The sequence below is a fragment of the Mercenaria mercenaria genome, chromosome 9, assembly GCF_021730395.1.
Source record: "Mercenaria mercenaria strain notata chromosome 9, MADL_Memer_1, whole genome shotgun sequence".
In the NCBI taxonomy this organism is placed as follows: domain Eukaryota; kingdom Metazoa; phylum Mollusca; class Bivalvia; order Venerida; family Veneridae; genus Mercenaria; species Mercenaria mercenaria.
The window spans coordinates 35,339,383-35,460,626 of record NC_069369.1 but is presented as its reverse complement, the minus strand read 5'-3'; the positions used below and the strand labels follow the sequence as shown (position 1 = coordinate 35,460,626).

General features: G+C 34.3%; 5 protein-coding genes across 6 annotated transcripts; 2 read left to right on the top strand and 3 right to left on the bottom strand.

Moving 5' to 3' along the window:
• Positions 1–14,270: 14,270 nt before the first annotated feature.
• Positions 14,271–15,335, top strand: LOC128559257 (uncharacterized). The gene has a single exon (XM_053550505.1). The coding sequence runs from the start codon at positions 14,271–14,273 to the stop codon at positions 15,333–15,335; it is 1,065 nt and encodes a 354-aa protein (XP_053406480.1).
• Positions 15,336–16,804: 1,469 nt separating this feature from the next.
• LOC128559464 (E3 ubiquitin-protein ligase KCMF1-like) lies at positions 16,805–39,117 on the top strand. Of its 2 annotated transcripts, none has more exons than XM_053551197.1 (7): positions 16,805–17,008; positions 18,537–18,704; positions 19,745–19,884; positions 20,583–20,684; positions 21,599–21,861; positions 26,664–26,813; positions 30,999–39,117. In XM_053551197.1, the coding sequence occupies exons 1-7, from the start codon at positions 16,993–16,995 to the stop codon at positions 31,738–31,740; spliced, it is 1,581 nt and encodes a 526-aa protein (XP_053407172.1). In that variant the 5' UTR covers positions 16,805–16,992; the 3' UTR covers positions 31,741–39,117. The 2 variants fall into 2 exon arrangements, with proteins under 2 accessions (XP_053407172.1, XP_053407171.1); XM_053551196.1 differs by having other exon boundaries at positions 26,646–26,813.
• Positions 39,118–53,690: 14,573 nt separating this feature from the next.
• On the bottom strand, positions 53,691–63,630 carry LOC128559466 (uncharacterized). Its single transcript, XM_053551202.1, has 7 exons — positions 63,538–63,630; positions 59,227–59,440; positions 58,439–58,719; positions 57,174–57,366; positions 56,728–56,796; positions 55,478–55,597; positions 53,691–54,538 (listed from the first exon to the last, which is right to left on the bottom strand). Exons 2-7 carry the CDS (start codon positions 59,425–59,427, stop codon positions 54,224–54,226), a joined length of 1,179 nt encoding a protein of 392 aa, XP_053407177.1. The 5' UTR covers positions 59,428–59,440; positions 63,538–63,630; the 3' UTR covers positions 53,691–54,223.
• A 4,450-nt stretch (positions 63,631–68,080) lies between these two features.
• On the bottom strand, positions 68,081–77,615 carry LOC128559256 (uncharacterized). The gene is made up of 6 exons (XM_053550504.1): positions 77,412–77,615; positions 75,973–76,253; positions 73,509–73,701; positions 70,710–70,778; positions 69,825–69,935; positions 68,081–69,207 (listed from the first exon to the last, which is right to left on the bottom strand). The coding sequence occupies exons 1-6, from the start codon at positions 77,613–77,615 to the stop codon at positions 68,872–68,874; spliced, it is 1,194 nt and encodes a 397-aa protein (XP_053406479.1). The 3' UTR covers positions 68,081–68,871.
• A 4,134-nt stretch (positions 77,616–81,749) lies between these two features.
• LOC128559465 (uncharacterized) lies at positions 81,750–107,608 on the bottom strand. The gene is made up of 9 exons (XM_053551201.1): positions 107,469–107,608; positions 104,782–104,858; positions 100,782–101,047; positions 92,315–92,387; positions 87,522–87,787; positions 85,544–85,736; positions 84,500–84,571; positions 83,511–83,621; positions 81,750–82,813 (listed from the first exon to the last, which is right to left on the bottom strand). Exons 2-9 carry the CDS (start codon positions 104,848–104,850, stop codon positions 82,478–82,480), a joined length of 1,386 nt encoding a protein of 461 aa, XP_053407176.1. The 5' UTR covers positions 104,851–104,858; positions 107,469–107,608; the 3' UTR covers positions 81,750–82,477.
• Positions 107,609–121,244: the final 13,636 nt, after the last annotated feature.

Sequence of the window (121,244 nt, the reverse complement as noted above, 5' to 3'; positions counted from 1 at the left end):
CCTTTTATTGTCCTATCTAAAATAAGCTGCCGACTGATTAAGGTGTATAATTGGATTATCAGGATTATCACACCTAGGCCAACTGATTAAATCATGCCTCTGGTAAATACTTCACGCCCTTTTAATTGGCGGCATCAAGAAAGAGCGCACGTGTTTATTGATTTGATTATAAGAGAGTAAGTGGTTTGTTTCTTATAATGTGTGCCGAAAAATTCAGTTTTTCATGGCTTCAAACAGCAGTTATAAAAACAACCCTGTAAACATGAAGTCATTGGGCCAACGACGGAAAACCGACAAAGGATAATCGTTGTTGGGCCACTGTTGGCCCAACAATGATTAATAAGTATTGTAAATACAGCTGTTGGGCCAACGTTGAACCAACTTTAAATTTCAGTCACAGATATCTCTGCATTGGCCCGATATTGATTTTCAGGGAAAGACTTATACAGAGAAAACATCGTTGGCCCAACGTTGGTCCATTAGAAGTAATAATATAATAATTATATATTTTACAGGTCACTGTTTTATCACAAGCCCCCCACAGGTATACACAGGTTGTGTAGGTGTAACATGCAATATTTAATTAATTATTATATATACAATACAATACAATAATTTTATTTAGCTTTAAACAATGTTACAATGTGTCTAGCTACAAAGTCGAAGAGAACACAAAGAGAACATGGAATTTCCAAAACAAAGTATAAATTACATATATTCATTGATAATCATATTCAGTTATTTCAAAGAAATATCTGATAAATGACATCTATAAAAATGAGGTTTAGCTTAATATAAAAAAGGATTAGCTAAGACTTAACACTGAACGTTATATGAAAACACAGGTATTTTTTTTTTCATGAGTACTGGAGATTTTACAACTTTTATTATTATCTTCCGCGCTTAAGGTTTGCAAAGTAGATAAATTTCGCAACATAATATATTGTTTTATTTGAGGCAGTAGATATGATACTTTCAAACTTTTTTATAGTTGGCCAATGGCAAAAATAGGGTTTGAAAAATTTTCTTCTTATATCCCGGTAATAAGGGCAAACTAACAGAAAGTGATACTCGTTTTCAATTTGGTTCATGTTACAAAATCTACAGAGCCTTGCCTCCCTATCTATATTTTCATATCTACCAGTTTCTATGAACAGATTATGCGAAGACGTTCTAAATCTGGCTAAAGTTATTCTGTATTTTGGTTCCGAGATCACTTTTAAATATTTTTCTAATTCGAAATCATACTTAAAAATTGCATAGGACTGAAGACGTCTTGAATTATTTATATCACTATACCACGTTTGCATGTAAGTATCATAAATTCTTTTTTTAATAGCGTCAAATGGTATATCAATATGAGACTGATAATCCCAAACATAACTAAATCCATGGTCATCAAGAATGCGTTTTATTTGGTACGCCCAATTATTTCCATTGTATAGCCTATTGTTTTCAGCATCTTGCTTTAACATTTTAAATGTCTGTTTAAAGACACTGATTCTGGTATGCCTGGTATGTGGCCTATGGAGATGATAAGGTCTGCGTATTGGCGATAAGGGCCAATACACAAGTCAGGACCATTGGTAGACTTGCTTCTGTTTATCATTATAAGCTACTGTATAGCTACTGTGCAGTAAATAAATTGCAGGTGATATTTCTCACCTTTATAGCAAATCAGTTCTCACCTTTATAACGAGATTAGAAAGCTTAATTGAATTAGGGCTAAATAAACAAAGTGATAAGATACAACAGTGTTTTATCATATTTTTAATAAAGTAAGTTTTTTAACAATTACATCTCATTATTGCTGTTTTTTATTATCAAAAATATAAAAAATGCATTCAGGCACATAGCTTTTAGAAGTAATAAATTATAGTGTATTTTGAACAACGATATATCTTTATTGCTGGATTTTATTATACATAAAAGAAAGTTAACATTATTTAGACAACACAAGAGGAATTAAGCATTATTAATATATAACATCCTTCTGTCTATATACCTTCTTTATCTATTAAAAATGCAACTGAACGCTTCTTTAATTTCTAATAAAATCCAGCAATTATCTTTTTTTTTTTCGTTTTTATTTTGTTACTTTTGATAAAAAGATTATAATCATTGAATAAACAAACTTGTAATTTCTCTTATTAAGTTTTGAATAATTATTTTATAGTGAGAAATGATTTGCTATAAGAGTTATAATTTAATTGGCCAGGACATTACTCAACATGACTGAGCAATCAAAATTAGTATCTTATCAATTAGAATAATTTTGTGTACATGCTGAAAAAAGACTAAAAAAGAACAACAGCATTTCAATTAATAAAATGCAAAACACAGGAAATAACCAATTTACCTGTAGGCAATAAAATTTATGATTCTCTGTCAATAATTAGGCTACATGTCAAGTCTACAGGGTTTTTATGGACCCTTATCAGACTGGACCAGACAGAATCTTGTATATTGGGGATTAAAAAGTCTGGTATTTGGGGGGGGGGGGTCACTTATATAGGAGATTTTCTTTGCCTTTAACAAGAGGGTCATCATTTTGTGATAGCATTTTTAACCAATATTTGAGCATGTTGACTTTTCGAATAACTGATAATGGGACTCGACCCGTCTCGCCGTAAAGTGCAGTTATGTTTGTTGACCTCTTTACACCCAGAATGTACCGAATAAATTTTGTGTGCAGTTTCTCAATATCTGGAGCGTTATGATAACCCCAGATTTCTGAGCAAAAATTAAGAATAGAGCTAACTAATGTGTCGAAAAGTTTGAATTTCTGCATTACAGAGAATTCAGCATTTCTAAATAAACGAAACAAATTAAACAAAGCAAAAGATGCGTGTTGAGATATAACTTTCTGACTTCTAAACCAATTACCATTTTTAAATAATGTCATTCCTAAGTATTTAAAGCTCTCCACAACTTCAATTTGTGTACCATTAATATAAAAATTGAAATTCGTGTGCCTTCCTTTTTCAAATATCATAACTTTCGTTTTCGAAGTATTTATTTTCAAACCCCATGCGTTACAGTAACGTACAACATCATTTAACATTGATTGTAAAGTTTTGGGGGATTTAGCAAAAAGGACTTGATCATCTGCATAAAGAATAAGAAATAGTTTCATTTCGCCTATTGTAAAAATATTATCTAGGTCTGAATTAATATTCTGTATTAGGTCGTTCACGAACAGCATAAAGAGTAACGGCGAACTCGGTTCCCCCTGTTTCAAGCCGATATCACAATTGAAAAATTCTGAACATTTGCCTTTATAACGTACGCAAGATTTGACTGTACTGTACATGGACTTAATTGCGCGGACTAATTTGGAGCTAACGTTTGCTGAGATAAGTTTTTGCCAAAGAAATGACCTATCAATTTTATCAAAACACTGTTGGTAATCGATGAAAATGCAATAAAGTTTATGCCCCGAATTCAGCACTTTTGAGATTACCGAGTGTAATATGAAAATGCAGTCACTAATTGATTTCCCCTTTTGAAATCCGAACTGATTATCAGAAATTTTATCATATTTTTTTGACCATAAAGTTAATCTATTTAACAGTAATTGTGAATATACCTTTGCCATTGTATTAATTAGTGTAATCCCTCTATAATTTTTTTGCTTCATGGATATTACCCTTTTTGAAAACTGGTGCAATAATTCCCTCTCCCCATGATAGTGGATAGTCTCCCGTATCAAATAATCTGTTATACAGTTTAAGCAAAAAAGGGGAGATAATATTAAATGACGCTTTTAACATTTCGCTTATGATATTGTCACTACCTGGCGATTTATTATTATTTTGAGAGAAGATGGCGGTACGTAATTCATTTTCAGAGAAAAAAATGTCTAATTCATCATCTTGATTTTCTGCAAAAATATCTCTTTCATTTTCATCTGTAAGCGTTTCTCCAAATAATGTTTTAAAATGCATATGTAAATCGTTTAATGATAGTGATTCCGAACTTTCAGATTGTTTTTTCATTTTTTTATTAATATTTTTCCAGAATTTCCTGGGGTTCTTATCGGCTAAATTTTCCAGTCGCTTACCTTCATTAATTTTGTATTTTCTTTTTGCAATTTTCTTTACTTTATTATACCGTGTTCGCGCATGTATAAAGTTGCATCTAGAAATTTCAGTTTTATTACGTGTAAAATTGTTCCGTGTACTATTAAAAACTTTCTTTTCATTATAACACCTATCGTCGAACCATTTACATTCTTTTTTTAAAGGATCTGTTTTTTTTCGATTTACTTTCTTGGCCAAAAATATCAAAAGCTACCTCTAACAAAATCGAGGAAAAATTGCTGACTATAGTGTCTACCGGTTCCGTATTTACTATTTCAGACAGATGTGAAATTATATCATTTTTACTCGAAAGCCTGTCAATGAAATCACTAACTTTAGAACTATCCCATACGATCTTATGAGTAAAAGTTTCGGGTTCTGCAGATGTTTTTTGGAACACTTCCATATTTTCTCCGAAGACTAAAGACTAACGGCGCGTGATCTGAAAATTCATTAAAGGTCAGTACATCAAAATTATGGAGAGTACTAAAATCCTCAAAGTTTAAAAGTAAATAATCTATTGTACTCTGACCTCGATATGAACAGTATGTGTAATTACCTATGTCACGGTCACATGAGACTCGACCGTTAGCTATTAGGATACCTGTTGCCATGCATAAATCTAGTAATCGCCGTCCGTACATGTCGATCACGTGATCTTTATTGGCGCGTTCTGAAATTTGAACTCTATTAACAAACGGCAGGTTTTCATCTAAGTACTTATCAAATTCAAAATAATCTGTAACAGAAGCCATTCGGCTGTTAAAATCGCCAGTTATGTAAATCTTGCCTAACTCATTATATTTCAAAATATCACTTTCGAGACTATCAAACAAATCAAATTCATCCTCTTTTACTACATTTGAGTTCATAGGTGGTACATAAATATGACATATATAAACATCTTCCTCAAACAAAAATAGTTCGCGGCTTAATCTTATCCAAATAGAACCGTACTGATTTTTTTTCACATACATGAACATATTTTCTTAAACTGTTTTTATAATAAAAAGATATTCCACCACTATATCTTCCTCTCCTGGCATTATTAGATTTATTTCCAGGAATCTGAGTACAAGAAAAACCGTCTATATCATAAATAATCTGGTCAGTTTTTGAAATCCATGTTTCGTTCAAGAAAACAAGGTCATACTCGGATAAAAATGAAAGAAAGTCACTGTCAACAATATTCCTTTTAAGGCCATTCACGTTCCAGAATAAAACCTTTAACGTTTGCTCTTCACGACCTTCCTATGTTTCAGGTTCTGGTTTGTACTCCTCGTTGTTAATGAATAATTTTTTGCCAATGAATTTTACAGATTTTCCGTTTTTAATTGCCTCATCCATTGCTGGGTACAGTGGTTTTCGTGCATCACGTATGGTCCTCGGGAGATGTGCTCCTACTCCGCGTCTTGCCGCCTTCAAGTCGTCTGCCAAGTCGAACGAAACAGTCCTAACGCGTTCTCGCTGATGACTAAACTGAAATCTCGCGAGAATGGGGCGATTTTTTGAGCCAGTCCGTTTCCCCAGCCGCTGAACTTTCTCGAATGTAAAGGAGTCTGCATCCTCGATTTTCAAATACTCTTTGCACATGTCTTTGACTAATGCTTCGCAATTTTCCGGTGCGCTCCCTTCCGGAATTCCGTAGAATAATAGATTGTTTTTAAGTGACTGTAACTCTAGATTAGTCATCTGATCTTCTAGTCTAGATTGCTGTTCATATAAATCTGATGACTTATTTTGAAAGCTTTTAAAGCTTGCTTTAACGTTTTTATTTTCATTTTTTGTATCCTTCATTTCGTTTTTAATAGAGTCACTGTCTTTGGCTACAAATTCATAAAACTGCTCCGTTTCAGAAATCCTAGACTGGATACTTTTCATTTTTGTTTCCATGTCAGACATTTTTAAACTAATGGAATTAACATTTTTTTTCAATTTTCTCTACTGAGTGCAGCTTTTCTTTAATGGATTTAACATCTTCTATCAACTCAGAGACCCATGGCGGTGGTGCCGGCGTCGGCGGCAGTCCTACCGTCGTTAGATTAGGTGGAGGTGAGCTAGGTATGTAAGGTTGCTGTAACATTCCAAATGGAGGCTGTTGATATGCCATTGTAACTGTACGCCAGTCAAAAAAGGATTACTTACAGTTTGTGTATATAGAGTATCACTATTCACTCCACTATTATGTCGACTTTTCTTTGTCCTACTATTATCCTTATGTGTTTGAGTGTGTAATCCGCCATGCGAAAAGTCCGTGCACACTAAGCCATTGTCCTGTAACAAAGGTGACGACGCTTCTCGTTTTTTTTTTGCTTTTTTATCCAATGTTTCTTCTTTCTTTCCAACATTTTTGTTATCCGGCATTAGAAAAGATAGTTTACCAACACATAGTCCTATTTGTTATCGAATAAATCTTCTTTAAAATACTTATTTTTGAAATTTTTACGAGCCGATAAAAACCATGTTCTCAATGTGTTCAGTCACGTGATCCTATCTTTCTTATTATACACTTTTCTGCACCAATTTGTAATCAGTTAAATTTGGGCTAATTAAACTAGAAACTTATCTGCAGCCGTAATGATATTTTGAACTATTTCAAATCTACTACCTTGAAAAAATTGTGAAAAAAGTATTGAATAAAACCCTTACTAACTCTATAACAAATACCTAATTTTATACAATCATAAAATGTTTACAATAAATCTGTTGAATATTCCAGAACATGAACTCTTGTTAACCCGAGTTATGTAAGAAATTCCAGAAAATGTGGTTAATTTTACTCTCTAGGCCAGATTTCTAGCTTTATAGACATGTGAAGTAAAGGAAACTAATTATACATGTGACAGGTCTAGATTTAACAAAAACCCGGTCTTCCAGCTATAAACTGTAAGTAGAAGCTTTTTTTTTTTAAATATTTTTTGATAAAGTTGTGGAATCTTATACAGAATTTCTTTTTATATCCTGTATGCATGTTATATCCATATGACTTGAACATATGTTAAATACTTATATATAAAGCTGGCGGATGGCACTTGTATTAAATTCTGTAAATAAAATAACTCATTTTCTTGTTACTTCTAACATATTTTTCTCGGTTAAATACAGACAAAAATTAATTTCATACATTTTACGCAAGTTTATGTCCAGAGGTTTATGTGCATTTCTTTAGTTATTGTTATCAATTTGACGTAGATGGTTTAATCAATAGTATGATTTTTGTTTTTTTACAGGGTGCTGTTCAAGGGAGTAATAATGGAGTGCCTAGCACTGTGGTGCACAGGAAAAAATAAAAATATAAAAAGCTGCAACTTCAGTGAGAAAAGAAAACAAACAAACAGAACTTGGATATATAATGAATTAATATACAGACAGTAATTCACTTTAGTTGGATTTAATCAGTGACTGCAAAAAGAAAAATATTTAGATTTATAAAAGACTGGAATCAATATTTTACATGTTGTAGTGATGAAATATTCTGTTATATATTTCTTTAGGAAAATTGCAAACAAACTTTAAATAAATGTTAGATTTCTTTTTGTTAAATGTTAACAAAATGACAACTATTTGAAAATAAAACATGTATTAAACAATGCTAGTTTTAGTCTTTTTTCAATTTCGTAATCGTTGGAATAGCGTTGGCATCCATCTTTGGCCAACAAAGAAACAGAGTTGGCCCAACGTTGGACCAACCTTGATAGACGAAAAAATGCTGTTGGCCCAATGGAGGGCCAACGATGAGTGTTGGATATCAGTTGTTGGCCCAATGGAGGGCCAACGAAGAGTGTAGGATACCAGTCGTTGGGCAAACGGTGTACCAACCGTTGGGCCAACGTTGCGCCAATTAGCAAAATGGCGTTGGGCCAACGTCGGAAATCTTCGTTGGGCCAACGAAGAGTCTGCCGTTGGCCCAACGTTGGGCCAACGCATGTCTGCTATCTGGGAACCACCTGTTACAAACTAAAATAAAGATGTGAAGTAAGTATAGGGGAGGCTGCGTTTTTTAACGTGGCTTTCCCTGTTGGATATTCTTCCTTGTTTTTACTTTGAAAGTATCATTTTTATTTTTCTAGTACTGTAACAATATACTGTCTCATCATTGTCCTTTGTATAACATATTTTTACTTTAAAACACTAACAGTAATTATCAGCACTGATTCTTTATATTTCAATCAACGGTACAAAGTATCAGGCATATATATTATTCAATCATTTTATTCACACAAATTGGGATTTCAATTGACGTAAGTTCTTCTAAAACTCTGTCTTATCAGACAACCAAGCACTATCAGTCCTCCATCACGAAATCCAGGGTGAATCTGATCACGATCGTAATGTTTAGGAAATCTCACGAAATCGTCACAGAATTTTGACTTGAGTTTTTCATTAACATTCCTCCATATATTCTATTAAATCTATATCTGATTGACCCTCTCGTTCAATACGCACCGACAAGAAAATAAGTCGGATAGGCGATCTTCCCTGAGAAGATTGACCCACGCGTTCAATATGCACCGGCACCTACATGCATAAAAAGTTATTAAAATCCACATGTTTTTGATATGTTTTCACCGCATTTTTTTCACTTTAAGTATGTTATTTACGTTTAAGATAAATTTGATATTAAACTGCTTTTATCACTTTTAGCATGTAATGAATAATTAGTTTCAAATGTATTAAATTCACGTGTTTGTATATTTTTAAAATAATTTATATCTTTTTGTTGGTATATTTTCACATAATTTATATCTTTTTGGTGCTTGCAGAAATAAAACTCTTATAATTTTTCAGCATGTTTAAGATATGGATTTAAATCTATCTAGAGTCAAATGTTTGTATACGACATATAGAGAATAACAGGCTACTGTCTTTTGATATCAATGTTATCAGGTCGAGGTTGATATGGGCTGGAAGGGGTGAGGGAACCGAACCCCTTCCGCCCATATCAGCCGAGATCTGATAACATTGATATCAAAAGGCAGTAGCCTGTTATTCTATTTATCATGAAACTCACACAAACTGCTTAGAGCAACATATGGCTTCATCTCTTATTTAGTAAAAAATGTCTACTGAAGCAAAAAATTAAATTTATATTTTACGGATTTGAAAATCCATCCGCCCCTGAAACATCTGAACGAAACAATATGGCAGCCATATTGAATTCAACTCCGACAAAGTTTATTGACTTTCTGATATTCTTTAAAAAAAAACAATGAAATAACTTCTTACCTGCATAAAAAATCAAAAATAATCCTTTTGAATAAACCAGAACATGCTCTATTTCCATGTTATGAAACATTTGACTCAGACAACTAAATGTCTAAAGCGCTGAAAATTTCACTTCCATTTCCAGACTCAGGTCAGAGTCTCTGAGATACTTTAAAGTTTTTAAAATCACTAAATTTACACTGATCCAAGAATTATAATTAACTGATCCAAGAATAATAATTAACACAAATACTTTAGCTAATACTTGATAAAATGCGCATGTCTTAAATAAGGCATAAATCAAGAATAAGTATATCATACATTGTCAAGTGTATTGTAAACCTTTCCAAAAATCGATTCATGTAAACATTGTGATGTCATGATGAACGTATCACAATGACGTCATTCAGTGCTATTGTCTGTGTGATAAAATTACAGACAACCATATTCGAGGAAATTTGTTGAAATTACAGAATCTATTTAGAAAAAAAGTTGTGCAACATCGAAACTGGACTCCTAATAAAATTCAATCTGGAATTATGTAAAAACTAGTCCGTCAATATGGGAGGGGCTTAATTTTGATATCAGGTTAATGACCTGATAACAAAATAAAATATCAGGCAAGTGATATCAGGCACTTTGCATAGTAGTTGCATGATAAATGTTTATATTGTTTTAACATAATTTATATATTTCAATTCAGTTGTTTGTTGTTTTCAACAACAATTTTATTTCAATTCTCTTGTCTGTGTTTCTGGAAATTTGATATAGAAAAAAACTCTTTTGTAATTTATCATGTTTGAAAAATACTTAGAGCTGCGTGTATGTATATATCTTCCAACTTAATTTATATCTTTTAAATACTTAACAGAAAATTATATAAATTTTTAAAGTAGACCGAAATGCGATTGGCTTACCGCATTTATGGAATGCGTTATTGAAATATAGCTGGCACTCTATATGATATATTGAGAACTGCTTGTGACCTGAATTCCTCATTCATTATATTTCATATACATGTAATTTATTAAAACTTTCAGCAATAATCAATATTGATATCTAGTGGTGCATAAGGGAATTTGTTTTAATTGCTCTTTAATATTCTTTTATTTTAAGGTTTTGTGTTGTTTTGCTCTATATCTCAACGAAGTCCAGGTGAAGGCATGAATCACATTTGTGACAGCTCTAGTAAAGTATTTCAATAGTCAAGGAAAGTGACCAGTTGAGCTAAAAGTTATGTTATACATTAAAGGGAAATACAGTTACTTTTGCTAAAAACAATAACTTTCAGAATTAAGAAATACATATTTCATAGATCTACTTGTAAAACATGTAGAATGGAGAAACATTTCTTACATTAAAGCGTAATGGTATGATAAAAAAACAAGCACACTATTCAGCAATAAGTTACTTTAGGCTGAGTGGTCACATATACATCTATAACAATTTCCGGTTTGTATAACTTCTGGCCGCAGGGAAACATTCGACTTGAATATCTAATTACATGTTTTTTCGAGAACTATCTTAGTTCTACCAAACTATTGGACGAAAAACATATGAATAGTGATACTCTATTTAAGTAGTTTTTGTTTGAATGAGATGACCCCCCTGATTACATCGTTTGCATGGCGGGAGAAATTCGTTTGATAAAACTTTTTTTCAATACATATAAGATGTAGCAAATTTTGTCAAAATGTATAATAAAATACTGTTAAAGCAGTGAAAAATCTCAATGTTGAAGAAAATAATTACTTCTTGGGTTTGTTTACATGACTGGCCAGTCAGAACGCACAGACGTTACCTTATTCCCAAGTATACACTAACCACATTCCCAGTAAGTTCCCTGTACCTTTTTAATTGGTGGTCTCTGACCTATAAATGAATGTTTCGTGTCATATTTTCCAATTTTAAAGTGTTATTGTCAAACATAATCCAATTCAAAATGTTTTTCCAAGTTTCATCAAGAAATGTTCAGTTTTAATAAAGATATGGACAGATAACGGAGGTCACCCCCTGACGATTTATATGCCCAAATTCAGACCCTGTCGTCATCTGATTGCAATTTTTCGTGAAAGTTTAAATTATCTGCATTTGATTTGACATGGAGGCTGAAATAATTGTCATTCCGTAAAAGATAGAAATAAAGTCTATTGATTTTGATCATTCTCTGACATTACAGAGATAAAAGAATGATCCTTTTTGGTCCAAAGGCTCAGATAAAAATGGGCACACTTGTCAAAAAAAAGTAACCAAATCAAACCTCACGCTTACTTTTGCACGAAAACATCTTTCTACATCATTTACAGCATATTTGTTGCCACTAACATTACATGCTTTCGACAAAAGTCATGTTCTAACTCTAACATAGGGTAGAGACCACCAATTGTTTCCCCATAGACTTACATTATAATATTATGGCGTGTACGGTATTCCATTCATCGAAACATGTATATCAAATTACATATTTTTCAAGAACTATCTTAGTTTTACCAAAAGAACGGACGAAAAACAATTGAATACTGATACTTTATTTAGTAATTTTCGTGTGAATGAGATGACCCCCTGTTTACATCGTTTGCATGGCGGGTGAAATTCATTTGGTAAAACTTTAAAAAAAATTCAAAACACATAAAATGTAGCAAATTTTGTAAAAATGTATAATAAAATACTATAAAAGCAGTGAAAAATCTCAATGTTGAAAAAAAAGATCACTTCTCGGATTTGTTTACATGACTGACCATTCAGAATGCACAGACGTTACCTTATTCCCAGGTATACACTTACCTCATTCCCAGACCATTAAGCATATCATCCAGATAGCGTGATATATTACTGAATACAGTAATAATGTGTACAGTAAAAAGGTGGATCAAACAGTAGATATGTAACTCATAATACGGTTTCGCGTGTCTTCCGTGTATTATACACTGGGTGCAAACCAGATGTGAGTAAATGTGGTAGATTTAAATTGGAAGCCGGTACTTCAAGCATAAACCATACTATTTAGATATGATGTTCTGTTGTTTTATGTCCTGTCTGCACAAACTAAACTTCAGTGTTATTCAGAGTTTTTATATTTTCTGGTCCTTCGGGGTCATTGACTTCAACTCATTTAGATTTGAAGATTGAATACTGCTTAAACCGGTGCTAGGGGGCGTGGCTACTTTTCAGATTTTATTCACCGTGTACATTGTGTTTAAATGTTAAAAGTTATAAGCAGGGTAAAAACAAAACATCGTGATCAGTACTTTATTGGGCAAATATGTGCTAAAATGGTACATTCTTAGCCATATTTTAATTATTTCGCATTATTTTTTGCAAAATTTTTGTTAGAAAGAAATATTCGAAGAAGCATTTTTCAAAATGGCGGATATCCTGAAAAAACAAAAAAAACGCTCGTACATGCAAAATAGCTATTTATTTTGCTATTTTGAATGATTGTTATCTGTTAATACAATAGCTATTGTTTATACTATTATAACTACCCAACCATATATTTAAAAAAAAATTTTTCTTCAATTGCATTTTGTAGTAAAACATTTTTACTTTAATGCAATGCATTAATGCAAAGATTCATAAGCTTATAGCTTATTCAACGGTAGGGTGTGGAGGAACAGAGTGCTTCCCTAACAAGAAAAATCATTTTTTGAATTTTTTTAGTAGACTTACTTAAAATTTTCTTTTAATAAAAGTAAAGAAACCAACTTTTACATTACGTTAAATTTAAAAATGCACAGAACGGAAGAATACTTCAAAATTATCAACATAATTAAACATCTCTGATTCGTTGATAACTGATAATTCCGGCAAGAAATACATTTATGTTAAAAAGGAAACAATCAAAGATTTCTGTGGCTTAATTTTGATGAAAAGGTAAAAATATTTGACAGTACTTTTTCAAGCCTCTATTTATTCTTGATGTGCAGTTTGATTTTTTTTTTTTTGATTTTTTCTATCAATACAAGCATTAAATCTTTCTTCATGTTTGATAATCTTAATTATCGGTGTTGGTGTTTGTCCTCCGGTTATATTTTATCTTTTTCTGCAGTAGAATAAACAAGGAAAAAAGTTTGATTTAGTTTATTGTACTATATATAGAGAATAACAGGCTACTGTCTTTTGATATCAGTGTTATCAGGTCGAGGCTGATATGGGCTGGAAGGGGTGAGGGAACCGAACCCCTTCCGCCCATATCAGCCGAGACCTGATAACATTTGATATCAAAAGACAGTAGCCTGTCATTCTATTTATCATGAAACTCATAACTGCCTAGAAAAACATATGTCTTCATCTCTTATTTCGTAAAAAATGTCTTCTGAAGCAAAAAATTAAATTTATATTTTACGGATTTGAAAATCCATCCGCCCCTGAAACTTCTGAACGAAACAATACGGCAGTCATATTGAATTCAACTCCGACAATGCTTTTGACTTTCTGATATTCTTGTAAAAAAATAACAATGAAATAAACTCTTACCTGCGTAAAAATAAAAAAATCATCCTCTTGAATAAACCAGAACATGCTTTATTTCCATAGATCTATCATGAAATATTTGACTCAGACAACTACATGTCCAAAGCGCTGAAAATTTCACTTCCAGTTCCAGACTTTATAGTTTTTTAAATCACTAAATTTACACTGGTCCAAAAATCATAATTAACTGCAACTGATTATATTGTTCCTATGCTCTGGATTTAACATTTTGATGAAGAAATTCCAGTACTCAGAGCAAACATTTACCTAGTGTAATTTTCGGTAGTGTCTCACTGCCTTCTTCAGCACTGACTGACCGGTTATGGTAGGTCACGTGACGTAGGAAGGTCACGTGATCGGAAAAATTGGAAAAAAGATTCCTCCATATCTGACAAACTGTACAACAGACTCTATCCAACATCTGAAAATGTTCCCAAACTCTATGGTCTCCCAAAAATACACAAAAAGGATGCCCCACTGCGACCGATTGTCTCAAGCAATGGAAGTGTAATGTATGACACTGCTAAGTACCTAGCGTCAGTAATCGGTCCATTGGCAGGTAAAACACAGCACCACATTATCAATAGTGTTAATTTTGTGCAGAAAATTCAGGGACTAGAGGTACCACCGGGACAGAAATTAGTATCATATGACGTTTCTGCACTTTTTACCAGTATACCTGTAGAAAAGGCACTTGAAATCATTAGAATGAGACTAGAGAAAGATAAGAACTTGAATGACAGATGCGAACTCAATGTTGATCAGGTCAGTGAACTTTTAGAACTTTGTCTTACAAGTACGTACTTTGTATACCAAGGCAAATACTACCAACAGAAACAGGGAGCGGCCATGGGGTCTCCAGTCTCCCCTTTAGTTGCTAATCTGTACATGGAGTTCTTTGAACGCCAGGCACTAGACCGAGCCAAGACCCCCCCCCCCCCCCCTCCATCACTGTGGATAAGATATGTTGATGATACCATGACAAAGATACATGAGTATGACATTGACCAGTTCACGGAACATCTGAACTCCATAGACCCGCACATAAAGTTCACTTCAGAACAAGAAGAGGATGGGAAGATACCATTTTTAGATACTTGTATTCATGTAGAGGACGATGGCTCAACAAGAGTAACAGTTTACAGAAAGCCCACACATACTGACCAATATCTTAATTTCAATTCAAACCACCACTTGGAACACAAAAGGTCAGTGGTAAGAACCTTGTTACACAGGGCCAACACACTTGTGACTAACGAATCAGACAAGAAGAAGGAAATTGAACACGTAAAAACAGCGTTACGTGCGAATGGATACCCTGAGTGGATTTTTCAGCTTCCCAACAAAAAATCTCAACAGGACAAGACTCAAAATAGTGCGACAAAGGAAAGAAGAGTAAACGTGGGTATGCCCTATATTCGTGGAACTTCGGAAGTTCTGGTGAGGGTGTTTAAGAACCACGGAGTGAACATGTTCCACAAACCATACAACTCGATAAGGAGTCAGGTCACTCGGGTGAAAGATCAAACCGATAAACTGAAAAAAATGTGGAATTATATACCATGTGAAATGTGAAAACTGCAAAGAAGATTACATCGGGGAAACTGCCAGAACATTTGAGACTAGACTTAAAGAGCATGTGACCAGAACAAATTCAGCCATACATGAACATTGTCAAAACACCGGACATACCATCAAATCTGAAAACACTAAGATTCTGACAAGTGAAAGTGGACTTATCAAACGCAAAGTCAAAGAGGCTATAGAAATAAAACAGCGGAGACCATCGCTCAATCGAGACGAGGGCCTGGAGCTTCCCCCCGTTTACGGACCTCTCCTCCGATCACGTGACCTTCCTACGTCACGTGACCTACCATAACCGGTCAGTCAGTGCTGAAGAAGGCAGTGAGACACTGCCGAAAATTACACTAGGTAAATGTTTGGTCTGAGTACTGGAATTTCTTCATCAAAATATAATTAACTGATTCAAGAATAATAATTAACACAAATACTTTAGCTAATACTTGATAAAATGTGCATGCCTTAAATAAGACATAAATCAAGAATAAGTATATCATATATTGTCAAGTGTACTGTGTTGTAAATTCCGAGAATCGATCCATGTCAACATTGTGATGTCATGATGAACGTTTCACAATGACGTCATTCAGTGCTATTGTCTGTGTGATAAAATTAGAGACAACCAATTCAAGGAAATTTGTTAAGATTACAGAATCTATTTAGAAAAAAAAGTTGTGCAACATCGAAACTAGACTCTGTAATAAAATTCAATCTGGAAGGAAACTGATGTAAAAACTAGTCCATCAATATGGGAGGAGCTTAATTTTGATATCAGGTCAATGACCTGATATCAAAATGAAATATCAGGCAAGTGATATCAGGCACTTTGCATAGTAGTTGCATGATAAAATATGATATTTATGTTATAAGATAAGATAAGATAAATTATATCATTTTAAGTTGACAAGACAGAAAAACAGTATATCATATGCGGCAAGCGCTTTTTAACCGACTATATATAACAAGGATAAACAGTTAAAACATATAGTAGGAAAGATGTAAAATAAAAGACAATGTAATAGCACATAGCATGTAGTTAAACCTGTGAAAGATCTGCTGCCAGAGACCAGATCTCGAGGCCTAAGTACCGCTTAAGATAATCAGGAATAAAAAAACTGATAGGCTACTGGAAGAATATTCATTTTGAATAAATACAATCTATTTATTATATATAGTCAAACATATATTATGTTATATGAAATAAAATTATCTGAAAACTAGTATATTAGAAATTCTCTTAGATTCATTTCGTTTAAACAGCTCGATTCGCATTAAATGTGAAACCATTTCAGTCCATTTCGTATAATTATTTTTTTTTACTCGCCCTCATTATTTAGATATTTTTCTTAAAAAATGCCTTTATGCATTATTTCAAATTGTATTTCAAATTAGGGTTCTTATTTTTGGAAATTGTCGTTTATTTGAAAAATGTATTGAATTATTAATATTCTCGTTCTCTAAACGTGATTATCCGTGACGTCATATTTTCCACCATAAGATGAGAAAATCCAACCACAACAAGAAACCAAACTAATAAATCGCTGAACAGGCTGACTTATAGAATAAAATACTGCCATATTTGACTTCTAGATATATTGTAGAAAATTCATAATTGGAGAACATATCATTTCAGTTCAGCCGTTTGGCTAGAATGTCCCGTCATGAGGGTGAGTGCAGTTCAAGGTGCTTCTTCAAAACGGCAAAATGGCTGGCAGTCTGATTTCTGAATTGCAGCGTTTGTTACTTTTCCAAAATGTTAGCGTATACGTGCCTGTCACATCACGCTTTTGGTTGTTGTTGAAATATTTCGTTATTTCGTTTCTTTTCAAATTAGAGAGGCTGTGATAAGATAATTTATGTAATGTGATGGCAACCACTTCTACTTTCACTTCCTTTTCTTGCAAATCATTATATACTGTGGAATGAGAGACAATCAAAATCCCCTTGATCAAAATCCCCTCCACTGAAAAATGACAGGGTGTTACAAAATCCCCTTCATACTTTTGCAGGGGTATCATAATCCCCTCTGTGATTTTTACTTATTTCATCAAGTTCAAATACAACTATACACAATTTAAAAGTCTATTGCATAAAGCACGTAAATACAATGCCTTTAGCAAACATAATTTAATTTGGAGCACTGATATCTATATATCTGTAATGAAAATCACAGAGGGGATTATGATATCCCCTGCAAAAGTATGAAGGGGATTTTGTAACACCCAGTCATTTTTCAGTGGAGGGGATTTTGATCAAGGGGATTTTGATATACACTCACTGTGGAATGATTCTGTTAAAAGACGGTAAGCAGTTGAAAATAACCCTAGTTAGTTGCAAAGACTTCAAATTGATACAGAACAGCAGAGAAATAATCAAAGATATATTGGATGTTGCATGTATTGTTCTATTTAAAGGAGGGTTGTAAATTATTTCAGGAAAGTTTGATTCATTAATGTTTTACCAAGTGTCATCATCTATCTTGGTTCATAACATGTCAAATTTAAGAAAATAATATAACTGTTCGGGTGCCAAGGTGACACAATTTTAGGCCTGATGAATCTATCTTCCAAGACCAATATGAAAGCAGACCTCATTAATAAAAAATTTAAACACATTCCTGGATTCTCTTGGAATTTAATGTAATTACTTAATGCTACCTACCTGCCCTGTTCTGACTCTTCAATCCTACCTCGGGAGGAGTCTGGCAGCATTATTTAAAACAAAAAGTTTAAACAAGGTTTGCACAGTAATCACCACAAACACATTGTTTCATTTTAATATCACGAATGGTCAAAATTGGCTGTCACAGATTTCTACTCTAGGACAAATTGGTGATAACTGATATTGTCTGAAATAAAATGTGTTTTCAGGTCACTGAAATTTTGTAAATGGATGTTTTTTATTTCAATACTAAGTGACACAATCGGACCTAAATCTGAACAAAATATAGTCGAAAATCTGTATCTCAAATTCCGTAGGACTGAGCATTTTACTTCCAATAGATAACTGTAATTCGACATAAAAAGATATTTTGAGCAAGTTTTTTTTAGGGACGAGACTTGAAAATGTCTTTAATATAGCTGGAATTTTAAGATTTATAAGCGACTTCGAGATACCGAGTTTCAACTGTATATATAATGCCCAAAGTGGTGAAAGATATTGGAGTTGTTAAAAAGTTTTTTATTATCATTCCAGGTGTAAGCTGTGATTCCTGTTTGAAAAGTAATTTCCGCGGGAAGCGATACAAATGTTTGATATGTTATGACTATGACTTGTGTGCAACATGTTACGAGGCTGGAGCTACTACAACACGTCACACAACAGATCATCCTGTACAGTGTATCATCACTAGATCAGATTTCGGTAAGCTAATTACTGTTTTACTGGAGACATTACCTGAAGCAAATTTATGGTTATTAAATGTTTTTTATGCTTCTGGCATCAAAGACAGTGTTTGAGCTGCCCTTCGGTCTGTCATTCCATCTATCACACTTCCCATGTGTCTGCCTATAGCTTTTGCCGAGTTCAAATAATACTTGGTTAGTTGGTACACATCATCCATGTGAAGCAGACATGCTCATATTTTTGGGACTTATATGTCTGATTATAAATTTTTGAGTGACTTTATCATACTACAACTACATCTGTATCTTGTGTACTCGACTCCCACAGATTCCATCCAGTGCAAAGAAACTTGGTATGCATCATAAGCATGAAATGGACATGCACATGTCATCTTTTCCTTTTATAATATGCCACCTAATTTTTTTTTTTTGATGTAAGGATAAAGTGGATGCACAAATATCGTCGGGACTGTCCTTTTGTATTGTTATTTTTTAGACTTATGCCCCTTTTTTTTGATTGGAAAATCTGTACCATGTACTCAACTCCTACATTTTCCATTCAATTCAGATGAGATGTAGCACCAATACATCATAAACATGAAGTGGACATGTGCATATTGTGAGGATTTGTGTGTTTGATGATAAACTTTTTGATTTATACCCCTTTTTTGAACTTTACCTGTGTGACAACCTTTTGAACAAAGTAACACAAAGTTTCCGTCTGGTAGAAATGGAACTTGGTATCCATCAGCAACATGAAGTAGACATGCACATAAATTAATGCTTGAGAATTTTATGTCAGAGTTTTCTGCAGTTGATCCTTTTAAGATGAACTATTTGAAGAATATTGATGGTTGTTGTACTCACCCTGATGTCACTGTCCCTTCCCAGTTGTCCAATGAAAAGCACTTGATAATTAATACAGTTGGGACAGAGATACTGAAAGGTTTAATATGAAGATTGAATTACAGAACACAACATCTGTTGAATTTTAGAATAACTCTACTCTTAACATGTGTTACGATTTTATCCTAAATGTTATTATGTAATATGTTACAGATATATTTTATGGTGGTGAGGCTTTAACTGCTGAGCAGCCCCAGGCTTTTTCTTGTCCATATTGCTCCAAAATGGGATTTACAGAGGCTTTGTTACAAGAACATGTGACCGCAGAACACGCTGATACGTCAGTTGAAGTGGTATGTATTGTTTTACTTTAGCTTAAATATTTCCTAAATCAGACTGGTAAGTCAAAGGTTTTAAAAGGAATTATGTTATATGTAATGTATGATTGCAAAGTTGGGTCCATTTTTTATTTACTCTAAAATCGTTTAATTTTGTGGGCTTGAAATTAAGTGGTTTTGGTCAAAATGGCAATTTTGCGGGGATATGCATTCACAGATTTCAACTTTTGAACATAAAATGAATGGGAATTTTACTTGTTTGTTGGGATTAAAGTTTGTGGATTGATTCCACTTCGAAATCCATGAAAATTAGTCCCCCACCAATATGAATGATTTCACAATAGATCAAATTTACAATGCAATTAGGTCTTGAAAGAGAATGTCTATATGAAAACTGAATATTTGTCAGTAACAGTTGCAGTGGTTATCATGTAAGACTCAATTGCCAACTGGTTAAGTTGTGGACTCAAAAGTCACTATTCTTGTACAATGTACCTTCAGATGCCTTATAAATGTAATGTTGATGGTTTTCATGCGTGTTAGAACTTTTTATGTGCATGTGGGTTGTTATGGGTAAATGGAGTCGTCTTCTCAATCTGTATGTCTCAGTGTTCTCAATCTGTATGTCTCAGTGTCATTTCCCTGTAGTTAAACCTCAAATGATTAACTTCTAAATACGAGGGAATTTTAAAAATTGAATTTGTATTTTTCAGGTTTGTCCAATATGTGCATCATTACCTGGTGGTGACCCTAATCATGTTACAGATGACTTCGCTGCTCATCTAACGTTAGAGCATAGAGCACCTAGAGAATTCATATCCTTTTATGTACAAAACTAGACAGAAGTGCCTAAAATCATTAATGTTAGACATTAAAAATGTCAGTTAGTCTGTATGCCTGTCCCGGTCCATTCCCTTTGAAAAGCTGAGTGTGCACTTAGTTCTAAAGAACAGTTTATTTAGAAAACAAGAACTTCAAGAACATGTTTCATTATCAGGCCAGGGTTCCAGAAGTTCCCTTTATTAGTATTTAAAAGGATATCTCAGGTTTTAGAAAGTAGATTACCAGGCTTTTAATTTAACTTCAGGTCTGAAATATTTAGGGAAGTTTTGAGAATATGAACCTCCTTTTATTTTGTTGTTCAGAATGTGGTTTCTGTGGCAACAAGTAGATAATGTAACGATTTATGTATAAAGATTTTCATAAAACTTTTGACAAAGAGGACTTATTTGAATACAGATGTGTACAATGTATGCTCTTTTTTTTTTATTGTCCAGAAGTCAGAAAATGTTGATTCTGTGATGATTGTAAGATATATTAAGAGATTGTTTTATGGGTGGTGCTAAAGAAATGAATGGTTTCTTGGGAAACATAATGCTTAAGTTAAACGAATTAAGGTAGATCATACCGTAGGTGGCAGAATTGGGAGTGTGCAGGCCATTTTGATTTGCTGCTATGGCTAATGCCTTTTCTTGGTGCCCCACAGTGTTATAAAAGCCCATTCCTAGTGTAAAATAGGTGTTTCCATAATTTTTGATACTGTAATCCCAAATGTAAGTAGACATTCACTGCCCACAGTTCTTATAAATCACTGATAACTGAAAAGCAAAACTTACATATAAATTAATTTGAACATAATAGTATTGAATAGAATTATCAAAACCTGACAAACATTTTCCTTGTGTTCAAATTTTACAAAAGATCACTGTTTGTCCTTAACTATGCTCAAGAGGAACCTACTGGTATTCGTCATGTGAGAAGAATTCCACATCCAGGTCGAGGTGTGAGTGGTGCACGTACACGCCGTGCAACAAATATGCACTTTTCGTCCGGTGGCACTACGTTAACTGGGTTGTCTCCCAGTGGACGGGAGGCAATGGACCCTATAGCAGAGTTATTATCCCAACTTTCGAGTGTTCGGAGCAGGGCTGCAGCGGCTCAGAGCGTCACATCACAATTACAACAGCTTGAAATGCAACTACAGACAACCAGGTAATTTGCTTGTCCTTAAAGCTCTGGGTGGCCATTAAGGCTTATTTTGACTATTGCAATACTAGGGATATTAGGAGAGAGGATTAATGCTATGCTAAAAGTATTAGAGAAAGGACTTGTGCAATACAGGGGCCTGTGTGGCCGAGTAGTTAATCTTGCTGACGCCCGCCCGCTTAGCTCAGTAGGTAAGAGCGTTGGTCTACGGATCGCCGGGTCGCGAGTTCGATCCTCGGGCGGGGCGTATGTTCTCCGTGACTATTTGATTAACGACATTGTGTCTGAAATCATTAGTCCTCCACCTCTGATAATTCATGTGGGGAAGTTGGCAGTTACTTGCGGAGAACAGGTTTGTACTGGTACAGAACCTAGGAACACTGGTTAGGTTAACTGCCCGCCGTTACATGACTGAAATACTGTTGAAAAATGGCGTTAAACCCAAAACAAACAAACAAACAAATAATCTTGCTGACGTCGAATCACTTGACTTGTCCCTCACTGGTGTTGAATTCTTTCTGTGAAGAAGCCATCCAGCTGGCTTACAGAAGGTCAGTGGATCTATCCAGGTGCTCGCCAGTGATAAAATAATACAAGGAGGAGCACCTTAAGTCTTCCTCTATCATCAAAGCTGGAAAATCAGTGACCTGTAATTGTTTTGGTGTGATGTTAAACCCAACAAAAACAAAAAAATCTAGTGATATTAGGGAGAAGACTACTGTGACACTACTAATATTAGGGAAAGGACTAGTGCAATTCTAGTGATATTAGGGAAAAGACTAGTGCGATACTAGTGATATTAGGGAAAGGGGTAGTGCAATACTAGTGACATTAGGGAAAAACTAGTGTGATACTAGTGATATTAGGGAAAGGGGTAGTGCAATTCTAGTGATATTAGGGAAAAGACTAGTGCAATACTAGTGATATTAGGGAAAAGACTAGTGTGATATTAGGGAAAGGGGTAGTGCAATTCTAGTGATATTAGGGAAATGACTAGTGCAATACTAGTGATATTGGGGAAAGGGGTAGTGCAATTCTAGTGATATTAGGGAAAAGACTAGTGCGATACTAATGATATTAGGGAAAAGGGTAGTGCAATTCTAGTGATATAAGGGAAAAGACTAGTACGATACTAGTGATATTAACGAAAGGGGTAGTGCAATTCTAGTGATAATAGGGAAAAGACTAGTGCTATACTAGTGATATTAGGGAAAAGACTAGTGCAATACTAGTGATATTAGGGAAAGGACTTGTGCAGTACTAGTGATATTAGGGAAAGGACTTGTGCAATACTAGTGACATTGCAGCATACTGTGATCAGATTACATTTTGCTCGAGCTGGAGTTGGAAGTATATTTGTACATGGAGTCAGTTTATCATGTAAAAAAGATAGGAAAAGTTTTATACCCCCACAAACAGTTTGAGGGGGATATATAGGAGTGAGCATGTCGGTCAGTGTGTCAGTCGGTCCGTTGGTTTTCATGGATTCCGGACAATAACTCATGAAAGGCTGGACAGATTTAAGTAATTTTTGGTGCACAGGTGTAACATTATACAATACAGGTCAGTTTCGACTTAGAGGGTAGTAGGTCAAGGTCACAATGACCCGGAACAGTTAAACAGTTTCCGGATGGTAACTTGAGAACACTTGGACTTAGGATCATGAAAGTTGATAGGGAGGTTGGTCATGATCTGCAGATGACCCCTCTTGATTTTGAGGTCAAAGATCAAGGTCACAGTGTCACCTGGAACAGTTAAACAATTTCCAGACAATAACTTGAGAACACTGGCCTACATGTAGGATCACGAAGCTTAATACGGACGTTGATCATGACCAGCAGACGACCCCTATTGATTTTGAGGTTTGACTTTGACATTGGCTTACTTCTGTGACAAGACAGTATTGTGGGGTATAATTATCACTCCGGTGACAGCTCTAGTTTTTTTATGCCCCCAAAGGGAGGCATATTAGTTTTCAACTGTCCGTTCGTTCGTCACAACGTTAACTTTTTGCATGAAGACACTTTACTCGCGAACCACTGCACCCAGGACCTTCAAACTTAACATGCTGATAGTAATTATTGAGTACACGACCCCTACTGACTTTGGGGTCACCAGGTCAAAGGTCAAGGTGCTGCGGGGGCATTTGTCACCATTTAGGGTTCCCACGGTCAGGGAAAAGTCAGTGAAAAACATATTTTTTTCAAGGTCAGGGAAAAGTCAGGGAATTTTGTAATTGGTCAGGGAAATTTGGAAATTGGGCGGAAGTTGGGGAAAAGTCAGGGAAATTCGGAATTACAGGTTGAGGGTTTAGGAATCAATTTGTAAAAAGCAGAAAGAATGTAATAAAAGGCTATGGCAGTTTCTTAAATTTTAGTTTAAACCTATCAGTTTTGCAAATATCTTAGTTAGCACTATAAAATTATTCTGTATTTCATATCCAAATATTATAGTCTATCTATAAGACTGTTTAACAAGACTAGTGTATGACATAAAAGCCATAACAGTTACTGTTACATTCTGTCAGTTATGCTTGCATGGAAATTTGACTAAGGAATGCTGAGGAAAGTTCTTTCCAGTTGGAATAGTAACTCAGCATTACAATTCTTAGCTCATCTGATTTTTTGAGAAAAAAAAGATAAGTTATTGTCATCACTTGACCTGCATTAGCGTTGGCATCAGCGTTGCCCGGTTAAGTTTTATGTTTAGGTCAGCTTTTCTCCTAAACTATCAAAGCTATTGTGTTAAAACTTGCAACACTTGTTCACCATCAATAGTTGGCATGTACAGCAAGAAACATAACTCCATCCTGCTTTTTGCAAAAATTGTGGTCCCTTTTGGACTTAAAAATATCAGATTTCTTGGTTATGTTTTGCGTTTAGGTTTTCTCCTTAACAGTCAAAGCTATTGCTTTAAAACTTGAAGCATTTATTCGCCATTAAAAGCTGGCTCTGCACAGTAAGTACCATAACTCTACATTGCTTTTTGAAAGAATTATGGCCCCTTTTGGACTTAGAAAATCATTCGTAGGACAATATTTCACAGAGACAAAAAAATCAGACGAGTGTCTGTACCCGAAAGGCAGTGCTCTTGTTAATCATATTAAATAATGATACGTTTACATGTTGCAGCTGCAGCAGTTTAGTTAATTCCAGGTTTTATTTTTGGTGAAAGTATTATTTATTCCATACTACTGAGTTCAGAAATTTTTAACTTTAGAAAATAAACTGGCATGTCTAATTGAATTCATGTCTAATTTTATATTATTATTTTTACAATGCAAACTGAACTACACAGTAATATAAAACAAAACAAATAACTTCTACATATATTGCAGCATACATGACTGTGTTATTAAGTCTGCAATGGGCCTACCATTTTAGTGAAAAAATGCTATTTTCTATAAAAAATCATGTATGAATAAGGGCAATTGTTCACAGAATGTTATACATTCGTTTGAACTTATCCGGTAGTAAAACCCAAAACATGGTCATAGTAGTCTTTCAGCGAATAATATGGACTTTTTTGCCTGTTGCATCTTATTACAATACTATAGTGGTTTGTTTAACTGGAAAAAACTTTATTTACACCATTGTTATCATTATAACAAGAAAGGTGACAAAATTTAGCTGATACAGAGAATTGACGCCAGTATTTATAAATCTATGCCCAGCTAAACTTGTGAACACGGAGCGTTTTGGTCAGGGAAAATTGGACTTTGGTCAGGGAAAAGTCAGTGAAAAGTCAGGGAATTTTATATTCTCTGCTTTGTGGGAACCCTGCATTAGTGACAGTTCTTGTTTAGATAGGTGAAGATATCAAAATATCTGTGATAGTTAGGGGATTGTAAATTTCAGAGTTTATGCTTACCACTAGGACACAAACAGTTGCAGTCCATCAGTTGTTTGATCAGTCTTCATACCTCTATTTATCACTATGTTTCTTGATTCATCTAGAGATAAATTAGATCAAATTTGGTTACCATGAGAAAGTGTACAGTAATAACTCATTTGTAAATTGCCTTGGAACTTCTTGGAAGATACATTAAGCTATTTTTAGAAATTAGTTCTGATCCAAAATAGCTATGGCTCATAAAGTGTATAGTGTTTATTCTGTCTGTTGGGATGTTTTGTAATTGGACTTCCTATTTCATTCATAATGCATCATATTTTTGAGCTCGTGAAGTTTGTGGTGTTGTTTTATGGATGGGTGGGTAACGAAGGTTGAATTGATTTGATTTATCTTAAAAGTGTTGTAAATTTTCCTTGTACTGAAACCAATTTAACCATGCTTGTTGTGATTTAAAAGTGTTTAGTTGAGTTCTAGCAGAAGTTATTTAAACAGTGTGAAATGTTTTAAAAACCTTAGATTGTTTTTACAGTCTTCTTTGTGTATGTTATACCAATTGTGACAATTTTTCAGGTGGTTTTGTTTAAAAAAAAAATAAAGTAGTGCTGAACATCTCTCAATATTCACATACTGAGAAAGACATCAAATAATATTCTGAATTGAGACAAGAAATTGACCCAAAATGAATACATACTCAGTATTTTGTCTATCATTTTGGCATTATTGGAAAGAAGATAGACAGTTTAGTATTTTAAACCCATGGGAGTTCCTGAAGGAAATTGAAAGTTGTTCTAAAATCATGCAATGTTGGTCAGAATTTCCATTTTGAATGTAGTAGATTTTAATGTCTATCTTAGTTTCAGTTTTATATGATTGGTGTAGAATTGTGTTGTGTTCTTTTATGTTGTTCTTTTAAAAATTGATAATGTGAGCAATCACAGTGTTCCGTTGATTTTCAGGCAACAGTTGGAGCGTACTCCACGGAGGCAGGCAGAAGCGGCCAAAACAGCAGCAGCTGCTGGGGTAACAGCTAACGCGGAGAGCCAGGGTGCTACAGGAGGTGGAAACAATAACAACTCTAGTTCAAATTCCTTGTATCTACTTTCAAGGTAAGAGAGTGTCTGTTTTTAGCCCGACTATTCGAAGAATAAGTAGAGCTATCCTACTTGCCACGGCATCAGCATCGGCGTCACACCTTGGTTAAGTTTTTCGTACCAGTCCACTTTTTGACAAAGTCTTTGAGATAAAGCTTTGAAACTTTCAACACTTGTTTACCATCACCATTTTCAGTTGTAGGCAAGAGTACATAACTCCATCAAAGATTTTGGCTGAGTTATGGCCCCATTTAACTTAGAAATCTTGGTTAAGTTTTTCGTACCAGTTCACATTTTGTGTAAAGTGTTTGATATATGGCTTTGAAACTTCTATCACTTGTTTATTATAATAGTCTCTATCTGTAGGCAAGAGTACATAACTCTGTCAACTATTTTGGTTGAATTATGGCCCTTTTTGGACTTAGAAATTGGTACAATTTTTGTACAAGTCCCTGTTTTGTCAAAACTATTTGACATGTGGCTTTGAAAGTTTGAACAATTGTTTATCATCATGATTTCTGTCTGTAGGCAAGAGTCGTATTAAACTCTGTCAAGGATTTTGGCTGACTTATGGCCGTGTTTGGACTTGGAGATTGATTCAGTTTTTGTTTAGGTCCATGTTTTGTCAAAACTATTTGACATGTGGCTTTGAAACGTTGAACACTTGCTTATCATCATGATTTCCATCTGTAGGCAAGAGTACATAACTCTGCCAACTATTTTGGCTGAATTATGGCCCTTTTTGGAATTTGAAATCAGTTAAGTTTTTCGTACCAGTCCGTATTTTGCCTAACCTGTTTGTCATATGACTTTGAAACTTTGACCACTTGTTTACCATCATAGTCTATATACCTAGGACAAGGACTTTAGCTCAGTTATGGCCTTTTTTTGGACATAGAAATTAGTTACGTTTTGCATACCATTCGGTATTTTGTCTGTTTGATATATGACTTTGAACACTTGCTTACCATCTTGCTCACACATTACCATATAGTGCAAGACTTATCCAAATACACAAATGCAGGTACATTGTTTGTCTTATCTATTCCTTTATTTTTGTCTGAAAATCTCTGGTAATATTTTGACCCTATACCTCTATCAATGCTTTGAATAGTCGAGCTCTTGTTTATCATATTTTCAAATTGTATAGGTAATAATCTTTCGTGCTCCCTTTTAAACCTTACCCCAGCCCCTTTGTTAAAAGAAAATGGCCACCATTGGGCTAGTTTTCCTTACATGACTAACTTAAAAAAGCTGAGACTGGTGGCTCGATTTCAAAATAATTTCAAAGCAATATTCCTTGGGTGAAATATAAATTCCTTCAAATATTTCATTTTCATTACCTCAAGGGGGCAGGGGTAATTTTTCCTATTTAGCTGAAAATTTTCACCTGTGATGATTGATGATTTGAATTTCAAAATATTTTAACATTGTTCCTTGGGTGACCCTGCACCAAATTTCTTCAAATTGGTAGTTTTTTCCATATGACTATGGAAATCTTTGAAAATATTCTATGCTGAAAGTGCTGGTCAGATTTTGCTTCGAATGTTAGACAGGCAGTCTAGGGATGTCTGGTGAGTCAAATTCCAGATTCACTTAAGGTGAAGTTGGTTCAATATTACAAGTAGTATCACCTGTGACAGGTAAATATATGTAAATGAAGGATTTTTAAGTAGCAATTATTGTGATCCTTTTGTCATTTTTCTCTGATTTGCATGGGGAGAAGTATCAGGATGGTTATTAGATATGATCTTTTGGGAATATTATTAGTTTAGCAGGATTTATTGTCGTCAGTTGATTCTACACAAAATTCATGAATACATAGACCTCAATACAATAATTATTTCAGAAATTGATATGTTGTATATTTAAATGTTAATTTATTCAAAAAATTTTGGATGCATAATATACATTTTGTAGAGCAGGGCTTGAAAAATCCTTTGAAAGCAACTTGTCCTGTAGGACGAGCTGCCTAGAATTTCAGTCGTCCTGCTATAATTTGTACTGTAATTCACTAAGAAAATGCTATTTCTACAGACAGTGTCTGGTTTAGATCCGTTGAAAACGGTACAGTACATACCGGAATCTTGTTCTTTAGAGCGTCTAGCTAATGCATTCATAATGTGGCACCGTAAATTGGAGTTGGGCAACTTTTAAGATGCGAACAGCAAATTAACTTTTATCATTTAGCTGTTTGGCTTCTTCATGGCTTTATTTTAATAAGATTTATTTATTTGTTGTAAAAAGTTACACATGTCCCACAGGACAAGTACTACAGCAAGTTCCACTCGTCCGGAACTGATTTCTACTCATGTAAAATTTACAAGCGTACAGGTGGATTTGTCGAGCGCTGTAGAGTTGTGCATGTATATCAGTGCGTCTGAATTTAAGTTGCTTTCAATGGAATCGGAATCAAGCTAAAATCCTTAAAAGTTTTAATTGTTGCCCTTCCCAAACCATTGCTTTGTGCACATCATAGATCTATAGAACTTCTTTTGCCTGATCTAGAGCATCTAATAAAGGTTTTGTTCCACTGTAGTCGTGTTAACCATTTCAGAGCACTGTTTATTTTTAATGAAAAATTGTTACACATCAGGGATCGAATTTATTTTTTTTTCCCCAATTTTTGCTAGTGTCATTTTTTTTCTACTAGCAAAAAGATGGGTTCCACTAGCAATTATTTAAAAGCTTTTTATGTGCTCAATTTATTAAGTTTATTGCTGTTCTTTGGTTTATATAAAAGTTCATGGTCCGGACAGGCCAGGGAGTCACTTTCTAGTTTCGTAAGTACGATACGAGCCAACGTACTCCATGATTCTTTGGACTTTTGACTGGACTCGGATGTTTTAGTGTTTTTTTCAGGTCACTGCCCCTAGTGTTGCTAGCAATTTCGGTCTCCGCGGGCCTTTTTTACACGAAAAAACTTGTTATTTTCTTCTCCATTTCCGCAGAACTTTGCTAATCACTGACCAAAACCAAAATAAATATTGTCTAGACGTTTAATTAGATATCTGATAATTACATTTGTATAGGTCACAATAAGGTAAATAGTTTTCCCTATATATTCTATATAAAACTGGCCTTTTTTAAAGAGCTACCAAACATAGCTAGACCCATTTCAGAGAACAAATCCTTAACTCATTTTAAACTGATATAAAATGAAGAGAAAAGTAGGGGTCATATATCTTCTAAGAGAGATTTCTCTGGTCACATAATTTGCTTACTGTAAACTGACATCAAAATCACACTGCTGTGACCTGGAAGTACTACTCGTACTAAAATTGAGCTTCACTTCTCCAAATACACCCATTTTTCCTACCAAAATGTCAAAAATACATCCACAATGAAATTTAAACAGTTCTAAACTAGCTTGTTGCCATACCAAGTGAAAAATTAGTGTTCAAATACCTGGCAGCCATTACGCGATAGACCAGATGGCTCCCAAGCTGGTTCCTTTAGTTTAGTTAGGCCTATAAAGCAACAAGTGTCTACAAGCGGTCACATGATTATTGGTAAATTAACTATCCCAAATGAGTTTTTAAGGAGCAACGGACAGTTTGAGTGAATTCCACGATTTTCGAACGTTACCGCAAAAATATTCGTGTGCCATGATTTTTTACTCGCATTTTGTTATTCTTATTCGAATTTTGCGAGTTAGCGACCGCTAAATTCGATCCCTGCACATGTTAGTTCCTTTTAGAACTTAACCTCTGTAATTGGGCATTTTTCAGAAATAAATTAGGGAATTCATAAAACATTTATTTCAAATATGATTAGTCCTTTGGTTATCCCTGTTCCCTCAGGAGACAGTTGGGATGACTGTTTCCTAACTTCAGTGAATTGAATACAGTCAAACCTGTACTAAACAGCCAGCAATGAATTGAATACAGTCAAACCTGTACTAAACAGCCAGCAATGAATTGAATACAGTCAAACTGTACTAAACAGTCAGCAATGAATTGAATACAGTCAAACCTGTACTAAACAGCCAGAAAATGGAGAACCAGGTTGCTGCCTAGACAAGTTGAAATTAAAATCGAAAGTAGATTTGGACTGTTAATTGATTGGGTGCTTAAGGCAGGTGGTTGTTTAATACTGGTGGTTACCAAGGCAGATACAACTGAATTGTATTTGATTCTCTTCACCTTTATACTTCTAAGAATTGGAAGGAATGTTTGATCATTTTGCTTTATGTTGTAGATGTACAGAGCCTGTGATAGATGAAAGTTCTACAGAAATACAACAAGAACGATCCAACCGTAGCTTGTTCGTTCAGGAGCTCTTACTGTCAACTCTAACGGAACACTTACAAATCAATGATAATACGTTAGAAAATATTGATAAACTGACAGAAACATTAGCGTTTACATCATTATCAGAAGAAAGTGAAAAAGAAAATGTTAAGAGTGATTCCCCTGTCCCTTTGGAAGGGGCTGGGGCTGTTGCAAAAGAAATTGCAGTGGTCACAACAAAAAATACGACGGAAGCCCTTAGTCAAAGCAACGGGGGTGCGACGGGTGTTGGTAGTAAAACTATAGGAACTAAGACCGTAGATAAAGTTGGGACTAAACAAAAAGCCACAAGCAGTTTTACACCTCATAACGGTAAGGGAGCATCGGGGAGTCAGTCAAATCGAGGGGTAAGACAGAGCTCTCTCCATTACCAAAGCCAGGGGGAACGGGAACGCCACAGTCAAGCCTTGCACAGTATGCGGCAAGGTGCGATGATGCAGAATGCCGTAGATTTGTCAAATAATTTATCATTAAATGCTAGGGGAGGATCTGGGTATGATACAGCGGACAACCCACAGCCATTACCAGGGAGGCCTGGGTCTGCTGGGCGGGATAGAGATGGGCGTATGAATCCGCCTACTGCAAAGCGAAATATGGTGAAGCATTTACCAGCTACAAAAGCATCAGACCGGGAACCACCACCTCACTGAAAACAAACATTAAAGAAAAAATAGACACAGATTTATGAAAAAATTATGTATAGTTGAATTTGTTTTCCCTTTAACTGTATTGTGGATTTATATGATTGATTTATTTATTGACCTATAGAAATAACACTTGGGTGCATATTTAGATTTTTGACTCTCTATGAGTGATAGGATATATATCAAGACTGTGCACTGACATTGTTTTCAGCCATGTGCTTTCATTGCTTGCTCACTTTATTTCATTAAGGGTAGAGTGGATTGTAGGTTACAAGGATAGAGAATAAAGTAAATGAGCCGTGCCATGGGAAAACCAACATAGTGGGTATGCGACCAGCATGGATCCAGACCAGCCTGCGCATCCACGCAGTCTGGTCAGGATCCATGCTGTTCGCTAATAGTTTCTCCAATTCCAATAGGCTTTAAAAGCGAACAGCATGGAGCCTGACCAGACTGCGCGAATGCGCAGGCTGGTCTGGATCCATGCTGGTCGCACACCCACTATGTTGGTTTTCTCATGGCACGGCTCAAATATTTGTCAATGTGTTAGAATAAGAAAATTTAGACAAGACTCTGCAACTGATATTTTACATCTACTGTATATATGACACAGGTAGTAAGGATTTAACTGAAAATTTGCATAATTTTGGGTATTAGAATTATCGAAATTTGATCCAAGTTTTATTAAGATCAGAACTTCAAATCCAGATAATAATAATAAATGAAAAGCTTTGCATAAATGATTTGTTTAGGTATTTTGCCACTGACATTGAACAAACTTTTCAAAATAGTTCAGAAGCTTCCTCTGCAGTCTATACTTAGTTTAAATGTCTTCACCCTGTTAGTCTTCTTGGCACGTTTTTAATGTTATTATTTTTTTTTGCTTGTGCAATTCAGGAGCATGTGATTTTAGTTAACAGCTAGACTTGGTTAAAACATATTGTTCCACACTTATACAAATGTTCAGAACTGATATGGATACATTTTGGTTTGGTATTTGGTATAAGTGTAAGGTAAAATTTTGTTTTTGCTACATTTTTTTGTAGCTTTTAGAGACTTTAATTATGCTAAATTGAATGAATTAGTTACCATGCATAAAAAACATCCCATCTAGATTTGCAGATATTCACAATGACTTTTCTGTATTTGCAGTTAGAGCTACATTCAAATTTATAACACACAGGGACTTCAACTTTCACCCTGCTATATTTCTAAAATGGACTGGACTATCATTCAAGTTGGGCAGTACCACTTATTACTCGAGGGGGTGTTAATTGAAAATATACTGACTGAAGAGCGAACAGTGCAGACCATGATCAACCTGCACAGTATTTTGGTCTGCACTGGTCGCAGAAGCAAAGTCTCTTGCCGACAGTAGGCTGAAGGTTAATCAGTATTACCACTGCACAAACTATGATACAAGCTACTGAAGGAAAAGAAGCATTTCTGTATATGAGCCATGCCATGAGAAAAACAACATAGTGGGTTTGCAACCAGCATGGATCCAGACCAGCCTGCGCATCTGCACAGTCTGGTCTGGATCCATGCTGTTCGCTTTCAAAGTCTATTGCCATTAGAGAAACCATAAGCGAACAGCATGGATCCTGACCAGACTGCGCGGATGCGCAGGCTGGTCTGGATCCACGCTGGTCGCAAAGCCACTATGTTGGTTTTCTCATGGTGCGGCTCATACAAAGTTGTGAACAAAAAAAGCCAAACTTACGCTGAAGATTCCCTGTTCTGTGGTTGGTTAAAAGGTTTTCAGTAAAAAAAAAATCACCCCTAACATTGATTTGTGGATTTGATTTTTTTAAATAAAAACAAAATTGAAAATTGAAGGTTTACATGTTTGAGCTATATATTACATTGGTTATTTTTGTAACTACTGTTGAATTCATCTTTTCCATTACCAGTTTTTTCTTGTTGAATATTCTTGAGATACAAAATATTAACATTAATGTTGTACATAATTCTAAAAAAAACTAATAGGATTTAAAAAAAAAAAAATAAGATTTAATTTCTGAAATATCTTCATTCATTTTAAATTTTTTGGAAGAAAAAAAGGATTTTCTTTGTAAAGTTCAGGTATTTTTTGACACCATGAAATTTTGAAATTTAATTTTTCACTTTATGAGATATTTGAAAAATTCAAAAATATATTGCTTCTACCTCTTCAGACATATGTAATAATGTACAGTCTGTATCTAGATCTTGCAAAATAAAATTGCAGTTCCAAGAAAAAAGCCCCATTATGGATTTGGTGGAACAAAGCAGAGGTTTCATTTGGGGCCAGAACGCGGGGAAATCCCCCTGCTATAGTGATCTCTAAAGCCCTGGTTACTTTTCCTGTAGCTATAAAATTTTAAGTCGGTGAAACCCAAGACACCTTTCTATTACACATCTTCCACTTTCTACTTCAGTAATTAATGAAACCCTTGTTGAAACTTCTGTTTCCTAGGCTCTAAGTTTTAAATTAAATTCATGAATAGAAATATGGATAAGGCTGTTATGTAAGAGCAAGTTGTACTTTTTATGGCTCATCTTCATTGTGAGGTTTGTCGTTGATAAATTGTGCACACTCATTTATATTTCAATGTTAATGTTGTAACAATTTTTACATCATTTCCTATTCATGATTTGTAATGCTGGTTAAACATATAATGAAAATGATCAAGGTAAACAAAAGTGTTTCCTAACTTACGAAAAATGGAAATCACTTTTCACTGTTTTACAAGTTTTTATAGAACCTTGTATTTGTTATTGAGCAAAAAAAAAATGTCCGGATTTAATGAGTTATTTGAAGAACCTGTCCAAATACATGAATTATTTATCTGCTAGAAAGCCATTAAACCATACTTTAGCATGTTGGAATTACAAATACAAATAAAATATAGTAGGAATATGAAAGATGCAAGTATTTACATTATGTAAGGTCATTGCAACAATACCATAAATGTATATGGAGAAAACTTTGTGACAAATTTTAAGATTAGGTATCTCATTTATATGTAATAAAAGAATTTAAGATATCTCGTGTACCGGTAATAGATATTTGAATATATTTATTGCTCCAACCCATCATATTTCTTGTCATCGTAAATTTATGTTAAGGTAGTGGACAGGTAATGACATTTCCCAATGATTACATTTGCTTTTTAAGCAGTTAAGCATTTTTCAAATGTAAATGTTATTCAATGCACCTGTGGCATTCCATAAAACCAAAGTATGCAAAAATTTCAAACGGAGAATATGTTATATGCAAATTGTCATTATATGTCTGCTGCCTTAATCAGTTAGACAGAGGATAGCCTGATGCTGTATGTGCTAGTTTATTTGTTTCATTTTTTCTGCCAAAATGTGTATGAAATTATATAGTACTTCCATCTAATTTTGAGTAATTTCCTCTTGCTTAAGTGTTGATGTTTAGTTTGCTAAGATCATTGTCAGCTATACTCCTTGCTATGCTTACATGTTTTAATATGAGCCGCACCATGAGAAAACCAACATAGTTGTGACCAGCATGGATCCAGACCAGCTTGCGCCTCCGCGCAGTCTGGTCAGAATCCATGCTGTTTGCTTTTAAAGCCTATTGCAATTAGAGAAACAGTTAGTGAACAGCAGGGATCCAGACCAGACTGCGCTGATGCGCAGGCTGGTCTGGATCCATGCTGGTTGCAAATGCACTATGTTGGTTTTCTCGTGGCGTGGCTCATATATTGGTTAGCTATTACCATGGTAACAGCGAATTTTACTGGCATTTTCACGTACTTGATACAGGATTATGGAATTGATATCTTCCCTTTTCTTTCTGTTTCTTAAAGGTGAAGGATAACAAAAGCTTCAGATGTACCTGTTTAATTTGTTCCAATGCACGCTTATAAATATGGCACAGTCAGTTGTTTTGTTTTTTTGAACATTTAAATTCTACTTACTTACAGATTTTTCGGCCATTGGAGTTGGTCAATTTTTCTTAAAAATGCTCCTAATACAGTGATGGATAAAATGATAAAAAGAAGCAAAATGCCTCCCTACTCGATATTCCATTATGTTTCTCATTCATATATACACAGTATGTTAGATACAAATTGCAAAAGGTAAAAATATTACTATAAGCTGTACACTGATCACAGATTGCTTCAGATGATGACAGGGAAATTTAAGAATAAAAAGCTAAAATCATTTCTTCTTTTTATCTGCAGTTTAAGAAAGGTTTACTGGTACCTTTAAAGTTTTGGGCAGTTTATAAATTTCCTAAAGTTTCATAAGTTACTTTACTTTCCAGAACAGTTGTAGCAGCAGTGTTTTCATGGTGCACATATTAATGAAAATGAAAATCATGTGTTATGAGATCATTGTTATATCTGTACTATTTGAGCCGTGCCATGAGAAAATCAACATAGTGGGTGTGCGACCAGCATGGATCCAGACCAGTCTGCGCATCCGCGCAGTCTGGTCAGGATCCATGCTGTTCGCTAATGGTTTCTCTAATTGCAGTAGGCTTTAAAAGCGAACAGCATGGATCCTGACCAGACTGCGCGGATGCGCAGGCTGGTCTGGATCCATGCTGGTCACAAACCCACTATGTTGGTTTTCTCATGGCACGGCTCATTTGATATTTTGAGCGCTTATTGGAAAACTGTTGTAAGTTTGAGTTAGACCGTTTTCTATTCAGCCCTCAGTATTACGTTAGATAATTGTGCTGTATGCTGTACAAGTTGCTTTACACTAATTCTCTTGATTAAACTGCGTCTTGTGTAATACAGTGTAATAGGTATGCGAGTCTTTCTCTGAGAAATGTTACGATTCTGTGCTAATATAATGCATAACATTGCTTTGATGCCAAACTGTTGTATCTATATATAGATACAGACCTTGATACAGTTGTGTTGTGTTGAGGTAAAAGTGTATCAAATACAGTAGTGTTGTACTTAACCAAATGTGTTGTATTCAGATACAATGTAGTGTTGCACTTTGGCGACTATTCTATCAGAAAATGAAACTACTGTGCAAAGAGAACTGTAAATTAATTTGACCTAACACATATATTTATCATGTTCTGTAATAAACCATTCTTGACGAAAATATATGAAACATTTTGTTTAAACAGAGATGTGATTCTTGGCTCTTAATAGTTTAACTATTATTACAAAGTTCTTCATTTGTATATGTTATGAATTCCTAGTTTTTAATGAATGTATTCAGTTATTAAAGGATCATCAAGAGGTTGAGGTTTGAATTCTTGTGTGAGTTTCCAAATTTTTTATTACTTTGTGTACTTAATTAGAAGTGTCTGCTAAAGATTGAAATATGAATGAAGTAGTTAATTTCACATGGATTTATGTCAAAACTAGATTTAACAAGTGTTTATGAAAATGTCTACACAGTTCACACTGACCAAGAAAAACTTCTTTCTGAAAGATAACAGCAATTGAAAATTCTGAAAAGGTTGGGGTCATCAGATGCGAAAAGAAATAAGTGAGCAGTGATGATGTTAATGCAGATTTCAAAACTGTATTAAATAAGATGTATAGGAATTCGTATTCCAGATAAATTTCAGAACTGAAATTTGAAGGACACACTATCTATTTGTTAGAAGCACCCAAGGTCATCCATTTATATAAAGTCTGTGACCCTAAAAAATGCCATGAAAACACAGAACTTTATTAATTTAAGTCTGAACCATGAATTGTCTCAAATATTGTTAAAGTTTATGTTCTTAATTTTTACATCATAGTCATTGATTGAAATAATTTTATATGTTATAAGTGCACAAGTACCCATACAAGTATGAAATCTCAACCTCATTAAGATATCATGCGTTACTTGTTCCAACCCCAGTAATTATATCAACTTGATGGCTGTAATAATTCTTACCATATGTACTGGAATGATTTCACACCATTGTATTGAAATACAATGACACTGTTACAATGATTTTTCATGTCATTGTATTGAAATACAGTGACACTGTAACTTATCTATTAAATGGTTACATATTGCTTTTTATAGTATCACACAATTTCTCAGAAACGGTTCTTGTTCAAAAGAACTGTATATTATGTATATTTTAGTTGTTTTCTTTTTGTTAGATAAGGAAATGTGTGATATTCTGTATATGGCTCATTATCTCTTCAAGAGTTGTTCCCCTTACTCCATGTTACACCCACTAGGATACATATGTATTCTGAACATTACAACAATTTCCTATTCTAGCAAATAACATTCTATGACTAAATTCATTTATTATATATAGATAAGCTTGCCCTTTCTGTTTATTTCGATGTAAATGAGATGTGAAACCGAAATTTGTAGTCCTGTTTGGCACCATATAACCTATACTATGTTGGTGCACCGTAAACCCAAATAAATAAATAAATAAATATTCTGCTGTCAAAATAGTAAGGAATTGACAGTTTTGATGAGATACATGTATTGATTGTACCAGTAGTAAGAATAATTTACATATCTCACTAGTGTTTGTCACAGACACTAGGGTTAGGTGTTCAACGAAACAAACTAACAAACATATCCTACACTTCTGGTTGGTATGTTAGTTGCTCATGGAGAACATGTTTCAAGTTCTGGTAAGAAATCGACCATTCTAGCCAGATGAAATACAGATTTACATAAAAAATTAAGGACATCTATGCATTCCAAAATGGCATAGAATGATCGAACATATGTTGTATGGTTAACAGGAGGTAGAATTTTTGATGAGATGTTTAGCCATATAAGAACCTTTACAATTGATAATTTGACAAACATTTGCACAGAGCATTTGCCTTTGCGAAACATTTTAATCATAGACATGTCACGATCATTAGGGTATCTATATATTTTTATTCAAGATCAATATGAATGTAATATAAATCTGTTTTTCATGCCATATAAGAGTCCCTGAAGTTCTTGAAAGCACTGCAGTTCACATTGATGCACTGTATATACTATCCTACATGGTAGTTTAAAACAAAACTGTTTTGTATGGTAGAAGCTTGCAATTCTTGATATTAACTGAGTTGATTTCAGTAAATAGGCGTTTCTTTACTATCACAAAATGATCTGCATTGTAATGTTGTGACAAACGATTGAAAATTTCACTAAATACTTCGGCTAAAAGTTGTTTATCAAAAGGAAAAATGAGAGAATGACTGGATAGTTTAGCAATGTCTTAAATAGTGGTGAAATTGACAATACTCATTATCAAGGTAATTAAGTGAATGACAAGCTTTAGAGAACATGCTTGGTAAATGTTTGTCAAATTATTAGATCATTGTGCTGTTAATTTTTTTCTATTCGGTCAAAAAGAGACTATACTGAGAAATAGTGATGGTGTGTGTTACTGGCAATGTTTAATGCTATTAAATAAACCAATATAATACTAAAGTGCTAATCGTTTTTTCTTTAACTCGTCTGAGTACAAAGTGTTTTGGATGAGCTGTTGTGATCACTCACTTTTCGGCGTCTGCTCGTCCATACACACTTATCTTCAAACAGCATTCTATCGGAAGCTGTTTGTTGAAAGTTGATGAAACTTGTCCTGGACGTTCGTTGAGTGGTCCTCTTCCAAAAGTGTTCAAACAGTTCTCCTTGGATAGGGGCCACCAGAGCTAAAAGAAGGAAAAATCTGCAATGGCATTTCCTCCCAAACCACTAGCCTAATCTTGAAATAATGTCACAGAAATGGTCCTTTCGTAAATCTCTACAAAAATTATTCTGATTTGTCACAAAACAACGCAGATAGGGGACATGGTCAGTTTAAGCGGAAACTTTAAAGATCTTTTTGTTTGAAACAGCTGTCCCAATTTTAAAATAAATTCACACAAAATGGTATCTGTATGACCCTGTACCAAGTTTGTTCAGATTATTCCGATTTGTCAAAAACATGGCTGTCGGAGGGCATGGTCACTTACCTGAATATATATATAATGGAAACTTGAAAAATCTTTTCGTATGAAACTGCTGGCCAAATTTCAAAATGACTTCTCACAAACTCCGGGCCTCCGTGGCCGAGTGGTTACTGTCGCTGACTTCAAATCACTTGCCCCTCATCGATGTGGGTTCGAGCCTCCCTCGGGGTGTTTAATTCTTCATGTGAGGAAGCCATCCAGCTGGCTAACGGAAGGTCGGTGGTTCTACCCAGGTGCCCGCTCGTGATGAAATAATGCACGGAGGGGCACCTGGGGTCTTCCTCCACCATCAAAGCTGGAAAGTCGCCATATGACTAAAATGTGTCGGTGCGACGTTAAACCCAACCTTATGTGACTCTCTGCCAAGATTATTCAAATTACGTCAATTCGTTAAAAAACATAGCTGCCAGGGGGCGTATCACTTTTCACTGTATATTTTTGAAACTGAAATGCATGCAGCTGTATACACTGACAAATTTACTTGTCACATTGTAAAATGGAAGAAAAGACTGAAATTCGTATCTATATTAAATGCCACATTAATTGAAAGCAGATATTTGATGAATTGTGTGGTATATATGGACATCAGTGGGTTAAATCTTTTAAAGCTGGGGAATTATCTGTCAAAGATGATACCCGTTCTGGTAGGCCTAAAACCTCTATACCAAGCCAAACGTTGCTGCTGTAAACACTGGTCGAACAGGATGCGCGAGTGTGGGTGAAAGATATAGACATTTGTAATGGCATATCAGAAGGCAGTGTGCAAACACTTTAAAATTTGAAAAATCGTTTTGACATGAGAAAGGTTTGCATTTGGTGGGTACCTCATTTGCTCACTAAGGAGCAAGTGAAACAACGCCTTAAATGTGCCTGAAAACTTTTGAAAACATACAAAGGCTGTGATAGTCTAGTTATTTCTAACTTGCTAACGGGTGACGAAACATTGGTGCACATGTTTGAGCCACAGAAAAGGGCTGATAAGCAATGGAAGATAAAAGATCAAAAACGCCCCTGTATTGCCAAGAGAACTATAAGTTCGAAAAAGATGTTGTAAGCAATTTTCTTCAATTCTAGTGAGCCAGTTGTCCAAGTGTCTTGTCCATCTGGACATACAGTCACTGGACAATTCTACAAGAAATATACTGAAGAAAGTGAAAAAGTTTTAGAATAAGAAATGTCCAAGCAAAGGATGGTCAGGAGTCCGTCTTATACACGACAATGTCTCCTCTCACAAGTGCGAGGTTATTAAGTCATTTTTTGGCTTCTGAAAAGGTGAAGTTGTAAAACATCCACATTGTTCACCTGACCTGAGTCTCTGTGAACTTTTTTTGTATTTCCAAGGCTTAAGAAAAGTTTCTGGAAAGAAATTTAAGTCCAGAAGTTCTCTTAGCAGTGCCATTTACCAGTGTCTCAAACAGATACCAAAAGAATCTTAAGACACTGTATTTCAGAGATTTCGCGGCATTGTTTTAAATTTTTGATAACTGTTTATTATGCGAAAACAGCAGGTGATAGTTTTTAAATTTTTGTAAAAGGTTTTACATTTCAACATTTATATCTCCAAGGTTTGTTTAATAAACGCACATGTTGGTAAGGCTCTATGGGTAGGGAAGTGTGTAGTATTTCTTTCTTAAATAGTATATGATGGCACCATTAACCGGGGGGTGGAGGTTGAACCTCTATATGCAGCCCGTCTGGGCGTACCAGATGCTTTAAGCACTGGTATTGGCAATAGGGGTAAAATGACCCCAAGGGGAGGGGTGCGATCACTGTTTATTACAATAAGGCTGTTATTATTATTATTGTCATGATTAATATTGTTATAATAACTATTATTATCATTATTATGTACAACGCCATTGAATATATCATTGTATAAAGATAGGCGTTTAATCAAATTATTCAGTTTCAGTTTCAAAGAAGACTATAATTTAAGTGGAAAAAAATGCCAGAATTAATAAGGTAAATTTTATAACAAATTGGGGAAAAATAACGAAATAATTAGATAAATAAAAGTCTGTTTAGCTGAATTTTAGAAACGAAATTTGTGTTGGCAGTGATCAACGAGAGGGTAGCGGCAAGGGAGATCACTGCATAGGACTTTCACGTGGCGTGAAAGGGGTAGGGGAAGTAACAAAATTTAAGGATAAAGAGGTCAGTTAGGGTAACCTCCCGGGCATCAAAGGGGAGGGGAAGCAACTTCGGATGGAAAAAGGGGTTGGATAGAGTAGTCTCCCTTCCATTTTGCAAATTGGTAGCAGAAGTAAATTTCGGTGGAAAAAATAGCTCGATTTGGGTTACCTCCCATTCATTTAGCAAATGGGGTCAAGGGGACTAACATCGTATGAAAAAAGAGTTCGGAGAGGGTAACCTCCCATATAGTTTGCAAATGGCATCAAAGGCAGTAAGGGAAGTAACTTGGGTTGAAAAAGGTCGGTGGGTAACCTTAATGGCGTCAATGTTGGAAGGGAAGTATCTGGTTGAGTGAAAGTGGTTGGTTAGGAAAATCTACCTTTATTTTGTAAATGGTGTCAAGAGGGGTAGGATAGGTAGCTAATGACAAAAAGGGTTGGTTATGGGGGCAAGGGACAGTAAATTTGAAAACTCCACAACTCTGCGCTGATACCAGTGCGAAAAAAATCATAAAAAAATCCTATTTCGACAAATTCGAGGCAATTTTTGAGCGAATGTCTTGCATAGACATAGCACTTCATTATGTGACATTTTCAGTCTGCCGATTCTGTTGGTTCTGTGATAAAAACGAGTAAAACGCAGGTTTCAGGACACTAAATTTTGAGACAAAAATGGCCCAAAATGCACACCTTGCGCGACCTGCACCGTATTATCTGCAAATGACTGACCTAAAACACATGCATATTTTTAAAGCATGTGGCCAGACGAAAATAATGGTGGGAAGAAAAGTATCGCATAACCAATTACTTTTTCCGCAAATTTGAGCCGAAGCTGGATGGATGGACGACCGTTTCCAATTCGTCTGACTTCCGTTACGTCCGGTAAAGTTTTAGACCCGGCCTTCTACATAGAGCTAGGAAAATCGATACATGCACATATCTATTTTACACAATAACCACTCGTATGCAGGAATCCTTAGTTCTATAAACATCATAAATAACCAGTTGAATATATATGCCTGTAAAGTACATATGTCTATTTTATTTAAAAAACGTACCTGGGCCAAATGCGAAACTGGCCTCTGCCACTTTAGTGTCCGGAGGATAATCTACCCTTATTTTGCAAGACAAGTAGCCTCAAGATGGTAGAGGAAGTAACATTGGATGGAAAAAAGAGACAGATTAGAGTAATCTATCCTCAAAGGGGATAAGGAAAGTAGTTTTAGATGAAGAACGGGGTCTGTTTTGGAAACCTCCTCTTTATTTTGCAAATGACGTCAAGGCAGAATGGGAAATAGCTTTGGATGAAAAAAAGAGATCGGTTAGGGTAACCTCCTCTTCATTTTGCAAATTGCGTCAAGGAATAGGGAAGTAACTATGGGTGGAAAAATAGATGTTAGTTAGGGTAATAATCTCCCCTTTATTTTGCAAACGGCATCAGGGGCGGAAAAGGAAGTAATTATGGATGTAAAATGAGGTTGGTTTGGGTAACCTCTCCATTATTTTGCAAATGCTGTCAACGGGATAGGGAAAGTAATTTATAAACAGGAAAAGAAAAGAGGTAGGTTAGGCTATTTTGCGAGTTGCGTCTAAGGGGTAGGTGCCGTAATCATAAATGGAAGAAGTTGGCTAGGGTAACGTCTTCTTTGTTTTACAAATGGGGTCAGTGATGTAAGAAAGTAACTATAAAAGAAAAAAGGCAATGGTTAGCACAACCTCCCCTTTTAGTCAAAGGGACTAGGAAAGTGACATTGGATGGAGAAGAAAAGATGTCGATTAGGGAAACCTCTTAAACTTAATTTTGCAAATAGAGTCAAGGGGATAGCATAAGTAATTTGGATGGAAAGAGAGGTCGATTAAGCTTACTCCCCTTTATTTTACAAATGGCTTCAAGGGGTTAGGGGAATTAATTTTGGCTGGAATAAAAGAGATCAGTTAGGGAACCACATTTTTAGTTTGCAAATGGTGTGAAGGAAGGGTGGGGAAGTAACTATAGACGTAAAAAAGAGGTCTGTAAAGGGAGCATTCCCTTTAATTGCAAATGGTGTCAAAAGGTGGAAGAGGAAGTAACTCTCGATGGAAAAATGTCACCGGTCCTTTATTTTGCAAATGGTTTCATAGGGTAGGGGAAGTAACTTTGGATGGAAATGAGGGCGGTTTGGGAAAGCTCCCCTTTATTTTGCAAAGGGTGTGAAGGGGGTAGGGGATGTCAAGTTGAATTGGAAAAATAAAAAGTCGATTTGCTTCTACCTTCACACCAATAGCTGACAGACGTTGTAAAACCATTTTGTAAGATACCAAAATAAGCTACATTACACCTTTTCTTTACCGCACGTAATCTTTCCTATAACAATGGCCCAAAAGCTCTAGAAGGACTTTTAAATTTGGACGTCTTCAGTTCAGATCGTTGTACTGATGTCGGCAATGTACATCAAAAGCCCTTTCTAAGAATTTTCAATACCAAAAAATATCAAATATGTCCATGATGACCCTCATTTTTGTAATTTACTTTCTGTACAATAGGGACTTTCTGTCAATACGTCTATTGTAAAAATTACTAAATCCATTCAGTCCTGTGTTAAATAGATACCCGCTAGACGTTGCGAGTACTTGATATGGGATAAACCTGTACATTTAAATTGGGATTTGTTGAACTTCCGGTCTTAAATCAATTCGTCTATATTAATGGTTAAAATATATTTATGCCTGCGAGTTCAAAGGAAAGGACAAAAAACCATCCTTAAAACTGAAGTCATTTAATCGCGGAAGTTTGAGAAGTGAACACCTGTATAAAAGGAATTATTTCATTTTGTTGTTAGCAAATACAAATTGACGCATTTTAAACATGGTTTTTTTAAAGTAATGGCTTTATTTTTATTAAAAATGTTATTGATATTATTTTTTAAATTATTATTAAGTTGTTCTTTGTTTACCAATATAGTTTGTTTTATTAAACAACGTATTTATTATTTATTTTTAGGTCATGGATAAACTTTTATGATTAGTCATTGTTGATTAAATATAATTGATGTATAGTTTAATCTGATTTTCCCATTATATCCTTTTTGTTTTTATGTTATTTCTACGTCTAGGACCAAACACCTGACCCTCAATGTGCTCGACTACGCCTTAGATCGAATATACGAGTCAGCTTCGTATACTTCAGGGAAAATCTCATTTTTATAGATAGACAGTCAGGTCATTATAACGTTCAGTACATCATTCTAAAAATAGGTTTATAACGATTGTTTCTATAACGAGATCATTCTGAAAATAGAACGATGATGTCATTCTAAAGAATCCAATATGACCGCCGCGCATCTGACGTCATCCTTACGCTTGCGCAGTCGTTGCGCCCAATTGGTGAACATACTACCTTAAATGCACATTTCCCACGACGTTTTTCAGTCTTGGACCTTTCTTTCCGACTAAAGCTTCGTCGCCATAATCTTGATAACGGAATTTTCTGGACATTGAAGTCGTCCCCCGGGGTATTCCACATTTTTTTTACTTTATTGAAAGAAAGAACAAAAACATTTGAAAGAGCGTCTCTGACTGGATATAATAGCATGTGATCATGTCTGGTGCTTAATGTAAATTGAGATGGCAGGTCTAGTCCTCAATAAAATATGGATGTTTCTAGCCTGATACACGTGTTTTGGAGGATTATATTGATTGCCGACTTAAAATAAATTTTATCTTATCTTATCTTATTGGGATCATAATATTACGTTATTCTACCATCGTTTGATAAGATGTACTAAAAGATCCCCTTAAAAATAAAGAGTAGGTTGCATTCCCTTCTGTACTTCTACGAAAACGTAACCAGAAGTTCACAGACACGTGAAAATAAGGCGAGTGAGAGTGATAGAGAGTGGGAGGTGAGTGAGAGAGAAATTTGAAGAAAAATAAACCCACCATACTACCAAGTGAAGCATATCTTTGTGGGAAAAGGTCTTTTCGAAACATCTTTGGTCTGCTTCAACCATTACAGCTGAAAAGTACGGCCTTAGTTGTCAATTTGACTAAAACCCAGCTGATAAATAATTCTGTTTAAACAACTACAGAACAAAATACGAACACTTATACCACTTTATTGGCTCTACAAGAAAAGTGAACATACAGCGTTTGCATGACAAATGATACAAACATACGAAACAAATCAATATGTATAAGAGTAATTCCAGAATTTCTGTTAGTAGTCCTGTTTAATCTCTTCTTCTTTTTAATGAAATTTGTTTATCTGTATCAATCGTAACCACTCATACTGCAGACAACACAAAGGTACACAGAGGTGTAGATCTATATAAGAATCAGTATCTAACGGCTTGTCTGTATTCCGATGGATCCAGCTCGTTAGTTCTTAACTTATACACGTGAAAAGCTATTTAGTACAACAGTGATACAACAGAAGATAGGAGTTGCGGAGGGTGACGGGGTGTAGGGGTTGTGGGGTGGGGGTGGGGGTGGGGGTGTTATGTAACGTTTACTGTCAAAAATGGCGATAATATTTTTTTGACACACATGATTACAAATTATCTATGGTAAGTGTCTATGAGTTTTCTTACGATAACGCGCAGTTTGTGGCCACATGGATTATCTTCCCTCTGGTTTTCGCCTGCTCGTTTTGTAAAGAAAGTTTACGAATTTTAAGTACACAGGGATATCTATAAGTTTGATTAAACACAAAAAAATATAACTGAAATTGAGAATTGATATATTCTAATACCCCACCCCACCTACACTCTTACTAAGATATTCTGGTATAAGCCATATTTTGTGACATTTTTGTTAATTACGAGTAAATTTACGCGATGCTTTTGTCTTACGGATTTGAAATATATGTAGCATGATAGTTTCACGACAGTTTTAATCAATCTATATCTAAAACATAGATTGTCAGTTTCAAAAGCTTTAAATCGGTGAATTTTAAAACAACAATCATATGTTATATATCTCGAAAATGTAAAATATATATATATATTTTTAAATCTCATATTTTTATACAGCGGCATATTTATAAATGATACAGTTTAGATGTTGGTCTCGAACCTATGATCTCCGTGGGTTATTCGGATGTCGTATGAAATCTGACAACATCGTATGAAATCTGACAACAGAACGTCCCAAAAAGGGCGTTTTTATTTTAACCGTAGGCTATAACGCATTATTAAACGGTGCGTAAAGACGTGATACTAATATACAAACGGTAACATAAACTTTATTTAATTTTCATAAAAAAGATTTTTTTCCCAGCGAGTGTTTAACGGGAATGTAAACGTGTGTTAACAGAGAGGTTCTCGTGCTCACGCGCCGTTAACAGGCCTTTTTACATATACACGTTCCGTGGCAAAGTGCAAATGCATTATGGCCCAACAATGGTTATCCCTACGTAAGCGAGAAACATTAAATAAAATTGTAGAGCTTGTAGTTAACATGAAACACTAAATATGACTTGTACTAGAACATTTTTGTAAGAAGATGTTTTAGACGTTTCAGTTACAATTAAGACTATATATCGTTATGTATGCCTTCAAAGCTTACGTCCCGTAATTGTTCGTTTTGTAAAGAATTTGTATTTTCATACATAGTGTTTTTCGTTAGTGTGTTGTGGCATTATACTTTCATTGACTTTTTTACCAACAAAGATCAAGAACAGAGGAAAGATGAGCTATGTGGAACAACGTTGTTGTCTGAAATTCAGTACAAAACTTTAATCGTATACAACAATGAATATACTAGTAAATAAACGTGAAAGAAAACTGCAAATACAAAGAATCAGTTGCTGCTATTATCTACCGGATATAGGGCTGCCTACACAATAATGTTAACATATATATATATATTTATAGATTTTAACTACATTCCCTACCGTAATGACTCTCGGCATTTGTCGTTTCATTACGATCTTATGTACATTAGTCCTCAACGGAGCGCGGTGTATGCACATCCCCACAACCCTGAGAATGGCACCTTATCCTAAATCCACCATGCTGGCAACCTACACAATATGATGTATCTTCATCCCCTATAAACTGTGTTTCAACACCGCAGATATAGGAGACCCACACATGGCTGACATTTCAACGGGTCCGGAAATCTGCATACACTACATTACATATTTGTATTAAGAGGCTATCAATGTTGCGAACATTTGTCTCTATAACTTGTTACATGTTTTTCCTATAATAGCCACAAACGACCGCCGAACAAAAGGTATTTTGCAACCTTTTTACTAATTAATCCCTTAAAGGGAGGTAATCTAACTTTCCATAGGTTCTATATTTACTTGTTATTTTTGTGTCCTTACACACTTCGAAAGCCCTTATTTTATGACATCGTAAATTCCCCTTGGAACATTTAAATAAACACACAGTGGCGATGTTGTTTTTGGTCAGTATTTTCCGATCGCAGTCGAAGCTGAAAAATATTTTGGCGAGCAAAGTGTAAATGCAGGCTAGTTATCCGTGTAATTATTGGAGAATGTATTTAATTGTACCTGCAATGATTCTTGACTTTCCCATTTGCGCATGATACAATACGTTTACTGTATATTCTGATATTTATCATGTCAGCCTGAGACTGTACATGTAGCACTTAGAAGAAATTAGATATTTTTAGGCAGAAGGTGTTCACATTCTCTTTCAAAGCCTTTCGAATTTCTTTCATCTTCAAAACATACATCACTGGACTCAGCAATGAATTCAACGCGATGAGGTGTAAACTGATCATTAGCCCTTCATCTACTGGTACGGTAACAAAAAACTTATAGATGAACACCAGCGTAAACGCAAGTGTTGTTGCGTTTGTAACACACATTACTGGCAAAAAGTGATTAATATTCTGGACATAACTGTATCCTTCCGGTTGAGAATCGATCCTGTTTCTTTTGTTTCCGTTTCCATCCACGTGTTCAGAATCTTTTTCAGCTTGACTGACGTCAAATGAATGAAAAGATACAATATCATCCGTCTTTTCAAACCGCGACTTGAAAATTGTTTGCCGCATTAGACTTCCACCAGCCATCTGTGTCTGAACCGTTCTACTTCCACACTCCTCGTTGTCTCTTTCTTCAATTTCTGTTTGTCTTGTACCTGTGCTTGCTTTGAAACGGAAGGCAAGTTCGGCCTGTCTCTGGGCCGAATTTGGCGGCCGCATTGGACTTCCACCAGCCATCTGTGTCTGAACCGTTCTACTTCCACACTCCTCGTTGTCTCTTTCTTCAATTTCTGCGTCTCTTGTACCTGTGCTTGCTTTGAAACGGAAGGCAAGTTCGGCCTGTCTCTGAGCCGAATTTGGCGGCCGATTTGGACTTCCACTAGCCATCTGTGTCTGAACCGTACTACTTGCACACATCTCGATGTCTCTTTCTTCAATTTCTGCATGTCTTGTACCTGTGTTTGCTGTGAAAATGAAGACAGGTTCGGCCCGTCTCTCAGCCGATTTTGGCGGTTCATCTTTGATTGTGCTATTGCATTCAGGAAGAACGATCGCGATCTGCTGCCTTTTCTTCATGATGACGACCGAATGTATGTAGAAGAAATTTAGAAGCAGTAATGTGCATACTGGCAGGACTATAATCATCAGCACAGTGGCGTTTAGATTCGCGATAAGTTCAGGCGAGAGGCATCCCTGAATATCGTGCTTCCTGGAAAACATAAAAAGTGCACAGGGAATGTAGAAAATGCTGCTGACAAGCCATGCAGTAATGAAACACAGTATTGTCACCTGTTTCTTGTAAGAAATCGCTGTGCTGAATAAAGATTTCCTCAAAACAAACCAGCTCCGTGCATACAAAATACACAGATTCAGGAGAGTTGCGTATTGCATGATGTTGAATAGAATCGGAATTACCTGGCATGCAAGATTGTTCCGATGAACACTTTCTGAGAATGTGAGACATAACAAAGCCGGTGCCAATCCTGCCAAAACGTTGCTAATGCTGAGGCTCATCAGCTGTTGGGACAGAACATCCGGTATGCTGTTACGATGCGTGCGCAAACACACGACGATTACCAGGTTGAGAGCAACTGTGAAAACAGCTATTAGAAGATTTATTGTAAAGGATATAACGCTTAATTCATTTTGATATAATTCTGTGTCATTCAAAGTCATGTCCGTGTTTATTTCACTTTCATCAGCATCCATTTTCAACGGTATTTGGACTTGGACGTATTTATTCCACCTGCTTTAGAATCCATTTTGCTACTGGAATCAGAATCCGTTTGTAACAGTATTTGAACGTATGTTTTCCACTGGTATCAGTATCCATTATCAAGTGTAGTTGCACAAGTCTATTCCACTGGCATCAGAAGTAATTTTCAACGGTATTTGCAGGTACTTTTTCCACTGTTATCAACTCCTTTTTCACCGTTATTTTGACGTATTTATTCTACTGGCAACAGAACTCATTTTCAAAAGTATATGTTATTCCACTGCCATTATTGCTCATTGTCAGTGTCGTTACCCTTCTACCAAGATGTCATTTATGAAATTTGCATGGCCCCTCCCCACCATGTATTTACAGCACGTATTTACAGCTAACCTTATGACAGTTAGTAAAATATATCATTTTGTAATAAAATAGCTTAATGCATCTTATTGCTGCAAATGTTCGCAGTGTTCCCAGCAGCCTCAGTTTACTATGCCCAGCTATTATATTTAGCGGAGTCAGCAGTCATTATCACTTTAAACTAAGATATCACACTTTCTTGGTAAGTGAGGAGTGCACTGTTGAGGAGACGAATAGAAAAGAAATCAATTAATACTGGGATAGGTTACAATGTGAATATTGTTTATATATGTTAGACAAAGTTCTATAAACCTTTGATAAATACTAACAAAAAGTATATTTTTTCGAAGAAGATGTGATATTTTTTTTCATCATTGATATATAATATACATAGGCATAATTGTGAGCAGAAATTATGAGTTTATCATACTAAGCATATCTTTTACAAAAATGTAAGATTTTACATTTTCACTCCCCCCGACCCCCAAGCTATTTGCAGACACTTTATCCGGCTACTATTGGGAAAATCTTCATATACTCATTGTCTAATGTAGAATGTATCCCTGATACTGGAAAAATATAACGGTCCTTCGTGGCAGAGTGGTTAAGGTCATTGGCCCCTCATCCCTTACTTTGGGCGTAGAATTCTTCATGTAAGGAAGCCAACCAGCCGGCTAATAAAAGGTCGATTGTTCTACCCAGGTGCCCGTCCGTGATGAAATAATGCCCGGAGGGGCAGCAGGGGTCTTCATCCACCATAAAAAGCTTGAAAGTCGCCATATGACCTATGATTGTGTCTATGTGACGTTACTGTTAAATACGCAAGTATCAATTTTACTCATCCTTTAAAATGCATTGGGATGAGTTATCCTACTTACGAATTATTTCTTTTTAATATCATAACATATATTTATATGTTACGATTTTGAGGCTACAATACATACACTTGATACTTAACTATTAATGATTGATACATGATACATTATTTCAATCCGTTTTAACATATAGCATTGCCTCTCGTCAAAAACAAACATTTTGTAATAGTAAAACTGGATGGACATTATGGTAAAAAAAGGACCAGAAAATATAAAGAATACATTTTACAGCCGCCACTATGCACGTAAAACCTGCTGATATTATATGAAATAAAATCATTTAGGATCGTTTTGGAAGCATAGAACGCAACCAAGCAAAATAATAGCAGACTTGGGTTGAGGGAGTCTGTTCAGGAGAAGTAATGGATTATGCACTAAATGCCCTACTTTTGAAGCACATACCGTCATGTATGTATGGTAAACCAGGCAATTTTATTCAGTAACCAAATAGCCCTTTAAACTGCTTGAACTTTATTATTGTTTCAAATGACCTATTAAGAGACTATCATAAACATGCATTTTCATTTTCAGTCAACAAAACGCTTAATTCGTTTTTTTCCTAGTACCTCATCAAGTACATTAAGTTTTAACAAAATCGTTTAAGACTAACTTCTGTACTGTCCACTTCATCCAGTATTATCAGTATAGTTATTTAAAGTATCGAATCGGACATTCGAGTCATTTCTTCTTCTATTGCAGGAGTACGATCTGCATGGCTGTTCGTTATAGTTTGGTGTGCTTATCTGATCCAAGTCAGACGGAAAGATAGTGTTGCCACTAGTACCTGTTTGGTAACCTTAGACAGTTATGGTCAAGGCTACTCGGCGTAACATTAAATGATTAAGACAACATATTTATTTTATAGTCACCATGTTTTATTTCTGGTACAAAAAAATCCTGTCCTGGTCAAATCTAAATCCAATCAGTATTAATTCCAAAATTTCACAAACTGAATTAAGTATATACAAGGAATATAAATCCTCTCTTAAAAGATCCTTTTTTTTTAAATCCACAATGTTAATGTAAATTCATCAATTGTTAAAGGTTAAACTTATTTTTTTATTATGAAATACATGAAAGTTTTTAAATAAGATTTTACTTAAGTTCCTTCTTTTTGTCCTCAGACAGCTTCCTATTCAAAGTATCATGGACGATTCCATCACTTTCATTTATCACCAAGACTAAAAAAGAAGATTCTGGACAACCATGAATAATCAAGACTTTAAAGTAATGTTAACTGTTTACAAGTATTCGTGATGTACCATTCTGGAAACCATAAAATATAGATAATATGTTGACATACATCATGTCTCAAAACCAGGACAGGCTTAACAGTAAAAATGAGTCATCAATATTAAAAATGAATAGAAAAATGATTAAGTGAAGCATAATGGGTAATGACATGCACATAACAATGCTTTGCAGTGACTGCAAACAAATCTAATCCTGCTCATAAAATCATTTTTAAACCCAAGTACCTAAATTCGTAAACAAAACCAAAACAAATTATACGGTTTTGATTTCACATAAAATCTTCTGACCTTAAATTTGATGGTATGAAAGAAAATTCAATTCCGGATACACTATCATGGACCCTTACTTCCCCTTCAGCTCTTTTTGAAACGTAAACTGCCCTTAAAAAGTATGAAACAAACACTGGAATATTCAAATCCAAATATAGTGAAATCTATTTCCCAGTTAACACCGAAGGTTCTAAAGATCATTTAGCTAGACTGTGCTGCCGTCAGCCACATTCATCAATCGAAATAACGTTTGCTAAATAACGCGCAATGACAAAAGCTATGATTTAGCTCTAAATTTTATATAAAAATGGTCTTTTCCGACTCACTTTCTGTTTTACAGTCAATTCACAATGGAAGTATCGAAAATCCATTCATTCAAAATATTCTTCTCAGGGACTGTCCTTCAAAAAGCCATATTTTGTTGGACTCATGATGGCATTAATGGAAACGAGGATGCTAATACTAGAACAAAGAAATCTCTTTCATTACCACAATCTAATTTGAAATTATTATATACTGATTTTAAACCAAATATAAATAAATACATTTTATCTAAACGACAATCGTCATGGAAAAAGGATTCGTTCAATAAACTTCAAGATATAAAACCTACTTTAGGTGAATGGAACCAAGGGAGCATATCCGTTCGCAGAGGGGTAGCTTGACTCATCCGTTTGATTCATTCTTATCTCTGAACAAAGATCAACTTGAATGTGTCGATGTCAAGCACAGCTTATTATTAAACATATTATATTTTATTGTATGGACTCCACAGCTCACAGCATACTAGACCTATGAAAAACAATCTTTAAGAGTTGTTTGAAACAGTTTCAGCCGACAATACTTCTTCCTTTTAAAAGCAATCAGACATTTATCACAATATCTGAACATCAAATATTCTTATTCACATCGTTTGCAATATTTGTAAGTACTTGTAAGTATTTGTGAGTTTTTATTTATTCTGGTTCTGCCTATTAACGCAAACAATCAAAGTCACCAAAAATGACTGAAACGCACAAGTGATCTTTATTTATGTACACCATAAGCGAGACAATTAGTATCAATGCAAATGTTATTTAGCAGATTCCATACACTCAATCTGTAATTTAAACATTGAAAACTATACAGCTTTATAAAAAGTCTGTAAATATACCACATTTTATGCTACACAATGGTCTCATTTAGAATTGTGTCATTAAAATAAGTATACGATATATTTGAAAAATATCCTGCTCGCTCCATGACAAATCTACTCGCCTCTCAAAAGTCAAAATAAGGGAAAACAATTAAAACAAAACTTTCGCTCACTCTCTCTAATTTTTGGTCCACATTTAAGTCTGATGACCGACGCCGAAAACACAGCGTTTTCAGTTAAAATGTAAAGAAAAACGCATGAACACAAAAATGACCAGAGCGAAAACCGCATTTGTACCAATGCTGCAAACTTTATATTGTTTTTAAGCATACTATGTAACTATAGTAATTGTTACTGGTGCGAAGTAGGTAATTGGTATTAACATGTTATAGTCTGCGTACATCGTTACTTCGCATTTGGTTGTGCAACACCTTTCGCCACTAGTGGTCCACCGTCATGAAGATGCAATGCCGGCCAAACATGAAGTTCTACAACGGGTGTTTTCACATCTCTTATTGATCTTGTGTAAGGTTTGTATATATCGGTGTTAAACTTCATGCCTTTTATATCCTCAGACAGTGCCATGGGCGGATCACAAACGACCATATACCAACATATCTCAGCACATTTCATGGCATATTTTCGCAACGAGTCAGTAATTTCTTCAGGTGGAATTTGAGTTCCTTGCAAAAGGTCTTCCAGACGGTCTGGTACAAAATTCTGAAATAAATTAAAGAGAGAGCACTGGATCCGTGTTCAGAAACATTCTTTTTAGGCTTTTAATCTCTATGCATTAAAGATGCCGAAACTTCCTTTGTAATGCATCTATTACTGCCACACCTATGTAAAACTAGCAAATACGACAGCCATTCTAAAAATTATGACAATCGTGCTTTTTGTATTTTCATATAGCAGCTTTCGGTACTTTGTCTCTTTAAAATTGCAAGTGATTGACTTTCCTGACGGTGTTGGACGTCACTGCTGTTTTGGGCTGCCAAGACGATCCCTGTCCTTATGGTTTGCCTGACCATTTTGAAAATTACCTAATCACCTGTAAACAGTTTTCTCTGATACTGGATACTTTCCATATGAAGTATGCAGTTCACTGAGTATCTGCCTTGCAGGTATTCCTAAAGGACAATATAGTTATTACTTTAATGCACGCTCTAATTAGTGTACATGTAACTATATCACCACATCTGATGCAAAACAAAATATCTCCAAGACGGTAAAATAGTTTTCAATAAAACTCTACAGGATTATAAAGAAGTAATTCATGTATCAACCTTGTGAAACACGTGTCTCTTGTCTGTCAAATTTCTACGGCAGTGCGCGATTGTCATTTGTAGAATGGTTTTCGTACTGTATATGCAGCAAGTGCTATCAAACCCGAACAAGAATTACGAAAATAAGGCAAACTACAATTTTGGGATTTCAAATTTCTAAGTTTCAGACAAAAAACATTGATGAATGTGAATCCTGACACAAGTATGACAAGCTATCAAAAATTCCTCATATAATTGTGTGACGGTGCTTCAAAATTGCTGAGAAAGTACTGCTGAAAGCTGCAAAAATATTATTATGTTGTACCGACAATTAAAACAAATAACGTAATGTTTCTGCGAGATTCTACTCTTATTTAAAACATGATTTTTTTACCTGAGCTACATTTACTGCTGTTATCGGTGCAAACTGCTTTCGCATCTCCTTGAGGTTGTTATGAATATTTACCGTTTTAGTTGTTTTTCTACTTTCGTCCGAGCCTGGATTCAATGTTTCCTGTTTACGACAAAATTATATCAATTTACTGCAAATGAATTAACTGCATTAGCCATTTCGTCAATATCTAAAACTAATTGAAATTTCGTTTTCAAAACAATATAATTGTATGTGTATTTTCTGTTGGGTTCAACGTCACACCAACACCACTAAAGGTCATTTGGTGATTGTCCGGCTTTTGATGCTGGAGGATGACCAGAGGTGCCATGTGTACTATTTCAGGCACAGGCATGCACCGGGCCGGATAAACAAAACCTTCCGTTATCCAACTTGATGGTTTTATAACATACCATACACCCTAACTATGTTACTAACCCAAAGCAATTAGGGGGAAATGATCCGAAGTCAATATTTGTAACCATACAACCAAGAGACCCCAAAAATATGTTGTTAATAACGTATCGAACCGAATCCATGGCTGTATCTCAAATGACAAACGTTCACATAAAAGATGTATTTTTTTTTTATAAAAAGAGTGATTACCATTTTAAGAAGACAGAGGTGTAGATGTTAAAGTTTTATTAGATTCTGGTTAAATACCTGACTCATACTAAATAGTTTAGATAGGGGCACTGCAACGACTTTGTTTTGTTTTGATTATCATTTTCTTTCCTCATTACATGTTCCTCTGGTTTGTAAATGCTAGACATTAAGGTGTATTTTTGTGAATTAATGAATGCATATTGCCGGCATGTTTTTATATTATTGATATTTTGATATGTTATCAAAAACATATTGTTCTATGCGTAATGCAAATTTCGAAATTGTTATCTCTGCAATGCGTAATACAATGTATTTTGGCAAAATAACAAATGACTGAAGAGCTGTGTTAATCAGTTTACTTTTATTCAGCTGTATTTACCCCATCGAATTCATCCGCTTGTAAATTATATAAACTATATAAAGATGTGACAGAGCTAGATTGGGTGGCAAAATATTTCGTCAATATCTACGTTATTTTAAACCTTTGGAATAGAAGTACACATATGCCACAGAATTAAAATTAACATACAACTATTACTGCTGATACATCGTATTGACTACTAACAGTGTCATATATCTGAGAAATAATTATCTGTTCTCCCTCTTAGGATCTGTAAAAGGAAATGTCTATTTAAATTGAAAATTACCTGCAGAAGAATCCCCCTGATCTCTTCGACCTGACCTCTAAATATTCCATGGCAGTATTTGAAGGCACTCTATAATTAAAGTCTAAAGTTAAATCTTGTCCATAGAACCACATGTAATTATGTTTGAATACATCGAATATCAAAACAAACAATTCGGTATTTATTCAGAAATTATTTTTATGATCTTACAGGTCTGTATAACAACGTGAAAAAGGAACAAGTTTTCGGAACAAGTACAGACAAACAAATATAATAAGATCAGTCTTTATTTAGATTAAACGGTGTATTAAAAGGACAAAGTGTCTCTTAAAGACTACTACAGTATGGCATGCAGAGCATCCAAGTAAGCTCAAATGGGACAACAAAAAACTTGCGATCAAGAAGACGTGAGTAAAACGGGATTTATACAGGATGATAAAGCAAAATAGACACTGAATGATATTTACCACTGCCACTTCATGTAAAATCCTGACCTTCTCCGTTTCATCTTTCTTTTCTATGTTTTCAAAAGCGTCCGACCATTCATTGTCATATATTTCCGAGAATCGCTTTCCCAGTTCTGTTGGCCTGTTAGTATCACTCAAATCTGCAAGATCAGGATTGTTGTCTCGTAATTTGTCACCGGCAAGCTTGCTTAACCTGAAATAAAAGATGATTTATACTAGATATATACACTTACAAGTAATATTCGGTAATATTATATACTTTTTTATTATCTTATTTTAATGTTTATATACATTATATATACAATCAATAAGGTACTTGTCTTTTTAATGCATCTTCGATAATTGATAAGTATGTTTTACATGACTGTCCCCTTTGCTATTGAAATAATTGGTGTTTATTGTTGTATACATGTTTAACGCTATAATTAATTAGAACAGAACAGAACAGAACAGAACAGAAAATAACTTTATTAATAATACTTTGATTTGAACATAAGCTGTTTCTTGTAATCACACAAGTAACTTTTTATTATTTCCAAATATATTGTTACAGTATGAGTTTGTAAACATTTTTTCTAAGGGAATTTTTTTTTACTTTTACAAACATAGAAACAAGTAAAATTTGCGGAAGCCTATTAAGGCCATTTTCTTAGCTTTTATACAAGGCCAAAGGGCTTATTTATTATATGTTATGTGTTAGGTTAGAAAGAACACAAGCGCAATTATTTGAGAGTTAATGGTGGGCGAGTTTTCATTAGTATTATATTACATATTTTAGAACTTTGTTTCAGGTATTTACTGAATAAATTTCATTATTGTTAAATCTAGTTACGCATGGCTCGTAACAGTTGCCATATCGACAGAAGTAATATTTCCGGACTTTTTGTTTCGCTTTTGTCGGGTTTAGAGTCATGCCGACACAATTTAAGTCGTTTTGCGATTCTTCTAGCTTTTAGTAATAAATAATACGTGAAGCCTTACGAAAAAGATCCGAAATATAACATGAAAAACACAAGTCCTAAGAGCTATTACATAATAACTAAAACAAAATGGCCAGACAGGCTTCCGTAAAAATGTAAGGACATTCTTTAGGTCAAATGGTGTATTCGACAGACACATAGTCCAAACAGAAGCGAGACAATTAGTTTCATTTTTGAAGAAATCATGAAATCGTGAAACTATGAAACGGAAACATATTAAGAGTAATTATCATTTCATCATGTAACTAAAAAAATCAATATCTGGAAAAATAAGTATCAAGTGACCTTATTTTGAGATCGTTCACCTCCTGTACGCTGTTTTTTAAGTCTTCCTTCATTCTGTTCAGACGTGAAGATTTATCCTGAAGTTCCAGATAAACTTCAGATAGTTGTTCTTCTAGTGCATGTATTTCACTTTTTAACCGACCATTCTCCAGCTGAATATTTCGGGACCCGGAAGCTTGTTCTTGTTTTGACGGATTTCTCCGAGTAACAATCGCAGAAGATGGTCTCTCTCCAAGTTTTTTCACTTCCTCCCTTTCTGAGTCAATATTCTGTTTTGAAACCTTTACAAATAATAAAGTAATAAGTAAGGCAGTATACTTTCCCTGATTACACGACAAGCACTGGCAAAACACTTTTATCAATTAATGTATCGAATTTAGTCTTAAAAGCAAAGTAGACTATGATAGATACATACAAATCAATCTTCGTTGTTTCCAAAATGAGTGAAGGTGAGTAAAAGCAAAAACAAAAGCCAAGAATCTTAAGCAAAATATAACGTGTCACGGACATAAACGGGAATAAGATGGAAACCATACAGTGCCATGTTTTGCAGGAAACTACGATAAAAGTATCTGAAATGTTTTACAGCACATGTGATTGTAAATTGCCTACATCAAGAAAAAAGTATGAAAATCCAACTCAGTTAAATCTGAAAAGGAAACGTGTTGTTTTTAGGCGTGTTTCTTTTTAATGTCATCATAGGCTAGTGCTAAAGTAGTTAAAACAGTTATTTACTGAAGAAGCGTGAATGCAATAATAGCAGAAACATATATATATTATGTACTTACAGTTGATATATTATCTTTGTTTGCTTGCTTAGCCTTTCTCTTGTTCAAAAGCGTCAATTCTTTCATTGCACGGTTGTAAACGTCTGGCTTGACTGTTTTTGCTTGAAACCAATGTATTAGATAATTCGTAATAAAATACTCATATACACCCTCTCCAAGTGTTGGATTAAACTTAGTTGGAACTTGTTTCGGTGAAGACATCGTGCTTTGGTTCCTGTAAAATTAAACGCTAGTGTTTTCCATCAAATGCTTTCCACTTTTGCAGAAATGCTTTACACTTTTTCTGGAAGATGTTTTCTTAAAACAACAATTGCTTCATATTAATTTTGTGCAATTATTATATCGAAACGGTGCAGTAATTACCTGGAATCAGTGATACTTGTACAGCAGATCCAACTATTCCAAATTCTTTTCGGAGAAATCATTGTCCAAAAATAACAATTTATTCAACATTATTTGCTTGTTTAACTTTTGGTTTGGTGGCCTTCGTGGCCGAGTGGTAATTGTCACAGACTTCGAACCACTTCCCCCTCACACATGTGGGTTCGAGCCTCACTCAGGGCGTTGAATTCGTCATGCGAGGAAGCCATCCAGCTGGCTTACGGAAGGTCTGTGGTTCTACCAAGGTGCCCACCCATGATGAAATAATGCATGGAGAGCATCTGGAGTCTTCCTCCACCGTCAGAGCTGGAAAGTCGCCATATGACCTATAATTGTGTCGGTGAGACGTTAAACCCAGCAAAATAATATAAATAAAATCACTTTTGATTGAACGTCGTTTTCAACAGTATTTCCGTTATGTAATGGTGACACTTCATAGTAGCGTGAAAAATATGAAATACAACAATCTGGTCAAGTTGAATACTATCTACGACTACAGCCGTACTACAGAAATCAATCGATTATTTACAAAATAACAGATAAGATACCTGTTGTTCACTAACCAGACGTATACGACTAGTGCACATGTAAATTAATTTCGCTCGATAACAGCACAACAGTAAAGAAGTGAAAAAAGCAAAAAAACTTAAAATGAAAAATATATAAGTTTTATCTTATACTGATATACTTACTATAAGTAGTTCCGATAAACTTTCATTTAATGCTAATTTTTATGTTTACCTTCCGTAAGTACACTCTGGATATTTCCACCTTTGTTTTGGATGCGCTAAAAATACTAAAAATAGTACAAAGACCCCTTTCAATATAAAATGAATGCTTCAACATATTTCCAGCAGGTGCTTGTTTCATAAACGAAGGACTGCAAATATTGATTATAATTTACATAAACTATGAAGTGGTGCTTAAACTAATCATTGAAAGATTAAATCAGTATTATGCTACCATATTTTATTGTTTTAGTAGATATAACATTTTTGACAAGAGGATACTTTTTAAGCTTCAATTTAATCTATTTTGCAGTGTTGCACAAGTACATGTTTATGTGAATAAAACGAATGTTTTTACAAATTTTCCATTGTTGGATAATAAATACTATCTTTAAAAAAACTTTAAAAAACGTGCCCGATTAAATTCTAAAACTCATGTTTTTGAAGGCACTAGGATCAAACAAACTCATATCAAACTATGCAGTTATAATTCTAAAACGAATTATGATTTTAAACTGAATTGTACATGCAAGTTTGAACAATATTTACTCAGCGTATCAACAAACTTTAAGTGCTTGTATATTAAAATAATTTGTTTCTTTACATTGTTATTTCTCTTGAAAGTTATAAAAATAACAATTTTGTAAACTGAAAAAACGTATATTTTATTATGAACCATTAGTGAAAAAGAGGAATATTTGACCTAATGTTGCTACGGTAAATCTTACCTTAAACACAAAGGCTACTTTCTTTTTCGATATTCAAATTTACTTCCTTGTTACACATTGATAGTGACTAAAATATTAAGGTCGTTCAATCTTCTATTTCATGTCAAAGCCTGCACACAGACATTTTATTGTTAAATTTCAACCATTCTTATTGGTAGAATGAAGTATTCAAATTAATCACTGTGAGCTATAAAACCGTACAGTATTTAATTGTAACCGAGTAAAATAAATTGACATAAGCGTAATATGTCAACCATTTTTTATTTTTAACTGCATTAATTAGACATTTTACCAGCAAGCAGATATAAATGTCTCATTGGTCACATTTTGAAGATCATTGTATAGCCGGTTGTTGTCCCGATAACCTACAGAAATTATGAAATACATTTACACAAAAGTCTTGCATATTTCAATTATTCTACGGTATGTAATACATGTATTTGCACATTTTAGTGTTTTGTTTACATGCTATTTTGCGGATCTCTAAATTTGTAAAGTTACCTCGAACTTCCGTTTTATTCTTGTCTTAGTGCTAGACCCACTCGGGACGTTGAATTCTTCATATGAGGAAGCCATCCAGCTGACTTACGGAAGGTCGGTGGTTCCATCCAGTTGCCTGCTCATGATGAAAAAATGTACGGAAGGGCATCCGGAGTCTTCCTCCACCATCAAAGCTGGAAAGTCGCCTTATGATCTATGATAGTGCCGGTACAACGTTAAACCCAACAAAATAAAATAAATAACAAGAGCTATCGGAGGACAGCAACGCAGACTATTCAACAGCCTTGTCAATTGAATGAATATAAAAGCCGAAAGGGAGTGTGTGTGTGTGTGGGGGGGAGGGGGGGGGGGCATACTTTTGTAAAATTGCAAAACAGGGTTATGGAACCTGTACAATGCATATTAGCTCATGACAATGGATAAGTATTTAAGTCTCAATCCTTTCCCATTAGTAGGTTTTGAGATATCATCTTACATCCAAAAACTTAGCCAAAAACAACTAAGTCAAAAAAGGAGCATAATTCTGTAAAAATGCAAAGTAAAGTTATGGAACCTACGCACTGCACGTCAGATCATGACAATGAACAAGTGAGTGAAGTTTCAATACATTCCCGTTAGTAGGTACTGAGATACAAGCTTACATACAAACACTTAACCAAAATCTGATAAGTCGATAAAGTACTGAGATTCCAGCTTATATATAAAACCTTAACCAAAAATTTCTAAGTTGAAAAAAGGGCATAATTTTGTAAAAAAAAAGCAAAATAGAATATGGAACCTGTGCATTGTAAGTCAGATTATCACAGTAAAAAGGTGTGTGAAGTTTCAATTCATTCCCACAAGTCGTTACTGAGATACCAGCTTACATACAAAAAAAACTTAACCAAATCGGGAGGCCGACGCGGACGCCGACGTCGACGCATGGATGAGCCCAATAGATCTGCCTATTCTTTGAATAGTCGAGCTAAAAACGTCGTTTTCAACAGTATTTCCGTTATGTAATGGTGGTACTTCATAGTTGCATGTCACGTGAGAAATATAAAATAAAAAAATAAAAAACTGGTCAAGTTAAATATTATCTACAGCCGTAGGTCTTAAATTATGGAGAAATCAATCGATTAATTGCAAAATGGCAGAGAATATACCCGTAGTTCACTAAGTTGATTAACTGGACGTATACGTCTATTGCATACGCAAATAATTTTCGTTTTGTAAATTGCGATTAATAACAGTACAATAGTACTATAAATAGTTCCGATACACTTTCATTTAACGTTATTTTTCACATTTACCAGGCTTAAGTACACTCTGGATTTTGAATACGCTAAAATACTAAAGATTGCACAAAAATACACCCGCCTCGGTTTAGTTTTCAATCTTAATATTAAATGAAATGCTTAGACATATTTCCAGCAGAGGCTTGTTTCATAAACGAAGGACTGCATGTTGATTATAATTTACATAAACTATGAAGTGATGCTTAAACTAATCATTGAAAGATTAAATCAATATTATGCTACCATATTTTATTGTTTTAGTATAACATTTTTGATAAGAGGATACTTTTTAAGCTTCAATTTAATCTATTTTGCAGTGTTGCACAAGTATGTGTTTCTGTGAATAAAACGAATGTTTTTATAAATTGTCCATTGTTGGATAATAAATACAGTTTAAAAAGAAAGTTTTGAAAAAGTACCCAATTAAATTCTAAAACTCGTGTTATTTGAAGCTCTATAGGATCATGCAAAATCATATCAAATTCTACACAATGAATTATGATTTTAAACTTAAATGTACATGCAAGTTTGAACAATATTTACTCAGCGGTCAAACAACCTTTAAATGTTTATATATTAAAACACCGATAAAGAATCTTGAAAATTATGAAATAACATAAACTGAAAAACGTGTTTAAATATATTCTCATTATTCTGTTATAAACTATAAGAGAAAAAGAGAAATATTAAACTTACTGTTGCTACGGTAAATACAACGTCTAGTTTCTCTTTCGATATTCAAATTTACTTCCTTGTTACACATTGATAGTAACTAAAATGTTAAGGTCGTTCAATAATCTTTTATTTAATGTCTTAGCCTGCATACAGTACTGTTAAATTTCAACCATTCCTATTGGTAGAATGAAATATTCAAATTAATCACCGTGAGCTATAAAACCGTTATTTTATCATCAGTGTAGCCGAATAAAATATACTGACCGCGTAAGTGCAATATGTCAACTATTGTTTCATTTTCATACGCATTAGACATTTTATCAGCAAACAGATAAAAATGTCCCATTGGTCACATTTTGAAGATCATTGTATAGCCAGTTGCTATGTCTTAAATATTTGCCCGTTTTGAATCGGTTTCTTTTCCAGCGCGCCGCTATGCCGTTTGACGCTATGACGTAATATTTGTGATGTCAGAACAGTGAATTGTTGACTAATAATTAACTGTTTTCAGCCTTCTTTTGAATCGGGTCGTGTTAGAATATGTCGATAACCTATAGAAATTATGAACAAAAGTCTTGCATATTTCAATAATTATACAGTACGAAATATTTGCTCATTTTTAGTGTTTTGTTTACATGCTATTTTTCGGATAGGCCCTATCTAAACTTGTAAAGTTACCTCAAACTTCCTAACATGATCTTCTAAGAGATCACCTTCTTGATTATCTCATAATCACGCATTGATTTCTGTTTTTAATCCTACAAATGAACATAAATTCTTTGCCTAATCTTACATGTTACTTCTTTGCTTAATCATACAAATGCGCATTACATTCTGTTACTTCTTTGCTTTAAATTACAAATGCACATTACATTCTGTTAAATTCTTTGCCCAATCTAACAATTAAACATTAATTTATGTTACACTCTTACCTTTATCTTACAAATACACATTACATTCTGTTACTTCTTTGCTTAATCTGTCAAGAGTGATTAATATAAGTTGTAGAACTTCCTTCTCAATCGACCTAAAATAAATTATGTATAAACTAAATGCGCATTGATTTCTGTTACATTCTATGCCTAATCTTACAAATGCGCATTAGTGTTTTGTGATATCTGTTTGAGTGTCAGTATTTGTAAAAATAAAATGTTTTAGGAACTTTCATTTCCTTCCCGCATAAAATATGAAAATTGCTGTGTTTTTATTGAAAATGAACGCCTCTTAGCTAAATTTTATATGGACAACCTTTGACAAAATTGTGATGGAAATTCTTTGCATACAAATCATATCATTTATCCCTGTAACTTACATGGCTGTATTTGGCTCGCACTTTCTTAAATCTTAAATTTCTCACTGAAGAATAATCCCTCAATTAAGTTTTAGTTTACAACTGATTACATATTGATACAAAAGAACATTTTCACTAAAAACTTTGCGAATATCATAGTAATCTTCCAAACATTTTTTAGATAAAGTTATCATTTCTAGTCTGGTTACATGATTTCATATAAAATGTATGATATTCTTTTTACCCCTCAAAAACATATCATCAGGCTTTTTAGATTGAGGGTAGTCTTGAGGTTTACTTTCAGCTAAAGAAGGCATAGACATACTCTATCTAAAAGAAGTATGTATAAGAAGTGCAGAGGTGCGTGAAAGAAAAAGGTGCTCAATCAGAGAGTAACAAATGCTTCTTCATTCTTGACATAAGGTACAGAATATATCTGTAAAAGTAAGCATAATGATTTTTCATGCCTGATCAGTCATTATATCTAAAGTATTATACATAAAGTATAAAAAAAGATATCTGCCCCTCATCGATATGGGTTAGAGCCTCTCTCAGGGCGTTGAATTCTTCATGTTAGGAAGTCATTCAACTGACTTACGGAAGGTCGGTGGTTCTACCCAGGTGCCCGCTCCCGATGAAATAATGCATGGATGGGTATCTGGAGTCTTATTCCACCATAAAAGCTAAACAATTACCATATGACCTATAATTGTGTCGGTGCCAACAAAAACAAAACACAACAAAAATAAAATGATATGTACTCAATACTTACTTTTCTTTTACAAATAACGATTGTCGTCCTACAATTTATTTCCATACAGGATACAAGAAAACATGTAATAATTCCAATATAAACAAAATGATCAAAGTCATCGACCGATTAAACAATACACATGCTAGTAAACGCTCGGCATATCGTGTTTCTTGTAAATGTGTTTCATAACATTAGAATAGTTAAGAGCATTGCAGCGTACTGGTGTAAGCAGTATTATTTGCAGCAAGTCCTTAGTAAAGCTTAATAACTCCTCCATTGGACATATAAATACATGTGATACAAATAGCAAAATAATACACGTCAAATTACATATGATAGACAAACAGAAAACATGCACACACAATTACAAAATGAGAATGTACACATAATTACAGATACTGTCTATAACTTTAAACTCAGTTTCTCCGAAAACGAAAAGGAAACTACGTTAATTGAGTCTTAATGTTTTACATGAATGGGTCTGAAATCTCAGCCACCTAAATTACATTAATGTTTGTTTGTTTGTTTGTTTTGGGTTTAACGCCGTTTTTCAACAGTATTTCAGTTATGTAACGGCGGGCAGTTAACCTAACCAGTGTTCCTGGATTCTGTACCAGTACAGACCTGTTCTCTGCAAGTAACTGCCAACTTCCCCACATGAATATCAGAGGTGGAGGACGAATGATTTCAGACACAATGTCTTTTATCAAACCGTCACGGAGAACATATGCCCCGCCCGGGAATCGAACTCGCGACCCCGTGATCCGTAGACCAACGTTCTCCCTACTGAGCTAAGCGGGCGGGCTAAATTACATTAATGAGACAGTCATACAAGTGCATTCGTTTTAGCGCTTCCGGCAACAGAGGAAACAATCTTTCGATTGGTCAGGTTGTCGTTTACAACAGATGCAAGCAAGGAGAGACTAGCTGGACGTAATTTAGCAACAGTCCAAATGCTTGACACATTACGTTTCGGATGACAACGTTTGAAGTTGTCAAAGTCTTCGGACGAGTCAATTCTAGCACGCCAAGACGACTGTTCGTATGCGTATACAGCTCAACAACACAGTTTTTTTCAAGTGATCTTTGGTGGAAAAGTACTATCTGCTTTGAACTGGTTCAGATACGCTGTGAGATTGTATTTGCATAATAAACGCAATATGTCAGTAATAAATCCCAGCGATTTATTCTTGCACATATCATGCTGAAATATTCGCAGCATAGATATCTTTCCACATAGCTCACCGGGGGTAGGAACAATAGTTTTTAAGTATCGATATGGGCTTGTAGTGAGGTAGCACCTAGCAGACCTGTAACCATATACGACCGGGTGAGGAACGGGAGACCCTGGATTCTTTTCAAGCAGAAGTGATAAGCGACTTCCAATTGCTGGTAGCTGGTATCGGCTATGTCGTTCAATAATTCGCAGCCGAATAGTGCTCGAGGGAGTACGCATGTTCTGTATAGTTTCATGACAGTGCTTGGATTGGGCCTGTACTTCAGGATATCATTCCAGTAACAGACATAAATGTCCCGCGAATCGTTTGTTTAACTGTATCGATGTTATTTGGGTGTTTCCCTGACGTTGACTGGACGATACCTAAGTGTTTATATACTTCAGTTTCTGATGTCTGATTTAGTCACTCCTGCATAGGACATACGACTTGAATCACTTTATAGTAAGTAGGACATAATTACGCCTACATATGACATGTTTTCAAAAGATCTTCTTACATCTTTTATTATCTATCAGAACAGGAATCTTTCAATGACATGTGGCGGCTGTAAGAAGTCTCTCCCTACTTAGACTCAGTTAGGATGCGTAAGGGTGTGACACATTTCTTTAAATTTTATGAACATATTCATTGTAACCGAATCTGCTATTGTTTTGCTAATGTTTTTTATTCTATAGCGCGATCTTCTTATGATTTTAGAAGTTCATCTTAGGAGTTTGTAAGTTGTAAGTAGAACTTACTACAACTCCCTTTCCTGTCACTGCCGTATAAAATCTTTCAGTACAAACAGGATATCTTTAGAAGTTCTTGCAGTTCAATTAAACTCGTCTATCGGTTCGTTCAATAAGATATTTCGTCTTTGTGCTAATGCAAATAAATCTCCGTGTTATATTTCTAAAGAACAATATAAAATAATCCTATATCAACAAAAGATGGTTAACATGCTGTTATACCTGAAAGCATGAATGATTTATCTCACCGCAGCAATTTTATAATTCGTATCTCGTATCTTCCACAATCAGTTAATGAATAATTTTTAACAATTTGAAACTGAAATACACCGAATAGTTCTTATTTCAATAACACTACGATGTCCTTATTAAAAAGCAATGTGAATTTCGTAACCGTTTAACTTCGTTTAGTATATCTACCACATCTAGCTAAATGTTCTTCCAAGTACACCAGTTTCTTAACCACTCCAAAGCCATGTATACTCGTACAACCGTAGCATGATAACAACTGCTCTTGATGTATTTTTGTGTTACACATATATTTCTAATAAGTTTTCTTTTTTGAGAAACGACAATAAATTGATAAGATGATTTGTTTTAATAAAACACACATTTAAATAATAAATATTTTTAATATTGATGCAAAAGGTCAAGAACAATGATCCAATGGAAGCATTTAGCCTCCATGCCACATACGGATTTCTAAGTGATTAAAACCCCCCAAAATACATAGAGATACATGAAACAGTTAGACAATACAAAAGGACAGACACGTAAAGCACGTCTAATGCATTTTCTTTCTTCTATTTAGACAGTCAAACAGTTCCCTTTAATATTTGTCACAATATTCATTAACACAACAAAAATTGGCCCAGTTGTTCGAAACATTAACAGGCTGTTAAACTAACCGGCTGTTAAATTTTGATTCAAAATAGTAGTTTTGGTTGGAAACACTAGTACAATATGATATATTTACTGTAAAGAAATCTTAGTGCTCATAATCATTAACTCATCTATTAGTTTTTCTAAGTTTTCTAAAATGTCGAAATAAAACTCTAAAAGTTAATCGATTTTTAGCTTAATCGCCTGTTAAAGTTCTGAACAACTGGGCCATTAATTACTTCATAAAACGGATTGGCCACTGATTGATCAGTTCCGTATAAACAAGCTTTCTTTTCTTTATAAGAATATATTTTTTTGCGTTGCGAAATACACAATTTATTTCAAACATTATAAAATCAATAATACAGTTATTGACGGGGTGGACTACATTGTTTTTTCAAAATATGACATAATATTTGATAAGAAGGTGCAACCATAAAAAATGTTACATTTCTAAAAATGTCATCTTTGCAAATCTAATGGTTTCCTTTTCCCTGCTTTTGGCTGCGCAACTCCTTTAACCAAAACACCAAATTCTTGGCACAATGCAGGCCAGACGACGAATTCTACTGTTGGCTGTTCCATGTCAGACAACCGTCTTGTGAATGGTTTGTAGGTTTCTTGGTCAAATGGTACACCTTCTTTGTCTTCGGAGAGCGACAGCTGGTCATTCCACACTAACAACAACCAGCATATTTCAGCACAACTGAAGGCGTATTTTCGTAGGGCTGGGTCAATATCTCCAGAGTTTATACACAACCGCTGCAGAATTGATGCAAGCGAACTTGTCGAATACTCCTAAGAATAAATAATAAATAAAAAATGTTAATATATGTAAATGGACAATTTAGCGATAGATTTATAGTTTAAAAATCAAAATCATCTACCATTTAGAAACAGTAGTCAAAAGTGATATGAAGATGAACTAAAATTAAAAAAAAAAGTTTTCCATTTGTCTTATGAAATATCGCCACCACTAGATTAACACCACAAAACGATTCGTAGCACAAATGAGAAATATATATGTATATATTGTTAAATATATATTCGCAAAACAAATGTGTTTAATAGAATCTGTGTATTTTGATCCTATACAAAATGTTTTCTAAGTAAATTAACCTCTGCGGAACAAGTAAACCGATTTTTTTTCTACAAGAAGTCAACGGAATGACTTATGAAGGCCGAGTGTGGCAAAGGTCGCTAAATTGCTCCTCAACCATTTTGGTTGGACCTTTCCCGGGATACAAAATCTTTCATACCAGAAAGCTATCAATTTAACTGATGGCAGGTCGGTTTTTTATTCAGATTCCTGACTAGTGTTTTCTCCATCATCGAAAGACGCCATATGGTATAAGATGTGCCGTTAACTTGACGAGTCTATACTTAGGGGAGATATTAAGACAATGTTACAATACCTGGGCCACATTCCTTGCAGCCTCTGTTGAGAGTTGCATCCTCAAATCATTCAATGATTTTATCATTTGCGCATTTTTTGAAACTGACACTTTCTGTTGCCCATCTTTACTCTGTAAAATAATGTTCTGTCTGTATATTACAGAAACGTATAGTATTTAGTGATGTTTTGGTATAAGTAGTAATACCAGGTCACAGCATTATGATTATGGAGTGATTTTGCAGTAAGCAAATGCAACAAGAAAATATCTCTTTGACAATGTATAAAGTGAGTGCATACCATTTATCAGTGTATACTAGAATGTGGTTAAATAGCATACACATAAAAAGTTCTCATTTTAGATACGACCGGCAACGACGGTGTTTTATTTTGGTTATATTTTCCCCTCATGACACGTTTCTAAACATTACTGAATCTGGATTGGAGTTTTAAAATGAATAAATTTATATGACGGCATGGTTAAACGATACGTCAGCAATAACATATTGCACTAAGCGTAAATATCAAAATAATGTTGCAGTTCTAATGATATTGGCAAATAACAAATAGTTGGAGAGCTGCGTTTATCAGTGTATTTTTTCCCCACCGTATCTATACCATTATCAATATCGCTTGTGAATATATAAATTATATAAAGATGTGAGTTAAAATAGTGACAAAATACTTCGCCATGTTTTTATTAAAGTTGCTTTTTTAAATTTTGAATTGACAAAAAGGACATATCTCTAAACAAAAAATCAAATATATTGAACCTTTCGAACCTGCTGTCAGATGTAGATGTGCAAGAGTGCTGTAGAATTATCACTCTAACACTGCTAACGCATCTTGTATTTGAGAAACAACCTGCTTGTTCTCATTCCTTAATAATTCATAAAATAAAAATTACCTGCAGAAAAATCCCTCTGATCTGCGGGACCTGCCCCTTAAATTTTTCATTGCAATAATAGAAGGCATCCTGTAATTGAATTCAAATATTGTGCATAGAACCACTTATAGATATTCATTGAATACATCCGATATATAATAAACAAATCTCGGGCTCAAATCAGATTTTTTTATCATCTTTCAGATGTTCTTATAATAACCAGAGGTACGTTGCGACGATTTCACCGAAACATTCCTATTTGACATTCTTAAGGTACATTATACTTTTCCTATTCGACTTTCTTAAGGCAATCAGACACTAAATAGGAAAATGATGCGAAAAAGTGGTAGTCGCATAGTAGTGAATCAAAACAGATCTTGGATACGGTGCTTTGCTCTGTACATTTCATTGCAAGTTTTTGCTGAAATCGTATGACAGATCTATATAACTGATATTTAGGTAGCATTTTCGTACTAAAATACATGTAATAGTATTTGTTATTTTGTCTTCCACATTGTGATTTTCACGATTTGCTTGTAATAACAAATTTTGGTATAACTATAAAATTGTTCCAAATAAATGTCAGATGCGCTTACTCCAAAATGCGTTCACTCGAAATTTTTCAAAGTTCCTTGGCACTTCGATTGATCGAGATTTGACTTTAATAGCATTACAGAATTTGGCATGGAATCCTATGTCATACACCATCACTACAATTTAGGGTCTCATTTTAACCTGATTCTACAGTGTGTTTGTGTGACTGAAAATATTTTTCTTGCTTCGAACATCACGTCTACTTTTCTTTTGTTTTTTTTTTGTTCAGCACTGACAACATTCTTTAAGAAAATGTGGGTCCCAGTGTGTGCTACAGCCATTGGAAGTTTCTCAGTTTTATATTTGCTGGTCCTTTGGGATCATGGAGTTCAATCAGAGCTGTTATATTTTAATCTCTTCAGATAGTTCAGCACGACATTTAGGATGTGTTAGTGTACTGTTTAATTTTTCAGCTTAAACATTTCGGCCTGGTAGGTTCAATACTCCCGCTTAAAAAGCTTTGGGTATAGTTTAACCACCCCTTGGGATACGGTGCCTGCTTTTTAATTTTGAGTTTTGGCAGTTTCTGTGATATGCAGGCTCCCTAGCCACAGATTCCCTCTCTAAATTCCAGTTTGTATAGTTCTGCCCATTGTTTTCTCGTTAAGGACACAGCCATTATTTTATCTGGGGAGCATACGCCGCCTTTCAAGACATTGCACTCTGTGCACCATTGAAGGTTCCATGTGTACCGCCGTATTAATACATTGCGGATGTCTCTTAATTACATTCTGGTACTTATAACAGTTCTGTTCAAAACCGGGGCTAGAGGGCATGGACGGGAGCTTGCACTTCTTCTATCGTACATGAACAGGCTCAATCGAACCGAGCCAGCAACATTTTCATTTATGTTGTGTTGGGCGAGCTATGGTGCTAGGGGGCGTGAGAGTTGTTGCACTTTTCTTAGACTCAATTAAACTTAGTCTGATATTACTTTGCTTGTTTGCTATCTTTGCTTCCAAAGGAACGTCTTTCGGACTTTATTTATATAGAATAAAGAAGTTCTGCTATTTAATGTGTTCATGCCGTATCTGATATAGATATAGACTGAGCCCAGTTTGGCAATGAAAACGATATAATCTATGAAATAGGCAGAAACAGCGAAGTTCCGGCTTGCGCGAGCATTTTCATGGTGAAGTATAGCTTAATCAACTTCCGTTGGCTGAAATAATGGCGAGGCGAGAGAACTACTTTATTTTTAAGAAGGATTTCAATCGGTAGCTGTGGATTATTTTGCGACTATATTTAAATAGACAAAATATCGGTCAAATTAAAAACCAGAAAGACATACGTCGGACACGAAACAGATAATATAAGAGCAGTCTTCAATTACCTTAAAGGGGGTATTCAAAGGGAACATAGTCTCTTGGAGAGCTTCTTATATAGCTCATATGGGATAGCAGAAAAGTTGCGGTCAAGAGGGCGTGAAATAAACGGGCGTAAAACAAACTAAACGAATCGCTTTTCAAGGACGCTGTTCTCATTTTGATATTTACTCTATGATCTCTGTATTTGTGAGGTAACGATCTCAACATTGTATGACATTTGACATATGGCTCCTGAAAGTGCGTGATAAAATGATAGATAAAGTCCAAACAAACCAGGGGCTTAACTACAAAAATGTCGGACATGGAAGTCCCGCAATGGTTTCATTTTAAATTGGATGAGGTAGGAATACTTGACGTAGTTATAATTATTCAAAGTCAAATAAAGGCCAATACCTCCAGAAAGAATAATCAACCATTAAAGTCTCGAAATTTATGTTCATGTCCACCCGTGTATGCAAAGTTTTACTTCAGTTGGATTGAAACTGTAGTTGTTGACTATACAATGTTCTGATACAGTCCAAAAAGTGGCCATTACTCCAGATTAAGTAACAGGATGGATAAAAATCCAGACAGTATGCGCATTTCCACCTCATACGGGTGACATAAAACAAGTTTCACTTGAAATTGGATGAAAACTGTTGGAGAAGTTGAGTATAAAATATTCTGATGCAGTTGCAATATGTCAACGTTCAAACAGGGCCTTAACTAAGGAAAAATTAATCAGACATTAAAGTCACGACATATGGGTATGTCCACTTCATTTTAATGTTGTAAACTAAATTTCATTCGAATTGGATGGAAACTGAAAGAGTGAAGTACACAAGAAAGTGTAACATACGGATGGACGGACGGACAGTTCAAACGACGAGGGCATGAAAAGACGCTGAATGATAAGTACCACTACCACTTCATGTAAAATCCCGACCTTCTCCTTTTCATCTTTCTTTGCTTTGTTTTCAAAAGCGTCCGACCATTCATTGTCATATATTTCCAAGAATCGCTTTCCAAGTTCTGTTGGCCTGTTAGCATCACACTGATCTGCTAGATCTGGATTGTTGTCTCGTAATTTGTCACCGTAAAGCTTGCTTAACCTGAAACAAAGAATGATATACTCTACAATTATATGTTACAAGTAACATAAAGTAATAAGCCATTTACATACTTGTACTTTATAATGTTATAAAGTATCATTATTCGTTTTGTTCTGTTTTCCAATTTTATTTTAATGTCTATATCTATAAATATTTAATACTTATTCTAAACTACTAGTATATATTAGAGCTCAAGAAAAATCCAACATTTTCTAACCCGTCACATAAATTTTGATCGTAATATACAAACACACACAAGACGTGTCTTGTCTTGTAAGTCCATTATTTCTATCATTAATAAATATGTTTTAAAGGGCAAGGAATACCTGAAAATAAGGTAATTTTATATAAAAGCCATCTTCAAGTCTTTTATAATGCTGAAAGAATTTTTAAAATCGGATCACAATTGAAAAAGATATGGCAGTTTGAAATTGCGTGTAAGATGTAAATCATGGTAGTAATCATTATACAAATGTAGCTAGAAAATGTAGATAAATTATTTTACAGTAATAATAAATATTGTTCAAAGATGTTTCTAGAAATCTAATAAATCCCCCATTTTATATTTTGTTGCCATGGAAACAAAATGGCCGCCATTTAAAACAAATATTTAACTGCTCATAACCTTCTCAGTTTTAAACCAATTTTGAAAATTCTTTCACTTATTTAAATGATTAAAGAAATCCTAGCAGACAGAATTAATATAAGAACAACATTGCCTTTCCCTTCAATGTTTCGCTAGCTATTGAAGTAGTAGGCTTTTTACTATTGCATACTTGTATGAAAGAACGGGACGGAACTTTTAATAATAATATGAATTTTACGTGAGTTTCACGTTAACGTAACTAACTATTTACTATTTGCAGCATGATTAAAGAAATAATTATATAAGATCTTAAGTTTATAAATATTTCTGCAAAGTTTTTTAACGCAAATGCTTAACTGAAACAGATAAAATGTACGGAAGCCTATTAGGGCTATTTTGTCGTATTTGTTATGTAATAGGTCTTATGACTTATGTATTACAAGTTATATGTTAGCTGTTACCTGTCACATCAGGTTAGAAAAGAAGCGGGAAAATTATTTGTGAGTTAATGGCGGATGGATGTTTGTTTAAAACAGTTCAATACACTGTTATTGTTGAACATTTCTGGATATGATCTCTACGAAACACTGATATGTTACTTATAAAATAACAAAGTGACTTTTTCCCTACATGAATGAAAATCATGTTGATACTACCACCTAAATACAACAACATCAGCAGACTTTTGCTAGAAAACATGTAACCGACATTTAATGTATCAGTAACTGAGTGCATCTCGGTTACCAACAGGTCGTTATTGGTGATTCTCTAACTAATATCATCAAATACTGTTAAAATCCTTTTATCGGCATCTATTCACAATTTAATGCCAATATTGCGTTTTCCATCACTTGGATGTTTGACAGAATATACCCGGCAGTATAGCCGCTTTTCTCTTCGCGCAAACGTTTTACATCTGGACAGTGAAAGTTGACACATTCTATTTCTTGTTTCAGATCCGAATGTACTTACCGGTTACCTTACTGCCGGTAAATCGGGTGAATTTGGTAGAAATAGGAATAGCCCTACATACTAGTAGTCTTCCTGTTTTTTCATAGGTAACATAAAAAAAATTATACAAGTATTTCGTAAAGACCATATTAAGAAATTATTAACAATTTACAGTATATGTACAAACGTATGGAACAAGATCAATTTCTACGAGTAGGCGTGGTGTAAGGTAGGTACCAATTCACAGGCTACCAAATGAGGACAGACATAATATTTACTGATACTCAAAGGAAGGGAATGCAGAGAAGAGTTTCTTTAGCATCAACGAAATAGTCCATGTTAAGTTTGTCAATAGGGGAAATAAGAATTCTTACTTACTGGAATATTGGTCAATCAATTTCCCTCAATGTCAATGTGAAAAACCCATCCGCCATTAGCTCACTAAACGTTTTCCCACTCCCCTCTAACGTAACACATAATACGTACACCCTAACAAAAAGACGTAGTACATAACATGTAATACATTAATTCATAATAGACTTAATAGACTTAAGTTATAATGTTAGGACAATCTTTAGATTAAATGTTGTTTTCAACATTCAACAGGCACATAGTCCAGTTCCTTAAGAAATTGTTATACAACAAAATAAAACCATGAAATTGAAACATAAAGAATAATTATCATTTTATCATGTCGTTAAAAAACTTTCAAATTCTAAAAAGTATAAAGTCACCTTATTTTGAGATCGTTCACCTCCTGTAAGCTGTTTTTTAAGTCTTCCTTCATTCTGTGTAGACGTGTAGCTTTATCCTGAAGTTCCATATAAGCTTTAGATAGCTGATCTTGCAGTGCAAGATTTTCACTTTTTAACTGATCATTCTCTAGCTGAACATTTCGGGACCCGGAAGCTTGTTCTTGTTTTGACTGATTTCTCCGAGCAACACTCGCAGAAGATGGTCTCTCTCCAAGTTTTGTCACTTCCTCCCTTTCTGAGTCAATATTCTGTTTTGAAACCTTTACAAACAACGAAGTTATAAGTAAGGCAGCAGAACACTGGCAGAAAAAAACTTTATCAATTAATGCTCCGAATTTTAGTATTTAATTTTTGACGTCAGTTCAAACATGTTGATGATAAATAAGTATAAATTAATTCTCGTTGTTTTTAAAATGAATAAAAGTGAGCAATGAATATAAAAAAATCCTAAACAGAAGATGACAGGTAATGCATATGAGACCATACAGTGGCATATCTTTGTGCTTTAGAAGGAAATTACAGCAAAGATTTTCTTTAGAAAAAATGCAGTACTACTTCAGTACGAAATGTTTTATAGTACATACACATTTATATATAGCCTACAAGTTAAAGCATAGCAAAAGTTCCTTCTAGGGCACATATATATAAATATAAAATGATCATCTTGTAAAGTTTTGGTTGCAATGTCTGTTTTATACTGCCAAAAAATGTCAGGTAAGTATTTACGCTAGTTATTTAACATAAATTGTTAAATCCAACAACAAATTAAATCTGTTACCACTTTCAGTAGAGTAAATACGGCAATAAGCCATTGGCCCGGTCAATCCATTAAGATTCGATGTGTGAATTTGTTGCGTATAATAAGAGGGTCGCAATGGGGTTTGTTTTCACATATTAACCATGCATTTGAAGGTAACCATAATATTTAGTTGTTTACATTTAATTTGCTGATATATGCCTATCTGGTTGACTGAATGTACATATGTTATATTCTTCAAGAATGGAGAAAATAAGAGAATCAATCGAGTATTATGTAATCCATGGAACGCGTTCAGTCAGAGAGTCGCCTCAATTGAGAAAGAATAGTTTAACGTCAGAGGTTATTTCTAAGGTCACGGAGTTTAATTGGCCAGCTTGTAATTACAACAGCTTTCGATATCAGTAGCTCAGTCAAGTGTGACTTACCGAATTAAGATATTCCTTCTCAAGAGAAGGAACAATAACAAGGAAAAAAAAACAACAGTTGTATGAATACCTAACTAAATTTAATCTGAAAAGGAAACGTGCTGTTTTCAGGTGTGTAGTTCACGGTTTGATGTACATTTCTCTGTTATCCGTAAATACATGGACACTCTAACACAAATTACCCGCGAAGATCTAAAAGGCTGCAATAATAGCAGAAACATATATGTACTTACAGTTACTTTTCTATCTTTGTCTGCTTGCTTAGACTTTTTCTTTTTGTTCAAAAGGACCAATTCATTCATTGCACGAGTGTAAACATGTGGCGGGACTGTCTTTGCTTCGAACCAATGTGTTAAATAATTCCTTATAAAGTAGTCATATACACCCTCTCCAAGTCCTGGATTAAACTTAGTTGGAACTTGTTTCGGTGACGACATCGTGCTTTAATTCCTGTTAAATTAAACACTAGTGTTTCTCATCAAATGCTTTCCACTTTTGCAGAAATGTTCCGAAAGATGTTTTCTTAAAACATCAATTGCTTCATATTCATGAAAATTTTAAATCGAAATGGAGCAGTAATTACCCGGAATCAGTAATAATTGTTTAGCAGATCGGAATACCCAAAATGCTTTTCGTCAAAAAATAAGAATTTATTCATCAATATTTGCGTATTTGACTTTCTGATGACAGTTTTTCCGCTATGTTATGGTGGTACTTCGTGGTTACATGTAAAAATGAAATATAAAAACGAGTAAAGTTATATTTCATCTACTGCCGTAAGTCTTAAATTTTGGAGAAATAGGTCGATTAATTACAAAATAAAAGACAATATACCCAGGTATCACTAACTGACGTATATACTAATTGATACGTAAGTTAGTTTCGTTTTGTAAATCACGCTCGATCACAACACAAAACTGTAAAAGAAAAAAACCCAACTAACGTAAGCTCATTTATTATAATTTACTTAATTTACATAAACTATGAAGTGTTGCTTAAACCTAATATTGAAATGTCTTATTGTTTTATTACTACACATTTGATAAGAGAATTTAAAACGGAATTTTTTTTCAAATGTTGCGTTAGTATACATTGTATATAAATCGCGATATAGATTAAAGTTTATGTTTATAAATGTGAAAGAACACAACCTAATTAAATTATAAAACTCATGACATTTGAAGGCTCTAGGACTAGGCAAGACCATATCAAACAATACAGTTGTAATTCTACAAAGAATTATGACTTTACACTGAAATCTACAGGTCTACAAGTTTTATCAATAACTATTAATCGATATCAACGCTTATACATTAAAAACATGGATAAATAATATGTTCCTTTATTTCTCTTGACAGTTATCAACATAATAACATTTATAATCTGAATTTAAACGCGTTTAAATGTATATTCTGTTATGAATCATTAGTGAAATAGTGAAATATCGAACATACTGTTGCTACGGTAAATCTTACCTTAAACACAACGACTAGTTTCTTTTTCGCTACTCAAATTTACTTCCTTGTTACACATTGTTATGGCAAAAATTTTAAGGCCGTTCAATAATCTTTTACATCATGTCTTAGCCTGTATTCAAACATTTTATTGATAAATTTCAACAACTATTAGCGGTAGAATGAACACTGTGAGCTAAAAAAAATTATATTGACTGCGTAGGGGCAATATGTCAACTATTTTGTTTAACAGTTTAACAACTTTACATTTTAACCGCTTAGGAAGAAAATAAATGGCTCACTAGTCTCATTTTGAAGATCATTGTATAATCAGTGGCTGTGCCGATCATTTATAGAAATTATAAAATACTTTTACACAAAAGTCATGTAAATTTCAATTATTCAATGGTATGGAAAATGTGCTGATGTTTTGTATGTTTTGTTTGAATGCTCGTTTGCTGATATCTAAACGTGTAAAGTTACCTCAAAATTCCGTTTTATTCTTGCATGCACTTATCTGTCCTACAAGTGCGCATTACTTTTCCTTTCACGATTCATTCTTTGCTTGATATACGGACGGACAAGGGCTTATCTTACAAATGCGAATTAATTTTTGTTACAGTCTTCAGCTGCACATTAATTTCTGTTCTGTGATATCAATTTGAGTGTCAAAAATTGCATTTCCTGTTTCCATATGTATTCTATTGTGAACTTATTATGTTACGAATTTTCAAAAGCAACAAAATATGATAAAATTAAATATTTGAGTATCTTTGATGGTAATATAAATGTTTTTTCAGGAACTTTTATTTCATTCCGGCATAAATATGTAAATGGCTGTGCTTGGTCATATCTGTTATTTGTCCTATTACGACTGGCACACAGACAACAGACAGAGGGGCAATTGAGAATAAATGCCTTTCAGTAGCTAAGATTTAAATGGACAAAATTTGACAAAATTGTAAAGAAAATTCTGCACATACGTATCGTATTATCTGTCCTTGTTTGTTTGTTTGTTTGTTCTGGGTTTAACGCCGTTTTTCAACAGTATTTCAGTCATGTAACGGCGGGCAGTTAACCTAACCAGTGTTCCTGGATTCTGTACCAGTACAAACCTGTTCTCCGCAAGTAACTGCCAACTTCCCCACATTAATTATCAGAGGTGAAGGACAAATGATTTCAGACACAATGTCTTTTATCAAATCGTTACGGAGAACTCACGACCCCGCGATCTGTAGACCAACGCTCTCCCTACTGAGCTAAGCGGGTGGGTCTATCCTTGTAACTGACATGTCTGCTTTAGGCTCTCCTATTTTTTCACTGAAAAATTACACCTCAATAAAAGTTTTTGTTTACGCAAGGAGGAATATTACTGATATAAATAAACAGGGAAAAAAACAGTGAGAAAACTTTTCACTAATAAACTTTACTTGAACTTGTATTTATTGCAATAAATATACACGTATACGAAACGATGAAGATATTGTTAAAATCTGTGCAAATACAAGATGACAGGATTTGTTTTTGTTAAACATAGAAGATCCGGATATAACTTTGGGAATATAACAGTTTCTTTTTACAAAATTATCATTTCTCATCTGGTTACATGATTTCGTGTAAGTCTGTTTTTTCATGTAACGTATACGATCCGCTTCACGATCTATCCTACATATGACGAACTAAATGCAATTCATGGCTGTTGCAGATTGCGGTTGGTCTTCATGGTCGCATAGATACACTCTATTTAAATCAATTAGTTTCATGAAAGAAAACAATGCTTAAGCTTCCCTCGCTTCATCTTCCCAAAGTAATATAAATATCAGCCTTTAAGAAATGTCTAAAGAGGCAAAAATGATTCTTCATGCCTACCCAGGCATTACACCTAAAGTCTAAGAATATATTTAACAAATATCCAAGGCCTTCGAGTGTTTTTGTCGCCTGATTTATCACGCGTCAGGGTTTAGATGTGCAGGAACTTAAGCACGAGGACGTTAGCTCGAGTGATTAAATATCTAAGCATCTGAAAGATGAACCGTGGTAGGCCTAAATTAAACGACAAATAACAAAAAGGTCTTAACTATTTCATGTTCATAGAAATCTTTTGATAAAAATTATGCTTGGCTTCATTTATCCAAGTAATAATGAACCGGGCATCATGCGGAATTTCGGCGTCATAATTGACGCTATAATGCTCTCTTACCGGTCCGCGCGTCGTCTGTGTTTATCGCAGAATATATATATAGCCTGACCTTTGGTTAACTGGAAATTAAATTGGGCCATATTAGAATTATTCATTACCTTATTTTCTTTTCCATTCAACAATTGTATTTTTAACCAGGTGACCATACAATTGATTTTCCATAGTGGATACAGAAGAACATAATGAGATTTGTAGTAAGTTTTCGTACGACTCCCACGTAGGTCATACTATCTTTATTCACTCCTACTTAAGTTGTCCTCGTAGGAGTTAGTAAGTCGTACGTATGCTTTACTATAAATATCTTTGCTGGCACCAGAAAACTGACACACAAAACCATTCACTATAAAACTTGATACATTTAGAATTGCACTCAGCTGGAAAAAAGCTTATAAAACTCGCCCGTTGCCTCGTTTGAGTTGATATTTCATCTGGGAGCCCGTCCAAATGTATCTTCGTATTGTGTGCCAAAAGAACAATGTTTAATAACCTCATCAAAAGATTGTTTGCATGTCATATTATCTTGAAGTATGAACGATTTTTCTTACTGTAGCAATCTTATTCTGTTGAATAAATTCCAAAAATAGTCAAATAATATTTAACAATTTGAAACTGGATTCGAATGAATAATCCTTATTCAATAACGCTACATCATTTTAATCTGTCTTCTTTATTGGAAAAAAACCAATCTGAATTGTATGTTCGTTTAACTTCTTTTAGTAACACATCTTCACACACGAAAAATTCAGAGCTAGAAACTTTTCCTAGTAGACATAACCATTTCAAAGTCGTATATAAAACCGTAGAATGATTAGAACTTTTTCCCCTTTCTTCTGAAAAAGAGTTTTGTACTACACTCACTTTTCTAATGTGGTGTCATTTTTGTGAAACGGTTAGACATTGATAGACAAAAGCTAGTAAAAGTTTTGTTTTATCTATTTATGTTTTCAACACTGAATCAAAACTCAAGTTCTAAAATCCAATAAGAATAAGCCATGTTCCAAAACCCAACGTCCATAAAAGGAAAGCGCTCAGCAGTGCTTGTATGAATATGTAAATGATGTTTCGCATAACAAATAAATAAAGTAGAAAATTAGACAAATGACAATACATGTACATAGAAATTATAGAAACCTAACGGATTTTTTTTCTAAATTTGCCTGTACAACAGTTATGTATGATATTTTGACGCAGTGTGAATTTAGACTTAAAACTTATTACATAAAACACATTTGACCAAATGTGTATCATTTATATACAAGCACGTGTTCTTTCTTGCTGTGTGGCGGCCGTAAAATGCCGCCCCGACTTCATCTCAGTGTTGTTATATTTTCTGGTCCTTCGGGATCATTGATTTCAACTCATTTAGATTTGAAGATTGAATACTGCTTAAGCCGGTGCTAGGGGGCGTGGGCAGTGTTGCATTTTCCACTACTGCTCATGAACAGACTCAATCAAACCGAGTCTGCAATTTTCACTGTTTGCCTTGTTCTCGGTGCTTCCGAGGGATCTACTTTCCAGATTTTATTTATGTCAAATATTTTAGAATCAACAGTATATTTATTGACTTTAGCTGAACTACACTGTTTCTTTCAGAATATGACATAATATTTACTAGGTTAATTACAATCCATATTTTCATCAAAAGTCATCTTTGCAAGTCTAATGGTTTCCGTTTCCCTCCTTTTGGCTGTGCAACACCTTTAACCAAAACACCAAACTTTTTACACAATGCAGGCCAGACGACGAATTCTACTGTTGGCTGTTCCATGTCAGATAACCGTCTTGTGTATGGTTTGTAGGCATCTAGATCAAATGGTACATCTTCTTCGTCGTCATAGAGCGACACTTGACCATTAAACACCAACAACAACCAGCATATTTCAGCGCATTTGAAAGCATACTGCTGTATGGCCGGATGAATATCTTTAGGTTTAATACTAAATCCACTCAGAATAACTTGGAGCATATTAGTCGTATAGTCCTAGGAGAAAATGAAATATGGAACAAAAGGGGTCAAGAATTTGGTATGTATAATGTAAGTAAATGTATTAATATATCACACAATAAAACTAAAATATGAAAGAAAAGACAATGAAACTAGAATTTCCAAAAATATTTTATATAGTGCTACAACGTTGAAGTCATTATAGTGGGGCCCGTCAAAGATTCTTCCTCTCGGCAATTGGTAGTATCTGAGAAATTTGTGTGTATTTTAGCAGACACACTACGAGTAAATTTATAAGTCTAAATGACTGTTCTCGTGTTTTACAGTCTAAATGCGGAAATCCATGCATTTTAACATGAAATGAATAACTAAACAAACTTAATAGCATAGGCCATTCCAAAATATTTTTTTTATCGGACTGCTTACCTTAACTGCTATTTAATACCTAACACACAAAATAATATTAACTGCAAGAAATTTCTTTCTAAACCTTAATTTGACAAAAAAATACAATATGTAACATCATGGAGCAAATAATAGTAAATATTGCGGCCTCAACAGTTGACAATGAACCTCAAAATATGCTTTAATAAAATGTTTAAATCTGTAAAATTCGTGAGAGGGGCCTCTGTGAGAGAGTGGCTCAGGTCACCGTCTTTAAAACAGGTGCCTCTCTCGTCTGTGTAGGCCTTAACCCGGACATTTGACTTGCAGATTAGTAACTTCACAATACCTGAGCAATATTTTCTGCCGCTTCTGCCGAGAGTTGCGTCCTCAAGTCATTCAAAGGTTGCATAAGTTTAGCATTTTTGGATGTAATCCTTTCACTTTGCCCCTCATTACCCTGTAATGTTATAATTCCTTATTGTCAAAAATTATTATTATCGATTACGTGAATATAGATCCTTAAATTACTTTAAACGTTCTAATAATTTTTATTTGAGATGTAACTACAATTAAAACAGAATTTTCGAGTTTCAATTGTCGTAATGCATGAAAACAGATCAGTATTCATCATTAGCTGTAGGTTGTACAATCTTTCCAACAATAAGCTTATTTTTGGAATTAAGAATAAACAATCTGCTCTAAACGTTTCTATTTCAGTACGGCACTGTATCTGAAAGGGTCAAGCAAATAGATTTAAAAAGGAAGCTTGATGAAAAACGATCAAATTATTGGAATGTAGAAACCATAAACAGCGTATAAGTAGGATAAAGCATGAAGGGATGAAGAACTGAATATTGAAGCATATATAGTTATATAGTTCAAGACATACTGGTGTACTCCGGTTACGGCAAGACTTGTTAAGCTGGCAATCGAAGTGCGTGTTTTGGCCAAGCAAGTATTCATTTGTTCCCGGTCTTAGCCTGTGCGTAAAGTAGAACGAGAACTATTACTTGTTTCCAATGACCTTTTTTCACGCCAACGACGGCCGAGTAGAACAAAGTGCCACCCCGGTATTAAGGTCGTTATATCTTTGAAAGTAATTCTTCGATATTGTGAAGTCCCCTATTTTTAATTGTATTTTTGAGTCATTCGTGTAACTTTGTTGTGAACTTCATAATTAATGTCCAAAAGTGGTTGTTCTTCTATACAGTAAAGAAGAAGAAAAATACAGACTAATACTACAACTGAAGTACGCCGTCAATTTTGAACTGCAGGGAAAATAGGCACGCATACAATTACCAGTGTTTCTAAACGTTGCGTAGTATAGTTTCTTACCTTTCCCAGAATAATTGTTTCGATTGTTCTATTCTGTTCATCGATCTTCTGCTGGCAAAATGCAAATGCGCTCTGTAGTGACATATAAAACGTATGAAAAATAAGGACAGATAAACACATTCTATTACTACAACGACTACCATTTTGATTAACCGACTCAAGTTTCAATCGCAAGAATAATTTTGAGGAATAATATATATATTTTTTATGGCAGAATCATGTTTTATTATATTAAATACGACAAAGAGGTTATGCACATGCCGAATATAAAATTGTAGATCAATTATGGTAGCACTCTTTCTCGGCGTCTGTATGGCGCTAAATAATTTGTAGCGTGACGACACTATTGCCGTTTAAATAACGAAAGTGCACATTATTTTTTCATACGAGAATTATACATCTGGCAGCAAGTTACGTGGGGGGGGGGGGTGAATGCGCCGTGATAAATTTATATTTTTCAACCAATGTGCATTTATAATAGATATTACATATTACATTTTCCACTCTTTGTAACGGCTATGAGGTTGACAATTATATATTACTAGCTTTGTATCGAGAAATGTGCACGAGTTCTGTAGCGGAAATATTCCGATAAAGAAAGAGTGAAATATTTCTCGATGCAAAGCTAATATTTTTTTTATTACATACGTATCTACACATAATATATTATGAACTTGTTCAATAGCCTGAATAAAATTGCAAAACTGACATAAAAAATGACGCAATGACACACCAAATATGAAATTCAGGCGCCAGTATGGGAAAATAGTTTCCGGTCCCATTGTATGTTAGCGGGAGAATTACATCACGCATGTAATATTTCGTAAAACCATGGATAATTGCATTCTACAAGACCTTCCCTGTTTTGAAGGACATTTGTTAGTTTTAAGTTTAGAATATTTTAAGTCTGGTATATTGCATTCCTTTTTCTACCTTTCCTCATTATATCTCCTAAATGAATTTTAGAGAACATTAACGATTATTTTAGTATTCTCATTTTTGTGAAAAGAAATGCATGTGTTAGTTGTATTAGACAATTTATACCCTAACTATGCCGTAAAGAACTCCAATCCTTTTTTCTTCTTTCTTTAAAGGCATCTTTTCGTACGCATCTGTCCATTCATTGTCGTATATCTCAGAAAACCGTCTTCCTAGTTCTGTTGTTCTGTTTGGATCACTTAAATCAGATACTGTTAACCTTCCTTGGCGTAATTTATCTCCATCTAATTTTCTCAGTCTGCAGTGTAAGGTTATATGTCATATGACTATATGTAAAGACCTATCGTAATCTAGAACAAGGGATAATCTTAACTCAGCTGCAAGGTAAATAAATCATCTAAAGGCTATCGTATGATCTCAAATAAAAATTGTGCTCTTATCCCTATAATTTCTACTCCAATAGTTTACATACCTAGTTTGGCTACCGACTAGATGGTCTTTTTTTAAAAATATGTTTCCAGTACGGAGATACAAAGTCTGTTCGCTCTAGAGATTCCTTTAAATGAGTTAAAATGATAAATTATTCTAATATGACAAATATTTGACATGATTTATCAGTCCTTGTTTCTTATAACAGGAACGTAAAGAAGCATAATGTAACTCGTTTTGCTTGTGACTTATGCAGTCCTGATCCAAACAAAATACATAGGTCAATGAATATGATCATAGTTAGTAGGTAGCAGTCAAGAAAAAAGCACGTTTTAAATTTTCGCAAGGAACGGAAAATAGGTATCTTATCAAATTAAACTAGTAGTATACTTGTTCAATCAAACATCGTAGTTATCACTGTATGGTAACTACAACGGCAGCCGTGTGTTTGGATCTATCAAATATAGCCTTTCTCAAGCAAAAGAAGACAAAAACATCGCGTAAGTTTGCTGATTTCTACCATTAAACATAATATTTATATAAAAATTCATACCGTTTTGTCTCATCATTCTAAGCAATAAAATAAGGCTGGTGCGTTTGAATTTCCATTTATGCTGTATGGTGTTTACAATTGCATTTCATGGTCATTCCTCTCCTACTTATGTTATAGACGGGAAAATGTCATTGCTATGCTTGAGAAATGAAAATAAGAGGGGAAAATATGTAATAGGAAAAAAAAACAGGCTCTATGGAACCGAAAACCTTTCAACCGTGTATGCATGGATATTTTCACACCAAAAAAAATGCATAGATAAACTTGAACGTAAAGATAATCATAACGCGTTAAAGAAACACATGAGCAGTTGGGCATTGCTTTAAAACTGTCATAAGGAATTCACCAAAATGGAATATAAGACTTGTAGTATACATGGAAATGCGATAAGGTAAATATGTCGTCTGTTAGCCCTGTATAGCAACCACTAAATACTCAACCTATCACTTAACGTATTTCTGGCAAACCTAAAGCTATCCCCTTTACAGATATCATTCAACGGAGATGTTTCTTTAGGCAAGTGCTAACGCAACTATTACATGTGGGGTGTGCGTCAAAGTGTTAAAACTACATCCGGCCTCGTGGAATTTTTGCACTATAACATTTTCAATTTTAACACACTTTTTAAGGTCATCTTGTATGCATTTCAAACAATTTTGAAAATACTTCTTTCAAACTTGCAGTAGTAACATCGGTTTAATCAAATACACTAGTAAAATTAACATGCTGACCAACATATGATTTTTTCTTTGAAAGTATACATCTTCATTGTGTTTCTTTATTCCTGCTATTCTTTATATTTCTGATGTAACAATAAACTGAGGGTCAATAAATCATGTCAAAAACTGGCCTTTTTAGAATGATTTACTCACCTAATCACATCCATAATGTAAATACATGTTTCTTCAATGGGATCGTAATTTAGCCGACATACGTTGGAGTATGTGAAAAATATAACGATATTTACCTATTTAGTAAAACTACAAACATTTGAACGAATCTTATTCTGTAAAAACAGATGTAGTGGCATTCAAATCAGCTTTTATGTATAAACCAGGAAACATAATTATTTACCATGGCTGCATTTTAAAATTTATTTACCTTTCCGTTAACACGTCTATCTCCTTTTTGGAACGTAAATGGGCATTTTGGAAGTATTCCTTCTCTTTTACAGCATTGTCTGCTTCAGCCCTTATATTAATCAGCATTGTTGTAATTTCGGCAAATTCACTTTCCAGTTCAGATATTTTATTACTCATCTCATAGTTTTGCCTTACAGTGTCTTGTGAGTCAACAATTGCTGTATTTTGTTGGTTCAATCCTTTAGGTTCTCTTTCTCTTCTTTTTTGGTGCGAATATGCTTGTCTCTGAAAAATATCTAAGTTTTTAGTATATCCATCAGTATGTTTCATATCTTGCGATGTTGTTGTGTAAAACGCTATGCAGTGATACATTTGTGATTGAGAATATAAACAAACAGCATACTGACACAGTAGATGCTTATATGACAATAAAGTCTGTAAAAAAATCGTTTGGAAAAATAGATCGCGAACAGGAAAAATGTCCGCATTATTTGTATTTTGGATGCATTTATTACTTGATATTTGTAGTTGTAGTTGAATAATATAATTTAGGGAAGTTAATGGTTGATTTGGGTTATTCTCAGTGATAACTGGATCCTGAAGTCGCTTATATGAATTATCGGTGGCGGTAACACTCATCAGAGCACATATTATTATCTGAGCAGGTCAAACAAATTTAGCTAAAGTTTTAATTTGAAAGACATAGGCTGGACAGTAGTCTTGTAGCTCAAAGACATCATCTAAAGGGGAAAACAAAGACAAACGGTCAACAGGAAAAGCCAAATTCAAGGAACACAGCCGCCAATATAGCACTCTACATGAAACTATAGGTTTGTGAAACTGTATACACGCATACTGTAGCTGAGCATATGTACACAGTAACACAAACGAACGCAGTAATAACAAAGAAGTAACAAACAGACATAAAACATACACGAAAAAAGAACACAGTAGGGCACCGCCTTGGAACGGTCAGTCACAAAACACCACTGGGGAGTTTAAACTAGTTTACTGTCGGAAAACTTCACCCTTTAAGCCCTACCATGTTCTTATATAATAAGATGGTGAATAAAACTACTCCCAGCCAGGTGAATTCGTAACTTACGAAACAGTAACCACATGAACACATTGTAAAAACACAAAATATGCTCACGAAAGATAAACTTAAGCTGCTTTTGAGAAAAGCACTTGCTATGATCAATGAAGACTATCCTCCGGAATTATGGGCTCATGTCTATACAGACGGATCAGCCACATGCGCCGTCAAAGATGGAGGAGCAGGAGTTTTCATTCAATACCCATCTGGCAAGAGAGAAACACTACATGCAGCCACAGGAAAACACTGCAGCAACTATAAGGCAGAGACTGAAGCACCCATGAAGGCCGTCTCAATGGTTGAAGACTCGGCAGAAGAAAGCTCCTCAGTCGTCTTTTTCACAGATGCACTGTCTGTCATGGAAGGTCTGATCAACAATAAAGCTCCGCAGCTAGCCAGGAGAATGCAGAGCCTGAGTATAACCTGCAAAGTAGCACTTCAGTGGATTCCATCCCATTGTGGACTTGCAGGCAATGAAGAGGCAGACAAACTGGCTAAGCTAGGAGCTCAGTCAGAACAACCAACAGTACCTGTGAGTTACAAGGAGAAAGTCACCATCATCAAGGCACTAACGAGACCAAGGATGGAGGAAGATGCTTTTCATCTCCTTGATCGGTCTGAACAAGTGATGATGGTCAGGCTCCGCTCGGGGCACAACAAGCTCAATGCTCACATGTACAAGAAATACAGACTGACATCATCGCTAACTTGTCCATGTGGTGAAGAAGATCAGACTGCGGAGCATATACTTCAGAGATGTAAAAGGCACGACCAGGAGCGAGCTGCGACTTGGTCAATAGATACCTCAATCCACCAGAAACTGTATGGAGGCATTGAGGATCTTAGGCAAACCACGTTTCATCGAGGCTACTGGTCTGAAAGTGTAGATGCGAACGACAAGAAGAAGAAGAAAACTACTCCCAGGTGAATTCGTAACATACGAAACAGTAACCACATGAACACATTGTAAAAACACAAAATATACTCATGAAAGATAAACTAGAGCTGCTTTTGAAAAAAAAGCGTGACGAAGTGGTGACTTTATATTTATTAAGTCATCCTTATTATATGCTCACGGCTGAGGGGTCTCCGTCAAATATTTGTAGGTTCTTGTAATTTGGGTCGAACCAATACAAGACTGCAACTGCAAGTAAGATTATCAAAGATAATATTTATTTGATACATGTATGTCCTTATGGAATGATAAACATATGGCAAGTGCCATTGATTCATTCAATAACAAAACAATAGAATGATAATATACAATGCTATTATGATTACTTAAGATATAAAACTATTTAAAATGTCACATTACAATGATATCTTATTCAGGAAGACCTAAGTAAAAATAATAAACAATCACTAACCTGCAAGTAAGATTATCAAAGATAATATTTATTTGATACATGTATGTCCTTATGGAATGATAAACATATGGCAAGTGCAATGATGCATTGCACTTGTCCAAATCATCGATTCCTAAGGGCATAGGTGCACGGTTAGCATGAATAAGTAGAGGGGAATATAATAGGATAATTGTAAGGGTGATATATAGGCCAAATAAGAAGTAAAGGGAATACTGTATGATGAATATATATATCTTAAAGCTGTCATTTTACGGTATAAAGGAATGTACATATAATGAAAAACAACAACCACTTTATTCATTTTATTTATATGTATTATAATGTTACCCTATGACATACTCCCCCTGCTTGAAGAAATGTCGTCCCGACATTTTCCTTAGGTCTACCAAGAAAAATATTTAAATATCATGTCAAACATAAAAGCAAATAAGAGAAAAATAAACGATTAATGAATATCACGTCGAAGTATTCGCCGTGTGTACCATCGAGCGCGAGTGATACGGTCTAAGACCAATTTTACTAAGTTAGAAGCTCTAACTACCTGTAAGTATACATATAACGAGGTAAGTATTACATCTATCGTACTAACTTTTTACAGGTACATACAGCTACTCGCGGTAAGTATTACACATTACCTAAGGTAAGTATGAACTACTACTTATCAGAAATAAGTATGTATAAAAACAACAAGCATGTGATACATTTTATTTATATGTATTATAATGTTACCCTATGACAAACGCATGACTCCCACAACTGCCTAATCATCTGAATAGTAAGTCTGTCTTTATATACTGTTTACTCACAGAAAATACACCTTTGATAGTTTTGGAGTAAGTTTTGGAGTAAGCGGCCTATCGGTAATTCAAGAGTCATAATTCCGAAGTGCCTGGGCCGATTTGGCTAGTTATCGAACTTGGTCGAGGACTTATTGGCAACCACATTTAATTCAAGTTTGGTGAAGATCGGATGAGAAATGTTCGACTTAGAGTGCGGACAATATTTCTGAGGGACGGACGGACGCACACACAGACAGACATGAGTAAATCAATATGTCTCCCACCATACAGTGGTGTGGGAGACATAATAAATAAAAAACCATATGTATTCGATGGCTTTGAAGTAGCCAGAGCACTAGGGGAAACACCATTAAGGGTACCACGAAGCAGGGGAGGAGATAAATATCAAACCAGCCCGTCCAATGAGGGGTATTTAAGAGTTAGCTACCATACAGCCCCCACCTGTCCCGTTATTGCACAATCAATGAGGGAAGCGTAGTGACCAACTGTAAAAGAGCTGAACACTAAATATGCAGTTACTATCAGAACAATACAGTCATAGCCTCTTGCTATATAACGTGTGACTGATGATTTAAAAAAAATAAAGGTCGGAAATGGTCACCGAGAATTTTGCTAAGTTTGTAAATCACATCTCCATAAAATCAGCTTCATATTACTTTTGAATTTAATCACTAATTCTGAATTACGGTGAAAAAATAGTGAACGATATACGAAATTTATGATAACGGTAGCCCTGCTGAAAAAGTTTTCTGATAATAGCAATATTGCGTAGACTGAAGTCTTCGACATGACTACATGCTCTTACAAATCTTATTAGCTCTGAAATATAAACCTCATAAGATATGGCACGAGGTACATCTACATCAAGATGGGGAAATTGATTGACAATATCAAAATTAAATTAAACGCTCTCATCATATATTTTCGTACGTATGATACCAGTATTAATGAAGATATGAAAATCTAAAATGAAGCAATATAATTGAAGATCTCTAGGACATATATCAGCCACGAGTAAAACAATGTAACTTATGGTGTTCACTAGTGAAATATATTTCGATCTTACATGTAAAAGAACTTTTCTTTATATTTCTTGTTTTAACTACATTTACCCGTTTTTAGTTTTAGTTACCAGTGAAAAATATATTTGATATGGTTTACTGTGAAAATACCAAATACATTTCACTCTAATATTTCGATAATTCACTGAAAAGCATGTAATAAAGTATTTTATAAGTTTAATTTAATTAAAACAAGATTCTACACATTACTAGGTAATTGTCATTTTGAACATATACGTACTTATAAACAAATATACATATATGTATACATAACATGCGATCAGTAGAAGACTGATTAAAACTAATTTATCGGAAATAAAATGAAGGCCAAGTTACATGATGTTAAGATCATGAATTCCAGATGAAATTTGTAATAAAAATTGGAGAGCGTAGATCTCGTCAATATAATTTTTTTCACGTTGCGTTTGGTAAGCTGCTAAAGGGTAGGTGTTCGACAAATATTTTTTTTTAGAATATTAACTAGTTACCTGTACCATTCCTTCCCCTTCGAGACGTTTCTGTTTTTGAAAAACTTTTTGATTGCATCTGCCATTTTGAAATCTGAAAATATCAAGATATATTTGAGGTATATGGGCTGGTTAAAATATTTTCTTTTCTTTTGTACTTGATGTATATTGCTTGTGGGTTTGTCAGTCAGATTGTATTGTAATCAGTGTTACACTTGGCTGACTTATACAGAAGCTTGGCGTTAGGATTTGGTCAAGCACTTTTCAAAATGAGCCGAGCTTTTCATACCTTCTCGATCGTAATTTCCAACGCCTTTAAAGTGTCTTTACCTGGTGGAAAGCGTTTCCGTTGATTTATTGGCTCAGAGAAATAATGTTGATTTAGTGATATTTTTGTAGATATACCTCGAACCATTACATATGTCTGATACTTCCGTGTGCATGTTTTGAAATTTTTTTACCAGTATTTGATATATGTCATGTTCAAACCGTTTTCCTCATTACTTAAACTATTTATTATACTGGCAGCAAACGAATGAGTTTGTATTGTCGTACCAGGAAAAATGAAATCCAGTCTGATCAAAACTCGCAAAAGACTATTTCACATCTCTCAGGAGTGAAGGCCAAATTCAATCTTTAGATTTAAATGTTTTGCCAGGTCTATACGTAGAGAAACTTGTTAAACACACAATTATTATAATCATACGGAAAATATTCTTTTTTAAAGATACTTTGATAGTTAGTTGGAAAAAGGCCACATTGCAAAGAAACCAATCCCAGACAGAAATCTTTCCGCCAATTAACAGTTCTCATTTTTTATCAATATGATACAAAACATTTGTATCATATTAATCAAAAATGGGAACTGTTCATATTAATGCTTGTAAAGTTGTAATTTACCTTTTTTAAAAATATTCTGGACAAAGTTAATATGGCTGGAATCAGACAGGGTCGAAATGTTTTTGTCTTTGTATCATTTAGAGTATTTTTATAATCAAGAAGAAAACAATCTTGCTCATGCATAGAACGTAACTCCGTCAGTACATACATTTTGTACACAAAACCGTTGAAATAAATGTATAATTCTGAGTAACTATAGCAACGTTACATAAGCCGACCTGGCGAAACATGAACAAAAATCACCAGCAAAAGTACATATTCCATGACTTTGTGTTCATACTTTTTAATATTTCATTGTAACCGGACTAAAATAATAGTGTTATTATAATAATAGCTCGATCTCGAATGCTGTACCTAGCTCGTCGACGAGTTGATTTTGCCGGATCCGATCTCAGGAGGCGCAGAGGCGCCGAGTGTGATCCGACCTTGCAAAATCCACGAGAGCCGATTACAAAATCCCAGATCTAACAATTGTTATAATGTACCTTTTTGTTTGTTGTTTTGTTATCGAACGAAATCTGCAATGATTGTCGATATTGAAATAGAACTGAGTAAACCTTTCATACGTGCTATTTATAGAACTGCGTCAGGTCATGCATATTAAATGAAAGTAGTCCGAAAACATACAATACAAAAGGTACAATACGGATATTTACTTGTGAAATACAAGCCGTATTTTTACAGACTTTATATATATATATAACAAAATCGCTTGATTTTTATCACGGTTCAGATGCGCAAGAATTTAACCATGAGGGCGTTAAGCTCGAGTGCAAGTTAAATATCTAAGCATTTGAACGATTAAATTAGACGATTAAATTAAACGATTAAACACAAGAAGGGCTCTGTTACATGCTCAATTTGATAAAAATCATGCTGGACTTCATTTATCCAATTAGTAACGAACCGGATGTCATGCGGCAATTTGACGTCATAACTGACATCAAAATGCTCTCTGAGCGTCCGCGCGTCCGCCGTTGTTTATTGCAGATTCAAACAAAGCTCGATTGGATGTCAGTTAAACAAAGAAGAAAGGCAAGCTCTGTATATTCTACGATAAACAGCGGTTGGCGTGCGGACCGATAAGAGAGCATTATGACTTCAATTATGACATCAAATTGCCGCATGACGTTCGGTTCATTAAGAAGAATACTCAAATAAATGTCCAGTATTAACGTTTGGATGTTATGTGATACAGAAATTAATTTACTTTAAAAGTACAACTAAGGTTTGGCTGAAACATCTATACACTTTCTGTTTCCCATGCCGCATTGTTAAATTTATTTAATATTTACGTAACGTAACAAATACGGCGGATAGCTGTACATGATATTGTCATAAATATGGTAATAGATTTGAAAAAGAAATCTAAATTATTTTGTCTTATAATGGTATAAATTGCTTTGCTACACGCGTAAAATCTTACATATTATAGACTACAGAAATCTGTTTCTGGAACTGTTTGACCGTCATTCGTTCTTTAGAATTGAAGCTACAAAGATGTATGACACTCTACATAATTCACAAGGTGAAAAAGTAATTAAATCCTTTTCCAATATATTTTATACATATAAAATGTACCTTGAATGTCTGCGGATTGAATTTAAATATTTACATGTAAATTTCCTGATATATGTCTACCTGTATATATGTTATGCTCTTCAAGAATGGAGGAAATAAAAGAATCTATCTATATACCTATATAATCGTTTGATTCATCTGTGAAAACTATAATATTTTCATGTAAAAAAAAACACTACAATAAACATGTCATGAAAATGAAACATGAAATCGGTTGTAGTATTTTCAATAAACTGCCTGATAGATCGTTACCTAGTTTTGCCTCATTTTCAAGTAATTCGTAAGCAGAAGAAATACGTATTTTTCACAACAGATATCCTTCAAATTCCGAGTAGAATTCGCTACATTTTTTGCCCACTTATAAAACTACAAGTGAGGTAAACGTACGTATCATTCCATTACCTATTTTACAGGTTTTATTGATATTACTGTAATGTACAACAGTACAGTTAAAAATAGGTATAGTTCGACCGCGTGTTTTGAGCCGTGACGGAATGATATATTTTTTCAATTGGGTTATATCGATATTTGCGGTCCATACCTGGCTGACAAATCTCTCTACACTTCGTTGATATGTGTGTTTTGTTTATCATGAACTCAATTATATCGCTGGCGCAATTGGTAGAACGTAATGGTTATAAACCGTGAGATACGAGATTGAAAGAACGTAATGATTATAAACCATAAGGTGCGAGTTCAATCCCAGGTTACGACCATATTTTATTTCTACTATATTTTTTCTTTTCAATTTTATTTTAGTCAAATATTTTTGAAGACTCTTTAAAAGAAAGCACACACATTACATATTTCAGTCATAATGTTTGGCTGTTTCTATATTTTTGGTATATTTTGCTACTTATATTTAAGAAATAATAAGTTCGCCTTCGTGATATATTCTTACGCATAAAAACTCAAAACTCGGGTTAAAAGGTTTAACAACTTAGTAGTTTTCTTATATTGTGCTACTTGGAGTGTTAAAGTGTCTAAGTACCTAAAGTTTCAGCAACTTTGTGATTTTGTTGTGCTGCGCTACTTGAAGTGTTATAGTGTCTAAGTACTTTAAGTTTTAACAACTAAGTACTTTTCTTATATTGTGTTACTTGAAGTGTTGAAGTGTCTAAGTACCTAAAGTTTTAGCAACTTGGTAATTTTCTTGTGTTGCGTTGCTTGGAGTGTTAAAGTGTTTAAGTACTTTAAGTTTTAACAACTAAGTACTTTTCTTATACTGTGTTACTTGAAGTTGCATTTCTTGAAGTGATAACGGGGCCAAGTACTAAAAATTTAATAACATTAGTGATTTTCTGGAGTTGTGTTTCTGGATGTGAATTAGTGTTAAAGGAAAGTGTTAAAATATGAATAATAATGTTTAACTTGACATGAATTAATTTTAGTGTTAGGCTTTGATACTGATTTTATAAAACTGTTGGATTAATTAAACACCAGCAGTGGAATTTTAGCAAACCACATTGAACTTTAAAGTAACATATGTGTCATATTTGTTGAGCTGGTCATACTGTAAATTTTGTAAATATCTGTATTATATAAATATATATGTATATATGAGAGTAAAATGTATATAAGAACTTTGACTTTGTATATTTCCCCCAAAGATGATATCAAACACTAGTGACCAATTAAACGCTTGGGGTGACATGTCCCAATATTACGTAAATTATATAAGCCTTCCTGCAGGTGCGCTTCAGATTTCCACCATTAAACATAACATGTTTATATAAAAATTCATACCGTTTGGTCTCATCATTCTAAGCTTCAAACTATAGTAATAAATTAAGGCTGGTGCGTTTGAATTTCCATTCATGCTGAATGGTGTTTACAATTGTATTTCATGGTCATTCCTCTCCTATTTGTGTTTTAGACACTGCTATGCTTGAGAATTGAAAATGAGAGGGGAAAATATCTTATAGGGAAAAACCAGGTTCTACGGAACCGAAAACCTTTCAACCGTGTATGCATGGATATTTTCACACAAAAAATGCATAGATAAACTTGAACGTATAGATAATTATAACGCGTTAAAGAAACGAATGAGTAATTGGGCATCGCCTTAGAACTGTCATAAGGAAATTCACCAAAATGGAATATAAGACTTGTAGTATACACGGACATGCGAAAATGTTTCGTCTGTTAGCCCTGTATAGCAACCACTAAATACTCAACCTGTCACTTAACGTATTTCTGGCAAATCTATCCCCTTTGCAGATATCATTCAACGGAATGCTTCTTTAGGCAAGTGCTAACACAACTATTACAATGTGGAATGTGCGTCAATGTCATACCCAACTTTTTTCTTCTTAGGCGTCTTATCAAGCTATCCGCAGCGGGGTGCGAGAACAGCCGCCGCAGAGACTTTCTGATATCAGACAGGCCTGTAATTTACATTGGAATATAGAAGGATTAAATTTTGTTTTGACCATTCTTATTTCCTGCTCTGATATTTAAATTTATCACTGTTCCTACCATAAAATTCATTTTCTAATCTTTTCACTGATGTATTTTTTATTTACGTAACACTATTTCTTCTTGCTTCCAATTTCATTTGAAATCAACCATAGTATTTCCCTATGTAGCCTATATAAAATGCAAGCAAACCACGTCTTTCGCAAACTTTAAAGGACATTTAATACTGTTTCTCCTCTGAAACAAATTTTATCACTGTTATGACGAGAAAGTATAACAAACAAAGAGAATGATGATACAAAAATATTTAAAGTAATTCAATAGCATCTTGCTTCCATTTGCATTTAAAAACCGGCTAAAATTGCACTTTAGCCACTCTGTCCAAAATGTCAGAGTTATGTTCGGTTAGCTGATAAGAGTCTCTGTCTTGCTTGAAGTATTCCGTAGTAGAAGCAAAGATGTTAGAATTATTATAGCTGGAATACAATTGTATAGCTTAAGTTTTTTGACTGATTGTTTAAAAATAAAGGTTTAAAATATTGCCTTTATCGCATTTTGCGTTACATATCGTTTATTTTATGTAAAAAAAAGCTGGTGTCAAATATTACTGTGTATTGCGGTCAATGTCACAGCCACATGTCTTTGTTACGGTCAAAAATGTAAATTGTCGCAACCACGTGTCACTGAAATATTCGGTTTTAGAATGTAACAGATTGTTGCATGTGAAATGTCAAAAATCACAGTCACATTATAGTTTTGTAAATTTAACATCCGCGCTACACTGTGACTGACAGAATATATCGGTTGCATTTTTGTAAAGTGAAATAAATGAGACATTAGTGCGTGCAAAATAAAAATAGTATAACGTTTGAGATTCAGTATAGAGATTATAGTTTCAAGTGGTTTAAAGTTTTTATTCACAGCAAATCGGCAATATTCTTGCCTTTGGCCATTAACAATATAATACAATGTGAAAAATGGCAAATACATGTATATGTCGTATATACAGACATTATAAACAAAATCAGAATTCTTAACGGCTTTTACAGGGTTTTCACATCCATTGTTATTTATCAGAATCGGATCAATGCATATAACAGAATAAATCACAGCTATATGATAATACAACTGTATTATTTTTACTGTTATTATATGTTTTACAAGATTGCTATATGATATAATTGATTGATAGATAAATTTAGCACTACTGAAAGTATATAAAATATACTACTGACACATAGATTCGAGTATTTAATTTTAATTATCATGTTTACGAAGCTTACAGTCAAACAAATTGTTGTCAAAACTATTCTAAGTCTAAATGTGAACAATGGACTGACATGATATATCTTTTAACTTGGTATCTTTTAATTTAAAATGGATTTTAATATTACAGTAATATTGATTAAAATAAAATAGCATATAGCAGGTTGGCTGTTTTGCTCATTATATACATGTAGAAGCGTGTAATGTGTTTCTGATTAATAGCAAAGTGTCAAGTATAGTAGCTGTCAGCGTGATCATACCATAAGACTTCTGTAAACAGCAGGTATCCACGCCTGTATATGGGTCAGTTAGAAAAACTTTATGATGAAAAGAAATAAAAGAAAATGAACTAGATTTTTTTAAATAAATCATCAAATTTCAATCTTAAAAATCTATCCTATGACGTTGACTTTTTCGGAAATAATTTTGTGAATACTTTTGATCACAGAAATGCGAATTTACATAACTGCATGCAGTGTGCGCTATCCATACTGATATACAACCAGATGTTCTGTTGCGCAACATTATTATACTTAATTAACTAAGCAAATGCAAATGAGATAGTGGTCAGATAAACCTAAAATTTTAGTACTTAATTATTTGACTGGTGTCTTTAATTGTTATTTCTTTCTGTACTATTACATATTGTAAATACATGTGTTTTTAATTGCTGCAAGTAAAAGTTTCCACAATGTCAGACTGCCTTAGTCCATTTCATAACTTGTACTCAAAAAAATAACTTTCATTTAATAACCAGGTATCTCCGCATCGAAAGAAAGCCTAGAAGCAAAATGTTATTTTAACACATAATGTTACAAATCGAGTTTTAAAAGCTGTTGATAAATCAAAATTATCTTGTCTGGATATCTTTAATTCACAATTTGAATGTTTTCAATTAAAATTTCAATCACATATCACTGCTGAAAATGATTTTCATGATTTTAATTTATATGATTATATTTACATCATAGCTATGTTTTCATGAGGTTGGTCATTGATTCTGTTCATATTTGAGGTGATCATGAAAATATTTTATCCAAAATTCTTGCATTAAATATACGGACTTCCATTTCGTCCTTCCTATTCTTTTTTAGAATGATAATGACAACACTGTTTATTGGTGATCATTCTCGCATACCAAAGCTCTACCATGGTTTCCCGGTTCGTCTCGGCTGGAACAACTGACGCGTATTAGACCTTCATGGTCTCGGGTACCATGTCGAACATCTGATGAATGAGAATGATTGGTGATAAGATACGTTATGTTACCTTACGGGTAGATAAGGGGAGAAACTCGCATATCTAATTTGTCTTATCAACGGTAAATACAGGGTATTGTCCCTTGATGAAAGAAGACTTTAGTTTGACATGGTATAAAACTACATCTGGCTCGTGGAACTTTTGCACTATAACATTTTCAATTTTAACACACTTTTTAAGGTCATTTTGTATCCATTTCAAACAATTTTGAAAATACTTCTTTCAAACTTGCAGTAGTAACATCGGTTTAATCAAATACACTAGTAAAATTAACATGCTGACCAACATATGCTCTGATTATTTCTTTGAAAGCATACATCTTCATTGTGTAAGCGTATACATTTATGAAAATCTAACAACAAATGATTGATGGCCATGTTTCGTTTGTCGGAAGATATACTTGAACATAAAGCACTAACCGATTATGTTTTCATTGTACACTATGACAGAATTAAATAGTTAAATATCTCGAAATTTCTTGTTAGTAACCCGAAATTTCGAGTTAATAAATAAACCGCACCTGGCACTAATGCTCTTCCATAGTTATTAACTTCTTTAAATATTCATAAACTGCATAACGTCAGCTTTACAATGACTGTTATATTTATTGTTATATGTAAAGATAGGGACGGCCGGATTTTCAGTCAAAATCTGTCCGGATGACCGGGTAAGGCCGGATTATACACATTCCCATCTAATTCACAGACCAATGTACTTGGCTATCAAATCGTTTCTTTATTCCTGTTATTCTTTATATTTCTGGTGTAAAGATAAAATGAGGATCGATAAATCATGTCAAGAATTGGCCTTTTGAGAATGATTGACTCACCTAATCGTATCCATAAATGTAAATGCATATCTCTTCAATGTGATCGTAATTTAGCCGACATACATAGGAGTATGTGAAAAATAACGAGATATTTACCTATGTAGTAAAACTACAAACTTTTGAACGAACCTTATTCTGTAAAAAAAGATGTAGTGGGCTTTTAAATCAGCTTTTATGTAAAACCAAGATAACATATTTATCATGGCTGCATTTTAAAATTTATTTAGTATTTACCTTTCCGTTAACTCGTCTATCTCCTTTTTTGAAGGTAAATGGGCATTTTGGAAGTATTCCTTCTCTTTTACAACATTGTCTGCTTCAGCCTTTATATTAATCGGTATTGTTGTAATTTCGGCAAATTCACTTTCCAGTTCAGATATTTTGTTACTCCTCTCATAGTTTTGCCTATCAGTGTCTTGTGATCTAACATTTGCTGTATTTTGTTGTTTCAATCCTTTAGGTTCTCTTTCTCTTCTTTTCTGTTGCGAATATGCTTGTCTCTGAAAAATATCTAAGTTTTTAGTATATCCATCAATATGTGCGATGTTATTGTGTAAAGCCCTATGCAGTGATACATTTGTGGTAAAGAATATAAACAAACAACATAAATGTTTATTTGGCAATAAAGTCTGTAAAAAGATCATTTGGAAAAAAAGATCGCAAACAGGAAAAATGTCCAAATAATTTGCATTTTGAATGCATTTATAACTTGATATTTAAGTACAGATAGTACTTGAACCTGTTCCCTTTTTATGCTTGCTATAGTTGTAGTTGAATGATATAATTAAGGGACGTTAAAGGTTGATTTGGGTTATTCTCAGTGATAACTGGATCCTGAAGTCACTTATATGAGTTATCAGCGACGGTAACACTCATTAGAGCACATATTATTATCTGAGCAGGACAGACATATTTAGCTGCAGCTTTAATTTGAAAGACATAGGCTTGAACACTAGTCTTGTAGCTGAAATACATCGTCTAAAGAGGAAAAACAATGACAGTCAACATGAAAAGCCAAATTCAAGGAACACAGCCGCTATATGAAAATATAGGTATGTGAAACTGTATACACGCATACAGTATCTGAGCATATGTACACAGTAACGCAAACGAACGCATTAATAACAAAGAAGTAACAAACAGATATAAGACATGCACGAAAAAAGAACACAGTAGGGCACCGCCTTGAAAAGGTCAGTGACAAAACACCACTGGGGAGTTTAATCTAGTTTACTGTCGGAAAACCTCACTCTTTTAGCCCTACCATGTTCCTATGTAATAAGATGTGTGAATAAAACTACACCCAGCCAGGTGAATTCGTAACTTACGAAACAGTAACCACATGAACACATTGTAAAAAACACAAAATATGCTCATAAAAGATAAACTTAAGCTGCTTTTGAGAAAAGCGCATGTCTCCCACAACTGTCTAATCATCTGAAAAGTAGGTCTGTCTTTATATACTGTTTACTCACAGAAAATATACCTTTGATAGTTTTGGAGTAAGTCTTGGAGTAAGCGGGGTAAGTTTTGGAATAAGCGGCCTATCGTAATTCAAGGTCCATAATTCCGTAGTGCCTGGGCCGATTTGGCTAGTTATCGAACTTGGCCGAGGACTTATTGACAAACACATTTTATTCAAGTTTGTTGAAGATCGGATGAGAAATGTTCTACTTAGAGTGCGGACAAGATTTGCGAGAGACGGACGGACGGACGCACACACAGACAGAAAGGAGTAAATCAATATGTGTCCCACCACACCGTGGCGTGGGAGACATAATAAATCAAATACCTTATGTATTCGATGGCTTTGAAGTCGCCAGAGCACAATTGGAAACACCATTAAGGATACTGTCATGCGGTGACATTAGTGTTTAAAACTTTCAAATAATTTGTTTTAAAAAATGTTTAAAAATGGTTGTATATGTAAAAATTCGGACTTTGTCAATAATTTTAAAAGAACAAAAAGAATTTACATGCTATCATTATAAAAATGTTTTATTTCTACTAAACATTGATAAGATCTTGCAGTGTCAAACTAATTGCTATTATACTTCTGTTAGTGGTCTTATTGCATTTTATTATATAATCTTAATATCTGTTTATGAGATAATAATCTTTTGACACGCTAGGACAGAGGTACCTGGTCACGTGAAATCACGTAGAATCTCACTAGGTATCGCGGTATGCGAGATTTGTTGCAAGGGGATATATAGGTTTCCTGCAATATCATTGGTTAATTTCATTGTTGCCATGAACCTCATAAAAAGCCAGTGAAAACAGAAATCAGCAGAGAGTTTTACCTACGAAATAAGAAGGATATATACTTCTGTGTTTCATGTCGAGATATCCGACTAGATAATTTCAAAGTTTTGATTAATTTAATTGTGTTTATAGAAATTATTGTTATTATGTGGACATCCATATATTGTTGTTAAAAACTGAATAAAAGAAGAAACAGAATCTGGAATTTGCTAATTCCTCAATTAAGCGAACTTAAGCTAAACAAATAGTAATACGTATTCGAAAAACAGAATTTGAGCTAAAATTCCCCACAGAAACTTCACGTTACACACGCAGCGTAACAATACCACGAAGCAGGATAGGAGATAAATATCAAACCAGCCCGTCCTAAGAGGGGAATTTAAGAGTTAGCAACCATACAGCCCCCACCTGTCCCGTTATTGCACAACCAAAGAGGAAAGCATAGCGACCAACTGTAAAAGGGCTGAACACTAAGTACCGGTATGCAGTTTGCTTCAGAACAATACAGTCATAGCCTCTTGCTATAAAGGTGTGATGATTATAAAAAAATAACTTAAAGGTCCAATACTAAGGAAAGTGAACATTTTAATTTCTTTTAAAAAGCACAGAAACTATTTCATTTTATTGGAAAATGAAAGTTGGTATGTAGAAATTCGAAATAAATCGCAGTATATGTACAATCATTTTTCTATGAAGTATGAAGAAAGTTAAAAAGACCTGGGGGGTCATTTTGTCGATTCATTGAAATTTCAACATAATACACATACATTTCTTTGAGTTCCAAAGACCTTCTGTAAATTTTGACCTGCCAATCTTCATTATTTAGTGTCTTGCAGAAGTCTATGCACTGGCTATGAAAAAAATTGCCAACTCACTTTCCCTTAGTAATGGACCTTTAAGGGTCACCGAGAATTTTGAAGTTTGTAAATCACATCTTCATAAAGTCAACCTCATGTTACATTTGAATATAATCACTAATTCTGAATTACGGTGAAAAAATTAGTAACGATTTACAAAAAGCCCTGCTGAAAAAGTTTTCTGATAATAGCAACATCGTGTAAACTGAAGTCTTCGACACGACTATATACTCTTACAGATCTTAGCTGTGAAATATAAACCACATAAGATGTGGCACGAGGTATATCTACATCAAGGTGGGGAAATTGACAACATCATAATTAAATTCATCGCTCTTATCATATATTTCCGTACGTATGATACCAGTATTAATGAAGATATGAAAATCTAAAAAGAAGCAATATGTTTGAACATCTCTGGGACCTATATCAGCCACAAGTCAAAAAATGTAACTTATGGTGTTCACAAATGAAATATATTTCGAAGTTAATGTAAAACAAATCTTCTTTATGTTTCCTGTTTTGTCTAAATTTACCCATTTTTAGTTTTAGTTTCCAGTGAAAAGTATATTTGATATTGTTTACTTTGAAAATATGAAATACATTTCACTCTAATATTTCGATAAATCACTGCAAAGCATGTAATAAAGTATTTTATCAGTTTACTTTGATTAAAGTCAGCTTCTTCAATTTACCAGATAAACGTCATTTTTAACATATGCGTACTTTAAATAAATATACATAATACATAAATACATAACAAGCGATCAGTAGAAATATAATCTGAAAAGTAGATCCCTCGGAAGCACCGAGAACAATGCAAACAGTGAAAATTGCAGACTCGGTTTGATTGAGTCTGTTCATGAGCAGTAATGGAAAATGCAACACTGCCCACCACGCCCCCTAGCACCGGCTTAAGCAGTATTCCATCTGAAGACTAATTAAAATTAATTTGTCGGAAATAAGATGAATTCCATGTCACTTGTTAAGATCATAAATTAGAGACGAAACTTGTAATAGAAATGGAGAGCGCAGATCTCAGTCAATATAATTTAAGCTGCTAAAGGGTAGGTTTTCGACAAATAAAAAATTATAGAATATGAACTAATTACCTGTACCATTCCTTCCCCTTCCAGACGGTTTTGTTTTTCAGAAAAAAACTTTTTGATCGCACTTGCCATTTTGAAATCTGAAAATATCAAGATATATTTGAGGTATATGGGCTGGTTAAAATATTTTCTTTTCTTCTATTATATTGCTAGTGGGTTGTCAGTTAGATTATTTTGTAATCAGTGTTACACTTGGCTGACTTATACGGGTGTTGCACTTAGCTGACTTATACAGAAGCTTGAGAGCACTTTTCAAAATGAGCCGAGCTTTTCACATCTTCTCGATCGTAATTTTCAACGCCTTTAAAATGTCTTTACCTGCTGGGAAGCGTTTCCGTTGATTTATCGGCTCAGAGGAATAAAGTTGATTAAATGATATTTTTATAGATATACCTCGAACCATTGCATATGTCTGATACTTCCGTGTGCATGTTTTGCTTTTTTAGCAGTATTTGATATATGTCATGTTCAAACCGTTTTCCTCATTACTTAAACTGTTTATCATATTGAAAGCAAAAGAATGAGTTTGTATTGCCGTACCAGGAAAAATAAAATCCAATCTGATCAAAACTTGCAAAAGACTATTTTACTTCTCTCAGAAGTGAAGCTTTCGATTTAAATGTTTTGCCAGGTCTATACGTAGAGAAACTTGTTAAACATACAATTATTATAACCATACGGAAAATATTCTTTTTTTAAAGATACTTTGATAGTTTGTTGGAAAAAGGCCACATGGTAAAGAAACCAATTCCAGACAGAAATCTTTCCTCCAATTAACAGTTCTCAATTTTTATAAATATGATACAAAACGTTTGTATCATATATATCAAAAATGGGAACTGTTCATATCAATGCTTGTAAAGTTGTAATTTACCTTTTTTAAAAATATTCTGGATAAAGTTAATATGGCTGGAATCAGACAGGGTCGAACTGTTTTTGTCTCAGAATGGATTTAGGCCAAATTTCGTAAGGGCCTTTGTATAAATTTAGAGTGTTTTTATAATCAAGAAGAAAACAATCTTGCACATGCATAGAACGTAACTCCGTCAATAAATACATTTTGTACACAAAACCGATGAAATAATGTATAATTCTGAGTAACTATAGCAACGTTACATAAGCCGACCTGGCGAAACATGAAAAAAATCACCAGCAAAAGTACATATACCATGACTTTGTGTTCATACTTTTTAATATTATAATAATTGCTCGATCTCGAATGCTGTATCTAGCTCGTCGACGAGTTGATTTTGCCGGATCCGATCTCAGGAGGCGCAGAAGAGCCGAGTGTGATCCGACCTTGCAAAATCCACGAGCCGAATGCAAAATCCCTGATCTAACAACTGTTATAATGTACCTTTTTGTTTGTTATCGAACGAAATCTGCAATGTTTGTAGATATTGAAATAGAACTGAGTAAACCTTTTATACGTGCTATTTATAGAAGTGCGTCAGGCCATGCATATTAAATGAAAGTAGTCCGGAAACTTACAATACAAAAGGTACAATACGGATATTTACTTGTGAAATACAATCCGTATTTTTACAGAATTTATATAGATATATAACAAAAATATATACCCGGTATTGTAAGGCCTTCGAGTGGAATTCGCTTGATTTTTATCACGGTTCAGATGCGCAAGAATTCAACCACGAGGGCGTTAAGCTCCGGACTGCAAGTTAAATATCTAAGCATTTGAACGATGCACCATGGTAAATTAGACGATTAAACACAAGAAGGGCTCTGTTACATGCTCAATTTAATAAAAACCATGCTGGACTTCATTTATCCAATTAGTAACGAACCGGATGTCATGCGGCAATTTGACGTCATAACTGACATCAAAATGCTCTCTGAGCGGTCGCGCGTCCGCCGTTGTTTATTGTAGATTCAAACATAGCTCGATTTGATGTCAGTTAAACAAAGAAGAAAGGCAAGCTCTTTATATTCTGTGACAAATAGCGGTTGACGTGCGGACCGATGAGAGAGCATTATGACTTCAATTATGACATCAAATTGTCGCATGACGTTCGGTTCATTAAGCAGAATACTCAAATAAATGTCCAGCATTGATGTTATGTGATACAGAAATTAATTTACTTTAAAAGTACAACTAAGGTTTGGCTGAAACATTGTTAAATGTATTTAATATTTTACGTAATGTAACAAATACGGTGGATAGCTGTACATTATATTGCCATAAATATGGTAATAAATTTGAAAGAGAAATCTAAATTATTTTGTCTTATAATGGTATATATTGCTTTGCTACACGCGTAAAATCTTACATATTATAGACTAGAGAAATCTGTTTCTGTAACTGTTTGACCGTCATTCGTTCTTTAGAATTGAAGCTACAAAGATGTATGACACTCTATATAATTCACAAGATGAAAAAAATATCAAATTCTTTTCCCATATATTGTATGCATAAAATGTACCTTGAATGTATGCGGATTGAAAACGAAAGTACAAAAATACATACATGTAGTTATTTTTTAAATAAAATACGTAACAAACTCCTTTGGAAGCATAGAAAGACATATACCTATATAATCATTTGATTCATATGTGAAAACTATAATATTTTCGTGAATAAAAAATAACAAAACACTACAATAAACATGTCATGAAAATGAAACATGAAATCGGTTGTAGTATTTTCAATAAACTGCCTGATAAATCGTTACCTAGTTTTGCCTCATTTTCAAGTAATTCGTAAGCAGTAGAAATGCGTATTTTTCACAACTGATATCCTTCAAATTCCGAGTAGAATTCCCTACATTTTTTGCCCACTTATATCTCTATTATTTAAAACAAGTGCGGTACCTATTTTACATTGACAGTCCTTTGCGTTTTATTGATCTTGCTGTAGTGTACAACAGTACAGTTAAAAATAGGTATCGGGACTATGTCCAATATCTCGTTGTTCTTACATTGATATCATTTTCAAGCAATTTATTCTGAAAGATTAACAGTATAATCAGCCGTTTAGTATTTTCTATAGTCTACTATAGTGAAGCCCATATCAAATAGAACACTAATATACGGAAGCCTATTAGGTACCTCTTATGTGTTATGTATTATTAATTTCCTCTTAAAGTTATACGTAACGGTAAGGTGAAGGTGAGTTGGTAACAAACATTGGCGGATTGAACACAGATTTGAAGAAGAAATTACAGATGATGTAAACATACTAATTTGGATATTTTCATAGTAATTATGTCAAAAAAAACCTTCACTCCTTATACTCAAAATATGTCATGCTCTTGCCCTAAAGATTGGATAATTCAATGAAAGAACGTGTTGTGTTCTTCAACATTCATTTGATTTAAAGTAGACTGATAGTAGCATACATGTAAATTGTGGACAAATGGACGGACGATGGACAAATGCCATACTAAATGCTGCACCTGAGATTCAGGTTCAGGTTAGCTAAAACTCCATATTCAAATCATATGTATTATTATATTACATTTTCAGGGCCTGCTAATCAACATGGAGACCATGCTAATGATTTTATGGTTGTGCATTCTCCAGTAGTTGTGCCATCCAGAAATAATTGCACCAGCTACAGCTGCAAGAATAGCATTTAGCTGCTGTAACAACACTTTTATTGCAGATTTACCTATCAAGAAATAGTTCGTCTATTGTATGTAGTTAATGGTATAAAAGTATCGCTGCGCCAGCTAAAGAAAGTCCTTAAAAAAGAGAAAAAAGACCGAGACGACGGTTAGTATACACAGATGCCTGATGACATTGTTATAGACTACATGCCAAATGAAATTCAAATGAGTGACCAGTGTATATGTTACCGTTCTATGTTTAATGAAGAGTTCTAAGAGATAAAGTTCCTTCACTCTTGGGACATATTGACCTCGCAGGCATTAAGATGCAAAGGCCCGTCACTTGATGAGAAGAAAATACAGAGTGAAGGGACCAAATTACATCTGGCATGTTGAGAGACATAATACATTTAAACCTTACGGATTTTGTATTCATGATGCTATGGATGTTTACAGCAGGAAAATTAATCGGTAAGCAGTTTCGCAAAGTAAGAACGACCCTTCCGTTATTGTTATGTTTCATCTCGAAGCAATGTAGATGTTTTGACTTGTCCCTAGAATCTACCGTTGTGACAAGGTGATGAAAAAATCAACCTTAGCAGTTCTCCAGCATTTCTTCGGATAAAAACAAAACGACAGTATGTCTGGTCTAAATATTTTTCGTCATGTTGGAAGTGTTCCTAATCAAAGAATAGAGGTTTGATGGGGAAGTTAAAGACGTACAATGATGGATTTGCTTTTTTAAAGATCTGAAGGACAGTAACGAATAAGACAAACTTAATCATTTGCATGATTTTGTTTCAAAAGATTGATTCAAGGATGACGTATTTGATGGTCATGATTTGGCAAGGAAAATTGACCAAGAAGATATCAATGTATGCTGCGAAATGTATGGTTCCTGCTGGAAGACATGTAGTTTAGTATGACTACTCAAACCTGGTGTTCAGATTCCAATAAATATACAAAATGTTTTATAGTTATATAGAGAACTATTAACACTAAGTCTTGTTGAAGAAAATTTGGATTTATATGACTTGTTAGCATTATAAAACATCTCTCCGTCCATTATATTATTTTCCAGCGCATGACAATGATGTTTGTGACGCACAAGTAACACATTTCGTCACTCCGGTATTAAAATATTGCAAGTGAATTTTCATTGAGCCAGAAGAGCTCTTGGTAATGCAAACAAGCTGTTATAGTGAATATGTATATAAAAGCGTACTCAATTTGCGATAATAGTATCTAAAATAACTTTAGAACCTGAAAACTCAAAGGTTCAAAGTGACATAACTTTTTGACTGTATTTTTATCAGTTCTTAGTTTAAAAGTGTATACATCTGTCAAAGTACAGACAAGACTTATGGATACTGTTACATGTGACAAATGTTCGGTTGGAGAAATGCTTTAGTGACGTTTGACATCAGCCGCTTGTAGAAAGTCGATTGCATGAACATTTTTAATTTGAAAATGGGCATAAGTCTGTGAAAAAAAAAGATAAAAGTTACAGGTACGGTAGGATATGAAGATGATGTGATTAGTGAACATTTCTATGAAGTTTGAACTAATATCTTTGCCTTATAATGGAGATACAGGAAAACTGCAAATAAGTTTTACCTGGATTTAAGCTAAACATTGATTTGTAGCAACAATTGTATGTACACTTTAAACTTTATGAATATTTTCATTGCAATTCTCAGCTGAAAAACGGGTATAAATCTGACAAAGGATATAGTTTGAAGTAACATAGAATTGCGACTTCCTACTGACATCTTATTTATAAGCTCAAGCAAATAAGTAATTGCCGTTGGGAATTACATCTTATGTCTACTAAGGACTTGCGTTCTCTCTTTTGTGTTTAATTAATATAGCGTATCATTACAAACATTAGTTAGTGTAAGAAGCACCAAGAGCAGAGTTGACAACAGAAGAGGATGCACAAGATATGTTGCCCCCATAAGCACAACTGCGTACTTGTTTGCACTAACTTTAGGTTTTAACTACATACTACCCTTGAAGGCACCCTTTAATGGGAGAGTGAACAGAATCGCAATCCCGGCATAGCTCTGCATGTATCCTGGCAAATAATATCAATTCCTACGTGTATCGTAAGAGGTGACAAAACGGGCTTTAACAATTGAAATCTTTTCAAAAGTCAATTCCAACAGGAGGGTAGTTTTGATCCCGTGCATTGCGTTGTAATGCGTGAGATTAACCATAATTATCCCCAGCAAAACAAGGTGGCAGACCCCTTTACAACCGGTACTGATGGGTTATGTCTTTCCAGAAAACTGACCGCCGTGATATGTCGTGAAAACGACATAAAACCAACGTCATAAAACAGTGCAGTTTGACTGGAAACGTCAGTAGAGAACAGAAATTTGCCACTAGTCTGAGAAATGCATACATTTTTTTACTGTCACGAATGTAACATCACTTTTGACCTTGATCAAAATGAACCACACCTGCCAACCATGGAGAATGTATCTACATGTTACCAGTACCGGATTTTCAAATTGCAAAATAAAAAATACTTACAACTTGCTTAACAGGAAGAAAAGATGATTCTGGCTAATCTCACATGTTGCAATGCATGCAATCAAAACACTGCTGGAACCTAGTGTCTCATAGAGTCCACTTGTTAGAGCCTGTTCAGCTGCCCCTTATGGTACAAACAAAGCTGAACGATTGTTGCCATGCATGCTGGTCCCTTTGCTGTGTGCAAGGCAGTCCCTCAACCACAACATCTACTGTTTGCTACCTTAAAATAAAGCCCGTTTCAGAAACTCAGGTGGCCGATACAGGACTATCCCTCCAGGTAATCCTTTTTGATTTCTCGACACGGTTTTGAAAATTTTCATTTAGTTTTCATAAATGCCAAACTTAGTTCTGAAGAGATCCTTATCATCCAATAAGCATTCCTGTGAAGTATGATTAAAACTGGTCGAGCAGTTTAAAAGCTCACTTTCTATACAGATTACACAGAACAAAAGGCTTAACTTTTTTTAATCAAGACAAAATGTTCTTAATAGGCTTCCGTATATTTGGCTTCCGTACTATATACATATGTTGATAATTTTCTTACTTCACATTCATGTGTAGAATCCATCAACTCAGAAAATTCACATAATTTGGCAAATGCCAAAAATGTTTCTTTATGTATTACGTCTTTAAATCTAAAAAAGTGGACATTCTATAAAAAAATGATATTCGTCTTCTAAAGACTTTCATATTGTACGTGTTCCCTCATTTTCTCAAATCAAACGGCGTACTTTAAGTTTTTTTCCATCGTCAACATTCTACTCAAGACTTAGAGTTGACATTCTTAATGTTGATAATGCAATATGATATTTAATCATATTTGTAAGTTTAAATACGGTTTAAATTACAGAAAATGCATATCAGCATTATATAAGCATAAATATCCCTAAAAACTTCTTTCATTTTTACATGTTTGACAAAATTACCCCACCACTTTATTTATTAATGGAATAAACGTATTTAAATCTAAAAAAATCTGCCGTTAAGATTTTAAAAATACTTTGCAGCTTTATTGACACACACAAAATGCTTCAAAATGGAGACAAAATGTTGGGGTTACCGTGCATCTAAGAGATTTATTTCGACAAAAAAAACCGTTTAAAAACTGGTTATTTTTGATATTTTAGTTCTTTTTGTTTTTATTTATATTTCCTGGTTAATATAAAGTGCTATGTTGAAAACTTTTATTTTAGTTGTAGCTTATCATTATTTATATCAGTCAGAAAAATATCAGAACCGAACCTGATCTACCCCAAATTGTAGTGGTAGTATATGATCTAAGTTTCCATATGTTATCATTTCATTATGAAAATGCTATCTACATGTCAAGCATAGATCTTTAATGTGAATTTAGCAATAAAAATGCAAAGAAAATTAGGAAAAAAAGTCTACAGAACAAAAAATATATATATATATATCTGAGGACTAATTGAATCTACCATTTTGTTTCGCGCCATTTTTCTGTTTAGTGTTTGTATGCCTCCAACATCGGTGTACAGGGAAAACACTCTCGGGCAGTGCATTATTGATGATTATGCCATTTATCTCCCTTGAACTGTTTCTTCTAAATAAAAGACAACTTTTTAATTATAAGACACTTTCGTTAATTAGAGGTGCAGACGGTGGCTCGAGGGTAACTGTTTAGGAGCTAATGAGGCTGCGTCCGCAGAACTGTTTCCTGAGAGTCCTTTTTTAAACTGGTGATAGATTCTTTTTCATTTTATCCCCCGGGCTGTAAAACAATATTTTCCAGCACACCGACAAAAACAGAGGGAATTCCCGTCTGGCATGCAAGAATAAGATTTTCTATCTTAATGATATGGATAGTAAGGATGATAATGAATAGACAGAACACAGATGAATATAAGTTCAATTAATAACAAAATGCACACGAGACAGTTTGGCTTTTCTGCAGCGAAATATTATTTAATAATCATCTGATTTTTAATACTTTGGTATTAGTATGACGGCATTAAGCTGACCTTTAAACCGGTGTATTAAAATACAATTAATGATTTGGCTTTCCTGATAACGAACAACATACTGTACCCCACTGTTGCGTTTTCAAAGTCTGTAATATATTTGTAAATCTGATTGGCTAGGAAGTCGTCTCACTGCACAAAATGCCTCATGGTCTTGCACAAATTTTAGATCTACTGAAATACTCAAATTACGATAGTGTATAGAGTCAATTATTATTACAATAGCCTTTTTACCACTGTCACCAGACCAGATGGAAAATTCCATTGAACATTTTATACCCTATCCCTAGGTATACTATGCCAACGGGAAAATATACTAACCCATTTCAATAGCGCATTTCTAAGTTGAAATGCGCAGTTCGGCAAATGGATGATATTCGCACTAAACGTCTTCACGTGACGGCTATTAACGTTTCTCCGGGATAAATGACGTTATGCCATCTCTTTCAGGATTTCAACCGTGCAGAGCTACCTCAAAAGAAAGTAAAAATGACATTAGCCTGGTTATGCAGAAGCCATTGAAGAAAACTATATTATCGAAATGTTCCTAGTTCAAGCATTTTACCTTTGATATACACTAAAAGGAAAATGGGGGACATGCTTCATGGACAGAAACAATCATAATATGACTAGAAAGCTTTAATAACTGCTGTTTATATTTTTGCAAAAACAAAGGACTAGTTCTTTCCCTTTATTTATATGTTCAACCAAATGCATATATGGCATTGATTCAGTATTTAAAGTGAAAATTTGATAAAAAAAGTAAATATTCCATTTGTCATAGTCGTTTCTAATTATCATATAAGATCTTTATATTGTATTCGAACGGATAAGCTCAAATGACAATGTATTTTCATCATTGTCATATCTGAATTATGTTGCTGTTAAGATATACTTTATTTTTGTTCGTTCATACAATGTGTTGAAATATTGTGTATAAATGCATTGCTATACTTCTGTATGCAAACATTGCAAAAGTCTCTGCCACTATTCAGCTCTCTTGAAATATTTAATGCTGGGTTATAAAAATGTTTGATAATCAAACTCTTACATTATCTAAAATAAAACAAAGTGGTAAATACTCCTCGATGTTTTAAAATTCATTTTTCATTTCTTTTTTCCCCGGAATAGGAGTGCTTTATTTGAATTTTGAAAATTCAGTATACTATCAATATGTATCGGCTAATTAATTCCTTGTGCACGTACGTGTGCTCATCTGGTTGGAAAGCACAAATACATTTTGATTCTTTTTTGTTATTTTTATTGTAACAGTAAAGTCTTATCTATTCATTCAATGATCTAACCACAATCAGTTGAACAGGGAGTCTAGGGAACAGGATATCTAAGGACCAGCCAGACTACAGGGAACAGGGAATCTAGAGAACAGGAAGTCTAGGAAACAGGGAGTCTAGAGAACAGTGAGTCTTGGGAACAGAACATCTAGGGAATAGCGAGTCTAGGGAACAGGGAATCTAGGGAACAGCGAGTCTAGGGAATTTAGATTGAAAACAACATTTATAAACTATTTTTACAAAAGCGAATATATGTATAAATCAGTACATGTCCTCTATATATTTAATAAGTCAAAATGTCTTTATTTCTTCTTTTTGGTAAGATAAAGATCTCCTCAGAACGGTGTTTCTGTTATCGGCGTTAATATTTCAACATTTTAGACATCTCCCTCGGATCACCATTTAATTCTTTCCATCGATTACTAGTTTTCTATATGCAATACTCGTTTACAAATCTTCTTCTGACAATGTTAAAATTTTATACAAAAGTAGTCTGATACGCAGGCTTTATTGATCATTGTAAAATAAAAACATCATAATTTTCAAGGTTTCTCACTCACAACTGACATAATACAGTCTGTCATTACTATCCTAATGTGGCAGAGGAGGCTAAAGATCCCAATACCTAAAATTAATGAACACTTTGACCTAGATATGTTTTATTTGCAAAAAAAAAAAAAAAAAAAAACAACAACAACAAAAATCATCGCCATGCTTATAATAATATATACGTGTGTAAAATAACACACATGTTCTACCAAGAACGTAGATCTTAACTTCACCGAAATATCATAATGTTATCTACTTTTATAAAGAAAATTATATCCATCAAACTTATCTTTCAATCGTAGATTTTTTAATTTTCATTTATTAGTAACTATTCGAAACAGTGTGTTTCGTTAATTTTGGCTTACTTGTGCAAGGTTCACATATCACTTATTTTATGGCCAAAATGTGTTTTTCCGGTTTCAAATTCCAGCCTATGAACAATTTTGAAAAAAAGCAAGTTGTTAACTTTGCAAAATATACAGGAACTGGTCATTTTCTGCAAACTAAGAGATATCTTTAAAGTTTTATGACAGCCTAGCAATAAATACTGCCAAAACGGAACTAAAAACAAGGTGCCTGAAAAGTCTGAGATTCAATGAAATATACCCTATCAAGTACGTTTTGACGATAATTTCATAACTAATCAATACATTTTGAAGTCAAAAACGTTCTTTTGCTACCTATAGAGCTTTTCGACTCCATGTATGTTATAAATTTTAATGGTTTTGTCTCGAATTTAAAAAAATGAAATCAAGGGAAAATGTGTAACATACAGTCAAATACTTGCAAAAGTCCTTTAATTTCATATACTAAATTGAAATGTATCATAAAGTTGTCGCTTTAGGGAAGTGCACCCGGAATGACAATCGACAAAGTTCACATTCTCCTACCTCGAATTCGGCATTTTTCCGGTAGCATTTTTCATGTTTTTCATGTACGTGTTGAGTTATACATTTACGAATGAAGAATGCCGAATTACCTAATGAGAATACGTAATCACACGGAAATTGTCGAGTGTCATCACGAATCCACTGTCTTTATATATTTGAGCCGCGCCATGGGAAAACCAACATAGTGGCTTTGCGACCAGCATGGATCCAGACCAGCCTGCGCATCCACAGTTTCTCTCATTCAAATAGGCTTTCAAAGCGAACAGCATGGATCCTGATCAGATTGCGCGGATGCACAGGCTGGTCTGGATCCATGCTGGTCGCAAAGCCTTTATGTTGGTTTTCTAATGGCGCGGCTCATTTTTGTCATGCTGAAAATTTAACAATTTTGATATACAATAGTATTCTTTTATTTCTGTCTAGGGAAACACAGATTGTAATTATATCTCCTTAACTAATTATAATCAGCAGTTTCAAGAATTATCTGAAACATAAACCGGATTTGTGGTCTAGTCTAAGACTTTCAGTTTTATAACAAGAAATAGAACTGAATAAAACAAGTCTACATATGAAAATCCCAACTGATGTCGTGCATGTCAATCCAATGAACGTGGGTTTAAGAAAACAACATATGTTGTTCCTTTTTTTTATATTTCATACTGCTTTCAAAATAATTTGGTTCTTATCGGCATGTATGTACCATTCTTATGCGATATTATGATAATAAACATATTATATAAATTAAATCAAATGAATGGTTTAGATAAAACAAATAAAATTTCTGGTATGTATGTAGATGCACGTGTTCAGTACATTAAAAAATAAATGCAATTATCATTCTTTTTTTTTTCCTTAATTGCTTTAGCTGTGGTACTAGCCAAGTCATGCTACATCAATAATTTTTACTGGCGGCTTCAAGTTCCATCATTCCTCTTTTCCCTAGATATATATCTTTCAAAATGTATTTTCTATAAAGTCTTGCACTATATACTCAGTACAATTGTTTTATATCTATTAAGGAGAATTTCATTTAATATACAGAATGCATTTTCGTGTTAGTTATTGTAAAAATCATTTTATGAGGTTCAGTAATTTACTTGCAAGGCGGTGCCCCACAGTGTGCCTTTGTGTGTGGTTGTTTTGTCCTTTCGTGTACTTATTTGTCACAATTTCTTCTATTCAGTATGTATATTTCATGTCTCTCGTCTACACATCAAAAACTAGATTTGTTTAGGAAAAGTTGCGTGCTCAGAACGCGGTAATTCCTATTGGAATTTAGGCACGTTATAGGCAATATAAATATGAAAATGGTTACATAAACCAATAGCCTTTAATTTTGTAGAAACCCTCTTGTAGTCTGTTATTATAAAGAAACTCTTCAGTAGTCTGAAATATGAAGAAAACAAACCGCCTTACTCCGTCTTTCACGTTGTCTATAAAAGGTGTATTATGGTTGGATTTATCTGGGTTTTTTTCTTTTTTCAAAACATATTCGGCTTCATAATTCAATCATAAGATATAATTCATTGCAATGTTCTTGGGATCAAAATCGAGCAAGTACAAAGTTTACCAATGCTAGCATTCGTTTGAAAGATACTTCCAGCAATGGTTCTGTATAAATGAATTCCCATAGCAACAAAAGCTATTACACTTTCTATAATTTCTTGACCACTCGAACAAAAACAAAAGTTATTTCTTTCAGAAGAAATCAATCGTAGAAAGTGTAAGGGCGTTATTTTATTTGTCCTGGTAAATTCGGCTAATCTTTTGACCGTTATACGACTAATGGGTTCTCACTTTCAGATTGTCCCTGATGACCACACAAAATAATGACGACATCGCATTGCTAGTAACGGAATCAGCCAAAGGAAGAAAATGTAAGGACAATGTAAAAGAGAAAACAAGTTTTATGCATTTGATGATTTCTCTGCACTGTCAGGTGAAAGTATCATAATTTTTAAATATTGTAAAATAAGATAGTTTTCATTACTAAAATATCATTTGCTTTTCTGACTTGGCGGTTGCCTTTTACTAATTTATAAGTGAAAGCCAAAACAGCATGGATATATCGCCATTGCACATGAGAAAGTGACTGAAAGGAAACACGGCACAACCAAAGACAAGGCAACTGGATATTAACCAGTTTTAAATGCATACAACATTTATGAAAATTTTGTTATGCTGTAAAAAAAATGAATCTTTGGGATTGTATACATGTTTCTTTCACTAGAATATTTTTAGTCCTAAAGTTTCTAAAATGGACTGCTCCTTTTTAAAACGCTTGTGATCGTCTTGAAACAGACATGGTTCATCATGTACTTGCGAGGCTCGATTTTTAATTTAGATAAAGGTTGGGTATAATGGTGGTGATTGTTTTAGCATAACTTAGAACAGTTTATGGAACTATTTCCTTTATAAACCTTTATTATAAGAGTTGTCAGGTATTCAGTTATTACGCTGCAAATTAAACAATTATTTAATTGCACCACGCAAAAGTCCCAAAAACCTTTTCTCTGAAAAGAAGCAAAATAAGTCTGCTGGGAATTTATTTTCCAGCTTCAATTAATCTAAATTTGATTGTTAATATGATATATTGCAATACCGGCGCTTTGTTTTAACGTTTTTGTCAAATTGTGCACGGGTGTTAATTCGGCCGACCTCCGCCATAATCACATCAAAGAGAAGAAAATTATTTCGCTAAGCATCACCATGGGAACGAATTTCTGAGACGTTCTCAACTGGGAATATCTATAATTTCATAAGTTTGTCACAGAAACGGGAATATGGTGATGTTTTCTTCAGATTTTATACCTGTTAAGTGGACTAATTTGATTTGAGAAATAATGTGAGTCATAAGTTCGATAAACAGACAGTAATTTGTATAAATGGGGGCTTTCACGAAATCGGTTAAATATTCAAAGAGTTCTTTAGACCATGTGAAGTGCTATTATGGTAAAAATTGTACCTACCGAATTATGAATATTCAAAATGCAGTTATAATACCAAAAGTCTTGCGTATTTTTAAACTATACAAGGCATTAAATAAATGTTAATTAGATATAATTGCTATCTTTCCTGAAAATACAAGTCTAGCTCAAGAATAGTCAGTATAAATACATTTGTTTATTGCTGTTGGTATTTTAGTTAACATGTGTATATTAGAAAATAGTCAAGAAATAGAAATCAGAGACAAATGTCCTAAGGAATAGACACGCTTTAATGACGCAGCCCCTTGCAGCCTATCGCTGTTGTATAAATATTCTTGTGTAAATATAACTGATATGTACATACAGTTCATAAACAGAGTAAAACAAACAGACCTATACACACGCACCAAGGAACAAAAACAAATGTCACCATACTGGAACAATCAGTGGCAAAAACATCAGTGGTTAAGTATGCACAGACACTCTTCTTTATCTCCGTCATGTTGCAAAGTTGCAGGGAAGTGATACTAGTGTTATCCCTGCGAGGTGAATCAAATACATATAAAAAGGAAATATAACGAACAATGTATGTAGCCTAGGTACTTAAGATTTTGTTGACGTAATGTTTGCTTTGCCTTTTCGGAATGCATGCTTTGCAGTGTAAATTCTGTATTCTAATTGACCAGAGCTAAGAATATAATGGAATACATAAAAAGACAAATCAATTTTGAGTAGAAAAACAATTAGCGCTTAGCCTTATATTTTCAGAAAAAAATTCAAACAACATCAAATCAATGAAAGAAAGAGTTGTTTCACATTAAAATCAAACAGCATATAAAACATTTGTATTACTCTATAAAACAATTGTCAGTTTACTGATATACACATTGAATTCTGGAAAGGGGCTGTATAAAGGGGTCACACTTTCTGACAGTTCAACGCCTTAAAAATCTCAACATTTTCAAAGAACTGTTATTAACTTCGTTTTGATGCATTTGCAATGATGTCCAAATGCCGAAATTTCACGTAACTAGGTGGAACGTAGTTTTCAGCATTTGTTTATGTTTGTTTCTTTACAAATGACATTTACTATTAAAGTGGGTCAACTTCTTGAGAATATTTTAAGTATCCAACGTACGGGACAGTACGACAGAACATGTAATAGTCAGATAGATTGTTGGTGAAGACTTTGTTCGTTTATCAAATATTTCTGAGTTTTGATGATATACTCAGGAACCTTAACAAAACAGTATAAAGAATCATAAAATGAAATACGATATGCGTGAGTAATCGAGTGAATACAATAAACAGCAGTGGCTGAAATCGAATATGACGTAAGGTAATTTAATATGATAAAACAGTTAATATAAAGAACATAATCATATAAACCAGGAACATAGAACATGTTTATTTCGTCATTTTTAGGCATATCCAAAAGTAAAAAAAAAATCCAGTACACGATTATATATGTGTGTTAAACTTAGCTTTTGGACTGCACGAGGGTACATTTGAGTATAACTAGGATATAACTATTTAGATAGGATGATTATGCTTATTATTATTGTTATTATTATTATCATTACTACTACTACTACTACTACTGCTGCTGCTGCTGCTGCTGCTGCTACTCACCACTACCACTACCACTATTATTTATTATTAACATTATTATTTTTTTATTATTACACTGACAAAGCAAAGTAAAACCTTCCTTTGAGCACGCATAAATAAAACAGTTAAGTTTACAGACAACTGAAAAACAAGGATAAATATTCAACAGGAAAAGCAACGTTCCAAAAACGCAACCTCCCCAAACCGCAACCCAGCAGGTAGACGTGCACCACTCAAACAAAGCAAACACACTAGGACAAAACGAAGAAATAAAGAAACACAGTGTGACACCGCCTTGGAATGGTCAGCGGCAAAACCACAAGTGGGGAGCTTAACCCGGTTTATGGTGCACCTATCCTCACTCTTATCTCCACCATGTTCCAAAGTCACAGGAAAGAGCCAGGTGAAACCCTAAAATACGCAACAGAAAGCACAAAAAGTTCTTGTATATTTATATAAAAAAGCAATCCTTAAGAACATAAATCATAGGTACTCTGTGCCTTTGCAGAAGACAGAGCAACAACGGAAACACTCTTAAGGGTCAGACGAAGCAGTCCAGAAGACAGAAATCAAAATAGCTCAGTCCCGGTGGGATTTAAGAACTACCTATCATAGATGCCACCACCTGTTTCGTCAGACACAGTCAACGAGAAAAGCGTATCGTTCAACTGGGCTGAACACCAAACATGCGTTTAAAACAGTTGGGTCATAACTTCTTTTAACAAACTGTTTAAATAACTTTACTGAACAAAATTTGAAAATTGCCATGACCCAAAATCTTATTAAGTTTGTAAACAAATCCCCATAAAAATCGGGTTTTGATATACCTTCTAGCAGAAGTGTTTTAATTTACTATTATATTTTAAAAGCAAACGATAGTAAAATTTAGCAAAGTATTTACGTAATCTATAATAACGTTAGCCTTGTTAAGAAACTTATTTGTAATATGAGCCGCACCATGGGAAAACCAACATAGTGGGTTTGCGACCAGCATGGATCCAGACCAGCCTGCGCATCCGCGCAGTCTGGTCAGGCTCCATGCTGTTCGCTTTTAAAGCCTATTGGAATTGGAGAAACTGTTAGCGAACAGCATGGATCCTGACCAAAC

Excerpts from the sequence above, each read along its gene's own strand:
- LOC128559256 (XM_053550504.1), bottom strand. The coding sequence starts at position 77,615 with ATGTCGTCACCGAAACAAGTTCCAACTAAGTTTAATCCAGGACTTGGA. Across the intron at positions 76,254-77,411 it reads ACAAAGATAGAAAAGTAACT|GTTTCAAAACAGAATATTGA; the intron begins GTAAGTACATAT and ends TTGTTTGTAAAG. Across the intron at positions 69,936-70,709 it reads TCAGAGGGATTTTTCTGCAG|AGTAAAGATGGGCAACAGAA; the intron begins GTAATTTTTATT and ends ATTATTTTACAG.
- LOC128559465 (XM_053551201.1), bottom strand. The coding sequence starts at position 104,850 with ATGGCAAGTGCGATCAAAAAGTTTTTTTCTGAAAAACAAAACCGTCTG. Across the intron at positions 87,788-92,314 it reads AAGGGGAAGGAATGGTACAG|AGACAAGCATATTCGCACCA; the intron begins GTAACTAGTTAA and ends GATATTTTTCAG. Across the intron at positions 84,572-85,543 it reads TTCTTTACGGCATAGTTAGG|AGCGCATTTGCATTTTGCCA; the intron begins GTATAAATTGTC and ends ATGTCACTACAG.
- LOC128559464 (XM_053551196.1), top strand. Across the intron at positions 20,685-21,598 it reads ATAGAGCACCTAGAGAATTC|GAGGAACCTACTGGTATTCG; the intron begins ATATCCTTTTAT and ends AACTATGCTCAA. Across the intron at positions 21,862-26,645 it reads ATGCAACTACAGACAACCAG|TGTTCCGTTGATTTTCAGGC; the intron begins GTAATTTGCTTG and ends GAGCAATCACAG.
- LOC128559257 (XM_053550505.1), top strand. The coding sequence starts at position 14,271 with ATGTATGACACTGCTAAGTACCTAGCGTCAGTAATCGGTCCATTGGCA.
- LOC128559466 (XM_053551202.1), bottom strand. The coding sequence starts at position 59,427 with ATGTCTTCACCGAAACAAGTTCCAACTAAGTTTAATCCAACACTTGGA. Across the intron at positions 58,720-59,226 it reads ACAAAGATAATATATCAACT|GTTTCAAAACAGAATATTGA; the intron begins GTAAGTACATAA and ends TTATTTGTAAAG. Across the intron at positions 56,797-57,173 it reads TTTTACATGAAGTGGCAGTG|AGTGCCTTCAAATACTGCCA; the intron begins GTAAATATCATT and ends CTTTAATTATAG.